At 39.2% G+C, this 134,165-nt stretch overlaps 2 protein-coding genes across 2 annotated transcripts; one reads left to right on the top strand and one right to left on the bottom strand.

Annotated features, from left to right (window-relative positions):
* Window positions 1–32,384: 32,384 nt before the first annotated feature.
* On the bottom strand, window positions 32,385–78,420 carry INTS7 (integrator complex subunit 7). Its single transcript, XM_083348655.1, has 20 exons — window positions 78,139–78,420; window positions 75,020–75,149; window positions 74,450–74,596; window positions 72,549–72,686; window positions 70,904–70,950; window positions 67,171–67,370; window positions 66,455–66,577; window positions 63,863–63,980; window positions 59,787–59,921; window positions 58,431–58,528; window positions 57,183–57,422; window positions 53,362–53,499; window positions 51,245–51,451; window positions 47,621–47,815; window positions 43,682–43,785; window positions 41,646–41,714; window positions 40,001–40,133; window positions 38,751–38,849; window positions 33,325–33,510; window positions 32,385–32,694 (listed from the first exon to the last, which is right to left on the bottom strand). The coding sequence occupies exons 1-20, from the start codon at window positions 78,227–78,229 to the stop codon at window positions 32,392–32,394; spliced, it is 2,901 nt and encodes a 966-aa protein (XP_083204781.1). The 5' UTR covers window positions 78,230–78,420; the 3' UTR covers window positions 32,385–32,391.
* A 332-nt stretch (window positions 78,421–78,752) lies between these two features.
* Window positions 78,753–121,194, top strand: DTL (denticleless E3 ubiquitin protein ligase homolog; the record flags this gene model as incomplete). The annotated part of the gene is made up of 15 exons (XM_083379520.1): window positions 78,753–78,798; window positions 80,724–80,849; window positions 81,877–81,975; window positions 82,194–82,255; window positions 90,147–90,267; window positions 92,117–92,182; window positions 92,460–92,572; window positions 97,969–98,042; window positions 100,347–100,450; window positions 103,017–103,121; window positions 114,060–114,172; window positions 116,362–116,451; window positions 117,098–117,233; window positions 119,027–119,826; window positions 120,886–121,194. 15 exons carry the CDS (start codon window positions 78,753–78,755, stop codon window positions 120,949–120,951), a joined length of 2,121 nt encoding a protein of 706 aa, XP_083235646.1. The 3' UTR covers window positions 120,952–121,194.
* Between the last annotated feature and the right edge of the window lie 12,971 nt (window positions 121,195–134,165).

Genomic DNA, 134,165 nt, shown 5'->3' with positions numbered 1-134,165 from the left:
GGGATTAAGCAGTTTTCTGAGCAATAAACAGTTATTTACAGTCACAGCATCTAAGTATACACAGCATCCCAGCAGCATAAAGCAACCAAATTTTAGTTTATATCTTAGAATTTTATGCAAGTTCAACTGTTTTTATGATTCCTATACTCAGTCATTAACAATCTTTATTCAGCAAATTTAAATACCACAGAACATAATCATTTTAGTAGGCATACATAGGAATGCACTATGACATGAAAACGATTGATTGATTGATTTTATTTGATTTATTATATTTATATGCCACCCTTCTCCCTTAGGACTCAGGGTGGCTCACAACAATAAAAACTGAAAAAGAACATGAAAATACAAAATTTAAAAAAGAATTAAACAGTAGATATGTTCAATACATAGTAATTTATGTGTTTACATAAGCAATGGAATTTTCTACTTCAATCACAAATGACTGTCTTTCCATGCAAAGATCCTTAATTCAGTCTTTGGTGTCTAGAAAGATTTATTTACCCAATTACTCTCATAAATTTTCCCTTTCTGTTGTCTACTTTCCTACTCAAATTCTACATCATTGGCAGTAGGAGGGTTGGTAGAGAAAAAACACCTTGATGTCTTATCAAGTGTTTCATTTCTGCACATTGCACAAGAAAAGAGAGAAGTAAAATACAAAACAGCTGTTTTCAGCAACAGTCCTAAATATTCAGTAAAGTTTAATTCTGAGTTTTCCAATTTCTTAAAATCAGGATGTGCTTAACTTTAATTCCCCAAAATTCCAGCCAGTATAGGTATCATTGGACATTATCTTTCTTAATCTGGAAGGAAACAAGTTATGAAAGGCTGATCTAGCTTAACTCATTTTAAAAAAACTGACATATACATCCGTAAGAAAATACACTTTCTATAATTAGACAATCAGTAATGAAACATCAAATAGGTATTGAAATTTACGGATGATGATAATACAGAAGACTTTACTTGCTATTGGTCAAATTGGCACAAATATATACTAAGACTTAATTCAGGAAGTAATTTTATTCGGTGAGCAAGACATCAGCATGAAACAATTATCAAATTTGTTTACTGCAAGTTAATTATACAGCTGCTGAAGTACAAGTTCCAACTTGTTAATCTTTTTAGAAGAGAGTGTGACAGAGTGCATAATGCAAAAGTACTCAAGTAGTCATTTGTATGTAGATAAAATCTAAATCTCACTCAAACTTTGTGGAAATCCTGTAGTCAGATAGGCTGGGTTATGACTTACTAAGTTTTAGCATTTTTGAATGGCACGGGCCTATTTTAATATGAAAAGAAAGAGTCAGCCCTTAGCACGTGCCTGTTAATTATTCACTATGTATTTTGTGAGTTAATACATATTAAGCAGGGAGACAAATTATTATTTATATAATGCTATTTTCAAAGATTTAATCCTCTTCTTTTGGTATAAGTCAGATGGTTAAGTCAAATGGAATGATAAATGATAACAGTGACACTAAAGACAGTGTCTACTAGTAAAAACAGACAGAAAAATGTGAAGTATTTGAAAGAAATTAACTCCTTCAACAAGAAATGCTTTTTTGGTCTATTTCTACAACAGTCTTCCGCAAACTGGAGCAGGGTGTTTTATGGGAGACGGGTGAAAAAAGACAAGATGGCAGCCATGACTGAGGAATTGAAGTCCCATCCTTATTTGTGTGACTGATTAGAATAGAATAGAGCTGGAAGGGACTATGGAGGTCTTCTAGTCCAGCCCCCTGCTCAAGCAGGAGAACCTATTCCATTTCAGACAAGTGACTGTCTACTAGTCTCTTCTTAAAAATCTCCAGTGATGGAGCGCCCATGATTTCTGGTTAGTTGCTCTCACTGTTAGGAAGTTTCTCCTTAATTCCAGGTTGCTTCTCTCTTTGATCGGTTTCCAACCATTGTTTCTTGTCCTGCCTTCTGGTGCTTTGGAGAATAATTTGACCCACTCTTCTTTGTGGCAGCCCCTCAAATACTGGAATACTGCTATCATGTCACCGCTATTTCTTCTTTTCTTTAGACTAGCCAAACCCAAGTCCTTCAGCCGTTCTTCACATGTTTTAGTCTCCAGACCTTTCATCATCTTAGTTGCTCTTCTCTGAATTTTTTCCAAAGTCTCAACATCTTTTTTGTAGTATGGTGACCAAAATTGGTTGCAGTATTCCAGGTTTGGTCTTACTAGAGGTTTTATAAAGTGGTACTGATACTTCTATGCCTCGGTTTATACAACCCAGGATTGTATTAGCTTTTTGGCTGCTGCTGCACACTGCTGGCTCATATTCAAGTGATCATCCACTAGGACTCCAAGGCCCCTCTCACAGTTACTGTTTTTGAGCCAAGTCTCACCTAATCTTAACATACCTTTGATTTTTCTTGCCTAAATGTAAAACTTTGCTTTTCTCCACATTAAAGTTCATTTTGTTGGATAGGGCCCATTGTTCAAGTTTGTCAAGATCTTTTTGGATCCTGATTGTCTTCTAGGATGTTGGCTATTCCTGCCCGTTTAGTATCATCTGCAAATGTAATGAGTTGCCCTTCTATTCCCTCATCTAAGTCATTTATGAAGATATTGAAGAGAACTGGGCCTAAGACAGTGCCTTGTGGTACCCCACTGCTTACTTCTCTCCATGTGGATGTAGTACCATTGAGGACTATTCTCTGTGTACGGTTTGTCAGCCAGCTACAAATCCATCTGGTGGTGACGTTGTCTATTCCGCCTTTTTCTAGATTACCAAGAAGTAGGTTGTATTCTACTTTGTCAAATGCCTTACTGAAATCTAAGTATACTATGTCAATGGCATTTCACTGGTCTACTAATATAGTCACCTTATCAAAGAATGAAATAAGATTGGTTTGGCATGATCTGTTTTTAAAAACCAGTGCTGGCTACCAGTTATAACTTTGTTTGCTTCTAGTTGTTTGCAGATCTGTTTTTTGATTGTCTTTTCCAAGATCTTCACAGGTATTGATGTTAGACTGATTGGTCTGTAGTTTCCTGGGTCTGGTTTTTTTCCCTTTCTTGAAGATGGGAATCATATCAGCCCTTTTCCAATCCTCAGGTAGTTCCCCAGTGCTCCAGGATTTTTCAAAGATATGGTGCAATGGTTCTGAGATAACATCTGCCAACTCCTTCAGAACTCATATGTTACTTATTCAGGGCTTCTGGTTTGCGATCGCGGTGCTGGCGGACATTGGGGAGATTGCTCTCTCCACCATCTGGTTTTCTCCTGCCGGGGACCCTGAAGTGGGTCAGAAGTCGCCCTGTAGGGGCAGCGAGTGCAAAGAGGACCCCCAAGTGATTGCAGAAGGGTGGCAGCCCTCCTGTTTGATCCAGGGCAGCTCTTCAAACTGACGGGAAAGATCAGCCACTAATATGGCCCATCATCAAGCTGCTGACAGCCAACGCCAAATTTACTAACAAGCACCTTGAAAGCAACGTGGAGGAATTGGATGAGATCTTACCTTCTCTGTACCCCAAGTACTTTTCCTGTTAAAAGCTTCTTGAAAAATTTTCTCTTTGTGAGGAGAGAGGGAAGGGAATTTTTTCTTTCCCACTCTCTAAAATGGCAGTGTCTGATCACCAAGGGGAAACAAAGCATTGAAAAGATCAACTTAATATAATTGGATATTTATTATTTTGGAATTTGGGGACCCAAAAAGTTCCTATTCTTACTGAAACCTGGTATTTTATTTTATTTGCAAAAAAAGAATTTAAATCAGATAAGAACTTAGCCCAGGATCTGAAAAAGACTCCAAATGCTAGCGGGGACATCTTGTGGTGAAGCTTGGTACAACAGTTTATTCCTTCTGACAAAGAGACTTGCTCACAGCCCAGACCTGACCTTGGTATTATCTATGAGAGATTTCACTGTGAAAGAGCAGCTGGGCAGTGAAATTGGTGTCTAGGAACGGTGGAGGTGTACATTTACTGACTTTTGTTTAATGGCCTTCACTAGAAAGACTGTTTATAAATATGTCAGAAATGGAGGAGGATCAGCAAAAAACCTTGGCTATGTTAAAATTTGTACTTGAAAGTATGTTTGCAAACAATGAGAAACTCAAAGCTCTCTTGAAAAACAAAGGTGCCAGCCTAGAGCTACAAAACAAAACCCTGATTGTAGCTAAGGAACTATTAATCCAAAAAACAACAGGAGTGGAAGAAGTGAATACTAAGATAGAGGACTTTACTGATCATCAAATTCAGTTTACTGAAAATCCAGACAATGAAACAATAATGATCTACTTTCAAAGGGTTGACAGTACCAAGAAATAGTGCAAAGGTAGAAAGGTTCCACAAGCTCAAGTAATATTTAATACTATCAAAAAGTCATGGAGTCCTGTCTCTAAAAAAACAATCTAGTAAAAACTAAAGGCATAGAGAACAGTATGGAATATTGTACGGGAAAAAATATAAAACTTGATGTAGGAGGGGAAATTGTTAGAATCCTGGCATCCTGAATAGGGAGCATTTATATTGCAATATTTTATTGTATACCATTCTGGTTATTACTAAATATGCTGTGTGATACTGATTTACTCAGAGCTGTTCCTACCGGCTGCAAAATCAATTGATCTTGACTTCAGTTTCTGTACTCTAGTAGAAGGAGGTCATTGTCCTAAGCTTTTCAGAAAAGTCCAGCATGAACACAACTCTTACAAGGTAGCAATAATATTTTAAGAGTTTTTATTAATGATTTTCTGCAAATCTTGGCTTTTCCCACACTCCTGCTCTGTCATTGTGACATCAATTGACTTTATAAATCTCCCATGTGGAATGTTGGATTAGCACTCTTCCCAGTGGTATTGAGACCTGGCTTGAGTTCAGAAGCTTGAGGGAATGGGATATCAACAATTGCTATTCTTGCTGGCAAAGAACCATTGCCTTGGGTGATTCTTTTTAAGGAATGAAACAGTAATAGCAATACAGTGGCCAGATTTCATTCCAGGTAACATTACAGTGCATTAATACATAATATACACCAAACAAATGAAGAACATCTCAAAAGACACATCATCTCCATGTGGTGACTAGTTTCCTACCTTGCAAATTTAGGAATAAATAATTTGGAATGCCTTAGTCTCCAATATTATTCAATCCCATCCACCATACTTAAAGAGAGGAAATAGTGAAATTGCCTACTTTCAAGTGAAACAGGTTACTCTTGTCTCTCCCTGATCTTTTTTTCCTCCTCTTTCCTTTTCTTGCAGCGGGATGATTCCAAGTCCAGTTTCCTACAGAAAAAAGGGAGGCGGATAGATAGAAGTCACAATGGCTGAATGCCAAACTGGATACGATTTAATAATTAGTTTCTACATACTGTATGTTTAATCTTGGCTTGTTCTTGTAAATAAAAGCCTGGGGGAAGAAGCAAGTGTAAACAATTCTTTATTTCATTAAAAAAGAGAAATTAGATTGCAAAAATCTCAATAGTCATACACTATCTAGTTACACTCCTTATAGTAAAATTAAATTTAAATTAAGTTTAGAGGATTACTTAAATTTCAGTGCAGGAATAATACTAATAAAAACAGGGTATTTCATTAATCCAGTAATCTTTCCCATTAAGTATTTCCAGTAATTTTACTACTGACCAGGAGTTTCTAAACTCTGACCTTAGCTATCCAATTTCATTTTGAGGAACTAAACTCATAGTACTTCAATGATAACAGAAAGTACATGCTACTATAGCCTCTGAATTTTGACCCTGTGATACTCTCATCAGTTGTAAAACTCTTTATCTGCATTCTTTTTCCTGACCCAAGTTTTTTTTTTAAAAAACCACATTTAAACCATTTGTTTCCATTTCAAAGTCCACAACAAACAAGATAACAGGAACTCGATAGCTAGTCTCGATAGCTAGTCTCTCTGCATATATTTCAGATATGCAGAGGTATTTTTTGCTCCACTCAAAGGTAAATCTGTAACACAAATAAAAATATGGAAGGCCACCCTCTATATTGCAACATGCAGAGTGATCCCAACTACCTAAGGCCAATTATGGAAGGCCAGAATGCTACAGCTTTTTTGTTGCAGTCCTAAAAACAGCCAGAAATCTGGACCTACACCAGTATTTCTAAAGTATTAGTAATTTGAAGATGTGTGGACTAAAATTCTCAGAATTCTGACTGGGAAATTCTTCAGATTTTATCCTCTTCTCTTAGTATGAAACAGACTGTTAAGCCAAATGGAATGACAAATAATTGTAATAACACTAAAAACAGCGTCTATCAGTAAAAGAACTTTATAACAAAAACGTGAAGTATTTGAATCAAAAGTCCACATATTTTAAAATTCCCCAGGTTAAAAAACACTAACCTAGATATTTATGTCATGTCTTACTTCTAAACTAATTTTGATCTAAATTCTTGTCTAGGTCAATATATCCGAATATGATTATCCAATTATATATACATACTACTCATTTCTCTAGTACCTTTAATCTTTTTAGTAGTATTTCAAGAAACGTTTCCCCCTTTCCACAGCCATGTTCTGCTTTTAAAAAAAAAAGCCAACCCAGTAAGCACGCATTAAGGCTACATATTCTAAAATATGATTTGGAAGTAATGCTTTTGATCTCACATACGAGCAGCACTTCTATTCTTTTGCTTCTTTTATTCCTTTTATTCATAGTTTGGAAACATAGAAAATAGATTTCTGTAGCACTCAGCCTACAGTCATGGAAACTTCCAGTGAGGACATGGCAAACTAGACATCCCTAGCAGAGACAGAATTATGGCAGAGATTGGCAGCCAGAGGGTAGATCCTGCCTGCTGCTAAAGTTTCTCCAGAAAGTTTGTGAGATTGGCCACATGTTCCTCAGACAGTTGCTCCCCATGGGTAGACTGCAGAAACTAAGGTTTTTGCAGTCAGATGGTGAATTGAACACCTGGAAGTTAACTGATTTTTTAAAAAAATTTTTATTTTTTATTTTAATCTCATTTATATCCCGCCCTTCTCCGAAGACTCAGGGCGGCTTACAATTTAAGCACAAACCAATGTGCTTAGCAATAGCCTTCATTCTATGTATATGCCTGCTTATTAGGGCTTTTGCCCCCCCCCCCAAGCGGCATTATTACAAAGTCAGCTTATTGCCCCCAACAATCTGGGTCCTCATTTTACCTACCTCGGAAGGATGGAAGGCTGAGTCAACCTTGAGCCTGGTGGGATGCGAACCTGCACTAATTGCAGGCAGCTGGTGTTACCTAAGGAGGCATTAGCCCACTGCGCCACCAAGACTCATACCTACGTTGACAGTGATAATGTAGCCTATATGAGCATAAAGTTCAGCCAAGCCTCATTTCTTAATCACTTTTGGAATTAAGTTTTTACTACTTCTCAAACATTAAGAACATTCAGAACAGCAAGTTTTATGGCAATTAAATTCAACTTACAAACACAGATTGGAGCAAAATACTTTAACGTTAGACATATTGAAGGCTATTCGTGAACAATGGACTCAGAATTCAATTTTAAAAACATAGTCTATATGTAAATGATATTTTGGAAGAGGAACAGGTTGTACCAAGCAAGACTAAATTGATTTGAATGTGTAATTAAAAATGACACACTACAAGAATCTAGAAAAAAAATAATATACTAGATATACAAATGAAACCTGATGTCCTAATAATTAAAAGGGACATACAAATAACAAAAGAGAAAAATGACTTGGATAACTTTCCTTTATTGGATTTATAAAACAGATCTGTTTAAGCTTTTAAGGATTTAGTGAAAAGGGAACAAATAAAAAAAGGAAAAGAAATCAAATTGTAGGACATGATCTGAAGAAATTAAAGACCAATATTGTTAAAAGTAGGGGAATGTAAATGTGCTTTATTTGAACAAGATTAAAGCAGATATTATTTCTGGTAACCTTTAATGGACTTTTCCTGATCATATCAGCCCTCCTAGGTAAACCAGACAGGAAACACCACAAGATGAACTAATTCTACTTTATTGTAAGGTGACATTAAGAGTATCTTTCAAGTCTGAAGGCACAAACTTCTCATCTCCACTTTTAACTGCTTGATCCATTTAGGATGAGTACTTCCTAAGCTTCATTCTCTGACCACTAAGTGATTACAGGCTTCTGCCTCTCTTCTCTGAGGCAGCATCTCTTCCCCTTTTTCAAGAAAGATAATTCATCCAGTCCATTATAGATCGGGACTGAATGAGGAGGCTTTAAGAATCTGTTTATAAATAAGAGATGTTTGTTGTATTTTAAGAGAAGGTGATAAGTTGTTAAAATTGTCTATATTTTTTACGACGTATGAGAAAGCTATTTATTTTCTTTTTCTTTGCTAAATTCTATTTTTCTTTTTTTAAAATCTTACCCTTTGTATCCTTTTTTCTGCACTGGCTTTTCTTTTTACCTTTTTTGTAGTTTTTATTAGTTTTTATCTGTACAACTGTAATGCTTAATACAATTATTAAATATTCTTCATTTGTCTGGACTTTAAATCCCAGAATTCTCCACCATGATCATTGCTGACAATCCTAGGATTTCAAGTTACATTTGGTGGATGCTCAGGAAAAAGAAGCCTGCTTAAAACTATATGGAATTGTGTACATATGTGTCTCAACAACCAGCACGAAGAAGGAAGATCTCAAGAAATGGAGAAAAACCTGCAAGTAATTGGAATGCTAAATGGAGTATTTCATTTCCAAACTATAGAGCTGACTTTTCAGAAAGATCAAAGCATATGAGAATTAGGAACTTGAGTTCATATCAGAAAATGTGATAGAAAGAGATGTACAGTAGTAGGTTAAAAATAGCCATAATCCAACAAAATATTAACCTGTTATCTGTCAGATGATGCACCCTCTGAATTTAGTTATTTGTACAAAGATAGCTCTTAGCTGGGAAAGTAGAAAAGTTTTGAGTCCAATAGTGCTTTTCAATCTGGCAGTAGATTTTCAATGCTCTGATTATTTGCAATCATACCATAATACAGTAAAAAGAGGAGATTAGGGGGTTTTTTCCCCTAGCATGGGACTCATAATCAAAAAACTGTCTAATTTCAAGCTCAGTCATGAGAGAGAAATATTATTGGTCACTACCATGCATCATTTGTGGAGTGATCTGAATAGAAGAAATGTGACCATTGTTTTTCTCCTACAGCATTTCCACTTACCAGGAGGTGTGTAAAAAAGCTACTGAGATAACTTCGGAAAAACTAGGCATAGGCAGTGACAGTTACATGAAAAAAATCATATTTTAAGTCTGGGCTTCAACAAAACATAAGGAGTTCTGATTGATTCCTTCCTAATTCCCTATAGTATAAAGAGGGACAGAGGGAGGGAATAATTCAGTTATTCTTTCAAGATTCTGATAGCCAATATCAATAATGTACAGTTCCAGTCAAATTTGTGAAATCTGTTTCTTGAGCTGGCCTACACTGAAGGGCTGACAATGTGGTAGGAGGTAACCCAGCAGCTAATGGTTTCTGTGGGAGTTCCCCTTCTTCACTGTGGCTCATTTTTATGGCCTTGCAGAAGCTAGCAAAAACCTTCCTCTTCTTGAGGGCTGGAGGATTATTTGCAGAACCTTGGGTGCATACATTAAGACTGTCATTATTATAATTAAATATTATTTATTCTTGTTTTGTTGTGCTTTTTATTATCTATAAACCATCTAGAGTCTTCACACTGGTCCAGGGATAAATCACACACAAAAAATCTGGTATTGTTCAGGTGTTTTGGGCCTCCATCACGGGAAGGCTATCAGAGTTTTATGGGAGGTACAGTATAGCTTAACACTTTAAGGAAGCAGTCCTATTCAGATGGCTGATTAAGAAGACGAAAAGATAGAAAGGTCATATTTTGACGATGTATGACTGCTTCAGTACCATCAGCTGCATAGGAACACCTCTGAATGATAGGTGCTGAGCTTATCTTACTTCAGTGGTTGTCACCTTCATAAACATTTGGCTAGCAAGGAATGGGAAGGGAAGGGAAAACTGAGTTAGGTAAGTTTTGTATGATCCATCAAGGCTTTTCTTAAAATAGGTTTTGCATTAATGGACATCATTCTTTATCTTGCTATTATTGATTTTGGTTGCAAAGCCACTTATGTTAATTTTTATTTCATTAGGTACAGTATTGTTGGCTTCAATATCAAAGCCCTTTGGCCATAGCAAAGTTTAAGCACTCTAATGTCAAACAATCTTTCATCACTGTCTTTTTGAAAGCCTCAAACTCTCCCTAGAAGGAAAGAAGAGATCTGCATCAGCTTCCCATGTGAGATGAGTTGATATGGGCCAACTTTGAACTATCTTTCAGCCAGCTCTCACCAGCCTCAAGTCATCCAGATGCGTTGAATTCTCTTAGTTCCCAACCAATACAGTCACAGGTTGTAGAAGCTACAGAACAAATGAAAACAGTATTGTACTGTCAATATGAGATGCAACATTTTTGCCCTTGACTATCTTCCTTCCTTCCTTCCTTCTGGTCAGTGCCAAAGTGTAAACTGCAAGCCCTTTGCACAGCAATTTTTTCCCCATATGCTAAGTTCAGCAAAATGTCATATATTGATGGTAATTAATAAAAAATAACATACCCTTCCCCCAACCATATATCTCACAAATGTACAGTAAATTCTAAACCTGAAAATGATTGAGGACACCATCTACCAGCACCTTCATATAGATCTTAAATACCATGAGGAAAAGTATTAGTCCTTGTGGAATTCTAGACAGGAGTAACCTTGAATAGCTGTTCTTCCATAATTGCAACCTGAAACTGCCCATTCAGGTAAAAAGAGAACCACTACAAAACAGTCCCTTCAACTGGTTACTGTTTTAAAGCCATTTAATACCTCTATGCAAACTGATTAGGGTTTTTTTCCTAATTTATCTTCACTGGCTACTATTACTGATTCCTAAGATAATATATATGCTTAAAAGAGGAAAATGTTCACCTTGCCATTGATAAAATCTGTACGGCAAGTAGTCTTATCTATTCTTTGAATTGACTCCTGTGGAGGTTACAGTAACTATGTTCAAACATTGCAGAAAACTATAATGTAGCTTGGTTTTGGTTTAGTGTAAATATGTGAATTCAACCATTATGGTTTATAGAGTGTATTATATGATCATGTAGGTCATCAGCAAGCAATGATGTAGCTAACCATGCAGGGTATAATGTAAAGCCTCTCCCCAAAGCAGAATGTTTTCAGAAGATGTCACTAAATTGTAATGTTTCATGAGGAAAAAAAGAGAAATTATTAAATACATGGGAAACAACTGTATTAGCTACATTTGAGTAAATCATTTTTTTTATCTTGACCTTAGTTTTTTGGAGTCTAATACTTGGACTGGAAAAAGTTGTCTAACTGAGACTTCAGAGTTTTAGATTATTTCGAGTTCAGCTGCTACCACAGCCACCAAAGGGATTTCCTTGTGCATATTCTTAAAAAAAAAACCCACTTGCAGCAAATAAGAGAATGAGTGTAAACAATCACCAGGGATTTCCATTATCTTCATTTCATGCCACAAAACTGTTTCTACTTCAAAACATATTTTTGCTTGATTTGATAGAGTAGAAATTACTAGCCGCCAAACTTTTTGCTTCCAAAAACAAAGTCACGGATCAGATGTGTGGAAGACCACCACACACCAAAGCAGTCTCTGTTTAGGTTCAGATAGTGCTGCTATTATATGATCCACGTACACAGTTCCTTCTTTGATTTCATACTGCACTGATTGAGTAATTGTAGCATTGTTTGGCATCTCAGGTTTCTGAAAACTATACCAGGCTTGTCACTGATGTCCCTTCAAGGCTTTAATATTGCATAGGGGTACAAATGAGTCATGAGTTGAAGCCCTATTCTGCCTTTTGACCATAAATTATGCATTTGTTTCTTTATATTATGAAATAAAATAAAGGGGACCAGTTTTGGAATCTACTGAATCACTTTTCTGTCATGTTAACACTACAGGAGTTGACCAATTATATACTTTAACATTTCCAAGAGTAGTATATAAATAAAAAAATTTCGTCATGACAATATAAAAAAAATGTTGAGACTCCAGAAAAAGTACAAAGAAGAGGGGAAAAGATGATTAGGGGAATGGAGGCTAAAACATATAAAGAACAGTTGCAGGAACTGGGTACATCTAGTTTAATGAAGAGAAGGATTAGGGGTAGATGATAGCAGTTTTTCCAACATGTAAGGGGCTGCCCTAAAGAAGAAGGGATCAAGCTATTCTCCAAAGCACCTGAAGGCAGAAGGCAGAAGAACCACAGTTCCCATAATCTTGTGGCTATGCTGGGTAGAAATACAATGCCTTATTTTCTCTGCAGTATGCGCCTAGGAAGCAGTAGGTCTGTGGGATTTAGATGTATTTAAGCATTTGTTCTTCTGCCTAATTTATTAAATCAACATCTAATTCGAAATTAAATGTTTCTGAGAAATCCAGGGTGGTTTACAAAAAACCTCTCAAAGACAGCTATTGTAAAGCATCACCAGCACTGCTTGAAACAATATTAAGTGTGTATTTTAAGAAAGAAAAATATTAGTAGTAATTTATTTAGTGCTGTTTGATCACAAAATGTGGTGATGTTCTACATATGCTTGGCTGAACAGTGTTTGGAGTTGCCTCTAAACGGGTGAGGGATGCACTGTCCATGTTTTCCTTGGAAGAAAGTTCTATAATTGGGGTGCTGTCTCTGAGAAGGCTCTGCTCGTGGCCACTGTTCTATAAACCAAACCAGGAGGACCATCTGGTCTAAATGGATGGTAAACATAGATGATTAGAGGGGGCTGGAGGCTAAAACATATGACAAATGTTTGTGAGAATTGGGTGTGTCTAGCTTTGTGAAAAGGACTAGGGGTGGTGACATGATAGCAATGTTCTAATATTTGATCGCTGCCACAGAGAAGAAGGGGTCAACCTATTTTCTAAAGCATTAGAAGGCAATAATAGATGGAAACTAATCAAGAAGAAAACCAGCCTAGAACTAAGGACATGTGAAAACAACTAACCAGCGAAAAAGCTTGCCTTCAGAAGTTGTGGATGCTCCATCACTGGAGGCTTTTAAGTAGAGATTGGATATTCCATTATCTGGAATGGTATACATTCCCTGCTTGAGCAGGGGCTTGGACAAAAGATCTCAAAGGTCTCTTCCAACTCTCTTACTCTTTGAGAGAAGTGCTGCCAACCTCTCCCCCTCCCCTCATCCCTTTCTGGGCACAGAGGGAGGGCGGGAAGGAAGGAAGGAGGGGAGGGAAACAGGAAGAAAGAAAGAGAAGGAAAGGAAAGAGATGGGAATGAAAAGGAGGGAGGGAGGGAAGGAGGGAGGGAGGGAGGGTGGGAAGGAAGGAAGGAAGGAAGGAAGGAGGGAGGGAGGGAGGGAGATTGGAATAAGAGGGAGGGAGGGTCTGAGGGAAGTCCTGCCTTAGCACTTGCCACCAGCAGCCCTCTTGCCCTCTTGCCATCCCCTGGTGGTCTCCCATCCTATTGCTGAGGATGCTTTGGTTACAAAGCCAGGTCTCCTCGCATGGAGAGGGAGTGGGCCTCCCTCTGACCCATGCACTTTGCTGTCTTGCAGCCACCATGAGCAACCTGGCCAAGGAAAGCGAGCATAGAAGCAGTAGCCTTGAGGAGGAGGTAAACACAGCTGGGCACCCCGTCAGGGAAGTGTGGCTAGGGTAGGCAGGGCTGTGGGGTCCTGGTGCTGTGGGAGCTCAAGGGCCAAGTGGACGTTTGACCTCCACTGCCCAGGGCTCCAGGCAGTCCCTGCCACCATCCAGGGCCCCCCTGCATAGCCTGAGGCTCAGTGAGACTCCTCCAGTGAACCATGCCCCGGGGCTTGCCCTGGTCCCACCCCTCTCTGCCAGAGACCCTCAGATCCACCCCAGTCCTGCCCTGGCCTACACAAGTGCCCCTGACATGAGTGACGTTGAGCTGGCCACACCCACTCAGTAGACCACACTTATGCCAGCCATGCCCACCCAGTAGACCACACCCACCCAGTGGCTACACCCAATCATAAATAAGTGAGGTTTGGGTTGCAGTTTGGGCACTTGGTCTCTAAATGTTTCGCCATCGCTGTATTATATGATCATATGTATCAAAGGAACCTCATTTCCAATTTGTTAAAGATACTGTTAACTAATAATTCTACAGCAATCACAAGGTTTATGAAGAGCAAAACTATTAATACTTATGTCAATGCTGCTAACATCGAATGCTATTGCTTGATGAAGAAGTAGCTATTTCATATGTTAAACTTGTGTATTGCTTTAAGACATTTAGTTTAAGGTTGGGAGGGGGGACTAGTAGGATTGCACCTTTCAAGGCCATCTCTAACTAAGAAGATAAGACCTTGGCCCGGTTTTCTAATGGAAGGGAAACTGATTCTTTAAATTAATTGGAGAATATGATTAATGACAAAATTAGAAAGGTGGAGAATTGTATTTTAATATATTGTGCAAGGGGGGGGGAGATTTCAGATTCCAGCTTCCTTTCAGCAAGCATTTGCTGGTGTATTAGGCTAATAAAGGACTTTTAAGGTAAACAATGCCTCACTTGAAAAGCCCATACGTCAGAAACTTGACAACTTATTTCAAATGCTAATAATTCCTATCCATTCTTATATGCTAATAAATATAGTGTTGGATGTGATACAGATTTTCCACTCAGAAAGACATGAATGTTATTTGTTATGCAAGAGAAACATGCCATATGAATTCTTTAAAGAGAAAGTTCTTCAATACTACTTATGACCTTATATAGTTTCTTGCATTCATAAGTAAAAGCATTTTGTCTTCTTGTTTTGAGAATTTCATCCAATGAGAGGCTAGTGTACCTGATTTTATGTTATAAAATATTAGGCATTTCTTGACATATAGGAGATACTATGGACCTCTGGTAGGATATCTGAAAGAGATGCATAAAATTTTAAAGATAATGTAAGGCTTGAATAAGGGACGCGGTGGCTCAGTGGGTTAGGACGCTGAGCTTGTCGATCAGAAGGTCGGCAGTTTGGTGGGTCGAATCCCGAGTGCCGCGTAACAGAGTGAGCGCCTGTTACTCATCCCAGCTTCTGCCAACCTAGCAGTTCGAAAGCACGTAAAAAATGCAAGTAGAAAAATAGGGACCACTACGGTGGGAAGGTAACAGCGTTCCATGAGCCTTTGGTGTCTAGTCATGCCGGCCACATGACCATGGAGACGTCCTCAGACAAGCACTGGCTCTTCAGCTTTGAAATGGAGATGAGCACCGGCCCCTAGAGTCGGAAACGATTAGCACGCATGTGCGTGGGAACCTTTACCTTTACTTTAAGGCTTGAATAGTATTGTACAAAATATTAAATTATCACTGAGGTAATTTTTTTCCACCTCACTTAACTATGAACTGTGAACATCTGCACATCTAGTTTTTCAGCTATTATTCCAAATTAATTAGGCAACAATTATTGTTGTAGCTTTTACTGGTCCTAATGCCACACCTAAATTGTAATGGTCTGTGCTAGAAATGTACAAAACTCAACATCCCAGAATCATAACTTTCTGGAGAACACTGGAATTACTTTTTTATTCCAGAACATATCATTCTGCCCATTCTGGATACAGATCAATTGTTTTTCTGGAAGTAAATCTTTCTGAACAGGAAGTCATTTATAGTGTTTTAGCTATTGCCTTGCCTTGACATAAACACGGTGGCTCGTGTGGTTAGCACAATGGGCTAATGATTGGAAGGCTTGTGTTCAAGACCCGGTTGCTGCCATGAGATGGTGTGAGCTCCTGTCATATGCTCAAGCTCCTGTTGAACCAGCAGTTGGAAAGCAGGCGACCAGGAATAGATAAATGGTAGCACTTCGGAACCCCCAACTGAGTGCCCCAGGCAATGTTGATGTCACTGCTCCATCAAAATATTTCATTAAAAGTTCTTTACTAAAGGTCCAGTAAGGGCAACTATATATACTCATATTCTCTCTCTCTCTCTCTCCCTCCCTCTCTCTCTCCCTCCCACTCCCTCCCTCCCTCTCTCCCTCTCCCTCCCTCTCCCTCTTTCTGCCCAATCATTCATTAATCCATCCTGAGCACCCACATGCGCCCAAAGACACAAGTTTTTCTCTCTTGCTCTTGTGGGGATTGAGAGGAGGAGGAACCAGCCCAAACGGAATGGGACAAATGAACATAGCTGCCTTAAGACACCCACTGCATCTCAGGCACCCCACCACAGCTGACACACCACGGACATTCTTATACGGCTGGGTCTCCACCGGCGCTTGTCTCCTGCCCTTGGTCTGCCAGTCCTCTTCCCCCAGTCAGTGTGTTTGTGTGTGTGTGTGTGTGTGTGTGTGAGTGAGACAGACAGAGAGAGAGAGAGAGAGAGAGGCTTCTCTCTCTCTCTCTCTCTCTCTCTCTCTCTCTCTCTCTCTCTCTCTCTCTCTCTCTCGGAGGGGGGGGCTTTAAGGCTGCGGACCTTCTGGACCTCTGTCTTCTTGCAGGTTCCAACCAACTGCTTTGTATCTCACCGAGGTCCCAGGGCTGTAGCCAAAATAGCTGCGATCGGAATACGCAGATAAAGCAGAGTTATGCTGGCATTGAAGGCAAGCAAAGGCAGCAGCTGGAGCAGGCAGGGCTCACTCCCAATGTCTAGCCTGGGAGCCAGGGCATCTCCTTTGGACTAACAGACTGCCTGCTAGCTAAGCACTTGGAGCACTCTGCCGCTTCCCCTTCCCAGGACGAGGCAGTGGCATCCTGACTGCAGGAGATGGAGGAGCCCTGCTGGGCAGAGGTGCTGCCGAAGAAGCGGGACCCAGGTGAGGGGGACTGAGGGAAAGGCAAGTGAGACAGGGAGAGAGCAGGTGCCATGGGCATCGCACCGTTAGCAGAAGGCAGCTCTTTTGCAAGTGGCAGAGGAGAAATGGGGGTGGCCTTTTGGGCAGCAGCTCGGCCGTGGCGTGCAGTCAGACTTGCTTGCCAGGTTGCCAGCTCCGAGTGCTTAGCTAGCAGGCAGTCTGTTAGTCCAAAGGAGCTGCCCTGGATCCCAGGCTAGAGGCTTTCCTGCCTGAGCAGAGGATTGGACTAGATGACCTCCAAGGTCCCTTCCAACATATTAATATTATTATTATTATTATTATTATTATTATTATTATTATTATTATTATTATTATTATTATTATTATTATCGCACAGTCAGCTAGATGTTCAAACTGGATTTGGCATTTTTGTCTACCTATCGATGCTTTACCAAGGACCTGGGATAGGCAAATGTGGATGTTTGATGGTATTACAGATATTGTTGTAGGATGGAAGCAGTTCCTAGTAAGGCCGCCTTTTGCAATTGACTAATGGTGAATTTGTCAACGGCAATGGTGTCCAAGTGGTGCTCCAGTTGTTTTGGGATTGCACCTAAGGCACCTATTACTATTGGTACTACCCTTGCTTGCCTTTGCCACAGTCTTTCTATTTCTATTTGTAGGTCTTTGTATTTTGTTATCTTCTCCAGTTCTTTCTCATCTATTCTGCTGTCTCCAGGCACTGCCACGTCCACCATCCAATTGTTAAGTCCAGGGTGTTATGTTGCAGGTGCTTGTCTGTTTGAATTCTTAAGTCCCAGAGCAGTTTAACTTTATCATTTTCTATGACTTTCTCTATTTTATGATCCCACCAGTTCTTGCTTACAGGCAAATGATATTTCTTGCAGATCTTCCAATGCACCATTGTTGCTACTTTGTCATGCCGCTGCTTGTAGTCAGTCTGTGCGATCTTCTTGCAGCAGCTTACCAGGTGGTCCACTGTTTCTTCAGCTTCTTTGCATAGGCGGCACTTACTGTCTGTTGCTGTCTTCTCAATTTTGACTTTGTATGCATTTGTCCTTAAGGCTTGGTCTTGTGCAGCCAGAATTAGTCCCTCGGTCTCTTTCTTCAATTTTCCTGCTCTTAGACATTGCCAGGTCTTGTTATTATCTGCTTTCCCAGTTATTTTTTTAATGTACTGGCCATATAGTGCTTTGTCTTCTCATGCCTCTATTCTCTTCTTCATTTGGTCTTTCTTTTAGGCCAGTTTGGTCTCTCCAGTAGTCAGTAAGCCTTCCTGATATACTAATTTCAGTGCATCTTCATCATTGTCCTTCAGATATTCTTCCAAAGCCATTTTTAATTCTTCAACCATCTGATGTACTTGCAGCATTCCACATCCACCTATTTGCCTTGGTAGACAGAGTCTGTCAATGTCACTGCATGGATGAAGGGCATGATTCATTGTCATTATTTTTCTGGTCTTCCTGTCCATTACTTTTAGTTCTGCTTGAGTCCAGTCCACTATTCCAGCTGTGTATCTAATGACTGGAATGCCCCAGGTGTCGATTTCTTCACGGTATTTCCTCCATTGAGTTTGGACTTTAAGATCTTTTTCACTCTCTTGATGTATTCACCTCTAATCTTTTTCTTGACTTCAGTGTGCTTGATGTTGTCAGCTTGAAGGATACCCAAGTTTTTGTAGTAATCTTCCTCATTCAGACTCTTAATGTTATTTTCATGGGGCATCTTGATTCCTTCAGTTTTCACTATTTTTCCTTGTTTGAGAGTAAGTGTGGCACATTTGTCCAAGCCAAACTTCATTACAATATCTTGGCTCTATATACAGACAGAGTTCAGCAGCGATTCTGTTTCAGATGATGTTTTTCCATACAGCTTCAGATCATCCATGTAAAGGAGGTGGGATAGTCTGGCAGATGTTTTTGATGTTTGATATCCATGTCCTGAGTTGTTCAGTATTGTTGACAGAGGAAACAGTGCAATAACAAATAGTAGTGGTGATAATGAATCTCCTTGAAATATTCCTCTTTTGATATTAACCTCTCCCACTCTTTTAACACTGACCTGCAACTGTGTCTTCCATTGTGCCATCGAACTTTACACAAATTTTCTGATGTTTCTACTGACTCCTGTTATTTCTAGGCACTTAATCATCCAGTCATGTAGCAGAGAGTCAAATGCATTTTTGTAGTCAATCCATGCCACATTCAGGTTGGTCTTCCTTTTCTTGCAGTTTGCCAAGATCATTTTGTCTATTAGGAGTTGATCTTTTGTTCTTCTGCTATTGGGGCGGTTTCCTTTCTGCTTGGGTGGAAAGAGATTGTTTTCAACTAGATCAGGTGTAGGCAACCTCGGCTCTTTTATGACTCATGGACTTCAACTCCCAGAATTCCTGAGTCAGCCAAGCTGGCTCAGGAATTCTGGGAGTTGAAGTCCATGAGTCATAAAAGAGCCGAGGTTGCCTACCCCTGAACTAGATGCTGTTGTACCACACCAGTTAGCAATTTGAAAGTTGTTAGTAAGCAGGTAATTGGCCTGTAGTTGCCTGGTGTTGCCCCTTTTGCTGGATTTTTCATTATTAGGTAGGTTTTCCCAGTTGTTAGCCACTTTTCAATTTCTCCTCCTTGTAGTATATTGTTGAACTGCTTGGCAATGAGTGGGTATATAACAGTTAGATGTTTCAACCAAAACCCAACCAAAACTCATCTTCGCCTGGTGCTGAATAATAATGATAATAATAATAATTAATAATAATAATTATTATTATTAATAATAATAATAATAATAATAATAATAATAATAATAATAATAGTTGTTGTTATTATTTGGATCACACAATTTAGTCTGAATCCCAGGTGTGCTGTTTCAGTATGGGCTACAACCTGTATACAACAAGCTACTTATTCTGGAAGATTATTTCCAGAAAATAATGTAACCATGGTTAGAAGGGACAAATAGGAACATTCTGGAAATAAAATGAAGTGTGTTAGTATTCACTGGAATGTTATTCTCCCCAAATGGTGAATTTTGCAGACAACTTGTCTCCACCATCAAGAAGAGGTTCTTATACTAATTTAAAGTATGTACTCATCAGCAATATGTACTTGACCTTGCTGCTTGGCTAAATAAACCAGACAGATTTATTGTCAAGCTCTTGGCAGAATTAAAAGTAATTCTTACAAGCAGGGCTTTTACAGAGCTTTCTTTAACAGGATTTATTGAGAGGAAAGAAATGGGATTACAAAAATTTCATCAACCGAATTACTTCTAATTTAGAAAATAAAATATCCTCAATGCATTAGGGCAAAAACTTTATTAGTTTCTTTCTATAGGAATGGCTTTTGTGAATGAAGGAGGTAGTTCTTTTCACTGATCGCAGAAGAGTTTGCAGGTGGCTGTTCACAAAACTGCCTCTTGAATCTTTATCAGCTTCTAAATTAACCTTTACAGTACATATCCTCTAGTAATCAACTGCAACTGAGATAAAGCTGGATGGTAATCCTCAAAATGATCAGTTTCTACTACATCTAAAAATCCCAATTTAAACTACATTTAGGAATAGCTAGTAATAATGTGATTAAATCTTGGTTTACCACAGCATGCAAAGCCCATCCTTCTTTCCCTGCCATAGTCTAACAAAAATTACTTCTCTGAAGCTCCTGTTTGCATTTCAAAGGTAGCTACCATTGATATTAATGCAAAAGGGCTTAATAAGGATTAGATCAAAAGCAGATAAGAGTGGAAAACAAACTTAATTTTTAAAAATTGGATGGTATTTTAACTATTTTTATATTCATAAGTAGCATTGTTCATAACAGTTTTTTTAAAAAAACTCACAAAGGAAAAACGTGTCCAACATCCAATTTTCACGGAAATCAAATTGAACAAAATATAGTTGCAGAAAAGATACAGGGACAAACTAACTTGTCTAGCACAGGACAATCTAAATCACTAACCATGGGGTTAATGCAGAGGTGCATCTCCACACATTTCATTTGCTTATATTCAGCAGGCAACAGGATATTTTGCTATGTCCAATAAGCAGAGATTTGTCTGAAGAAAATGACTAGTACTACCTGTTCTGAAGGTTGGCTACCAGTTAAATACAAACAAAGCTATCATCGTAGTATTGAGACCATTCTTTCACAAAACAATGTTTTGTAACATGAAAGGGCAGGTTAGAGGCTTTCTGTTGGCAGCGTGGTGGTTGTAAGAGAGGAGGTTAAAGGAAATGAATCAGAAAAATTACTAAAACAAGGAAATATGCCATTCAACACCCATTTCTTTCATTTTATTTTTTATTTTTGTAAGAAAACAAAATGCAAAAATGTTTATCCTGTTCGGCAACTCTTTGCTGAATATGCTTCCAACTTTATTTACTTATTCATTCTGCTTCCATTAGCCTTAGGCAAACTGAAGATTTGATAAATTTGGCTATATGTATGGGCATACACTATTTGAGCCATTATTCTCATCGCTTAACTTTTGAACCTTTCAAAAATATAGTTCAAAACCTCCTTACTGCCTGGGAGGCAGGGAGGGAGGGAGGGAGGGAGGGAGGGAGGGAGGAAGGAAGGAAGGAAGGAAGGAAGGAAGGAAGGAAGGAAGGAAGGAAGATGAAAGTCATGCTGTTGTAGGAAGACAGCACCCTCCTCCATATAAGGAAATAGTTTGGGGGATATTAAAAAAAAGCAGAATATATTTCCTCAAAAAAATAGAAAATCTTAGGCAGAAACCACCATCACCCCAGTCTCTGCCCGAAGCAGAAACCAGCTCTGTAGAAATGCAGATTTGATAATCCTTTCAGAAAGACTGGAGCCAGGAAGCTTGGAGCTGATGGGATTAGAACAGGGCTTCCCAACCAGTGGCGCTTGTACCCCCTGGGGGTGCAAGATGATATTCCAGGGGGTGCGAAAACTTGGGTTTTAAAAATTATAGTGCATATGCATAATTCGTTGTCATTATTTCAAACTTTTGTAAGGAGTGCAAGAATATATCTGAAGTGTTTAGAGGTGCAGGGTATAGAAAAGGTTGGGAGCTGCTGGATTAGAAAGACAAAGATCCCTAGAACCAGCAACCTCTCGCCCAAAAAATCTAACACAGGACATTGCCATTAACCACAGCCACAGGGAAGCAGGACATGACCTTTAGGACATAATAGGATTAACCTACCACCATCAGAATACCAAAAGGACTTGCTCAAAAGCTCAGGTCAAAGTTCATGCCACAGGAACAAGAACAACTTCAAACATAAAAGCCCAAGAAAGTATAAAAACCCATCACTCCCAGCACCATGTGGTCAGCTGCTCCAGAGCCATATTTCTGTCTGGTTCTGCAACTCAATAAACAAGAACCTTCTTTCCTAAAGTAGTATCCATTTTGTTTATTCCTGGCTTGGACTGGACCCTGAAGATTTTTCTTTCAGCACTGTGTTTGGTTTTGGTTTTGTGTACTATGTGAAACTGGTCAGCAGAAATTTGTAATAAACTAGGGTTAAGCAAACTAATGTTTAGGCCAACTTGTGCATATAGTAATAAAGTAATTATCTGCATAAGCAACTACTAAAAAAATCACTACACATTGAGCCAAATGTTCTAATCCTTTCAGGTAGTCTTTGACTTTAACAATTGGGACCAGAAGTTCTGTTGTTGAGTGATGTGGTTGTTAAGTGAGTCATGCCCGATTTTACCTTTTTTACCATGGTTGTTAAGCAAATCACAGCAGTTGTTGACCGTTGCAGCATCCCCATGGTTACATGATCAAAATTCTGATGTTTGGCAGCTGATTCATAATGATGATGGTTGCACTGTCCTGGGGTCATGTGATCCATGTTGTGACCTTCTGACAAGCAAAGTCAGTGGGGAAGCCAGATTCACTTAACAACCGTTAAGTTACTAATTTAACAACTGCAGTGATTCACTTTACAAACGTGGCAAGAAAAGTTGTAAAAGGGTTCAAAACTCAATAAATTTCTCTCTTAGCAACATAAATTCTGGGCTCAGTTGTGGTCGTAAGTTGAGGACTACCTGTATGTACACGCATATAACTTCCAAACAGTCAAAGCAGTTCAACTGCAAGACCAACCATTCGAAGAGACAGGGAGCTTTCCTTCACTGGATGTGTGCAGGCAGAGACCGGATAGTCATCTGATGGGCACGTTTTAATGAACATTTTTCCATTGAGGGGATTTAGGGACTCCGTTGCTCTTTCCAAAATTATTATTCTACTAGTGAATATTTAGAAATAGTTAAGAACATAAAAAGGGTTAACCAAAAGCAGAAAAAAAAACAGTTTTCCAGAGATAAAGCTCTTGAATTAATATCTTGAATGGATGCCAATTTTAGAAAGTGCTCTGTATTGATGGCTGAAGGCCAAAACAACTCCTAAATCATTTGAAATCTACACCATGAAAGAGATAAATGCATAAGTATATGTGTGCTAGCACTGCCTCAGGCTTCATATGACTGTTTTGTGTAGGATCTGCACTCCCCTTGCACATAGAGCTTGAGATTAATTGTGCAGCCGAACAGGCCTCTCTAGGCTGGGTGTCCTGAACTGCTCCTACGAAACAAGTAAATTAATTGCTAAATCAAGAATGAATAAGTTAATCAGAGAGTAATCACATAGCCCAGATCTATATAGTGTTCAAAACTACTATATCTTAATCTTGTAAATGTTAGGTCATATTGGATAGGAATTCTGGGAGTTGCAGTCCTTTCACAGAGAAGCCGCTCTAGGCTAGATTGTTTGCACAGCCCATTCATTCAATGTACTGAGTTCACACTAAAACATAAACAAAACCGAATGAGTTGTCTTTGTACAACATTGCCTTGTGCCAGCAACAAATTGTAGGAAGCCAGAGTTCTTTATGATGATATAAATCTTACCATAGTAAAGGAATGCAAGAGCTCTGGAAAACAACAATCATCCAACTTTCATATTCATAGAGGGCGATAGAAAAAAATAATTATTTATTTATTTATTGATGGGATTTATATCCCGCCCTATCTCCTGAAGGACTCAGGGCGGCTCACAATAAAACATATAATAAGTACATAAATCAAGATAAAATGAAATTGAGAACATCAGTGCAATAAAAAATTAGAGAATTTAAAAATGAATTAAAAATACTAAATATAAATTAATTAAAATGCCTGTCAGTCTAGGTCAGCTTGGTGGAACAGGTGTGTTTTGAGGCCGCGGCGAAAGAATTGGAGGTTTTGGGCTATCCGAAGCTCAGGGGGGAGCTGATTCCATAGGGTTGGTGCTCCCACAGAGAAGGCCCTCCCCCTGGGGGTCGCCAGCCGACATTGCCTAGCTGACGGTACCCTGAGGAGGCCTTCTCTGTGTGAGCGTACTGGACGATGGGAATTTGTTCCCGGCAGCAGATGGTCCTGCAAGTATCCCGGACCTAAGCCATGTAGGGCTTTAAAGGTAAGTACCAGCACCTTAAATCTCACCCGGAGGGCAACTGGTAGCCAATGCAGCTCACGCAGGAGGGGTGTAATATGGGAGTATCGGGAAGCTCCCATCACAACCCGTGCAGCTGCATTCTGCACCAGCTGAAGCCTCCGGGTGGTCTTCAAGGGCAGCCCCATGTAGAGAGCATTACAGTAATCAATACGGGAGGTAACGAGTGCGTGGGTGACTGTACGTAGGGCATCTCGGTCCAAGAAGGGGCGCAATTGGTATATAAGACGAATCTGGGCAAATGCCCCCCTAGCCACGGTTCCAATGTGATCTTCAAAACTGAGTCGTGGATCTAGGAGGACGCCCAGATTGCGTGCTTTATCAATGGGAGGTAACATCTCTCCTCCTATAGTCAGAGATGGAACATCTTGGACTAAATGAGATGACGGTATGTATAGCCACTCAGTCTTGGTCGGGTTGAGTCGAAGCCTGTTTTCTCCCATCCAAATCTGTACCGCTTCCAGACAACGGGACATCACATCAAGGGCATCAATTGCTTGAACAATTCTAATTACATTGGTACATATTGGAGCAATGCCAAATAAACCTATTTTACCTGATGTCCCAAAGGTGCCTTTTCCCCCCAAAGGCAATTGGATTTTCTTGGTTTTTGTCTTTGAAAATGTTTAGCTTCTAATCCAAGAAGCTTCTTCAGTTCAGAAGTGAAGAAGCTTCTTGGATAAGGAGTGAAACATTTTCCAAGGAAAACAAAACGAGAGCATTTGTCTTTTTGGGAAGAAAAAAAAAGCATCTTGGGGATAACCATGACCTGGATGATTGAGAATATCCGTAGATATTTTGATTAATTAATTTGGTATACACAGTACACTACCATGTTTTCTTTTATTTATTTATTAAATTTAAACATGTTTTTTAACCTTTATTTATTTATTAAATTTATACGCTGCCCATCTCACTCTGTAAAGCCACTCTGGGCAATTAAAATAATAAATATTAAGAGCCAGATTTTAATGCCTTTCCAGAAGACCAAAAGGCGGGATAGACCTCATTTTAAGCAGCACGATATTCCAAAAAGCAGGGTCCATGGCAGAAAAGGCTCCCCTAAATCTCAGGAGCTGAAACTCTTGACAGATGGAGACTGCAACATGCCTTCTGCCAGATTAAGTGGGGTAGGCTGATATCATTGAGGCATGGGATTGTAACATTGCTCAGCCACCAAAGGCTTTATCTCTTTTGTATGTAAACATTGCGACATGAGCATGGATATTAAATGGGTTACGTGATTTAAATCTGACTTAAAGAGCATTTCAAACAGTAGAGAATCACCTTGTACTAGGAAAATAGGTAGTTCAGCACAGCGTCCGCTTAAAGAGTACATCTTGCAAATATGCTAGCAATCGCAAATTAAATTTGAATGATAGTTTAGAATCACTATCTCTAATATATCCTCTTTTTTTTCAACAACAGAGATAATAGCACCAGCTTGGTTGAAAAATCTTCATTATATGCAGTGAGAATACATTTTATTTATTTACATACTTTAAATCTTGCTCAATTTATTTACTTGAAAGATTTGTATGGCCACTTATCTTAGCACACAACTAAGATGTGGCTCAAACTACATGAAACTCAAGTCCGAAAATTCTTGACTCTTTTTTTCCAAAGGAAGTAAATTTCTAATCTTAGGTACTCAAGAAAATTGGAAAGACTATGAGCATTTGCACGGTATTACCACAATGGTCTATTGCAGGGCTTTTTTTCTAAAAAAAAAAAAGGTGCCGGAACTCTCATCTTGTTAATCTTTTATTTATATAATTTTATTTATATAATTATTTATATAATTAAACAATTATATATTCAATTCTTAACATACATTTACTTTATTGTATTTAAGGCAAATGTTCATAGAAAATTCCAAACTTTTGTCCAATTCTCATCTGGCAAATCTTCTTGACTCCTTTCCTTGCTCTTAGTATCTATGGCCGAATGTCGTCCTCTGGATAACCACAGATCAACGTACTTTGAAGGATCGAAAAGTCTCAGAGGTGGTCTGACAAGTTTGATGAACAAAAGTGCTGAAATTGTCTTAGTCTTTAACGAAGCTCTTGTTGGGGTGGCAATTAGATTCATCTGTGAAAACCCACGTTCACATTCACTTAAAAAAATAAGAATGGTATTCAGAGTCTGTATCAAATGCAACAGTTTTTCTGGATATGTCTTTTTGAGAATATATTCACGGAATCATTTCTCTTTCATTTAGTTGCAGTCTGATTGATAAGTTTCTAATTTCCACTTCTCCAAATGTCAGTTGAGTATTAACATCTTCAGGCCAATGTTTTTGATCAAGTACGCGAGACTAATACGCAAACTCATCGTCTTTGCTATCAAGTAATCTTTTTTCAATTTACTCTTTCAATTTTGTATAAAATATACTTGGGTCAATGGGAGGATCCTTTTTTGAATCTCTTTTGTGAAATAAAACTCCACGAAAGCAAAGATCACTTATAGCAGCAACAGCACATTTATAATAGGGCCCAAAGTTCTGTCTTCTTTCTTCAAAAACTTGTACCAGTATTTTTATTTTCTTATTTGCCTTATACAAGTCGATGTTGCGGTCCTGTAGATCCAAACTTAAATCTGACAATTCTTGGAGAGCGTCACATATCAATCCTAGGTCCAATAAAAATTCTGTAGATGTTATTTTTCTTTTCAAGCCATCATAAGTGCGTTTATCATTTTTATCTCTTGTAGGATCATGCATTGCTTGTTCAAAATGATACACAAGGGATTCAAAATTATTCCATACAGCCAAAATTGTACGCAAACTAGATGACACCCATCGGGTACTTAAAATTCTTCCAATTTTCAGCAGCTCAGTCCGCAGTAATTCTGCACATGAATGCAACTCTCTGCTATTCTTTGGTGAAGCATGGTATATGACATACAGTTTATCAATAAATGATTGGAATCTATTTATTCCTGAAGTTTCCTTGGCAGCATTACCTACTGATAATTCTAGTCTGTGATTAGCACAATGCCAAACTATAATAGAAGGAAAATGTTCTGACAGCAATTTTTTCACTCCACTTTTACATCCCATCATCACAGCGGCACCATCGTATGCCAGAGAAATTCCTTCTGCTGTTACTTTTTCAAGTTCTACCAAGTCCAAAAAAAAATTTACTGGTGAATTCATTCCCATGCCTTCGATACAGCATCGAACAAATACTATGAGGGTAGTTTTTTTGCTTATTGTGGTTGATTCATCAATTATCAATGAAATTTTATTATTGGATCAAACAAATTCTTTAACCACAATTTACCTCATTTCTTCACTTATATGATTAACGATATATAATCTTAAAGGGCTTGCCATTGTGATAGAAGATTGCTACCACTGCTCCAGGGTTTGGCTAACTTAAATATGCATAGCATAATTAGATTTATTATTGCTGCTAAAGCTATGGATTATGGATTCACATTTCCCATGGATTGTCTTCTGTCCATGGGAGGGAAGCTTGGTAGATTCTAAATTTCATAATTTTAGTTATTCCTTTGTGGCAGGGTGTATATGAGAACAAGCTGCAAAGGTCTTTAAAAATATGTTTTTCACATATTTATATTTTTGAATCATAAATATTAAATCTTTTTTCTTTCCAATGATCCAAACTAATGCTTTAGAAATATAATTTCCAGTTTTAGCTACAGTAAACAAGCAAATTACACTAAAGCTAAATTTAACATTACTTGTAAAAGATATTTACTATATTTCAGAATTAGTATTCTTTCAGTCACAATCTTATTCCTATTCAATTTGGCTGATTTTAAAATGTGATATAAAATCATAAGCACATAAAAAGAAAACAGCAGAAACAGCTGCAAATTAACTCAACAGTTCTATGCTTAGCAACATTTCCATTTAATCAAAGTCCTTGCTCTTTCCAAATCTATTTCAGGGTTTACTTTCTATATACACAAACAATGGGAAATGAGTTTCTGGGCTGGTTCAAATTTTTTACACATTCCAAAAATTTCAGGTAATGTATCTGTTCCATATAAATATAAAAGCATGATAGGCTCTGTATTTGTACAATGGCTGATTATCTCAGTGTGCAGAAACGTGGATAACTACAAACAGAAGTTGCAAGCCCTCTCCTTGACTTCAGTCATCCTGGTGAGATAGTTAGCATATAAATTTAATAAATAACTTTTTTTTTCAAATGCCCCTATCAGGAATTGAATTTGAATGAAGTTTCAGAAAAGCAAATGTTCTGTGCTGGTGGTACTAAGCTCCCAAAGATCTAGCCTGGGATAAATGAATTCTTCCTAATAAAAATAACTTCCTGCCTTTTTCTAATCATCATTTCTTCCCTACAGCAATTTGAAAAGTAAAACAAAGTGAAACAAACCACTACTCCCTCCATGCAGGAAAAATTTCCTTGAGTCATAGTTGGACATCCTATTTGCAAATAACATCTTACTTACCTAGTTGAGATGGTGTAGTTGGGGAGCAGGGAGGACTTGGGGAGCCTTCGCTACAACTTACCTGTGCAACATTTGCCTGCCGGGTCTTTTGGCAAGCTCAGCAGCAATTCTTATTGGCTTCCAAAAGCCAATGGCAAAGCTGACTCAGGAATTCTGGTAGTTGAAGTCCATGAGTCATAAAAGAGCAAAGCCTGAAATAGGCTTAAGCCAATAGCAGCACAGCTTGTGTAAAAGCTTTTTTTTTTTTGCAAAAAAAGGTGCCAGAATGCCGTTCTGAGCATTCTATGAGAAAAAAAGCCCTGGTCTATTCCAAATAAACATGCTCTTTCACTTTTTCAAATAATCTAAGATCATTTTCAGCTGATGATGACAAGGAATGAATTTACAACTTCCCAAAGGGTGATTTTTTAAAAATCATACGGTATAGTCCCAAAATGAAGAAAGGAAGTTTGCAGTAAGCCTTACTCTTTGTTCTGTCCCAGCCTACGTGTGTCCTTGTTATGCTCACAAGGAGAAATCCCTCTTCCAAGAAACAGGCGGGAACCGCAAGAAAAAAACCAACCCCTTTTATTCTCACTTACCTGAGCTAATGTCCAAGGCAAACACAGTCCACAGAAACTCTATCTTCAACACGAATGGTTACCTTCTGCAACCAGCACCTCCTATACCTTCCCTTTTATAATTCAGCCAAGGCGTGGCTTCCTAATGCCTTCTCCTTTGCCTTTGGAGCCTCCCCATTGTATTCCTCTGTCCTACTCTGTCCTTCAGTGAGCTTGTAAAGAAACATTAAATAGGTCTTTTACATCTCCACTAGATTTAAACCCTTCTGTCTATGACTAAGGATTAATAATAGGATTGCCAGGATAAATTTGTCTCAGGAAAGGCCTTCCACATCTAGGTAAGGGTTTTCTTTCTAATGAAGAGGATCTAGAACAATCTGAATCCAGTTCTCTCTAGATGTATTGACTACAATTTCTATAGTATTATGTTCAAAGAAGAGTCACACGGAGAGCAGAGACTTCAGAAAATTTGTCGTTCAAGACATGAGATGAGCACACCTGAACAGGGATGGAGAAGTCTGGATCAGTTTATATCATTGTGAGAATTTTCCAGTGATTTACTTACATCCTGTGTTTCTGTTGAGGCAATTTCTACACTTGGCAGTGAATCATCATGTTGAGAAATTAAGACATCAAAAATAGAGACATATGTATCACAGACAAGATTATTAATGGCTGTAAGCTGGTCAGATGACAACCTGGAATTTATAAGGATCAACACTATAGTAGTAGCTCTGGGTCATCTGAAGGAGAAGTCAAAAAGGTCAGGAAGCCAGGCATGACAGTGCAGCTGAAGCCCCACCTTTGTGTACATGTCTGTGACATCAAATGCATACAGATATGAAGGAAGTTGACAGCTGGGGAAGACCAACATGAAAATAATCACTTTTAAGACACTAAAATAGTGTCTTAAAAGTTTCATGGGACATGGAAGCTTACTGCAGTGGCTTGCCTCTGTGTGATGACACCAATTAACAATCTGCAAGTAATCAGTTCTACTGTCAAACTGCTCTTCCTGTTAGGAAGTTTTTAAATTGACCCATGCCTTCACTTTCAATTTGCTGAAGTTCATCTAGTCCAGCACTGCATTCAAGTAAATATTTAAGCAGATAATAACCCTTTTTGGTGTTTTTTTCCCCTAGTCTCAGGGAAAAACAGAGCTGGTTGTCAACAAACAAGTAATCTAACTCAAATTACCTCACAAACAGTATGTACCATTCTGCTATAAAGCCCAATTTCTAGTCCACCCTCCTCCCCAGAATCTTATTGAGTTTTGGCCAGTCAGTCCCCTTCAGTTCATAGGAGTGTTATTGTGGGAAAAGTAGGAGGGAGCACAATCTATATGCCATGAGCTCCTGAATGAAAGGCAGGATATAAACTAAATAAACAAATACTGGATTTCAAAATAATCATAGTAAAGCAGACTTTTTCTGAAGTTATGAAGATTGGGATTACACTGGCTTTTAGATTTGAGTTCTTAGAGCTGCAATATGCATTGGGATGTGGTATTTACTTCATTATTAAGATGTATGTACAGGTCTGTTGACTGTATAATGGCTACATGTGTGTATAATGCCTTTTTTCTTCACGAGGAATTCCATTTTTAATAACCAAATGAAAATTGAAAACAATTTATTAAACTGGCACGTACATAAAAAAAGACCACACAATAATTTAATTAATAAAAACCTATTTAATTTCCCTACCATCAGTATAAAAACCCCTTGCTAAACAAACCAACTAACACACACACACACACCCTAATTCACTTTAACTGAATAAGACAATGAGGATTTCCACCAACATGCTTGTAACTCTCCACAACAAATAATAACCACCAGTTGAAAAGAGGCTTAGACCCACTGCAAACAGCAATTCCTCTAATGTGCCCATTAGAGTGTTCAGATCCACTGACTTCCTTTTATATCTATCAGCAAGTTTTTATTCATGAAATAGGTAACGCGAGAATCTTCTCAACAGGATACTTATTAAGCCTGTATGAGGAAGGAACTAATAATAGCAGGCAAAGTGCATCCCCTTCAGATTACAGGTTAGCAGTCATGCATTGTCCTTCTATCACTGTTCTACTTTAGAATGTATTCTCTCTTTAAGTAGCAATGCCACCTTCTCAGTGTGGACCTTTGTATCAAAATTCTCCCACTTTTAGATGCATTATGTTATATATTTATTTTAAATCCAGATAGTATTATTTTGAGGGCGTGGGGCAGCACTTCCTCATAGTGTAATAAGCAGAATCATATACAGCAGGAACTGGGAACTAGATGATTCAAAGAGCTATTATGATTGCAATTTAAAAAATCCTTTTAGATCCCCTTGCTCACTCACCAAGAAGGATTTCTCACAGGCAGTGCAGATGAAGATGGATGCTTTGGGATACCAATCAAAACTATTCTTATCTCAGGCTCCATAGCGATCTTCATAAAGAAATAATTCAGATAAAATATTCTTTGAGTAGAATACGGTTTAAGACAGAAGGGGTGAAACTAGACCAGGGGTCGGCAACCTCGGCTCTTTTATGACTCGTGGACTTCAACTCCCAGAATTCCTGAGCCAGCTATGCTGGCTCAGGAATTCTGGGAGTTGAAGTCCACGAGTCATAAAAGAGCCGAGGTTGCCGACCCCTGAACTAGACTAAAGAGATTGGTTGGATTATGTAATGCAACTAGACTCCATCACTTGTACCGAATCTTGGTTAATGAGCTGGTTTAGCAGAAAGCTATTGTAAGCAGCTTTTAGATGACTTTGGTCCATCCCAGTCTTTTAGTGACTGATAACCCTGTGTTTGAAAGACATCAGATGAAATTTGGGATTGTTTTTTAAGTTAAACTAAGACATCACAAGGGCAAAACTGTAATGAAGTGAAATGAAAATGATAACTGGAACTTCAAGCAGAACCACTTTACATAACCAGTTTGCCACAAATTGCCTTAATCTACTGTCATATTAGTGATCCCACAGCATTACAAACATGCAAATTGTGCTTAAGGAAACAAAGAAGAATCAAGACTGCTGTTGTTATAGAGGAAGAAATGTGAGCCCTAGGGAAAGAAAATTTTTCCAAACAATCTGTAATGTCTTTGACATAGGCCCTTGTCTGATATATGAGAGTTAAAAACGGGAGTAAGCTGTCCTTGGCTGTGGTTGCAGCTGCTGTGGTTGTTGAGACAGCTGCTGCCCCTGCTGTTGCTGAAGCCGAATCTGCTGGGAGTATGGATCTTCAAGAGACTTAATCAATAGTGTGGTTTTTGGCCCTGTCTTCCATACAATGCCATTGAGATCTCGAACTGAGGACTCCACTGTGATGCTATGGGTGCCAACAACAATGAAGTTCAAGAGGAATTGTGTGCTGAAGTAATCATTGTGAGGCTCCACCATCTGTTCCATCTCATTAGTTAAGTTGTCAATGGGTATCTGCGGGAGAAAACAAGCACCGGGCAACCAAATGTTTAAAGAAATGTTGAGTGTTACTTATACAGACTAGGTTTTCTGAAGACACTATTAACCAGAAATGAATCAAGTAAGCAACAAATATTCCATATATTCATTTAGCATGTTTAAACAAAATATATGAAGTTATTTGTCTATTTTTTTTCTAAGTTACCGTATTTCAAATTGCTGAGCTACTCCTAGGTCTTCTTGGCCACCCTTGGGGAATAGTCCTCTTTCACTTGACTAGATTTGTTTCTTGTTGTCAAGACAGCTGCACAATTTTTAAGCTTGTTGGAATACTAGCAACTACTATTGATTGGTGTTCCTGTCAATGGAGCAAGTGAAGACAAGGATTGTCTTTCCAGGGATGTTATGCTCATCATGGGGATATGACCCCAGCACCAGGATCAGCGTCTTATTCAAGTGTCTCATTTTCAAAGGAACCAGAATCATCACAGAAGCTTGCACTCATATTAACAGACAAGAACATACTTGAAGTGTAAAAAATTCTTGCTACCTAGTGCAGTGAAATTCTATTCTAATTGTGCATGGGTTTCAGGAAGCAGAAATGTTGACAATTCATGCTGTAATGTTTTGGTTTTTTTTTTTTACCTTGTACTCTTGTCCAGGTTTGCTCTGCAGGGTTGATGACACATTTAGACAGATCGATTCAATCTTTCGAAAAAGGCCTGGTTTAGAGCCATGCTGGACTACTCCCTCTATTTTTAATGCAAGTTGTTGGTTATTTTGAACCACAATGGGCTCAGCAGGGTTACGTGGAGAGGGTGATAGGGCAAGCTGAAATAGATAATATTTATATTTATTAACTGATGTTTTTCAGAAAAAAAGAAAACATGTAATACTACCACAAATTAATTAGAACAAGATGCAAGTAGAAGAGAAAAAAGTAAATGCAGTACTGCAAAATTGTGAGTAATGCCCTATTTGAAAGAAACAGGAGATTCCAGTTTGTCAAATTTCCCAAATTTTCATTAGTGTCAGATCTCCCTTACACTGCTTCAGCCCTGCTTCACTTTGAGGGTAGCCTGCCATAAACTATGAGGGGGGATAGAAAGATAGAGGAAGGGGAGATGACAGGGACCAGAACTGCCAACCAGAGGCAATGGCTAAACGATCCAAGGACACGGGAATGGGAATGGAATGCGAACGCCCATCAAAGAGGCACCAAACTTTAGAACGGTTACCAAAACAACTAATTTGAACCTCATTGGACACCAACAAGATGACCAGGGGGAAAGGCCTGGGAGAAGGGAAAAATACTGGGTTTATGTGGGAATTCTCATATCTGATTTTGCTTGTGCTGTAACCACTTGGCATTAGTAAAAGTATACCTTTCGCTACAAATGGAGTTTAGGGTCTTTCTTTCCTAAATGCCCAAGCTGGGACAGGTCTGACATTTAGCCAGAATTTCAATAATTTTTTCTACTTCACTGAATATTATCTCAGCCCACACAGATATGGGAAATAATGAGATCTGTAATCTAGCATGGCTGAGGAGTGCTGAGTTGGAGAGATCTGCACTATTTCACATTACAGCTTCCAAAATTATATAATCTATTTCATGATTGCTTTGTTGTATGTCCACTAGGAAACTACTGTTTGTACAGAAAACATTTTAATAAGAGAGAAAAGTATCTAGGACATTCAGCTTGGCTGAGATATGGAAGAGTAAGCTGTCCTTGTCCTTTCTATTAAACTTAACATTCCCCCCACCCCAATTTTGCCATTTTAAAAAATATTTTTGTAGAAAGTGAGAATTTTGGGGAAAAATATATAAAACAAATAGATTCAAATTTTTGTTTCCATAAGTAAAGTATATTATTACATCTTCTCTTAATTTTTTTTACAGCTCAAGGCAGCATACATAATGGTCCGGCCTTCTCTTTTGGCCACAAAAACAACCCTGTAAGATGGGTTAGACTGAGACAGAGTGACCAGCCCAAAGTCACTCAGCCATCTTTCATGCCTGAGGAACAGTTAAAACTCATGGCTTCCTAGTCCAGCACCTTCACACTTTTTGGGACAGAGAACATATAATCTTAAGACAGATAAGCAACACAAACGTGTCAAGTAAATCAATTGCCTTTTTCACACCCTTTCAAGAACTTAGCAAAGCTTTATGACATCAACATGGAAATTACGATTCCTTCCACAGTATATTAGTGTTGAATCATTTAAAAGCCCAGCACTACAAGGATGGTCACCCGATCTCCCTCAAATATGTGTGTGAAATCTGACCACTGCATATTTGAAGCTTTAAATATTAAGTGCATTGTCATGGAATAAAGCAGGGAGGCAGCCAGTCTACTGTGCCTGCTCTGTATAAAAAGTAACTCAAGAATCTCAACTGCAAGAAATTCCTATGCTCTTAAACATGACTCTTATAGCATTCTACAAGGTTATAAGTAAGCTTCCTCAGTTGTCAAAAGCCCTTAGGTTTTGATTTTGATAATCTTAAACAAACACACTCCAAGCAAATTTAAACAGACATGAACTCAGCGGTTATTGACATAATCAACTGATTACCTGAAAGAGACCTCAAGATTTCCCTACTTTCTGCAAAGAGTAACTTTTCTGCTTGCCTCTTTGCTTTGGAATTATTTTCTTGAGAGATTTATCAGGTAAACATTTGAGCAAGATGCAGCACGGTGGGAAAAGCTATCCAGTTTAGGGAATCAATTTGATGAAAATTCTGGATTTTTCTCCACACGACTTGATTACTTTGTTTTGCATAATCTTTTCTGCTTATACATTGATTTATTTTAATTTTGGTTCTTTTTGCAGTACTGAAATATTTATGCCTAACTATCAGGGGAAGCAACATAATGCAAGCACATAAAATGAATAGAAAGTAAAAACCAATAAATAAATAAATAAAGGGATAAAGAAAAAGAAAAGGAAACATGATTAAAATTAGAGCACACAAATACTATTCACTGTATCTCTCTATTATTTTCTATTACTGCAAACCCTCATTATTTTTACTGTTTCATAAATCAAATCAATTCTATCCAATTATTTTCAATCCTCCTTTTCCTCTCAAACCATACAATTTTCCTTCATGTATTTCCATCTTGTTCATTCTCTCTACAGCATATAACCATACTAAATCAAAATCTGCTATTTTCAAATTGGTCACTTGCTTTTATATTCCATTTACATTCATTCATCATCCATTCATCCTTGACCTTACATCTATTTTACCACATATATTTCCAAGTAACTCATTCTAGTGTATTCAACTTTTTTTTGTAGCCTTGAAATAAATAGAACATTTTGCCTCCCAAACTAATTATTATTATTATTATTATTATTATTATTATTATTATTATTATTATTATTATTATTATTATTATTTATTATTATTATTATTATTATTATTATTATTATTATTATATTTATATTTTATTAATTTTATTTATATACCGCCCTTCTCCCGAAGGAATTGACCACCCAACCTTATTTTCCACTTTGACTAGCAATGAGGGACATGCAGAAGTTTTGTGCACCATCTGCTACCAGCCAGGAAGTGAGCAGAGAACATTCTACATTTTGCCATTTACTACTGAGTTTATCTACTGCATAAATTAAAGCAGCATGTAAAATGCATTTCAAATGTTCCCAAACAAAACACTACATAGATTGTTTACACATACTTTTGTTGGTATGAAGGATATTTGTTAGATCTGCTCGTAAGCAAACATTTTGAATTCACAGGCAGTTGCTTTTAAGATCATCACTAAAACATTCCTAAAGTCTCATTCTCTATGCACACCAATCCATATGCCAGTGACCTATTTATTGAAAGGGATGTAGCAGAGCACAAAACATGAGCTATTTCTTCGGGAAGGCAAATAGTCTTGCTCCTGTCTGCTGGTTTTCTTTAACCATCCTCAAGAGACCTGTACACTGACACATTTCAATTTCCACCTATGCAAGCATCAGAGCTACCACAACATTTAGAAAGTGCATCGAAGTGTAGCATTTAAACTGGATGTTAACATTTACTTATTTACTAGCAGTCCTTTCATCGAGGAGAAAAACTGCACTACTTCTCAATAGAAATAACATACAAACCTTCAGTCACGCAGAGCAATATTTCATTGTGTAATCTTGATAAAATACAGCATGGAAAGTAAGCAGAGCGTGACTTCAGGAATTCTTTCCAAACCTTTGACACAGTGGCCATATGTTTGTGTTTTATATCTGCACTGGGAGGCAAGGGCTGCATACTGCATACGCTGAGCTCTGGGTCACATGATCGAAACAGAGGAGATGCTGCTTAGAATGTACTGTGGGAATTTTTCAACATTTTTTTCTTCGTAGCTCCTGGTATGATCTGGCCCCATTTTCAATATCAGTCATTCTTCTGCCAGTTTCTCCCCACACCCATTTGGCCCTCTTCAGTTCAGTTTTCAAAGAGGTATTTCATTGACAGTCATAGAGTTCTAATCCCAGGTACTTTCTATGCAATCTCATGTTGGATTGGGAAAAAATAAAAACATAAATACATCTTTTGAATGCCTACGTCAAACATTTTTATGGAGAAAGAGATGCTCTCTCTGTGACAAAATTACAACGTGACTAAGGTCTCTAGTGAACATGGAAAACAAGCATGTATTGACATCAGACAATAATTGGAAAACGTTTTTGGCTATATTGTGTCCAGGGGCTCTCCATCAATGATTGCCTTTAATGTACGATCCATGTATAGAGAATATAAATATATTTGTCTAGTAGCATGATTATTTTATAAGCAGGATATATGGTTAACAGACTAGAGGCATCTGAAGCCATCTTATACCAAACGGATAATCAATAAAGCAACCGTTAATATGAAGCAGGAAAATAAAGCAGGAAAAGAGACCACAACATTTAAAAGATCAACTCAAACTACTGGAATCTGTCAAGCTTCCAAAAGATTGTATAGCAGGCAGAAATCAAAATTCTCTCAGAAATTCTGCCAGAGGGAGGGAGGGAGGGAGGGAGGGAGGGAGGGAGGGAGGGAGGGAGGGAGGGAGGAAGGAAGGAAGGAAGGAAGGAAGGAAGGAAGGAATTCAACATCCAATATTAATTTTGTCATTCTTAATTATTCAGCAGTCATTACTATGTTGCATCATTTTTTCTGCACATCTACTTTCTACCCCATCTCCTTCAATACTATGGCTTTCTTCCCACCATTATTAGCTTGGGATGACAAAAACCCAGACAAGAGACATAGAGGACCAGAAGCAGAAACATAACCTTATTGATGTCTCACTTTCTTTCTGTCCAGCAATGACAAAGACTGATTAGCCTTCTGAAATTATTTTCTCTTACTTATTCTGTGGGATAAATTGTGAATATTATATTTTGCATAGGTCTTTCTTCAGTCTTTCTCGGCTAGTTATTACCAGAGTTAAAACAAAACAAAAACACAAAAGTAGGGCAACCCCTCTACTTAAAAAAGGAGAGGTGGCCTAGATCTGAGATACTCATTCAAGCTAAAGAAACAAAACTGCAAAGTGCTACATTTCTCTATTTATGTAAGATAGTTTTATCTTGTTTTATTTCACCATATGTAGTTGTTCAAATAAAAAATACAATAAAATGCATTAGCAAGCTAACGGAAGCAGCACAGCAAAACAAAAAAACATCCCCAACATCAATACATATAAAAAAGCACTACTTGCTTCAAAAGAGATATCTTTATTTGCTAGAAAATGTCGATGTCCATTAAGTCACAAGGCAACAGTGAATTGTAACTGAGGCTCTTCATAAAGCTGTCTCATAATGCAGAATAGAACTCACCGTGATTTAAAATTATTTTTTAAATCAAAACTTTATTTCAGATACGAATTATAGTTCAAATATTTCATTAAAAGTCTAATCTAACATCATTAGTAAATCAGAGCTTAGGCAGCAACTGGCTGCCCCTACCTCACTCCAGCCACTTCTCCCAGCCTGCTTATCTAGGAGTTATAAATAAAATTTCTTCCCCCAAACTGCAATTATAACTCAATGCAAATATAGCTTACCTTAATGCTAGTTGATTGTAGCTTCTGAAAAAAATACCTTTGAAATGACAAGGGGACTTTCAACAAGGCAATGACTGCACTGCATAAGCAAGCTGTATGCTAGAACAAAAGAATGGCAAGTCTGATCAGAATTATTTGTCTTACAAAAGGAATATAAAACATCATGAACAAACAAACTCTGGGCATTACTACTTCAATTCCTGGTGCTTAGGAAGCCAAGACACAACATACTATTGATCCAAAAAGCTTCAGAGACTGGAAACTGGAAATGGAAGAAATCTGGAAGAATATCTGCAAGTCCTAAGAACAACTGAACTGGGCACACAAAAGACTATCTGATGTCAACGGTCAGTGCTTATCTTGACTTAATTCTAGTAATCCTCCAATTAGCAAAATTATTTCCTTGCTTGGTTGGAAGATTACAGGAACTGAGGTCTGAAGCATTTTGGCAAAAGTTGTGCTACATTCAACAAAAGTGGCCAGCAAGATATGGATATGAATGGAGACTAACCCTGTTGAGTCAGATCAAAGTCTAATCCAGCATCCTGTTTAGTCAATCTAATGTTTTTAGGAAGTATGCAAACAAGTCTTGAGATAATTGTCCTCTTTCCTGCTATTCAGGTGTTATTGTAATTTCAGTTTTTCTTCAGAAGTCTATGGCCTTTTCCATGAACATAAAAATTCAAATCTATCTTCACTACAGGCGAAAAAAATCTCAAAATCTATGCTGCCTTTTCCAAGGGATCAAATAAAAAAAAATGGTTGAAATACATCTAAAATCTTGATTTTATTCCAAATATGGAAAATAGAGTATACTCAATGCAACACTGATTGTTTGCCACTTTGTTTTTGGAGCAAGTATAAATGGCACTAGTATTCAAAGATGATTGAGCCAATAAAAGAAATACTAGACTGGTAAAAAGTCGTGCTGAAACCCAATCAGTATTACCGAATAGGAACAATTACATAAGGTCTCTGGCAAGCTCTACAGATAAACCTTTTATACAATGTCCGTCGCAGCATGAGAGCTTGAAGTATATTTTTAAAAAATTCAAGTTCTGGAAAATGAAATAAAATAAGGCAGAAAAGAGAAGCTGTCTCATTCCTACTTTTCTATTGAAGAATATTTTGATTAAATATATGTAAATACATGTAGAAAACCATATTTAGCTTTTCAATTTGAGGATTCTGTTCTCTTATCTCAGGCCAAACGCTGGAGTGTTTTCTATATAAGAAATGATATTACTCACCATGTAGGATACTGGTGCATATTTTCGGTTCAGCGCCTCCACTTCTTCCAACACATAGCCAAAGACAGACATCATTCTCCTTTCGTATTCACTTGCAGCATGAGCTACTCCCGCAGACCCATATTCCTGAAAGCTGTAAAAAAAAAAAGAGAGAGAGATTCAGTTTGTAGTTATTTTATCTTTGCTGTAGAGCACTTTCTGTACAGGTAGTCTTTGACTTACAACAGTTCATTTAGTGATTGTTCAAAAGTTACAACAGCACTGAAAGAGTGACTTATGACCATTTTTCACACTTATGAACGTTGCAGCCATCCCCAAGGCCACATTATCAAAATTAAGACGCTTGACAACTGGCAGGTATTTATGACGGTTGCAGGGTCCCCGGGTCACACGATCACTTTTTGTGATCTTCTGACAAGCAAAAAGTCAATGGGGAAGCCAGATTCACTTAACAACTGTCTCACTTAGCAACAGAAATTTTGGGTCCAATTGTAGTTGTAAGTCAAGAACTACCTGTATTTACACATATTTGAAGTACCTAGTTGAAAGAGTTAACAGAATAAGGAATGTCAATTGTATTACTTATGCAAAATTAACCATAGAAACACAATATACCAAGAGTAATATTCTTTGATAGCTTCTTATATTCTCTTCAATACTGGAGCCATTACGTTGCTTAAATCTTCATAACAGTGTTCTATTTCACAATTAACACCTCTGTTTTCCTGAACATTTAAGTATCTCCAAACCATCTGGGGTATATCTACAAGTTTAACCTTTTTAATAATTGAATAAGTAGCAACTGTTCTCCAAAAAGACGAAAAAGGCCTAAGGGCTCAAACTCACTGAACTTTTAGGCTGAACACGATTCATATGGATTGGTGATGAAGCCTAACAGGACTAAATCAACGCTGAATGCAAAATGTCAACTGTCCTCCAGAACCTTTTATAATATTGCGCAGGAAATATGCAAATGCTCACTAGCAGAAAATAATGGGAAAAGCACTTTCTGAAGGAGGGCATTAGAGCAGTGTTTCTCAACTTTGACAAATTTAACATACATGGGGTTCAGTTCCCAGAATTCCCCAGCTGCTAAGGTTGAGAAACACTGCACTAGAGATTTGGATTCAAACTGAAAAATTGCTTGTATATATACATATACATATACATATACATATACATACACACACACACACATATCCACTCTAAAGCACCTGTGCAGCTTTAGATTAAAATACAGCACATTCCCAGAAAAAATATTCATGTAAGACAGCTGTTTTCCTTAAGTGCAATACTTGTACTTGAGGTCCAAGATTGGGCAGAGGGGGAGGTTATGCTGATATCTATTAACCATTTCAGAGAGTGCTGTAAAGCACTATGGAGTGGTATACAAAGTTATTGCTATTGCTACATTGCTTTTATAAAGAATTCAGGAAGTAGCTGATTGTGTGTTCTTTTACAGAAATGTTGTATAGCTTTTATTTTATAGCAGAACTGCTCAGCTGAGCCTTCCCCAATCTGCTCTTTCCAAATATGCTGGATTTTAGTTCCCATAATGTCCAGCCAACATATGGAGGGAACATGAATATTAGTGAAAAGGTTAGCAAATAAAAGAAAGACAAAAGGCAATCTGAATTACTTATACCTTGCAGATTCAGGATCTAAAATCAGAACTTCAATTGCATGTGATATTAATAAGCAACTCTGCTGCTGCCTGAAGTAATGTTAAAGAATATTAACAAAGAAGAGTTGCAACATATATTTTATATTATTTTACACATAAAAGGATTTGAATAATGATGGGAAACTGGCATGATATACATACACGATATATCCTATAGCGTTGAAAAGTCAACCTATTTATTTGAAGGAGCCCAAGTATTCTTAACCTGGAGACTTTTTTCTCTTGTAATAGTGCAACAAAACGTCAGAAGTTGGCAGTTGGTGGTACAAGACATAAAAGGCCTGAATGAACACAGGATATGGCTAACAGCCCAGGGCAGACATATGTGCAAGCAAGAGAGATCTATGCACAGTTGGAAGTTCATTTGTAGCAGCAGTTCCTATTGCCAAAAGAATAAATGGAGCAAACAGGAGTCTTAAATAACAGAATGGAAGAAATGGAATGAAAGAGCCCTGCTTTCCCAAAGCAAAATTAAACACGTAATACTGCCTTTTAAAAAAATGTAATTTTCTATTTCGCATTGGGTAAGAGAAAGCACATTTTGCATATAGAGAATTGCCTTCTCAATTATTTGCATACTTAGCCAGAGGAAAAAGAAACAAATCTCAGAACTAGGAAAGAAATATCTGTGGCTTGCAATGTGGGGTAGAGACAAAATGAAAACAAAAAACAAACCACCTTCAGAACAGTTCCACTTCAGACATTACAATGGAAGATTCTGAGTTGTCCATGTTCTGGCTGAATCAAATTCAAAACAATTTTGAGTATTCTTGGATAAGGTATAATGAGGAATTCCCTCCTGCTCTCTTACTTTTTGTCCTGGGACTACAACAGTACTGGTAGCTATGCTATGTTGTCTATCAACTTATATGCAGAAAAACTACCTAGAAGGTGACTTTCTAAAATAACTTCAACATTTAAAAAAAATCCAGCCAACGAATGACAACTTTTTCAGATCCCTATACAACTAAGCCATGAAATGAAGCAAAGCAACAATAATGGATTCATCTTAACACAACTGCAATTTGCCTGTAACCTGCGCTCCACAGCACAACAACAGCAGCTGTGTTAATGGGCAGTCTCAATGCCCAATTTTTCAGCTGGTGAACCGCCAAGATATAAATGAAGAAGCAAGGTGGTTTTTGTATTTGGCAACTGGAAGAAAGCAATATACATTGTTTGATGTACATGTACAAAGTACATTTTTGCATTCAGCAACTTATCTAAAAAAGAAAGCATGATTCACAGAGAAGATATAGCAAAAGCAGCATGGCATTACTCTGCAAACTATTAAATTTCTCACATCGGTAATGGAATTTGTTTCTGAAGCTTTAATGGCTTTTGTACTCTCCAACCTTTGGAGAATTGAGAACAACACTATGGAATGGAAGGTCTTGTTTTGTTCCCAACTCAGAACACAGCTTTGAAGTACAGAGTATCACTAATAGGAAGACAATATGGGATGGACTATATTAAATGGGACAAAGGTTAAATTTTAAATTAAATTAAAAGGCGTACTTTCAGTGATGAATTCTGGCAAGCTAACCATAATTATGCTTTGTTTTTAACTTTAAAAATGAACTTGCATGTTTAAACTGTAAGTATCTAAGAATTGCCTGCACAAATTTAGCTCTACCTAAGCTGCCATAATAGATTCAAAGGAGCCTCTTTGGGGGGAAAACATCCACGCTCTGGTTTTTAAGAAGCAAGGTAATCAAATTCAAACAAGAATGGCTTGCATACATACTATACAATAAAAGGCAAGGCAAATCCAAGCACTTACAGTAGGGTTTTAAGGGGTTAAATGTTCATAAACATTGCAAATTGATGGGGGAGTACAGTGAAGGGGGACGTTAAGACACCAAATACCTATCTACATTTTTCAATCAGTTGTCTTTGTTCTTTTCTTTTAAGCATTCACAAATAACAATACAATAGAGGCTTTAGTATTAAGTTCCAAGATTTAAACTTTTTTCATATTATAAGAAGCAGGATACAATTCCACATTTCTCAGTGTTTCAGAGTCTGCATCAAAAGAAGACTGATAGAGATCGCCATATCTTGCTGCAAGGTTTCTGAATTCTTCCATGGAGAGTTTCATCTGCATAACACAGAGTGGAGGCAAAACAGAAAAAGAGAAACAAAAACAAGACACTGGTCATGACTGAACATTATACATAAAGAATTCAACTAAGAGGTTTATATTATATTGGCCTGTCCTTTTTCCTATGCTTCCCTATAACAGCATCCTACACCAAGTACCGGTACACCTATTCTTAGATCAAAGGGCAGTCTCTGCTGCAGAGACTCCTAAATGCTATCCTAAAACAATTTCTGTACTTGGCTCTAGTGACTCTCTTATAGTTCCCTATAAAATGAAGCAAGATGAGATTATTGGTAGCAGGATCAGACTCAAATCTCAATTCATGCTTCTTCCTGTGGCTGAAAGTGCCTTACTTTGCTGAAAGAAGCATTTGTTTTGTCCCCTTGTTCTGCCGTTAGGTTGCATGTAAGATTTTCTCTTTGCTATAACCCCTCATGTTGCTTTACTATTTCACATGTCTCCTCCCCTCATTCCAGATGAATAAATAGAAGGAACGGGACTTTTCATATTATGGGAGAGTCTGCTCTGGAAGACCTGCTAAGCTACATATACTATGCCCTTTAGAATAAGTTAGATGGCAACCAATGCACTCTACTGATTCCTGGTATCCAAGAAATGATGATTTTTCTGATGATGTGCTTGTTTCAATGTCCTAATGTTTCAGTGATATGTTAATATGTATATGTAAATTATTAGGGATATTGCAAGAATCTAATGTTTGAGTATAAAATAGTTATTGATTTTAAAATATCACTTTTCAGTACATTCCAAAAGAGTTTAAATTTTTTCTTTATATAACACCTACTTCTGATTCCATGCAACTTGAAAAATTAAACAAAAATAGACTGTCAACATTTGAAGCCCAGTCTTGGTGTTGCGACCGACATTGCTTCTCAACTTGCCAACGAGCTCTGGGAAAGGGGAGAGTTTTGGAATGCAGACTTCAAAGATTAAGGAAGCAGACCGTGGGAATCAAGGACAATGGCCAGGTGTCTGGCTAGATCCAGAGATGCTCTCTCATAACAATATTTCCCAACTTGATCGGGCAACATGACCTGACCCAGAGGGAGGAGAAAGAAGATAATGCTTTTATTATAGGGTTTTGGGAAGGGCTGGTTTTACTTTCATATGTGCCGATCTTGTGTACTCAGTAAAGATCTCATTAAGAAATTGAAAAGTCTAGGACGTGTTTGCTTGGCTGGGTTTGTCAGTCAGAACTTTGACATAGATCACACAATTGACAAACAAACTTAGATCACAAAACTACAGTGTTTTGGAGTGTTTTAAGAAATTAACTGCCAAAGGCATCCTGAGATGGTTAGCATTAACTTGCCTCCTACAGAAAAATGCACAAAGGTGGGGGGGATATTTTGTGTGAGTGCTCCAAACATTTGACCAGTACCTGACAAGGTCATGCTTTTTGTGGAGGCCATTCCAATTTCATTTAAGTGGGGATACCCAGCAGGATTTCATTAAGCAGATTAAGTGGTGGTGGAAGTAGACTCTAGTCCGACAAAATAAGGCCTACAGATATGAAGCCCTTTTCGTACACTTCCAAGAAATGTGCCACAGAATACAAGATCAGTTTTCTGCTCTCAAAAGCATTGGATCTAGAATATTGACCATAAGTTACAAGAAGGCATATCTCAGCTGATATTAAGAAAAAACCTACAAACAACAGGAATTTTATTACAGAACTACTGTAACTCTTAGGGGGCCTCTGCCTTAGATTCCCTCCTTTTAGGATTGATTTCTATGACTGAAGAGAAGGTGATAAAGACTCAGACTCAGTGAGTGGTGAAGCAGTTACAGATTTGGAGAATACCACTGTGTGAAAGAACTTTATGGTGCTAGAGATGGATTGGAAAAGTGGTAGGCTTTTATCCTTATTTTTCATTCTGCCTTGGGCAGAATGAGGCAAAGCAGGCCTCACAGAATATCTCGAATCCTCAATGTGTCATTTCCACAGTACCAATAATGACAAGCACAGAGATGTAAACATTCTCTCTGGGCAGTGGAACATTTACTTACTATTAGAGAGAGGCATATATCCATCTTGTAAGTGTAACTCTTGACTGATCTCTTGAAAAGACATGAACGCCACTAAACAATTTCTGGGACATGATAGGAAGCTTAGAGAAAGATAAGGAAGTTACCACAGCTTTGATTCTGCTCTCATTAAGGCTTGGTCCAACCCGGTATGGCTCACAAATTAAGAAGACAATTGTGACAAACCACTTTAGTAAACAAGTAGCAATGCTTAGGTAACTAGTATAGTATTTTCAGCAAGGAAAAACACTATTAGCACACACTAGAGAAAGAAAATTTGTTCCTACAATGCTACCACTTGTGAAATGGGCTTCTTGGAGCCATAAGGCCAAAGATTAGGCAATTGCAGTGGGAACACAAGCTTTCCTTACAGGTTTCTTCAACGAACGTGAAGAAGAATTAAGAAAAATAAAAGGAAAAATAAAATGAAAACAATTTATTTTAATGAACGTGCTAACATTTGTGGTCTAAAACAAAATTAAGGAACTGTGGTTAGTGATGTGATACTTGTGGGGTTGTAGCTCCCATTAAACACAGGTAGTCCTCGTTTAGTAACTACAAATGGGAATGGCAACTCAGTTGTTAAGTGGTTGCTATGTGAAACTGTCTATGCTTACTTGAGCTTTCCTTTGTTCTACATCACGGGTGTCAAACTTGCCACGACATGTGACGTGTCGTGACATATCCTGACTCTTTTTGCATTGCTGGCAATGGGGTGAGCGTGGCTTCAGTATGATGAAACTGGCTTGTGGGCCGGCAGTTTGACACCCCCATTCTACATACTTGTAAAGGTTATAAATGTGAGGATTGATCACAGTTACTTTTTCATCACAGTTATAACTACAAACAGTCACTAAATGAGGACTATCTGCAATTCTCTAGACCTGTGGTGGTGAATCTATGGCACGCGTGCCACAGGTGGCACGCAGAGCCCTCAATGTGGGCATGCACCATCGCCCCAGGCCTAGGCCTTCAGCTGGGTTTTATAAAACCTTTTTACTTTAGGCCGAAACCATGTGGGGGAAAAAAAAGTTCAATCAATTTCAACTTCTCGCGGGGAAAAAAAAAGATTTCACAAAGTTGGAATTGATTGATTGAACTTTTTACTCCCACCCAGACTGTTACCACTGCAGCCATGCCCACCCAGTGGGCCATGCCCACCCAATTGGCCACACCTACCCAATGGGCCACGCCCACCTGGCACCCGAAGATACATAAGTGGGTTTTGGGTTGCAGTTTGGGCACTCCGCCTCTAAAAGGTTCACCATCACTGCTCTAGACTCTAGTCTAGAAGGTTTAAAGGGGGATTTTCATAGATGTATAACTTGTGAGTAATCACAGAGCTCATGATAAAAATATTTTTGTTGTTAGCTGCGAAGTCGTGTCCGACCCATTGCGACCCCACAGACAATGTTCCTCCAGGCCTTCCTGTCCTCTACCATCTTCCAGAGTCCATTTAAGCTTACGCCTACTGCTTCAGTGACTCCATCCAGCCACCTCATTCTCTGTCGACCCCTTCTTCTATTGCCCTCAATCTTTCCCAGCATTAGGCTCTTCTCCAGTGAGTCCTTCCTTCTCATTAGGTGGCTAAAGTATTTGAGTTTCAACTTCAGGATCTGGCCTTCTAAAGAGCAGTCAGGGTTGATCTCCTCTAGGACTGACCGGTTTGATCGCCTTACAGTCCAAGAGACACGCAGGAGTCTTCTCCAGCACCATAGTTCAAAGGCCTCAAATAATAAAGTATATTCACACAATAACAGCACAGGTAGATCAGGTCACTTGCCTGGTTGGAAATACGACCACATCTCTGGAGATCACTGCCTGAAGTCATGGCAATTGTTGTGGCAATAGCAGGTGGGGGACTAGTCTTCAGGCTATTACAGGTGCAAATGAGCTGAGAGAAAGCTTGGAGAAAGTCAATCCGTAGTTTAACAAACCCACACTGAAAACTCAAAGGGTTAAGTGGTGTGCTGGCAGCCTGGGAGGAAAAAAAATAACAATCAGGTAAAAGTATAACTTGGAGACTCATAATCTGAGTCCAAAGTAACAAGTTCATAAATAATAATTTAGTGAATAGTTGGAAATGATTTTCCAAAGGGAAAAGAAGGGCTTGTCTAGATAGTGAGGGATTATTAAAAGCAGCAAACCACTTATACAAATGACTGTGCAGATGGTAGCTTCTGATTATGTTTTGAGATTGTTGCAATTTGCGATGGAGGATGGACTAAGTTTAACATATAGATTACCAAACCAATATCATTTGAAGAATGCTCTCATTATGGTGACCTAGTACAGTATGTGCAAGCATTTTACCTACTTCATTGAGCCAATTAAATCACCTTCAGAAGAGAAGAGGAGTGGGGGGGAACAGTGGACATGTTTTCCAATAAGAAATCAACAATTAGTGACTGTAATATTTCAAAGACAAGATGTATAATGGATTACTGTCCTATTGTTATGAAATATGTTATGATACTATGGTTTTGTAATATTCTTAAACTTCAATTACTTAAACTGATTCTTGAATTATCCTTTGAATTCAAGGTAAAGGAGGCAGGATAAAGGAAAAGAAACACACACACACACACACACAGAGAAAGAGAGAGAGAGATGAACATTTTACCACAACTTTGTTGATGTCAACTACAAGGATTTCTTTATTTGCTCAGTTTTTAAATATTCTCTTAAAGGGCAATGCTAAAGACACTCAAAATAACCAAACAAATGTTTGTCCAATGAGATGAATAAATTATATCAGCAATCCCCAACTTTTCTGGCTCCATGGACCAGTGGGGGTGGCAGGGGGATGGTTTCACACACACAACTTAGATCCCCCACATGCTCAGATGAAGCTTCACTTCCCCACTTGTGCAGCCCAGTTGGGGACCCCTGAATTATATGATCACATTTTTATAGTTTCATCAAATAAAATGCTTTTACAAGGTTAATAAAGGCTCAACCTGACACTTGTAAAAGCCTCAATTTTCATATATTCTATTAAAATTAGTACATTTTCATAGCATTAAGCAATTAAATACATTTTCTGCTCTATTTAAACTGTTTCATTTCTGCTTAGCTGAGTTTGACAAATTGCCTTGTTCTGGAGTCAAAAAGTACAACTGTACAACACAAGAATGAAGGAATTTGGCTAACCATTAAGTACCCTTTACCCATTCTTTTCTTTCTATCACACCAAGTGACTTGCTTTGAAAACATAATTTCTATATCCAGAGAATCTGCAGAATATAGACAACCTATGCATAAAAGAAAATTCTACAAATAGTCCTTTACTTACAAACATTCATTTAATTTTAATCCATTTAATGAAAAAAGTAACTTATGACTCATCCTTTAAGTTTTGACAGTCATACCACCCCTCTGGTCACACAATTGCAATTTGGGTGCTTGGCAACTGGCTTGTATTTATAGATGGCTGCAGTGTCCTGTAGTCACATGATGGCAATATATGACCTTCTCAGCTGGCCTTCAACCAGCAAAGTCAATGAGAAAAACCAGATTCACTTAATGGCCATATGATTTATTTAAATACTACATGACTGACTTAAAGAAAGTGATGATTTGCTTAATTACTGCTATAAAAATGATTATAAAATTGACCCTGGTCATGTGATGACACTTATCAACTATATTGCTAAAACTCTTCTCCCAATTGTGGTTGTAAGTTGAGGACTACCTGTAATGCTTATATCTATAACGTTGATTTGAATGTTTAATCATTGCATCTGTACCTCATTTTTCTTTCAGGAAACTTAGAGCCCAGTAAAATAGGAGTATCAGCATACACCTGGGAAGCAAGTAAATAGGCCCAGCCTCAGAGGTAAGTGAGAATTTGACCAAAGGATTCTCTAATTCAAAATCAATGTTCTAATTTACACCAAATTGACAGATGAGTCACTTTTTGAATGAAGCTTTTAAACCTCAACTTTATTTCTTTTCCTCCTTTCAGCTTTACTAACGCAACTCAAGATTATGTGGAAAATACAGCATTTCTGAAATGAACAGTGGGTTATTCAGTTGCAAATCCTCTGTCTCATTTTAATATATGCAGCAGGCAAGTTAACCTCTCTTTTCAAATGCTTCAGGAACGTGGAACAGGGTTGTACTCTGGCAAAAGCCATATTTTTATTAATTAAAAAAAAGAAGCACACGGGAAGAAGGGTCTCCCTTCGCAGAAAGGAACTTTGGCATTTTGGCTGATTATACCAAGATTCAAAGATTGCTCAAATTGCAGTCAAAAATGTTAAAGTGTTCTGACTCTGCCTCCTCCATATTCACTCTTGGAGAAAAGTTAATGCATGTATCAAAGCAATACATGGTGTGCTCACACCTACACTCTTGCACAGCAGTATTTTGTGGCTGAAATTACTGTGGGAGTAAACTAGCTACACAGCAAATGAAGTCATTGAGAGACCAAACACCCCTCCCTTTCACATTGCCCTCACTGCTAATTCAATGAGGACACGCCCTTGAGTTTGCTTCTACAACAAGAATGAATTTTATTGCTGTAGGTGCAAGGGATTTTTTCCTTGTTCTTTTTTAAACAGTAGATATATCTGGCCTTCAAATAACCCAGGCGTAGATTACAATCTACAAAGAGGCTATCAGACTTCCTAATTTGGCCAGGTTTTGGACTATGGATAAAAAGGAGGACTACAGGAGAAAAGAAAAGGATATATCAGACAAGGTTTTCACATGCACCACTGGAATGCCCCACTAACTATATTTGGTTCTTCTTCAGAAAGAGAAGAAGCTTATGGGAGCACCTATCCAGGTCAGGGCATACCAGAGGTCTAGGAAATGATGGAATCTCCATCTCCTAAATAAGAACACACTGAATCTCTGCTGAAATCTCAGTTCCAGCCAAAGCTTGTTCTGAACCATGAGATATAAACCTTATATTGGTGTTCCAAGGACACAGAAGGCTATAGCTGAAAACAGGAAAAAAAGAAAAGAAAAGATTGTTACAGGCAGTCCTCAATTTACGAACACAATTGAGCCCACACTTGTTCGCTGAGTTTTGCCCCATTTTACAACCTTTCTTGTCTCAGTTGTTTAGCGAATTACTGCAGGTGATAAGTTAGTAACCCGGCTGTTACAGCAAATCTGGCTTCCCCACTGACTTTCCTTGTCAGAAGGTTGCAAAAGCTGATCACACGACCTTGGGACACTGCAACGGTCATAAATATGAACCAGCTGCCAAGCATCTGAATACTTGATCACATGTTCCTGGGGATGCTGCAAAGGTTGTAACTGTGAAAAACGGTCATAAGCCACTTTCTTCAGTGCCATTGTAACTCTGAACAGTCACTAAACAAATTATTGTAAATCAAGGACTATTTGTACTTTGACTAGCAGCTCTGCAAGTGGAGGAAAAAAAAATACTGACCGTTAAAGATGCTATTCCTTTGTGATAAGATTTTAGTGACTCAGCAATGCAAGAAAGGGCAGAGCTGTAATCTTCCTCTTGCAGCCCGGTTAAGCACTGCTCTGCATGGGAGAACTCCTTCAGACTGTTCAGCCAGAAGTAGAAGTGTTCCGAAGCTACCTGAGTCAGCAGGCTTTGATAAAGCTCTTTGGCCATGCCATGATTACCCTACAAAGGGTAAAGGCAAAGAGGAAGACAGCAGAAAATTCTCTATACTTAAACGTAGGAGATAGTAATAAACATGTATCTGAAGCAGCCTTGCAATATATAACTCAAGTATAATCAAACTTGCTGGCAATCTTCCCTTCTGTGCTGTAATAGTGCCTGTGCTCCAGTATATAGACATTCCCATCAAGAGCTGCCCAAATAGCATATACATGATACCACACTGTGCTCTTAGTAACATAAAATCAGTTGCATAAAAATAATTTGATTCGCCAAGAAAATTAATTTTCACCAACTGGCATTGATTACCAGAATTTAGTCTGGCACATTTAAGCCAGGAAGAGGTTCGGGTTGCTTCAAAAGAAAAAGATGAGGCAATACATAATGTTGAAAGAGGCTTACATTCTTCCTTGAAGACTCTCTTCACGTCGGATCTGCTCCTGAACCCAGTACTGAAACTGAATGCTAAGGTTTCAGTAGAGCTCAAGAGGAAATCTCCCTAGGGAAGATTTAGAGCAGGGGTGTCAAACTCAATTTCACTGAGGGCCGCATCAGCATTGCAGTTGCCCTCAAGGGGCCAGGTGGGTATGGCCAGGGTGGGCGTGGCCTACTGGGTGGGCGTGGCTAGAGTACATATGGCCTACTGGGTGGGCATGGCCAGCTCTACATTGTTCACATCAAGGGTGCCTATGGGGGCCTGGGCAGGAGTAGGACAGATCTGAGGGTCTCTGGCAGAAGGAGGGTCTCTAGGCCAGGGCCAAGGCAGTGGGGGCCGTTCCCTCACTGTTTCCAGGGTGGCTTCGTGGGCCACATAAAACCACTTCGCGGGCCGGCTCCGGCTCCCGGGCCTTGTGTTTGACATGTCTGATTTAGAGTGCCAAACGCGTCTTTCCCAGGACACGTCCTATAAATTTATAATGCATATGCAATGCACATACACACATATAAAATTATAAATTTATATCATTTATAAAACTAATAAAGGTGGATAAAAAAATCTAATAATCTGCTCACATCATTGTCTTACATTAATTCCAGGGAGAATATGATTTTCCTGACAAATCAGTTTGTTTCCAGCCATAGTTATGATTTGTAAAAACATTAGAAAAGATGGGATGTGGTTGTCTAAAAAAAAAACCCATTCTCCTACAGAGACTTGCTTTAGGCTTGCCATCATTAGAGGCTGATGGAAATGTGAGATAGAATTGCTCTTCATACTGTAGCTGCTCCCAGGCTCTGAAATTTGCTTCCAAGTCTCTTTCAGACCAGTCCTCCCTTTGCTGCACTTTACCAGCAGACAAATGCAATTTCTATTTAGGTAGGTCTCTTAACACTTAGGTGGGTTTTAACTAATGAAGTTGAAAACATGCACAGAAATATTTGAAAGTTTGTTTATTGTGCTTTTAATTACATTCTTGTATCTATTTGCTAGCCCACTGGGTACCATCTATTGGAGGAAAGGACGATTTACTTTATATAAATTATGTAAACTACATAAATTATTTCACATCTTCAACTCTGTTTTAAATCCTTTTTCAAATAAAGAACATAGAGCCGTGGTGGTGCAGCGGTTAGAATACAGTATTGCAGGCTAATTCTGCTGACTGCCAGCTCAAGGTTGACTCAGCCTTCTATCCTTCCGAGGTGGATAAAATCAGGGTCCAGATTGTTGGAGGCAATATGCTGACTCTGTAAACAGCTTAGAAAGGGCTATAAAGCACTGTGAAACAGTATATAAGTCTACGTGTTACTAAAGTTCATCAAAAATACATCTATTTTACATGAGAAGTGGGACATCTGCCTCTGCTATATGATTACCTCTGAAAGCAAAATTTATATAAAGCATATAAAAGAAAAAACACAAAATGTTTTGTGTATTAAAAAAATCTGATGTGTAACTATGCACCACATACCATTCTTGAAGCTTGCCTGGCTATCCTATAAGCTGTCCATCCATTTGAATCATTTTCAAGCTGTTGTTTGATAACAGCTTTCACTTCAGAAGATAATGTCTTCTGACTGGCAACGAATATCACAGTAGCAAGAGAAACCTAATGAGGAAAAAAAAGCAAAAGCAAAAGGCTGAGTAAAAACTAATTCACACAAAGTCTTTACAGGAGGCTGAATTGGATGAGCATCATCAATTTGACTACAGGTATCCTTGACTTACAACAACTGGAACCGGAACTTCAATTGTTAATTGAAGTAGTGGTTAAGTGAGTTGCACCCAATTTTACCACCTTTTTTTGCTGTGGCTAAGGGAATCACAGTGATCATTAAATGAATCACATGGTTGTTAAGAGAATTTGGCTTTCCCCATTGATTTTGTTTGTTGGAAGCCAGCTGGGAAGATCACAAATGGTGGTCACATGACCCCAGGATGCCAGTCATAAACAGGAGGCACAGACTTCTTTCAGTACTGTCATAATTTTGAATGATCGCTAAACAAATGACTGTAAATCAAAGACTACCTGCATCAAACTCTCCTTCCGTACGGATTAGTACTTCTGTAAAATATGCAAACCACAATTTTGCTAGTGTAAAGGAAAGAGAGCCCAAAGCATTTGTTCACTGCACAAGAGAGGACAAAGCAGAGAAAGGGAAAACAGCTTTAATGATAGGGATATTTACAATATTAACTTGCTGCCCAACATGCTGACAATCAGGCTAAACTATGATGTCTGAATGCACTATGTTGGGCTATTCATAAACTAAGCCAAAATTAATAAACCATGCTACAATAGTGCAATATACGAACAGAATCTTTCTCTATGCATCATTTAAAGAGGGTCACCCTCTTTTTTTTTTTATTCTGAACTATAACCGTTTCTTGTAGAGAAACTGTTTCATGCCCTTGATCATTTGGGTTGTTCTTATCTACACTGATTTTCTAGTCTAATGTATATTTTTTGAAGTACTGGGAATGTCTACTCTAACGAAGTGAAGGACTAAGAATGACATGATGGCGGTCTTCCAATATTTGAAGGACTGTCATGAAGAGGTGGCAGTCAACCTATTCTCCAAAGCACCAGAGGGGCTAATGGATGGAAATAATGGATGGAAACTTAACAAAGAGAGATCCAGTCTCGAATCAAGGAGAGATATCCTGCCAGTAAAAACAATCACCGGAATGGCTTGCCTCCAGAAGTTTGAGGTTTTTCCTTACACTGGAGGATTTTACAAAGAGATTGGAGAGCCATTTGCCTGGAATGGTACAGGGTCTGTCATTCTACATTCTGGAAATACAATGCCCTATATAATTTTCAAAGTGTGGTCAAATCCAAGTCTGAATAAAATTGTCATACTGAGAAACACATTAGCATCTTCCATAATGATTCTAATCATTCCTTATAATGATATAGGACTATTTCCCCATAATGACAGAATAAAACTTCCTTGCTTTGCAGCTGTCAAATATTAGGGCAACTTTTTAACTAAAAAAATCTCTTGTGTTCTCAGGATAGGACTGACTATTCGAAACGGTCACCCCTCTGCTTTGTATATACAGGTAGTCCTTGACGTCCAACCATAGTTGGGACCAGAATTTGTGGTCACCATGATCATATATTGAGTTGGACTCAGTTTTATGAGGAGTTTTATGGTGGTTGTTAGCAACGGCGGTTTGCTTAACAAAATGCTTCCCCAATGGAGGTTTTTTGACGGAAATTCATTAAAAAGTTGCCCATCACAACCACAGGATGCATAGTTGGTTGTAAATGCAAGCCGGCTGCCAAGCACTCAACTTACAATCACGTGACCACAACGGTTGTGTGATGGTCAGAAGTGCAATCACAGATTTTAAGTCACTTTTTCCAAGGCCATTGCAACTTTGAACTACTATTAAACAAATGTTCATAAGCCAAGGGCTACTTGTAATATAACACATTTAGCAGTTGTTATTCATTCATCCAGTAATGCTCTTTGCAACCTATGTTCATTTTCCACACACTGCACATTAAATTTATGATTGTTCATTTATAAGCACTAAGGTAAAAGTTTCCAAAAAATACAGGACTCAAGGAAGAAAATCAGTTATAAAGGAATTTGTTAACAAATATACGTATATTTTTAAGCCAGGTTCCAGAGCATGTTAAGAAGAGATGGAAGAGTCAGCAACAGTGTGAAGTTCTCACATTTTCCACGGCATTTGCTAAGGTCAGCCAGGCCAACCATGTAAAATAAGTGCCATCTACTGGGCAGAACAAGATTTGGGAACAGTCATACTGCGGCTTTTTTTTAAAACAAAAAGTTATATTGAAATGGGCTTTTATATTTCCAATGTTGGCTCAATGAGAAAGTTCACTTAATTCTTATTTTCTACATGGGTACTGCTTTACTACCTTCATTTTAAAATGCATTGCCTATTATTTTATTTTAACCATCTTTCTGATTACACTGTTTCTTTTCTCATTTGCAAATACATCCTCGAGATTATTTTTCTTCTCTTACACTTTCTCAGGCTGATATTTTTTTTACACTGTTTATCTCTCCTTGGGCTTCATTTTGCTCTCTACTGCAGGTACAGGCAATCTTCCAAAGACTGAGGCTACTCGATATCTGGGGAGGATAGAACACTGCAAAATGGATTGGGCTATTTCACATATTCATTTATTCATTTGAATTTATTAGCTGCTCGACTCCAATGGACATATGTTGGCAGGGCTGGGGTGTGTGGACATCTCAGTTGTTTCCCAATGGTGATTTATTTCTAGGGATTGCATTATAGTTTTCAGCTGTTTCCCACCTCTAAAATGAAGGGAAATATGCTTTCAGTTTTCACTAATTACTGTCAAAGGAACCATATCAAAAAAAAGACTCAGGAGCTATAGGCAGCCTTTGCCTGATAATGTTCCTTCTCCCCATTCATTGCTCCTTCCCCCATTATTCTCTTTTTTTTATGCTGTATTTCTTTTTAAATTATGGGTCTCTTCAAGCAGGGCCTTTTGACTTAGATTGATTTGGTTTGCTTTCCTCACAAAATCTCCAGTCTGTAGTCGCTATGCAAATAATATTGTTTTTTAGGCAACTTACTGTATTTACTTTATGGAATTTCAAAACATCCAGTGATATCTTTCATTAAGTACTCTGTAATGTTTTGTTTACTGACCAAGTGGAATAATTTTTGGAAAGTTCAGCACAAAACTAGCTAGCTGGCCAGTGCAATTCTTTGCTGAGTTGGTCCCTCAACTCAGTTGGTAAGGATTGATAACTCTCCAGATAGTCCTGAGGTAAAACTCCTTGTATCCTTCACTTTCCCTGAACAGATCTTCCGGAAGTTGTATTTGAAAAGCACTAGACTCCTCAAGCCTATCAGAGGTTTGGAAATAATTTGTCCTTTTGAAGTAAATGGCTAATCTTAGTGGCATCTCCAGGGGGTTTTATCAACAAACATTTCAATTTTCGCCTGGGAGAGCTGGAGAATTAAAAACAATTTAGTCATAGAAAAGAGGTGGCCAAAGACATCAATTTTATAAAGGTGTCATGCTTTTCACTCTATTTATAAATACAACAATTTAAGTCAGGGATGTCCAATCTTGGCAACTTTTAAGACACGTGGACTTCAACTCTGGCTGGGGAATTCTGGGAGTTGAATTTTCCACCCCTGATTTAAGTGTTGCATACACTGTCAGATAGCAACTAGTTCTGCTGCATGTTCAGTAAATGTTTATTCAGCCTGAATCCAAACAGATTCCTCTGTTACCTAGAAGAAATATTCTGAATCAGAGTATCTTACCAAAAGCTCTTGCTGCTTGTTGGAAGCAGAACATCCGATCACTTTGTAGAGATTCATCAGGTCTCCCAGCATTCCATCTCCTAAGACGGGTAACTGCATCGCAATGGCTGCTAAACAATGGCATATGAGAATTCTAGCAGCCTCCTGAGCGCGAGGCAGCTGTGTCAACAAGGACTCCACGATGGATTGGCTCAGATGGGGGCGACTCTTCGCCAGCTTCACCATACAAGTGAGTATGATCTGCATGGAAACAAAATGGCCCTTTTTCAGCTTTCATGATACCCTAGTGTTTTTTTTCTTACAAGACACCATCTACTGCGAGTATTCCTCAACTTATGACTACAATTGAGCCCCCAGTTTATGCTGCTAAGCGAAACTTTTGTTAAGTGAGTTTTGCCCCATTTTAGTTTTCTTTTCACAGTTGTTAAGTGAATCACTGAAGCTGGCAAGTTGGTAACATAGTTGTTAAGTGAATCTAGCTCCCCTCCCCCCCCGGTTGACTTTGCTTGTCAGAAGTTCGCAAAATGTGATCCTGGGACCCTGGGACCCTGCAACGGTTATAAATATGAATCAGTTGCCAAGCATCCGAATTTTGTTCATGTGACCATGAGGATGCTGCAATGGTCGTTAAGTGTGAAAAATGATCATAAGTCACTTTTTTTCAGTGCCGTTGTAACTTCGAACGGCAATTTCAAAATGACAGATTCTGCAGTTCAATATAAACAGAATCATGATGTCAAACTACATGATTCCAAAATTTGGAAGAAGAGCCAGAACACTTCTTTGGCATCAAAATAAAATCAATATTGGCACCAGCCAGAGCAACATCATTAACAAGGTTCTCTCTTGTGCTCTGCAAAACATGCTATTCCCATTAACAATACCTGAAAAAGAATTTCCTTTAAAGACCCTGATGACGGGTCAGTCTGTATAATAGAAAGAGCACATTCTAATATAAACGGCTCAAAAAGCATTAACTGATTTTTTTTTAATCTGGAAGCATACTGGGAATAAATGCAATGACTAAATTTTGTTCCAAACAATAGTGTCATTCCTTGTCCACCACTTTTGTGTAATCCAGGACAGCCCCAAATACCAACTATTGTAGTAACAAATCACAAAGACATCTAAAAAAAAACAAATAACAATTAAAGTAATAGATGATAATAATAATTAAACAAATATACAGGAAAATCTTTTACATCAATTAGTATGAGAGACAAGATGAAAAAAAACCCTACAATTTACCTTTAAAGTTGCTTCGGGAGATGAAGCTGGCTCTTGGCTACAAAGAACAAGAAGAGATTCAAGGCCAAAGACTGCATCTTGCTCCAATGGCAAAAGTTCTAGGGGAGAGATAAATTATCTTCAATCAATCAGAATAGAGCTGGAAGGAACCTTAGAAGTCTTCTAGTCCAACCCCCTGGTCAAGCAGGAGACCCTATAACACGGGTAGGCAACCTCGGCTCTTTTATGACTCATGGACTTCAACTTCCAGAATTCCTGAGTCAGCTATGCTGAATTCTAGAAGTTGAAGTCCATGAGTCATAAAAGAGCCAAGGTTGCCTACCCTTGCCCTATACCAGGGGTAGGCAACCTCGGCTCTTTTATGACTTGTGGACTTCAACTTCCAGAATTCCTGAGTCAGCTATGCTGAATTCTGGAAGTTGAAGTCCATGAGTCATAAAAGAGCCAAGGTTGCCTACCCTTGCCCTAAACCAGGGGTAGGCAACCTCAGCTCTTTTATGACTTGTGGACTTCAACTTCCAGAATTCCTGAGTCAGCTATGCTGAATTCTGGAAGTTAAAGTCCACGAGTCATAAAAGAGCCGAGGTTGCCTACCCCTGCCCTATACCATTTCAGACAGGTGGCTGTCCAGTTTTTTTCTTAAAAACCTCCAGTGATGAAGCACCTACAACTTCTGGAGGCAAGTTGTTCCACTGGTTAATTGTCCTCACTGTTAGGAAGTTTCTCCTTAATTCTAGGTTGCTTCTTTCCCTGATTCTATCCATTGTTTCTTGTCCTGCCTTCTGGTGCTTTGGAAAATAAGCTGACCCCCTCTTCTTTTGTGGCGGCCCCTCAAATACTGGAATACTGCTATCATGTCACCCTTAATCCTTCTTTTCTCTAGACTAGATTATAATGCTTTACTCTTTAGATACTAATCACTCAAGTCACTATGATACACAGGACTATGGAAAATTACATTTACAATTATTTCTATTAAGGCTTTGCCCTGGAGTATAGACCTCTTATCACAGCAACACGACATAACCAAAATCACTCCAAAAGCAAATATATTCTAATCTTATCAGACTTATTGGCATGTGTTTCTACCAAAACACAAACACTTTAGTCTGTGTTTTATTGCTTGGCATCCAGCCAAAATGGCATTATGAAAAAGGCTATAAGATTTGGTTAGGAACTGGAAAGCTTTTGTTTAGTTCCCCCCCCCCCATCAAATTAGCAAAGAAGCAGCAGCAATAGAAAACAGTGGAACTTAGGAACATTTACACTGCATTCTCAGAGGAGAACATGATATGCTACGCTAACTGTCATAAACTGTTCTGCAAACCCTGCTCCTTCCACAACTTTTGGAATTACCTTTTTCTTGACAAGAAGCAGCTATGTTTGTCAGAACACGTACTCCATGTGCTGCAATATTCTGATTATTATGGTAACAGCTCTCCTGGGCAAGCTTGACCAGATCAGATGACCTTGCTGGAGCAGATTTTGTTCCTAGGTAAGAAAGGGTCATCTTTAAGCAGCATGGTACCATTTATTACACGAAACAAGCTTTTTTCTGCAGTTTTCAAAGGAAAGGGAAAACCAAGATGTTAATTGTGTTAATAGTATTGGCAAATCTCTAAGGATGAGTAGACGAAAACATCCAAACTATAAAAGAGTCTCTTGTCAACAGAGAAGTGAGAGCAGCATGAATCTCAGTTTTGCAGGGGGTGAATGAGAAAAAACAAAAACTGCAAGAGGATTTTCAAAAGGCTGCGGGCAGTTTGTATAGAGGATTTTGAGGGAAGATCCAAAGTGAGTAAACCTTTCCCTTCAAGATAATTTTAATTGACAACAATAATACAGATAATCCCGGAGTTACGAGCATTCACTTAAAGTTTGTTCAACGTTACATAACCAGCACCTCCTAGAGTTTACGAGCATGTATTGCACCATCATGGCAGTCATTCACCCTTACGAGCGACCACAGAGGCTCTGCAACATTCACCCTATTTCCCCCCTCCCCCGCAACTCCTCACAACTGCTTCCCCCTTCCTTCCTGCCGCACTGGACTCACTTACCTTGCAAAATCTGTCTCCTCTCTTGGTGAAAACGGAGCGAGAGTGGGGCGCGCTCGCTCCGGAGGCTTGTTTTCGCCAGGAAAGGGCTTGAGAAAAGGCCTGCCAGTGGGGCGCTTCAGAAATGAAAAGGACTGCCACACAGAGCTTCAAAACGCAGCGAATCCCTGCGTTTTGAATAGCCCCATGGGCACTCAAACACTTTTTGTCCAAACGGAGACCTCAGTCATACAGAGCGTCCCTTTCTGTTTCTGAAGCACCCCACTGGCAGGTACATGGACCTTCCAATCTCTGTCAGGTCTGCGTTTGGATAAAAAAGTGTTTGAGTGGCAGTGGCTTGAGTTTCTCTGCTCTGTCCGAGTGGAAAGAAGTGGAAGCGCAGAGCGGGATTGCTCTCAATAAGACCGGCGCACACAAGCGAGCAGCACACCCATGTTTTCTTGAGACCAATCCTGCTCTGTGCCTCTGCTTTCGTCATTTTGGACGGAGTGGAGAAACTGAAGCTGCCACCACCGCTCGAGTGAGGAGGAACATAAGCAGAAGAACAGCCAAGATGTGTGCCACCGGCCGGTCAGGCAAGGAGTAGATCGGGCAGGGTGGGTGGCTGGCTGGGAAGGGGAGATCGTAGCCACTCAGGTGGTTGTTGCTGCCGCAGCCACAGCCAACAACTTGGACGCAGGTCCAAGGGGATTTGCCCCGCGATGCCTCCTCACTCAGTTGAAGGCTTAGTTCCTGCCCTCAAACCAAAGCTGGAGCACATGAGCGAGCAGCACACCCGGGCCGCAGACAGCATTGGTTCCTGCACCCAGCCGACTCCAATTCCCCGCTTTGCCCCATAGACAGGCAAACGAAGCAAATACTTTTCCCCCCCTTAGAATGGAAGCTTCCGGGGGCCATGATCTCTTTTGCAGAGCACTTTTGTTCGAACCTGCGCAATATTACGGCACCCAGGAGCTTCCACTGTCGGCGCAAAAAGCATTTCCAAGCCGACTCTCCTCTCCCTCAAAGGGAAAGAAACTGTGGCAGAGAGGAGACAGATTTTGCAAGGTGAGTCCGACGCAACAGGAAGGGAGGGGGAAACATGAGATTTCTTAGTGGGTCGGGGAGGCCTTGGGGGCCTGTTCCATCACTAGGCCCCCCATGGCCTTCCCCACCCTGAGATACCTCCCTTAACAAGCCTCATGCATTTTAACGAGCAAGGGAGTGATCTTGTTCGAGGTATGAGATTCACTCTACAAGTTTTTGAGTTACGAGTGGAATGTACAGGTTCCATTACACTTGTAATTCGAGGACTGCCTGTAACTGTATTATTGAAATACAGTTATTTCAATATCTTGGTCATTCATCATCAAGTTTTCTGGACATATCCTATATATCAACTATCTAAGCTTTGAGCTCTGCACACTGATATACTTGAACATTACTGTCATGCAATAGCTGTATATATACTGTTTTATATATGTATATGTAAGAATATACAGATACATGCACATCCTGTGTGTGTCAGTATATTGAATCTAACCTAAGTGGTGGAAGGTAGATAACAATATGGTGACTTGCAAGATAATCTCTAGATCAGGGCTTTTCAACTTTTTCACCCATTGTACCACTTTTAGGATATGGCAACATCCGAGTACCATCAGTCGCCTAGCAAGGTGTCAAAAACTTGATGACCAAAAAAAAAAAAGAAAAGAAAAAAAAGGGTCAAAGTGATGAAGTACAGGTAGTCCTCGATTTACAACAGTTCACTTAGTGACTGTTCAAAGTTACAATGGCACTGAAAAAAATGCCTCCCAAGCCACAGCCGAGCAAGACACCTGCCTGCTCGCCCAGCAGCGCTCTTCCTCCTGTCCGAGGTTTTCATTGTTATGAGCATTTCTGTTGAGGACTGGCAGCGAGGGTGGGGTGGGGGAGGTGTTTGGTTTTTATTTCCCCGATCTGCTGGGTGGTTGCAGCAGGTTTTGGTCATTTCACATGACCCTGGGACACTGTGACTGTCATAAATATGAATCAGTTGCCAAGCATCTGAATGTAAATCACAAGACCCTGGAGATGCTCCAACATTCCAGCTGATTGGCGCTTCTTCTGGGCTCAGCAGAAGTGCCGGGATCAACGCTGAGCTCCAGCTGGAGCCTGGCGCTGATCCTGGCGCTTCCACTGAGCCCTGACAGCCCCGGAGAAGCGCTGATCCTGGCGCTTCCACTGAGCCCTGACAGCCCCGGAGAAGCGCTGATCCTGGCGCTTCCACTGAGCCCTGACAGCCCCGGAGAAGCACTGATCCTGGCGCTTCCACTGAGCCCTGACAGCCCCGGAGAAGCGCTGATCCTGGCATTTCCGCTGAGCCCTGACAGCCCTGCAGCTCCAGCCATCTCTCGCTCAGGCTTGTGCAGTGCTGCCACCAGTTCAGCTCATTCTCCTCCCCCACTACTTTTCTAGAAAGGTTGCGTACCACCTGCTAGGTGCCGATGTACCACAGGTGGTACCCGTACCAATGGTAGAAAAGCCCTGCTCTAGATTAAAAGTTCTAGCTTGGTTGGGACAGCATGAAGTTATTTGGACAAAAAGTGGACATTGCTTGCATTTGAGCATACCACTCAAAAACTGATAAAATTGGCAGGTACACCTCTGAGTATTAGCAGCAAAGGCATGTGAAATGGGTACAACTAACGCTGGTAACCTACTCTAGATTAATGACATGAAACTGAATTGGGGAAATGAAGCTGGAAAAAGTATTTCAAAGATTTGTTTGGGGACCACACTGAACCTTGAAGAATAAAAATAATGCTATAACTATTAATGTTCAAGAAAAAATAAAATAAAAAGAAAATTGTGTTTTGAGAATGTAGGAAAATGCTAACAGAGCAAGTGTGGACAATATAACTGGAGAAATATTAAAATATGGATTTGGCTTACTTATGGATTGGCTGTATAAGTGATGGAAATATGTGGAAGTCTTAATTCTAAGCCTGGCAATGGGGAGGATGTTAATTCTGCTTGTTTGTTTGTTCTCATAAACCACCTACGGGGAACAGCTTGTAAAGAATGTGGGTTTGGTGAAATTCTGTCTGATTAGATACAGGAAATGCAAGGAAATTGATCTATCCAAAGAAGACATTTCAGTACACCCAGACCTTTTTCTAAACTTTGTTGATTGTGGCAATTTCTAATAAGAAACAGTGAACCAGAAACTCAGTTGAAAATTCCAGTCACAATCATGGCTGAAACACTCCGGCATGATTAAAATAAACTGGACAATTTCAAGACTTCTCAAAAAAACGGACTACTCACTAACAGTATTTTTTTATGTTAATGCCATAAATAAACACATAAATAAGAAGCATACCCCAGAATTAGGTTTATGTAATTTATTCATACCTGGAGCAATGCTGAAGTACTGTTTGATGGCTATTGTATCTGACAGGGTAGAAAGCACAGATAGCATGCCTAATTTCAAGCTGTCATAAGGAGTTTGAAGAGCACATTCACATAGGGCCTAAAAGACAGACAAGAGAAAAATGGTTTTAAAGAAAACAAATTTTACATCAAATCCCAGACAATTTGTATACACATATTTACCATCTAACAATTCATAGCTCAGTCAGTGAAGTACCTCTATTGACAAACGTTTTATTGGCCACCTTAAAACAATACTTTGAGGTTATACAACAACTGGGTGATCAAAGCCCTTCCTCCACATTATAATTGGGTTTTATAACAGTTACCCTGGAATGCAAGGCTATATTGTGATGGCAGGTAAAAGTGAACAGAGCAAGACAACATGGGTTTCTCTGTTAGGCATAAAGTGTTCTTCTCCATCCTAATCTCGTCCAGTGGTGTTGGATTACAATTCCTATTCCAAGCTTTATTCTATCACATCTGGAGTTCAAGGAGAAGCAGGTTGAAGAAACAGGCATACAGGGCAGAGTTTTCAGCAAAACCTTCCATTTTCAAATGTGAGCTCTGCAGAGGCACAGAGCTTGTAGATGAAACTGTACCAAGACACATGAAAAACTACATAGGATAAAAACAAGCCACAGAGAGATACCCCATGGTTGTTGCATTTTGGCATATTTTAGGTGAAGATTTGACTTTCTTTAGTGCAAATGTTTGGTTTAGAAACAACATTAAAAAAACTAATTAAGGGGGTTTATACTTTATACATTAAAATATATAATTAGGGGGGTTACTTTATACATTAAAATGTATAAAAACCCCAATTAGAATTTTTTAGGTTTAAAAGCTAAGGTAACCTTTACTGTCATTTTTTACTATGAGCCCACTGGCCCATATTAAAAATGAAGTGACATTTTTCATTTTTGCAGGAGCATTCATGTCTGCAGCCAAAATAAATATCATGGGAAGTTTCAAGGTTTTCACTTATTTTATATCTTCTCTTCCTTTTGCTTTTATATGAGCAAACCACATTACAGATATTTTACTAGAGGGCTATTAAATACTTAATAAATCTTCAATATAGTGACCAAAAGACACAATTACTGAGATATCTGAGTTACTGAAAGGATCAAAATGAAGATGATACCAGATGGATGTGGTTTTTATAAAACTGATTCTGATCTACAGTGATAACGTTATGTTCCTCTTCATTATTTATTGCCACGAGAAATCAGTTGTCAGCTTTGTTCTAGGCAGGCTTGCTTTAAAAACTGTAATCTAATTTGTAATCCTTTCCTGACAAAATTTTCCTACTCAGAAACTTAACACAATGGACTGGCAAAGAGTTCTTTTAAAAACAACCACAACTAAATGATACTGGCTAAGGAACAGATTCCAGAAATAATGAAATCTCCTTGGATCTCCTCTGAATAAATAATGAGAAATACTATTTTAAATAACTGACTTCTAAAGGAGAAAAAAGGAAGGCAGTAATGTATGTTGGGAAATCCTGCACTTTACTTCTAAGATCTGTTGGCTACAGTTGCTTATTTATAGAAGAACAAGATTATGAAACCTAGTTGAAATACAATCTTAGGCAACACTTAAAAAAAAAACCAGGCCATATACAGTATATCTATTTAGTAGACCAATTGTAATATATTTAGTCATCCATAATTTGCAGTACATAAATGTGCTGTATTGAGAAAGTTTGCATTATATATTTTCCTTAGTTTGGAGCAAAATATGAATAAATAAATGAGTTCTATATTTCAATTTCAAACACAGTATTTAAATATACTACAGAAACTGTATTCAGCCTGCACATGAAGTTTAAGTAGAAGTTAGTGGCAAATATATAAAAAACAATCCTTCTCAGAATCCCTAGTCTATTCAGGCATTTGAAATTTTCAAGTGCCACATCAAGAACACAAGGTCACTTGAGAAGTATCTTATAAGGAAGATTAAAAATAAACCATAAAATAATTCGACAACAATAATCGTTGTGGATCAGCATAAATAAAAAAAATTAAACTTTTTTAAGAGAAGACCTACATCAAACATGAGCAAAGAAATAACATATCTATAATATATTTGTATAGCAGGGCAAACCAAAACACTATGTGATGAAAGAACACACAGTTGTTTCAAGATTTATATTGACTTGCTATATTAAACAAGCCTTCATAGACACAATTCTATGCATATTTATTTATATATAAATCAAATCATTTCCTGCCCAATGCAAAGACTTAGGAATGCAGCTTTTAATGGTCAATTCCAAAGCATGTCAGCCTTACTAGATAGACCAAATTAAAAACATAATCAGATGAGCCAATTCTATTTTATTGTAAAACTACATTACAGAAACTTGCAAATCTGCAAGTAATTCTCTCCCCCCTGCCCTCCCCTTTATTGCCACAAAATTAGGGAGGGTCTCTTATTAGCCTCCTGCCCTCCTACATTCTTGAAATAAGCTCAGCTGCCTTTTATCTGACCTTGGCTGCATCTCTTTACTCTGTCTCCCAAGGTCATTCCCACATACTATTACAAAGCATGATGCTGTTTCTATACCTCAATATTCTCGTTGCTCCAAGTATGTGGCGTTTTTTTTGCAAGCAGTTTTAAATCTTGGATAGAAAGCCTCTTTACAGCCTCTCTTGGGTCATTCTTCATGTATTGCAATAAGAGTTCTATCTGTAAAAAAAAAAGACTCTAAAATGAAATTTCATTTCATTGGATTTCTTAATATAATTGCAGGTACAAGCAAGTCTCTCTATCTTGGAACTCTCCCTTATTTGTAACTTAATAATGTTTTTTTACATTTTTTATTTTTAAAAAATCTTAAATTATGGTTTTCAGTGTTTTATTATACAATGGCACCTCAGTAGTCGTTAATTGGTTCCAGGAGGTGGATTGAGTACTAAAAATGATGAGTACCAAACAAACTATGTGACTTAAAACATGTCTCTTTGTTTCAGCTGGAAAGGGTAGTGAGTCACAAGGCAGCCAATACCGAAAAGTTCTAGTTTGCGTATCAAGTACCAAAAGAATGACAAATACCAGAGCAAAATTTTCACATCAAAATGCATTGAGTACAAAATGGGACATGTTTTAAAGCAGTCAAGTACCGATGTACCTCTCTATGCCGCCCATAAAAGTATATGTCAGGAAGGATAGATACAATTTCTTCAACTTACCCAGGATAAACGAATGTCACTTTTTGTGTGCATCTAAACACTATATGCTTTCAAAAGAAAAAGCAAATCAGTAAATAATAATGGGATTACCTGCTTGGGGATATCGACCAGAGAGGAGGCAGCAAGCAAGGTAAATGTATGCAAAGTCACAATGACCATCTTAGTAGATGGATAAGATGTCACCAGTTGTTGAAGCAGCTGACGTGCACTGGAAGCCAGGCTGGCATCATGGTGCATATGCTGCAGAATGGGAATCAGCTTCAGTTTCAAGTCTACCGGAGTGGCTAAACCTGTTTAAAGAAAAGTAGCTTTCTGAATAAATCATAATCAAATTGGGAGATGGTGCCCGTAGAGATGTTATAGAACATGCCAAAAACATTAAAGATATGGGTAGTGCTAATATTACAGGATTGCAGCTACAGGGCAAAGATTATGCAGTTCAATTTTCAACCCACTGCCTCCACTGAAATTAGGACTGTAGGGGTGAAACAATAGGTCTTCAAGGACACGGCCTACACTGCTGCTTGTAATAATGAGTAATATAAACACCTAGTCTAAAATGAGTCGGCAGAGCCAGCCACTCAAAAAGAAATATGTTAAGGTTAAAACAAAATACTCTTATCTTCTATGATCCCAAGAAATTCAAATGAGAAAGCATTCCTCCTTGGATGCCCTCAGGCTGTGTTTGTATTTAGATACAAGCTGAAGTTACCACATTCCCACTGTAAGACTATCCAATAATTATTTTACTGATAAGCAAGTTAAGACACAAGCATTCAACTAAACATACTATCCACATAATTTACTACTCCCTCATGTGGTGGTAGAAACAGATAATTTTATCTGTAATTTATTTTAAGAAGCCATCTTCATAACCCATGCTTTGAAGTTTAAAATGAATTCCTGTTTGCTCAGATGAAGCTTGCTCAATCAAAAACAGACAATTTCTTCCTCATAGGCATACTGGAGGAAAAGTGAGCATGTGGGAGCTAATTTCCATTGTAAATGACTTGTGGCATCTGAATCATACTGGAATTTTCTTTTTTCTCTATGTAATGAAATTAACTTCTGAAGCATTAACAAATATACTTCTAAAAATGATTTCGACTATACTGTATATCCAACTAAGTAATGAGGTTTGTGAGCCCTTCAGAACTATCAGTAAGCAATGACACCATAACCAACAATATCCTTATTGACACAAAATACTCCAAGTTGTTGTGTGGGATTCAGCAACAGGTACAAGAAATATTTTGTTGAGACACTCAGCTTAAAGGAGGTGCCACCAGTTACTAAATATTAAAAAAAATGTTTTCCAATAAACAATAAATGCTAGCTCAGTGACAATAAACACAATGTTAATTAAGATATAATACAGGATACTTTTTCATATGTTGTTTAACTAGAATCTACCAGTTGGCAGGATTTAGGTGAAGCTAGGATCACATGACTAGGCGCCTTTGGCATCTAGTCATGCCGGCCACATGACCACGGAGACGTCCTCAGACAAGCGCTGGCTCTTTGGCTTTGAAACGGAGATGAGCACCGGCCCCTAGAGTCAGAAACGACTAGCACGCATGTGCAGGGGAACCTTTACCTTTAGGACCACATGCAGCACTGCAATTTATATTTATAGTTTAAAGAATTATCAAACTTTTTCCTCACTATTGTCAACTTTGGCTGATTTTAAAAGACTAGCAAAGCTGACCTGTGGGTCACTGAAAAGTTACAAAGACTTTCCAGAAGGCAATGCCAAACTACTATTATGGCCAAGAAAACTAGTGAGGGAAAAATTATCTGATCCCCTGCTGATTTTGTATGTTTGCCCGCTGAGAAAGAAATGATCAGTCTATAATTTTAATTGTAGGTTTATTTTAACAGTGAGAGATAGAATAACAAAAAAATCCAGAAAAAACATATTTCAAAAAAGATATAAATTGATCTGCATTTTAATGAGTGAAATAAGTATTTGGTCCCCTATCAATCAGCAAGATTTCTGGCTCCCAGGTGTCTTTTATATAGGTAAAGAGCTGAGATTAGTAGCACTCTCTTAAAGGGAATGCTCCTAATCTCAACTTGTTACCTGTATAAAAGACACCTGTCCACAGAAGCATCAAGCAATCAGATTCCAAACTCTCCACCATGGCCAAGACCAAAGAGCTATCCAACGATGTCAGGGACAAGATTGTGGGCCTACACAAGGCTGGAACGGGCTACAAGACTATCGCCAAGCAGCTTGGTGCAAAGGTGACAACAGTTGGTGCGATTATTAGCAAATGGAAGAAACACAAACTGTCAATCTCCCTCAGTCTGGGACTCCATGCAAGATCTCACCTCATGGAGTTTCAATGATCATGAGAATGGTGAGGAATCAGCCCAGAACTACACGGGAGGATCTTTTCAATAATTTCAAGGCAGCTGGGACCACAGTCACCAAGAAAACAATTGGTAACACACTATGCCGTGAAGGACCGAAATCCTGCAGCGCCCGCAAGGTCCCCCTGCTCAAGAAAGCACACGTACAGGACAGTCTGAAGTTTGCCAATGAACATCTGAATGATTCAGAGAACTGGGTGAAAATGTTGTGGTCAGATGAGACCAAAATCGAGCTCTTTGGCATCAGCTCAACTCGCTGTATTTGGAGGAGGAATGCTGTCTATGACCCCAAGAACATCATCCCCACCGTCAAACGTGGAGGTAGAAACATTGTTTTGGGGGTGTTTTTCTGCTAAGGGGGATGGACGGGGCCATGTACTGTCAAATCTTGGGTGAGAATCTCTTTCCCTCATCAAGGGCATTGAAAATGGGTCATGGATGGGTATTCCAGCATGGCAATGACCCAAATCACACGGCCAAGGCAACAAAGGAGTGGCTATAGAAGAAGCACATTAAAGTCCTGGACTGGCCTAGCCAATCTCCAGACCTTAATCCCATAGAAAATCTGTGGAGGGAACTGAAGGTTCGAGCTGCCAAACATCAGTCTTGAAATCTTAATGATTTGGAGAGGGTCTGCAAAGAGGAGCGGGACAAAATCCCTCCTGAGATGTGTGCAAACCTGGTAGCCAACTACAAGAAACATCTCACCTCTGTGATTGCCAACAAGGGTTTTGCCATCAGGTACTAAGTCATGTTTTGCAAAGGGGTCAAATACTTATTTCTCTCATTAAAATGCAAATCAATCTATAACGTTTGAAATGCATTTTTCTGGATTTTTTTGTTGTTATTCTGTCTCTCACTGTTAAAATAAACCTACCATTAAAATTATAGACTGATCATCTCTTTGTCAGTGGGCAAACATACAAAATCAGCAGGGGATCAAATATTTTTTTCCTCACTGTACCTGGATGTGTCCATAAAGCCATCAGTATTCAGGTTTTGTCTTTTTATACAGCATTAGCAATAAAACACAGATTCCCTTTAATCATAAGGAATCTTTACAAACTAGTACATTTTATTAACATTTTATTCATTAATAAATAATTTTATTAATTTATTTAATATTTAATATTTTTTAATCTGAAACAGTGCTATCATATTCCTGATTTTGTTACCATAGAGTAGATTAACACAGCTATCCTCACAATATCTACAACGAGATGTTTTCTTGAAATACCAACCCCAGAAATACTTTCTGTTGCATCCAGGCAGATATAAGATTAAAATGGACAAAACGTTTACCCAGCAAATCCTCAACCTTTGATTAAGCTAGCATTTCTAGAATTTTACTTCAAATTTGAAATATTTTAAATAACAGAATTACCACTTCTTAAAAAACTCTGTCAAAGGGACAGATATGCAAGGAGAAAATCCAGAGGACACATACCTTGAATCATTTCACTGATTTTGTTACATATTCCTCCTGCAAAATCTCTGTCAAGAAGGAAAAATATAATGAATCAAAATAAGAATAAACCGGGAAAACTCTGGCAGTGTGATGTTTTCTTTTGAAGCATAATATTAGATCTGATATTATCAGATTAAAGTTGTACGTAAAATAATGAATACATCAAGAACACCGAAGAAAATGGTAAGTCAACCATACCAAATTGTTGCATTAACTAGGATTTGCATGTAGGCTTCCAACATTAAGCCTTAAAAAATAAACTAGTTAATTACTTAATTACATTACTCATTCTATCTCCTTCTCTCCCCTTCTCTGCTTGACCTGAGGTAAAGATAGTCGGAGATTACCAAGCTCCCAAGAATGCTATACTATACTTCAAGATTTGTACTGCTGCCACTACAGCATAGTTAAATGACTGTTGGCATTAGTGGTTTTCAGTGTTCAAAAAACCTACAACTTCATTGTTGTACAGTACAAACTAATATGAACTATAAAGGTAAAGGTTCCCCCGCACATGCATGCTAGTCGTTTCCAACTTTAGGGGCCGGTGCTCATCTCCGTTTCAAAGCCAAAGAGCCAGCGCTTGTCCGAGGACATCTCCATGGTCATGTGGCTGGCATGACTAGACACCAAAGGCGCACGGAACGCTGTTACCTTCCCACCGTAGTGGTCCCTATTTTTCTACTTGCATTTTTTACGTGCTTTTGAACTGCTAGGTTGGCAGAAACTGGGATGAGTAACAGGCGCTCATTCTGTTATGCGGCACTCGGGATTCGACCCGCCAAACTGCCGACCATTTGATCGACAAGCTCAGCGTCCTAACTCACTGAGCCACCGCGTCCCTAATATGAACTATACCCATCTCTAAATGTCAGTAAGAGCTAGTGTCATGCAACAGATAGGAAATTAATAAAATATTTCTGTTCTTGAGGTCAGAAATATATTTCACAAAAATTTGTGGGCTTTAGTTCTAAGTAAGAATACTATTTCAGTCAAAACGATAAAGTTCCTGGTTTATGTTTTGTTCATTTCCTATATATGACTCAATCTTAATTAGCAATTTATTAGTAACTTATAATACAATATTTTTATTACAAAACAATCTATAAAACAAAGCACTGGTGAGGTTCACTCTATTAGTCTCCCCCCCTCCCCCCGACACTCCTCTAAATTATAGGGGAACACAGCAGTGAAAGATCAGTACTTGGCTTCCCCACTGATTTTGCTTGTCAGCAGGTTGTAAAAGGTGATCACATGACCCTGGGACACTGCAACCGTCATAAAAATGAGCCAGTTGCCAAGCATCTGAATTTTGATCATGTGACCATGAAGATGCTGCAATGGTCCTAGGTGTGAAAAACAGTCACTTTTTTCAGTGCAATTATAACTTTGAATGGTCATTAAGCAAACTGTTGTAAGCTGAGAGCTACCTGTACTGACATTTTTGCAAAAATTGCCAAAGTTTATTTTATTGTTTATATTTCATATCTCTAAACCACCCATTTCCCTCAAAGAAAATAATGAAAAGAAATGAATAAGAAAATAATGTAAATAAAAGTCTATTGAAATATCAAGGATTAATTGATTGCTAACTTGGGAACAACATCCTAGCTGTTGTTCTTACTTGGACTGGGCAGAAAAATTGGCTGCAGCAAAAATGGCAGCTTCAACTTCAACGTTGTCATGCGAATCAAGGCTTTGGCGGATACTGTGATGTGCATTCTTCCTCTCAGGGATAATGGAAGCCATACTGCCTAACATCCTGGAGAACAAAACAGAAGAATTCAGTATAAAACCTTCATAATAATAGTGATATTGGGGGAAAGTATTTTTTTAATCCTATCTTAATTTTAATGTTATTTTTTATGTTACTTTACTTATCAATTATATATTACACACTGGCCAGAGCACCTCTTTTTTAGGGGAAGATGAGTGGTTTAGAATAGACAGACAGACAGAAAAATACCGTGTTTCCCTGAAAATATGGGGGGGGGGGGTTTTGCACCAAAAGACACATTAGGGCTTATTTTGGGGGGATGTCTTATTTTTGAGGGAGGAGGTGCCTCACGCACCCTGCAGACCAGGCGGTGCACACCTCCCCTGCCCTGTGCAGCATTGGCGGGTGTCTGGCAGGCAGAGGGAGACGGCCAGCAACATTCGGCAGGCTAGTGCCGCCACAAGGTGAGGTGAGGCAGTTGATGGGGTGTGGAGCTGCCTCACGCACCCTGCACCCATTTACCTCAGGGCCCCCAGTCAGGCCACTCCTAGCTCAGTGACTTCCCCCAGTAAGTTCAGTGACCCTGGTTGCCCATCCACCTCTTTCCTTTCACTCCCCTCCTGAGCCAGTCTGCCATGCTACGGAGGTTGGGCGGTGGAGGCTCGGTCACCTTACCCAGTCCCTCTCCACCATTTGGGAGCCAGGGGGGAGTAATGGTGAAAGACTCCACTGCCACTGCATAACAGCTGGACCTGCTGGGACCAAAGACTGCTGTTGCGCAGCAGTGGCCGAGCCTTTTGCTATCACTCTCCCCTGGCTCCGAAACAGTGGAGGGGGACAAGGTAAGGCGACTAAGCCTCTCCCGCCCATGTAGCATAGCAGTCTGGCTTGGGAGGGGAGTGAAAGGGAAGAGGCAGGCGGGGAGCCAGGTTGTTCTGTACCAGCCTACTACCGGCCCTGCAGAAAAGGCAGGGACAACCCCTTTACAAAATGGCAAGAGGCTGGAACTAAGCCTGCCAAATTTATTAACATAAAACAGAGCAAACAGAGCAAAACGAAACACGAACCATGAAACAGGAGCTATTCAAACGGTTGCCTTCAGCAAACCAGCCCTCCCACACATTCCCCTTTTAAACAGTTCAAGGCGTGGCTTCTCTCTGCCTCCTTCCAAGGTGCCCCATTGCCTTCCTCTGTTTACTCCTGATTGACTGCCTCCTGAGTCGGGCGTCCTTGAACAGGGCCAGCTGTGGGTCATCTTCATCCATGCTGTCAGGCTCACACAGCTGGGTCTGCGTCGTAACCAGATGGGAGGGGCCTGGCTGAGGGCTCTGCGGAGCCTCAGGGCTATCCTCTGGAGGCTCTCCAACACCCCCCCTCCTCCTCTGAATTGTCCGACCCAACTGCCGAACCCACAAGCTGACCCTGAATCACAACACCAGGTCATTGAACGGGCGGGGGGAGGTTGCTGAGCAGGGAATGGCCTGACTGCGGGGGCCCTGAGGTAAGCATGTGCGGAGTCTGTAGGGCAGCTCCACCCTACCTACCTCGCCTCAAGTCGTGGTGGCGCCACTGGTGTGACGCGCGCTCTCTTGCCCTGTTGCAGCAGCTAGCAACCAGAAGGTGGGGCAGAGTAGGCGGGCTCTTAACTAGCACTTACTTTGGGGACAGGCTTATATTAAGTGCATGCATAAAAATCAGGTTAGATCTTATTTTCGGGATAGGTCTTATTTTCGGGAAAACACAGTAGATAGGACACCGACAGACAGATAGGCAGCATCTGGACAGCCTTCCTTGATAGACAGGCATACCTTAGTGTGATTGCTCGAGCAACTGGATCATTGCTATGAATAACTGAAAAAATTCTTTTTACAAATTCATCCACATTCAGGATCTTTTCCAAGTGCTTCTCACTTTGCTGGGTCACTTTCAGAACACACAGCCTCAGGAAGTTGTTACTGTTTTTAAAAATATAATGTGTTTAATTGATGATAATTGTACTGTTTCTTTCCTGATCAATTCCAAAGCAGTTAGCTAACATAATGAAAGAGTGTGCATCAAATAAAGTTTCAGAATTAAATACCATATTTAAAAATAGTCAAAATTGCAAATCTCCCAAAAGAAAAAAAATCAGCATAATAAAGAAGAGCTTTCTTCAGTTGCAAGCAGCTTCTTGCTAGTCCTATTCAAAAAAATAACACAGAAACATAGAACAGGACCTCCATTGATTATTTTACAAAGAATACAAGACTTAAAATGAAGAAGCTAATCTTCCAGCAATCCTGATTCTAAACTGTCTGAGAAAAAATCACCAGGGATCAAATAGAAAACAATGCAGGTACTAGGGTACTAAAATTAAGAAATAAAAAATATTCACTCACCCAACTCTGAAAACATCAGCTAGCTTTAAAAATGCTGAATTAATTAAAATTGGGAATGGATATTTCTGAAAGAGTCTTGGAAAACGGACAACAGCCTCACATTGTTCTCCCAACTTGCCAGATCGAAGACCTGTGACAAATAATAACACAGCACAATGCTACAGTCTATAGAAACAACAACAAAGAATCATACAATGATTACAGAGCGTTCAAAATCATTTGTCTAAGGGACAACACATATGACCTGAGCATGAAATAAATTCATAAAACATATATTAAATTCATTTACTTTAAAAATTCCACACAATGCAGTTCATTCATTGAAGAAGCCTGCATAGGACACAATTTTCAATCCCATCTCCACGGGAGAAGCCCTATGGGAAAAAGTGATATATCACAAAGACCTTTCCACTGCTCCTATAGAGGACTAGAAATAGAAATCCAGTGTTTCTTCAATTGCACCCAACCGGATTACTGCCATGATGCAAAAAGAATTCAGGCAACAAAGTTATAAATAATAATAATAAACCTTTATTGTCAAAGTACAAGATGTGTACATTGAGATTAGCTGAGCCTCCCCCCCCCCCGTGTTCTCTCCCCCCAACACACAGTGACAACAAACCCTCCATCCTACCACACCATGTGAACCAACTACACCACACACCGGCCTCCCAAGTCAATTCTGCATAAGTTCACAGAGATTATGTCCCATTTAAAAGCCTAACAGCCCACGGATAAAAGCTATTTTTCAGCCTGTTGGCACGGCTGGCTATATTCCTATATCTCCTACCGGATGGTAGGAGAGTAAAGAGATACCTTCCAGGGTGTGAGTCATCCCTGAGAATCTTCCTCACTCTTCCAAGGCAGCAAGCCCTGGCAATGTCATCCAATGGTGTCAGGGAACGGCCCACAATGTCTTGTGCTGTGCTCACTACCCTCTGTAATACTTTCCTGTCCGCGGCTGTCAGACCAGCATACCAAACCACAATACCATACGAGAGGACGCTCTCTATGGTAGACCGGTAAAAGAGGGTCATTAGCCGTTGTTCTACCCTGTTCTTCCGCAAGACCCTAAGAAAGTGAAGCCTCTGTTGAGCCTTTCTAGCCACCTGGGTTGTGTTAACTTTCCAGGTCAGATCTTCAGAGGTAGACTCCCAGAAATTTAAAGAAGGAAACTCTCTCTACACAGTCCTCCCCGATGTAAAGTGGGGCAGGTTCCTCCTTTTTTCTCCGGAAGTCTAACACCATCTCTTTCGTCTTGCCAATGTTTAGGTGCAAGTTGTTGTTACAAGTTGCCTCTTAATTGTGTAGCTATACCATTGTGATCGCTTTGTTCTAGTCAGTGTGTATATTGTTATTTGTTTTACTCTTTATCCTGCTAGTATATTATTATTTACATGGCTCTGGATTTTAGTCTAGCACAGGGGCATCTACGGGAAAAGTGAAAACCCCAGGGTCAAAATCTACATGTATATGATATCACTGCATATCAAAAGGGATGGAGCAATCACAATGCCATGCCTGGCACCTTGCAGGTTTTATTCCCATCCCTTTCCCTAAGCTTATGTTGTTGTTCCAGTGCATCCTGGGAATAAGAATGAAAAGGAGATATAAAGAAAGATGGAGAGAGAGAGAGACTTAGAATTAAATGCTCCTAATGAAATGATTTCGGATAGTAGTACAACAATGGATAAGCACTGATCACATATGGAAAACTTGGGCTAGATGTTTGAAAACTGTCCTTTTTATTGTTTATACTTGTGATGAAGGCAGAAATCATTTCCTTATACATTTTCTTTTCTTTATCATATTCTTAGTTTTTTCTTTTTTTTCTGTACTTTTCTTTTTCCTAGTTTGTATTAGTTTTTTAATGTAATGTTTAATAAAATTATTTTAAATAGCAAACTATCCTGTTTATGTTTTTCATTTTAAAGTTTGGGGTTTAAGATTTTTAAGAGTGAGGTCGTACCTTTAAAGAAGCGGGTCATAAACAGAAAAATATGAATCCATAATTCAGTTATATAAATTTGGAGTGATTCAAATCACTCCCAACACTGAGCAGTGATCTTTGGGACAAGACAGTACTTGCTTAATTTTATCCAAGGCATTTCAATGAAAGTATTCAAACAAAAGCCCAATGCACAACTGTCTGGGATGTTTAATCTAAATTTCTTCAGTGCACAAGGGGGATGACTTGACCTAAATAAGCTCATGCTACTCTATAGTAAAACAGATCTGACTTAATGTCACTTGCACCACACAGGATAATTGTTGGCTGAGATAATTAAACGACTCAGGACAATCAACCACTTTGGAAAAGTTGAGTACAGGTAGTCCTCGACTTACGACCACAATTGAGCCCAAAAATCTATGTTGCTAAATGAGACATTTGTTGAGTTTTGCCCCATTTTAGGACTTTTCTTGCCACAGTTGTGAATCATGGCAGTTGTTAAGTTAATTGCATGTTTGTTAAGTGAATCTGGTTTACCCATTGACTTTGCTTGTCAGGTCACAAAAGGTGATCACATGATCCTGCAACCTTCATATTAGTCAGTTGCCAACTGCCTAAATTTGATCACGCAACTGTGGGGGATGCTGCAAGGACAGTAAGTGTAAAAAAATGTTCATAAGTCACTTTTTCCAGTGATGTTGTAATTTTGAACGGTGACTAGATGAATTGTTGTAAATCGAGGACTACCTGTTTTGCCTTGGAATGAGAGCGTGTGTTGTAACGAGAAGCTTGTGGCATCTTAAAATACACAATAATAAAACTGGCAATCTTAAGAAGTCACGAGCCTTCCGCTCCAACCTAAAGCAACTTCATCCTTCTGCTAAGACCCCACAACACGACGACCACGCTCAAACCAAAACGAGAAGGCGGGACTTCCTTTAAAGCAGGGGTCTTCAAACTTGGTCCTTTTATGACTTGAGGACTTCAACTCCCAGAATTCCTAAGCTAGGCATGCTGGCTGTAGAATTCTGGGAGTTGAAGTCCACAAGTCATAAAAGGGCCAAGTTTGAAGACCCCTGCTTTAAAGCACTGGTTAGGTACATTTTCCGCGCATGCGCACATAGTGCCACAGGTTCCCCCCCCCCCGCCGCCGCCCCATTTAACTTACCTTTATCCAATTCCATGAGTGCGGAATTGGCATCCAATTCCTGCTCCCCGTAGCCGGCATCGGCAAGGAAGGATTTGGAAACGGAAGCCATTCCTTGTTATACAAGAAGGATTTTAAAAGGAATTGTAGAATAACGCTTTATTACTTTTGTTTTACATAGACACGAAATCGCCTTATCCCGTCTCTTTTTCCTTTCGAACAGTAACTTTCTGCGCTTGTGCTGACCCCAGGTTTAGGCACCTGCGCAGTCGCGTTCCCGCCGCCAATCCTTGCTACGGTAGCAAGCGGATTACCCTTTCCGGAAGATCGGCTATCGAACGAGTAGGTAGGAGGTGGGGAAAGTTGTTACGCATGCGCAATTCAAAAAAAAAAGAGGGGGGGTTGATTTATAAAACGAACGTCTCGGGTATAAGGGCGTGGCATCCGCTTGCGGTACGCAGGGGTAGCCAATAGAAAAGAGGGGGCGCGGCTTCTTGCCGCCAGGGTAGCCAATAGCTGTAGAAAAGTGACTTTGGCGCGGACTTCGGGTTGGCGGGAGATCTTGTGGAGAAGCTGTTCTTTTTCCCCGCGGACTCAGCGCGAGGGGACAATAGAGCTTTCAGCGGCCGGTAGGGATGCTGTGTCGTTCATTAGTCCGTCGCTGTCAGGCCGGACCGCAGGGTAAGTGTCGGGAAGCCCCTCGTTCCTGAAAAGAGCCGGTTTGGTGGAAGCAGTTTAGACCAGGGGTAGGCAACCTTGGCTCTTTTATGACTCGTGGACCTCAACTCCCAGAATGCCTGAGCCAGCAAAGCTGGCTCAGGCATTCTGGGAGTTGAAGTCCACGAGTCATAAAAGAGCCAAGGTTGCCTACCCCTGGTTTAGACCAGGGGTCTTCAAACTTGGCCCTTTTATGACTTGTGGACTTCAACTCCCAGAATTCCCCAGCCAGGCACGCCTGCTGGGGAATTCTGGGAGTTGAAGTCCACAAGTCATAAAAGGGCCAAGTTTGAAGACACTTGGTTCAGACGGTAACCAAGAAGCCAGGGGACTCTGAATTCCAGCCCTCCCTTAGGCTGGAAACCAGCTGGATGAATTCGGGCCAGTGGCTCTCGGAGCTCAACCCGCCTCATAGAATTAATTGTTGTGGGGGAAACAAGGAAGGAATGCTAGGTGTGCGCTCTGCCTTGAGTTATAAGAAGAATGGGATCAAAACATAACAACCCTCGCTACTTCCTCCACTGGTCTTTAAGACGAGCTTTCTTTTAACTTACAACTCCTCGAGGGAGTGAGGAAAGCATGCCTGCCTCTTCTTCCCTGTTCTCTTTTCCCCTTGTCGTTCCGACATAAACCGATAATCCTCTATTCATGAATCGTTCATTTGCCAATTAGATTTGTATTATTAAGAGTCACCCAAAGTGACTCTGGGCAGCCAGGACCACGCAGCTAAATGGCTCAGCTCACATGCCCCCCAACCTGCCCTAATAAAATGAAGGTTAATAGTAGGCAGAATTATGTTGATTTCTGAATCCAAATACTGTATATTGTAGACCTTGTAAAGCACTTAAAAATACAATATGTAGAGGTGGGGGAGGTGGATCAAAGAAACATGCTGTACCTCAAACCCATATTTGACTGAATAATAGGTGAGATAATTTGGCCTACTGGTGCTACATATACTAATTAGCAGTGCTTTTTTTGTAAAAGAAAAAGGTGCTGGAACTCACACATGTCATACAACCCGCCTTGCCTACCCTACAAGGTAGGGTAGAGAAAAAGGTGCTGGAACTCCGTTCTGAGCCTTCTATGACAAAAAAAGCCCTGCTAATTAGCATTTCCATATGACAAGATCAGTGGAGACTGATGATGAGAGAACTACTTAGCCAATATACTTTGAAGGCACCAGGTGATTTAGGACACATATTGAGGAAGAATATAATGTCAAGCAGTGTTTAATGATGATACATGAAGAAATCTTATAAACCTGCTTGCATGCAAAATTCTCAGCTTTTCAAATATACCTTTAAAAAATTGCCCTTTGGAATACCCTTCAATGCAACCTAACTAAAAAATGTAAATATCTGGCTATTCCTGCAAGTCTTGGGGTGATGTGAAGTTGACATCCAGGGAAGCTCTACAGTTATTTCTAGATGTGAGTATTTGGTGTTTGGGGAAGTTTTTTGTTGATTTTTATGCTTATTACCGTTGGGTTAGGACGCTGAGCCTGTTGATCAGAAGGTCGGCAGTTTGGCGGGTCAAATCCCAAGTGCCATGTAATAGAGTGAGCGCCTGGTACTCGTCCCAGCTTCTGCCAACCTAGCAGTTCGAAAGCACATAAAAATGCAAGTAGAAAAATAGGGACCACTACAGTGGGAAGGTAACAGCGTTCCGTGCGCCTTTGGTGTCCAGTCATGCCGGCCACATGACCACGGAGACGTCCTCGGACAAGCGCTGGCTCTTTGGCTTTGAAACGGAGATGAGCACCGGCCCTTAGAGTCGGAAACGACTAGCACGCATGTGCGGGGGAACCTTTACCTTTATTGTTTTATTACTGTCATTAAAAATTTTTTTAAATAAAATTATCTGTCTTATAAATTTCTTTTTTCTAGGTTTGGCACCAAGATTTTCCTTACACCATCTATTAGGGCAGTATCAGTGTATTAAGGAAGATGACCATCATTCCTATGGAGAAATGGGAATTCCAGTTCCTCCTTTTGGCTGTAGCTTTTCAACAGGTAAAATGGTTTGTCATGTTGGTTTAAAGGTAGACTTTTCTGATGTGATTTCTAATTTTATTTTTCTTTTGTACTATAATACAAAGCCATTATGGTCAATGGAAAAGTACAAATTATCTGATTTGTAGTCCAAACAAACTGGCGCATACTAGACTAAAAAATTTCCTAGTCATAAGGATGAAATAACATGCTGGACAACGTTTGGCAACATTCAAATCATTTGGGCTTAATTAAGTTGAAGACTAGTCACTTTGATGCATTAGGGCAGGGGTGTCAAAGTCGCAACGTTACGTAATGTGTTGCAACGTATCGTGACTTTTTTGCCATTGCCAGCAATGGGGTGGGTGCGGTTTCGCTATGATGCATCAGCTCACAGGCTGGCAGTTTGACACCCCTGCATTAGCAAGTTTATGATGAGTAGTAAATTATATAGAGTCAATTACTTTTGTAGTTGAAAACATCCTACGATTTTCTTTGCAGTATGGAAATGGTTTGCCATTACATTTTTCTGGGATGCTTTTTGAATTTTCAGCTAGGCTACACCCATCCGTATATAAGTATTTCCTTGGCAAAATAAAGAAAATATACACCATCTACCCATAAAATTTGCAAATTTTTACAAATTCAGCAAAGGTAGGAAAGTAAGTAATCTTGGAAAAGTAAAGCAATTAATGCATAAAGAAACTGACCATGCGTTCCTCTTTTGAAAGCAGCTATCAGAAGGATATAGAAAAGGAGAATTTGTTTATGTTCATTAGGTGAATTCCCCTTGCTTAATTACAGTATCTGCCAGTCTTTTAAAGTAGCTTGTTAGTTATTAAGTTAATCTTTCAAAGTAGGCGATGTTTGTCTATTCTTACAATAATAAGAATAAGGAAAAAATGAATAAAGAATGCCTTTGTATTTTGTGTTTGTATGATTAACACTTAGAATATATGATAGTAATTTTCTGATACAGACAAATTGTGTATTATTAAAAAGCGTACAAAAGGTTTTAAAATACAAATGTTGCTACATTATTTTTCAGCTCCAGATGTGCAACATGTACTTGGTGTTGCCAATGAAGAGGGATTTGTTAGGCTGTATGATACCCACACACAACTGAGCAACAAGAAAATTGTTAAAGGTAAAAAAAAAAGTCTTGTATTTGGACCATATAAATTAGATTATTTGATAAAAGGAGTAGCTTGTAGAGGTTTCCCCCCCCCCCGAATACTGTATTTATATTGTGATACTGTTCTTTCTAAATTTGATGAAGGTAATAGTCTTCATTTTTCATATGTGGACTTTTTATTACAAAGAATGTGGTTTATTTAGATCTAATATATTTCACTTTCACTTCAGAATGGCAAGCTCATTTAAATGCTGTGTTTGATCTTGCATGGATGCCCTATGACCACAAAATTGTGAGTATTGTAAATCATTATTTGTTTCATTAAATATTTATTTATTTATTTATTTAGATTTATATACCGCCCTTTCCCGAAGGACTCAGGGCGGTTTACAGGGTATTTAAAAGAAAATCCATACAAAAGTTAAAACAATTAAAAAAGATTAAATGAAACCCTGAGAGAAAATAAAAAACCCCGGTTAAAATTAAAAATTCTCAGCCTGGGCCAGAGAGCTCGAAGAGCCAGGTCTTCAGGTCCCGGCGGAATGAACGGAGGTCAGGGGCAGTCCTCAGCTCCACGGGCAGCTGGTTCCAAAGGGCAGGCGCGCCCACTGAGAAGGCCCTACCCCTGGGTGTTACCCGCCTGCAATCTTTAACCGGCAGCACCCTGAGAAGTCCCTCCCTGTAGGAGCGCACTGGACGAAGGGAGCTTGATGCTGGCAGCAGGTGTTCCCTCAGATATCCCGGACCCTCGCCATTTAGGGCTTTATAGGTCATCACCAGCACTATATGGATGCCACTCAATCCTGGGTAATGCTATTTCCTTTAATTTTTGTTACTTGTAATATATTGTTATGCTTTGTCTGTCTCTTAATACTCTAGCAAGATCATTAGTGGGCTTAGTAATATAACACAGCTTAGAAGATAAATGATATGACCAGAATCTAGGCCATGCATGAAATACAGAAAGGTTTGGTTCTAATTCAGGACAAACTTTCTATAGTAATATCTATGTTCTCTGGGCTCCAGTGGAAGAAAACACGAAATGCCTTGTGTTTTTCTTCATTCAACACAGCAAAACATGATAGGAAACCACCGGGAACTTGAAACTAGCTGCTGGTTTGCTTACTTTTTATGGAGGTTCACAAAAACAGATAAATGGATGTTACATGCTGAAAAAAAATTAAAATAATTTTTTAAAAACTTTGAAATTTGGAATTGCACCAAGCTGTCCATTCACCACTGCCTGTCTAGCTTGGTTTAATATACAGTATAGGTCGGCAGTTTGGCAGGTCGAATCCCGAGTGCCGCGTAGCAGAGTGAGTGCCTGTTACTCGTCCGAGCTTCTGCCAACCTAGCAGTTCGAAAGCACGTAAAAATGCAACTAGAAAAATAGGGACCACTACGGTGGGAAGGTAACAGCGTTCCGTGTGCCTTTGGCGTCTAGTCATGCCAGCCACATGACCACGGAGACATCCTTGGACAAGCGCTGGCTCTTCGGCTTTGAAATGGAGATGAGCACCGGCCCCTAGAGTCGGAAATGACTAGCATGCATGTGCGGGGGAACCTTTACCTTTACCTTTATATAAATTTAAACTAGATATTTATTATTTTTGATGTGAAAGGCGGAACTAAAACTACCAGTTCATTCAGTATAGCAGTGAATTAGACTTAATTGAGAGTTTATCAGTTTTCTTTCACTTTAACAAGAGAAGCAGTGGCTATAAACTGTAACCGTGGCTATAATTGGCAATGTTGCAATTGGACCTTGCATTCTAGACTGGTTTAAAAATGGGATTCAACAATATAATCCTCTTCCGGTGGCTCCGCGGCGATGGAGACAGCCTTCCCGGGCTGCCCGCGGCTCAGCTGTTGTTTTTTCGCCCGAAACAGCGCCGATCAGCTGTTTGGGCGAATTTGAAGCCCCCTCCTCGGGAGAAGAGGAGGGGGTGAGGCCCCAGGTAGGGGTAGAGTTCTCCGGGGCCGCCTGAGCTTGGAGCTTGGGCGGCTAAAGGATTGAACTCCCCCGAAGCCTGGGTTGCTCCCAGCTGGCTGGCGTCTCTGCTCCGGACTTCTTGGAGCAGAGCCAGGCGTCTGCGACCACCCCTGCCTGAAGAAAGGACTATGGATTAAAGGAGCAGGCAGAGCGGTACAAGAGGAAAAGGTGAAGAGGATTATTTTATTATACTCTCGAGCTTGATGGACTTTTTAAACTTTAAGTGAAAGTGCGTCACAATTGAAAAGTAAAAGATGGCGGCTAAACCTCCCCCTAAAACTCTTCGGAGTGGTGGATCTTCTCCGGTGCAACAATCATCATTACAGGCGTTGCACCCTCCTGATGTACTGACACCGAAGGACTTACGAGATGCTTTGGATAAACATGCCCAGGTACTTTTGGAGTCAATTAATCAATCAATGGCTGATAAATTTGCACAGATGGAGGAGAAATTGGAGAAACTGGAGGAGAGAATGGAAGAGAGGATGGAACAGAAGCTCAGTGTGATGAAGGTAGACATTTTGTCTTCAGTGCATAAAGTGGCGGAATGTGTGGAAGATTTAGATGAAAAACTGGATGATTTGACTCAAAAGAATGAAATATTAGAAGTTAAAGTACGGGAGAATGAAAATTTAAGAGACAAAATGGAAAGGGAGTTAAGCCTTGCCCAATATTATCAGATGCAGTTTGCTGTTAGAATTAGAGGTTTAAAAGAGAACATTAAGGAAGATTTAAAGCAGCTGGTTTCTGAGGCTTTTGAAGTGGTATTGAATCAGCCAGCATCTGAAATAAGAGCAGCTATGGATAAAGTGTTCCGTGTAAACTCATGGATTGCCAGACAGAGAAAGTTGCCTAGAGATGTGGTGGTTTACTTCACAAAAAGAGAAATCAGAGATGAAGTTATACAAGCTGCCTACGATGCTAAAGTTGTGATTGCTGATCAAGAAGGCTTGGTTTTAAAAGAGATCCCTCCAAAGATTTTGAGGAGAAGGAAGGACTTTACATTTCTTGTGCAAGAGCTCAAGCAACGAGACGTAAGGTTCAGATGGGAGATTCCAGACGGGCTGATGGTGATGTATGAAGGCAAAAGGTACCGGTTGATTACTGTGAAGCAAGCGCGTGATTTCTACAATACTGTTTTAAAAGCAACCCCATTAACACTTCTGGAAGCTGCAAAGGGATCTGGAGAAGGAGAAGAAGAACATCAAGAGGATGAAACAGAGGAAAATGGTGCTGGAGGAGATCAAGCTATAACCTCTTTGGATGATCCTAGAGAGCAAAGGGTAACGCGTGCTGCTTTAAAAAGAGCAAAGAAAATAAAAGAACAAGACCAGCAAAAGTCTTCAGAATCTTCACAACGTACTCATAGTCAAGCAGTGGGAGGAGCACGGCCTAAAGAAGATAGTCCTATCAAAGCAGTGCTTCAAGAGCTTTGGGAGGATATGCATGGCAACTAAATTTTTGACTTGGAACGTTAATGGACTAAATTCACCACAGAAGAGAAAGAAGGTTTTTCAATATTTAAAACAATTTAAGATAGATGTTATATGTTTGCAAGAAACGCATATTAGGGCTATGGACCAAAAGTTTTTATTGAACTCAAGACTGGGTACGCACTTTGTTGCCTCTGCAATGAATAAGAAAAATGGAGTGGTTGTTTATATTAAAAGTGCCATAACAGCGGATTTAATTGAAGCAGATAAGCATGGAAGATACGTACTGATAGACTTGTTGATAGAAGGCAAAAAGACGCTTCTAGTTGGACTGTATGCCCCTAATCAACAACAACAACAGGCTGACTTTTTTAGTTTACTTCATACAAAGCTTACCCAGTTGGATTATAAATCTTTTATTTTTATGGGGGACTGGAATGGTGTTATGGATGTACAGATGGATAAGGCTGGAGCTTTTAAGCGCATTCCAAGTCATGCTAGACTGCCAAAATCTTTTTTTGAAATGAAGGATGACTTGGAACTGCGAGATATCTGGCGCGAGAGACACTTGCAGGAAAAGGATTATACTTTTTATTCTGATAGACATCAATCTTTTTCGAGGATTGATTTTATTTTGGTGACTAATGATTTTTTTTTGAGGACTAAAAAGGTGAAGATTTGTGCAAGAACTATCTCTGATCACAGTCCAGTGTGGTTAGAGATTGATAAGGAGAAAAGAGACAGGCGCTCGTGGCGCGTAAATGAGAATTTGTTTAGAAATCAGAGAAATGTGGAAGAATGTAAACAGCGGATGAAGGATTTTTTTGAAACTAATATGAACAAAGGTACTTCTATGGATATGGTGTGGGATGCTAGCAAGGCATACATGAGAGGGGTGTTGATATATATGAACAACAAACATAGACGTGCTGTGGAAGCTAGGAGGAAAGAACTGGAGAATGAAATAAAGGAAAAAGAAAAGGCTTTGATTTTGAACTCAGAGGATGTGAAGACTAAGGAGGCTATTAAGTTGTTAAGAGGACAATTTGATAAATTAATGGCTGACCAAGTGGCAACCAATATGCGGTTTGCCAGGCATAATACTTTTTGTAACGCTAACAAACCAGGTAGATGGTTAGCCTATAGATTGAGGAAAAAACAAAGGGCTTCTAATATAGACAAGATTGAGCATAAAGGAAGGGTTGTGTTTCAACAGGACCTTATCAAGGACGCTTTTGTGGATTTTTATTCTAAATTATACGCTAAAGAGAAAATTAATGAAAAAGATATTGATATATATTTGGAAAATGCTAGCATCCCGGTTCTTACGCAAGTACAAAAAGAAGGGATTAATCAATTGATCACAGAAGAAGAAATTTTTACAGCAATTAAGGAATTGAAGGTGGATAAAGCACCAGGTACGGATGGCTTGACTGCGGCCTATTATAAAAATTTACAATTAGAAATCATAAAACCGTTAAAGGAACTGTTCCAGACAATCCAGAGGGGGGGAAAAGGTGCCACCGTCTTGGAGAACAGCTTTTATCTCTTTGATTCCGAAGGAAGACCAAGATGCTACTCAAGTTAAAAATTATAGACCGATATCGCTTTTAAACACAGATTACAAGATATTTGCTAAGGTTTTGGCTAATAGATTGATGAGGGTTCTGCAACAGGTGATTCATGGGGATCAAACAGGGTTTATTAGTGGTAGGCAAATGAAAAATAATGTGAGGCATATAGTTGATGTGTTAGAGTTTTTGGAAAGGAACAACCAGATTGCTGCGGTGCTGATTTTTTTAGATGCTGAAAAAGCTTTTGATCAATTGAACTAGAAATTTTTGTTGAAAGTTTTAGATAAAATGGATTTTGGGGAAATTTTTTTGCAACCGATTAGGGCATTATATCAAAAACAAACTGCCCGAATTATAGTTAATAATAGCTTGACAGAAGCATGTAATATTGAGAAGGGCACAAGGCAAGGGTGTCCGTTATCGCCCTTGTTATTTGTGTTAACATTAGAGATACTATTGGTTAAAATTCGGAATTCGGAAAAAATTAAGGGGATTCAAATTGGAGATCAGGACTACAGATTGAGAGCATTCGCAGACGATCTGGTTGTTACAGTGACCCAGCCAGAGAACTCTGTTGTGGACCTGATGGAGATAATAACACAATATGGGAAGGTTTCTGGATTTAAGGTTAATGTACAAAAAACAAAAATTTTGGCCAAAAATATGACAACACCGCAAAAGGCCCTTTTAGAAGGATTAACTGGATTTGAGATTGTTAAAAGGGTTAAATATTTGGGGGTGATTTTGTCGCCCTCTAATACAAAGCTATATAAAAACAATTATGAAAAATTATGGGGGAAAATTCAAAAAGAATTGGAGAGTTGGAAAAAATTGCAATTGTCTTTGTTGGGACGGATTGCAGCAGTAAAAATGAATGTCCTGCCTAAATTTTTATTTTTATTTCAAATGATACCGATTCTTAAGAAAGATTCTAATCTGGAGGAATGGCAGCGAGGTATCAATAAATTTGTGTGGGCAGGGAAAAAACCACGAGTTAAACTTAAGATTATGCAGGATACTCGTGAGAGAGGTGGCCTTAAATTGCCTAATTTTAAATTATATTATGAAGCTGCTGCATTAGTAGGAATAAGTGACTGGATTAATTTGACGCAAGGGAGGTTATTAAATCTTGAGGGCCACGATTTGTTGTTTGGCTGGCATGCATATTTGTTGTATGATAAGAAAGTAGACAACGTGTTTAGGGTGCATATTTTAAGACAGGCATTGCTGAGAGTTTGGAAGAAGTACAGACATAAGTTAAGTTGCAAGATACCATTGTGGGCAATTCCAAAACACGCAATAGAAAATATACATGCTGGCTTCAAACATGATCGGACTACGTATAAGGAGATTCTCAGTTTGGAAAGAAACGTTTGGTGTTTGAAATCATATAGCCTCTTGCGAGAAGAGAAGGTTGTTCAAAATTGGTTTCAATATATTCAGTTACGGGCCAGGTGGAAAGAAGACCAGAAAAATGGACTTACAATGACTGATGAAAATTTGATAAAGCAAATTAGGAATCAGGGACCAGCACATATCAAACGGATATATCTTGCATTGATAGAGATTGATTCAGAAACAGAGCTTGTTAAGGATTGTATGATAAAATGGGCCCAAAATATCCAGGAAGTCATCACAATGGACACGTGGGAAAAGATTTGGGTGAGGAACGTAAAATTTACACAAGCTCAAAATTTAAGAGAGAATTTCTACAAAATGTTTTATAGATGGCATTTAGATCCTAAAAAGCTTGCAAGTATGTGTCCGAATTATCAGCCTAAATGTTGGAGGTGCGGTGATGAAGACGCAACATATTTTCACATATGGTGGACTTGTAAAAAGGTTAAGGCTTTTTGGATAAAAGTCTGGTGGAACATGCAGAAGATTTTTAAACAGAGGTTAAAGTTTTGTCCGCAATTTTTTTTGTTGGGAATAATTACAGATGCCACAGTTGTGGACATCAAGTTGATGTTGAATTTAATTACGGCGGCAAGACTTTTGATAGGCCAATACTGGAAGAAAGAGGAACTGCCGACCATAGAGGAGTGGACTTTAAAGGTTTCCGACCTGGCAGAGATGGCGAAGATTTCGGCCTATTTGAAAGATCATTCGCAAGAACGCTATATTATGGAATGGAGAAAATGGATTGATTTTATCCAGAACAAGTATAGGGTTAAGAAGTTCTATGTAGCATTTGAATAAGTCTTCTTTCGTTTTTTTTTTCTTTTCTTATCTTAGTTTCTTTTTATATATATTCAATATTATTATTATTTGTTTTATCCTATATAAGCTAGAGAGTGATGGATTTTAGAGTTTATAATTGTTAGTATATGATTGCTTATGATTGCATTTTATATATATACCTTGTATTTAGCTCTGGGAAGTCGGGGGGGGGGAGGTAGGGAGGGGGGAGGAGGGAGGGGGAGGGGGGATTCTTAAAGGAAAACTGTATTTTAAAACTTTTCAATAAAAAACAAAAAACAATATAATCCTCTTTCTGAATTTGATTCTTTAATATGTTTGTGTCTGGCACATCTCTTGTTGGGAAGTTTTATATTTTCATCTAAAAGTAGTCCTCGATTTAACGGTTCATTTAGTGACCGTTTAAACTTACACAGCACTGAAAAAAGTGACTTAAGACTTTTTCACACTTACGACTGTTGCAGCATCCCCCTGGTCACATGATCAAAATTCAGATGCTTGGCAAGTGACTCACATTTATGACGGTTGCTGTGTCCCAGAGTCAGGTGATCACCTTTTGCAAACTTCTGGCAAAGTCTGGGGAAGCCACATTCACTTAACAATCATGATATTAACTTAAGAACTGCAGTGATTCACTTAACACCTGCGACAAGAAAGGTCATAAAATGGGGCAAAACCTACTTAACATCTGTCTCATTTAGTAATAGAAATTGTGGTCATAAATTGAGGACCAGCAGTACATCCAGTCTTATACTTACATGTCTTTAACCATACCTTCCAAAACAAGGAATCCTATGCACTTTATGTAGGGACTAAGTTCTCCTGAACTTGCTGGAGTTTATTTTTGAGTAAATATACATAATATTGAATTAACGCTTCATATATCTATTGAAAAATGGTTCTGTTTCATAAGCTTATGTTAAAGGTGTCATAATTTTTTTTTCCTTCCAGTGGTAAACTATTGCATTTATTTCCTCTAAGGTTACTGCTTCAGGGGATCAAACTGCAAAAGTGTGGGATATAAAGACTGGTGAACTTTTGGGAGTGTGCAAAGGACATCAGTGCAGTCTCAAATCAGTTGCTTTTTCTAAATTTGAAAAAGGTAAACTTTAATATTCTGTTTGTTAATGAATTTTTTTGGGGATATCACTGTAGAAAATACGGAGCATAGGAATTTGGGACTAATGATATGCAGTATAATAACATTATGGTGCCATAGTTACGCCAATGTTCATAGATCATAAATTGTGAAAAAGCTATGCTATTATTGAGGACCTTTTAATGTTCTTAGATGAACTAGCAAGGATAATTCAGCTAGAAATCCCAGTCTAATACTCCATCCTTACATTTACAAAAACAATCATTTCTCAAGGTAAATTTTTTGAAAAGCTCAAGGTAGAATTGAAAACCCCCTCAAAAACAGCAAAGGTATGTGTTTACTTTGAAGTATATGATAGTACATCTGCATTTATAAATGTAAAATATGTTTAGTGCTTGAAATAATGAGTATTACAAAAAAGAGACAAAAAGTTAGAACATGGTTTCTCTATTTTTTTCAACTGTGGCCAACAAAGAAATATTAAGAAAATGAAGCAACCACCTAAACAAATAACCCCCCCAGTTATTCTTGTTTTAATTTATTTAAGAGTCATGGTGGTGCAGTGGTTAGAATGCAGTATTTCAGACTGACCCTGCTCACTGCCAGAGGCTCAATCCTCACAGGCTGAAGGTTGATTCAGCCTTCCATCCATCTGAGGTCAGTAAAATGAGGACCGATACTGTTGGGGGTAATATGCTGAACTCTAAACTGCTTAGAGAGGGCTGTAAAGCATTCTGAAGTGGTATATAAGTTTAATTGCTAATTGCTACTGAAATTAAGAAGTCAGATAATGCCTTCCCATTCCTTCTATTTTTAAAGGGTTTTTTAAAATTAAAATTTGCATCAAAATGTTGATTCAATAATAGATATTAACATTAAATCATTTTATGTATCCCAGGCCTTAATAACATTCACTTTTAGTACAAACCTGTCAGTCAAGAACGTTCTTCTGGAGAAATCTGTGGATCTCCAGCCTAATAAAATCCTATTTTTAAATACTAATTGTTTTTCTTATACTTTTCTTTTGGTGTCCTTCATGTGAGATTACTGTTGTTTTTATTAATAACTGTATTTAAGATCTGTTACTGTAATACGTTTGCTGAATTTTATTACTGTAGTCACATTGCTGGTTCTATTTATACCAAGGATGTGCAAAACATTCTATGCATGGAACAGCTGAATGTTCCAACTGAAAGATACATGTCTCAGAAATTGTGGTCTGTACATGGAATAAACCACTGTTGCTCTTCTGTAAATGAACAAATGTAATTATTTTGCTTGGAAGATTAGTGGCAGGCATGAATGGGAAAAATGCTAAGGGGGGATTCTTCCTTGGCAAAGGGGTGTGCAAACATTAATGCACTAATGGTGAAAGAAGGGAAAAGGTTCTGAGATCAGGAGCAGGTTGGCCAACACACAAGTTGTGCAGTGAAAGAAATGGCCAATCCAAGGCAGCACGGCAGCACTTCTGGAATGCAATGGTGGGTTTATGACCCTTAACTCCTTTGCTTCAAGGAACTACTGCATACCCTTTGCAAAACCAAATGCATGTCTTAACTTTGTTGCTTCAGTGAGCCAATTTTCAGCCATTAGTCCATTCTTGCAAACCAGCTGATTGTCAGGGGATGCAAGAAGGCAAGAGTTGAATAGGTAGACTATGAGTGGAGTGTGAGCGCCTTCCAGGAAGTAAGACTAAGTTGGCAAATGGGCTCTGGCCTGTGAGTGTGCAAAGGCTGAAGTAAATTTCTGCGGACTACTATTAATTCAAGGAATGCATTTGAGGAATTACTGGATTAGGGTCTAATCAACATGACCTGTTTTTTTAGTGAAACACTAATTTTGTATTTTATAGCTGTGTTCTGTACTGGAGGAAGGGATGGGAATATCATGATCTGGGACACTCGATGCTGTAAGAAAGGTATGTGATGTGTCTATTTATTCTCTTGAATCATTGCAATGGTATTATGAGGTGGCAGTGATCACTAGATTATCCCCTGAGTTTTGTGGATATGAACTTGGATCTCCTTGTCTTAATTCCAGTGCTTTCCATTAAATAATATGTACTAATACGAGGAAAGATATTCAGTTTTCAAAAAGTTGGATGAATTTACAGTATGATCGTGGGTCATTTACCATATATGAAAAAGCCAGAAGGGAAGGCCTTTTTAATAATGTTTCCTGAACCTGTTTTACAGATGGATTTTACAGACAAGTTAAACAAATAAGCGGTGCCCACAACATCATAGATAAAACACCATCCAAACTGAAGAAGAAAAAACAGAATGTGAAAGGACTTGCACCCTCAGTGGTAAGAATTTGGAATTTTAAGACCACGTTTTGTCATTTTCTGTCTTGGCAGCTGCACTAGCTTGAAATTATTAGGGAGATGGTAGAAATTAAGGAAAACAACTGAATTAATTACATTGATTTATGTGAACCTCTACTAATATCTAGGGATTTACTAATTAGCATATAAAGAGAATCTGGCCTATTTTTTTAAACAAATATAAAATTTCCTATGCATTCTTCTGGAAAAAATATTCCTACATTGGGAAGTTTGTTCATCTTTGTTTATTTTGCTTTGCCTATTCTGGATTCTTAAGCAAAGGTATTTTAACTCTTAAGGTTTGAAGCAGGTCTCTGCTGCAGATGATACAAATAGGAAAGTAATAAGCTGCTTTAAACTTGAGTTAGAGCTTTGGTTAATTCTACCATATTTAGGCTACAAAAATCTAGATATCAGAAAGCATCTGTCATTTTTTTTATATCTTGGATTCAGTAGACCTAGAGGCATGCCCAAAGAGAAAATGTGTGCATGGAGGAAACATCAGGGCTTGAGTTTGGCTTGTTCCTGGCAGGTTGCAGTCTAATCAAATTGAAACACAGTACTTTGTGATTGATCAGATTTCAGCCAGGGCAGAGAGTGAGCTGAATGAATTTGGTGCGCTTATCTTTCTCTGTGAGCCCACTCAACCACCAATGCTCTTTTTTTTCTCCCTTTTTTCTCCCTTTGCTGCTACCATACTTAAATGGAAGCACAACTTGATCCAACTGACCCATAGTGCTTAGACCTTTTGCAGATCATTCCAGCATCTTTCCTCATATTTTCCTTTTTCCTGCTATAGCAGACAAATGCGTGTGTCTTTTACTGTTATGTCCTGCCTCAGAACACACATATTCTGGGTCAGTACCTAGAGCAAATATACTTACTCTGGGTCTCAGTCATCGAGGTCATAGTTGTCCCAAAAGTGCTTTCAAACAGTTTTTTGAGTACTTCACACACTAATTTAATATGCTTTGCCATATAAATCTGTATAAATCATCTGTACTGCATAAATGAGGATGTCATCAAGATAGACTAAGACCCCTTTGTACAGGTGATCATGCAGCACTTGATTAATCAATTGCATGAACCCACCAGGGGCTTCCTGCAGTCCAAACGGCATAAAATTGAACTGAAAACTTCCCAGTAGGCTGTTAAAAGCTGTTTTCCACTTGTCTCCTTTTTTTACTCTCACTCAATAGTATGCTTCTCTTAGGTCTAGCTTGGTAAAAACTTTCCTTTCGCCAAATGGGCTAACATGTCTTTCATGAAGGAGAGGGGGTACGTATTCTCCATGCTGACTGTGTTTAACACTTTAAAATCCATGCACAGCCTCAGCAACCCATCTTTCCTTTCTTTAAAAAACACAGCGGCAGCTACTCGGGATTTTGCTGGCTGGATGAACCCTCTAGCCAAGTTCTTGCCAATGTACTCCCTCAGCTCTCTCAATTCGTGGGGGTCATTGAGTACATCTTCAGCCAAGTTGGTTTTCAGCGTTGACACTTGTATATTTTCTTTTTTTTTTATTGAAAAGTTTTAAAATACAATTTTCCTTTAAAAAACCCCCCTTCCCCCTCCCTCCTCCCCCCTACCTCCCCTCCTCCCCCCTCCCTCCTCCCCCCCTACCTCCCCCCCTCCCCCCCTACTTCCCAGAGCTAAATACAAGGTATATATATATATATAAAAAAAGGCAAACCTAAGCAACCATATACTAACAACTATAAATTCTAAAATCCATCACTCTCTAGCTCAGGGGTGTCAAACTCAATTTCATTGACGGCCGCATCAGCATTGCGGTTACCCTCAAGGGGCCAGGTGGGTATGGCCAGGGTGGGCATGGCCTACTGGGTGGGCGTGGCTAGAGTGCGTATGGCCTACTGGGTGGGCGTAGCCAGCTCTACATAGTTTTTATCAAGGGTGCCTATGGTTGGCCTGGGCAGGAGTGGGACAGATCTGAGGGTCTCTGGCAGAAGGAGGGTCTCTGGGTCAGGGCCAAGGCAGTGTGGGCCGTTCCCTCCTTGTTTCCAGGATGGCTTCGCGGGCCGCATGAAACCACTTCACGGGCCGAATCCGGCCCCCGGGCCTTGTGTTTGACACGTCTGCTCTAGCTTATATAGGATAAAACAAACCTTAGCAATATTAAATATATATAAAAAACTAAAATAAAAAAGAAACACTCTCTAGCTGATATAGGATGGAACAAACCTTAATAGTATTAAATATATATTAAAGACAAAAAAAGGAAAAAGAAAAAAAAAACCCCTTCTCAACCCTATACTTATCCTAAATAAACTCCATCCATTTTATCTATTCCATGATATAACGTTCTTACAAATAATCTTTCAAGTTAACCAAAATCTTCACCACCTCAACCAAATCAGAAAACTTTAAAGTCAACTCTTCTGTAATCGGCCGTTCCTCTTCCAGTACCACATCTATAATTATTCCAAACAAAAAAAAGGAAAAAAGATTGCGAACAAAACTTTAACCTCCATTTGAGAATCTTCTGTATATTCCACCAAACTTTAATCCAGAAAAGCTCACCCTTTCCACAAAACCACCAAATATAAAAATATATTGCGTCTACACCCAAACCTTTTCCCACCTCCCCTACTTGACTACTTGACTATATCGTAGAAGTTCCATAGACTTCTGCAAATCCTGCTATTTTCTCTTCTTAGATCGTTTTGCAGCAGCACGTGTCACCCTCTGTTTTATAGACTCATCCGACGAGGTTGTATCTTGGTCTCCTCCAACACCGTTGTCTTCTATCTGACCATCTTCGGCCTCTTGATGCACTCCTTCTCCAGATCCCTTTTCAGCTTCCAAAAGTGTTAATGGCGTTGCATTTAAAACATTATTGTAGAAATCACGCGCTTGCATCACAGTAACCAAACGGTACCGTTTACCTTCGTGCGTCACCATCAACCCCACTGGGATCTCCCATCTGAACCTTATATCTCGTTGCTTGAGCTCTTGCACAAGAAATGTAAAATCCTTCCTTCTCCTTAGAATCTTTGGAGGAATTTCTTTTAAAACCAAAACTTCTTGATTAGCAATCACAACTTTAGTATCATAAGCAGCTTGTATAACTTCATCTCTAGTTTCCCTTTTTGCAAAATATACCACCACATCTCTAGGCAACTTTCTCTGTCTAGCAATCCATGAATTCACACGAAACACTTTATCCATGCCTCCTTTTATTTCAGATGCTGGCTGTTTCAACACTACTTCGAAAGCCTCAGAAACCAGCTGCTTTAGATCTTCCTTAGTATTCTCCTTTAAGCCTCTAATTCTAATAGCAAACTGCAGCTGGAAATATTGAGCAAGACTCAGTTCCTTTTCCATTTTATCTTCATTCTCCAATACTTTTGCTTCTAGTATAGCATTCTTTTGAGTCAAGTCTTCTAACTTTTCCTCCAATTCTTCCACACAACGAGCCACTTTACACACTGAAGACAAGATGTCTACCTTCATCGCTCTGAGCTTCTGTTCCATCCTCTCCTCCATTCTCTTCTCCAATTTCTCCAATTTCTCCTCCATCTGTGCAAATCTATCATTAATTGATTCCAAAATTACCTGGGTGTGTTTTTCAAGAGCATCTTGTAAGTCCTTTGATGTCAATACATCAGGAGGATGCAGCGCCTGCAATAATGATTGTTGCACCGGAGAAGTTCCAGCACTCCGAAGAGTTTTAGGGGGTGGTTTAGCCGCCATCTTTTACCAAATGTGACGCACTTTCACTTCAGATTTATAATCCAAAAAAGTCCATCAAGCTGGAGAGTAAAGCATAATAGTCCTCTTTACCTTTTCCTCTTGTATCGCTCTGCCTGCTCCTTTAATCCATAGTCATTCCTTCAGGCAGGGGTGGTCGCAGACGGCTGGCTCTGCTCCAAGAAGTCAGGAGCAGAGGCGACGGCCAGCTGGGAGCAGCCCAGGCTACGGGGGAGTTCAATCCTTCAGCCGCCCAAGCCATAAGCTCAGGCGGCCCTGGAGAACTCTACCCCTACCTGGGAGCTCGCCCCCTCCTCTTCTCCCGAGGAGGGGGCTTCGGATTCGCCCGAACAGCTGATCGGCGCTGTTTCGGGCGAAAAAAACAACAGCTGAGCCGCGGGCAGCCCGGGAAGGCTGTCTCCGTCGCCGCGGAGCCACCGGAAGTCCACTTGTATATTTTCTTATATATTATCACATACTTGTTCTAACTGATGTCAGATGTGTGTTATATCCATTGTATACTCATTTCAAATTGTGGATTCTGAGCACCCAATTTTGAATGCATGCTGCATCTGAAAGCTACCACTGGTTGAGAATGCAGTGGCATGATAGCCCCATGTTACTACTTTGTGAGTCATACTGTCTACTAGTCAGCTTCCAGGTGCAATTCAAGGTGTTGATTACCACCTATAAAGCCATTCATGACACAGGGCAAGTCATTCATGGAACTGTAATTGAACAATTCCAGATGGCATCTAATGCTTCCACGTTTAATTTGTCCCATAATAGCAATCTTGAGAGGTTGATTGGGTGGAGAAATATGTACAATATCTAACATGCTTTGGGTTTCCTGCATGAAATAGTGCCATTTATGGGGACCCAGCTCTTCTGTTGACTAGCATATCCCCTGAAATTCAGATGGTCACAACCTTATTGGCCTTCCTTAAGATGTTGAAAATCTGGCTTTCTCTCCAGAGCCCTGAATCAGGGTGTAGAATGAGCCTGTTTGCAATGGGAATATGATTGTGTTAGCCTTGTATGCTGTATGCTCTTTGTTTCTATTTGTTTGTTGGGTTTCTCTCTCTCTTTCTCTCTCTCTCAATCATAGCCCAGAATCCCAGTGTGCAGTGGGTACATAAATTGATTAAATACATTTTTCTTCACTTTCCATAACTGTTAGGCAGTTGTTTCTTAGTTACGTTATGACTTACCTTTGGAAGGTAGGCTTAAAAATAAATGCAGTAGCTACATCATACTTTACAACCTACTGTATTTCACAAGGAATGACTTAGGCAGGGAACTTCAGATGCATTCTGCATCCAGAAAGATATGGATGCCATCTTGAGAAGCTAGTTTTAATCATTTGTAAGGCATACAATGTAATCTCAATTATGATGACTTAAAAATCAATATATCTATTCAGTGGGACTCAACAATAGATAAATGCAAATACAGTGGTAATTAGGTTTCCCTTTGTGTGCTTTTCTTTATACACAGTTGTTGAACTCTTCAACTATTGAGATAGAGCCACAGTTTTTGAAACGTCAATAAATAATTACTAACTGGGTCAAATGGGAAGCTATTTATAGGAAATGTTCAATACTGAAATTAACTTTGTTATAGTATTAGCCTGTTGAGAAATGACTTTTTTCTCATTCTCTTCTAAGGATTTCCAGCAGAGTGTGACAGTGGTACTACTTCAAGATGAACATACCTTAATCTCAGCAGGGGCAGTTGATGGGTAATAGTCAATACTTCTGTTTCCAGCATTTTTTTTTATTCTCCTTTTGAGAAGCACTATGGATTTCTAATTTTGGATTGTTTGCTCATGTGAACATTCCTGTAATGAAACTTAATTGAAATTTCATAGAATGCCTCTTACCTGGGGAACAAGGACTTTCTTGGGGGGGGGGGTTTAAAAACAGCAGATTTCTTATTTAGTTGTGTCATTATAACTAAGCCATTTGTCAAACAAGGATCCATCCTATAGCTGAAAGGTAGCAGAAGATGGTGAAACACACTCTCCCACATTGTAGGTTTTAAAAGCATATGATGTACTGCTGTCTCTCTTCATTCGTTCATTCATTGGCATCCTTCAATCTTGACAGACTATGGCAGACATGTCAAACACAAGGCCCGGGGGCCAGATTCGGCCCGCAAAGTGGTTTCATGTGGCCCACGAAGCCATCCTGGAAACAGTGAGGGAACGGCCCCCACTGCCTTGGCCCTGGCCCAGAGACCCTCCTCCTGCCAGAGACCGTCAGATCTGTCCCACTCCTGCCCAGGCCCCCATGGGCACCCTTGATGTGAACGTTGTAGAGCTGGCCACGCCCACCCTGGCCATACCCACCCGGCCCCTTGAGGGCAGCCGCAATGCTGATGCGGCCCTCAATGAAATTGAGTTTGACACCCCTGGACTATGGTATCATGCTCTGGAAAGAGGTCCTAAAGCTGCATCTGGTGTGGCTAAAAAGGCCAATTCCAGAGTGGCAGTCCCTTCCACACTGAGGGCAGGTACAATCTGTCCCCTATCCAGCCTCCAGATTTCGCTGGTTCCGGGACTGTCTCTTTGCCTCAGCTTGCCACACAAGTGTCTCTTCGAATTGGAAAAGGCCATGCTGCATCTTTAGGCTCCAAGCTGAGTGATCAGAGGTCAAGGTTTCCCAGCTTAGAGGGATCTAAAGGCCTTGGGAATGGACATTAACAGCTGGGAAACCTTGGCCTCTGATCGCTGTGTCTCTTAGCAATTAAATAAATTGAGAAGATAATTTCTCAGTCTTTTAAGTCCTGTCAAATTCTTCTAGTTGGAAGGTGATATCCTGATAGTAATAACTAATATTTAATATATTGTATTACATTTATAATTGATTAAATCCCTCCAAGGCTGAGTTGCTGTATATCAGTACATGTCATTGTATTAACATAGGCCATTAGACAGGGTCACATTGCCCCATGAAATGTGCTATGTGCCTTGGGGATGTTCTTCCTCGATTGAGAGTGCTGCTTAAATAGCCAGTGGAGGCCATTATTGTGGCCCCTTTGCCCAGCTTTAGCTGATGCACGAGTTGTAGCCTTCCCTAGACCAGGATACACTGGCCTTGATAATCCACACCTTGATGATCACCTGCCAGGAGTACTGTAATGCACTCAGTGGGGAGGGGGAGAGCATTGTAAATGATCTGGAAGCTACAATTTGTCTAGAATGTTAAAGCATTTTTTATACACAATTGTTATGTCAGCTGTTGAGATAGAGCCAAACCTATTGATAGATCAGTTGCTTGCAAGGTAACACCTCTCCTGTTGCTGCACTGACTATCACTAGACTTCTGGGCTCAGTGCAAAGTGCTGGTAATCGCTGATAAAAGCCACATGTGATATGGCACTGGGCTGCATCAGACACTGTCTAATCAGAATTAAATCTGTCCATTTGGGAAAAACATTTTGGGAAGTACAGGTAAGAATTCCACTTTTCTTGAAGTTAGGGGGTCATGAAAAAGTCAGCAGGCCTCTGGGCAGCTCCCATACTTGACCTGTGGGCAGCTCCCCTACTTGACAGCTCCCCTGTGCTTCATATAGTCCTCCCCGTCATGTCATTTAGAAAATTAAGGAAAATAGTTTTATGTTTTTATTGACAATTGTTTAATTTCACTGAGTTGTTGAATCTGGCAAAGTGTTAGTGGTGTTTGTCTTGGGTTTTATTTTTTAAATATCTTGCAACCCACCCATAATATTTTGATTTGGGAGAACTATAACTGTTAAATAAACTAGGTAAGTAGACAGACAGACATACTATGCTTCCTATTTCTCAATTTATATTGCTTCCCAGCCAGTTGAACAAATATCTTGAATGAAGGAATATTCTGTCCATCAATTAATCATATGTAATCTGAATATTACATATGAGACTGGATTACGGCTAGTTTCCTTCACATGTTTTGGGATTATGGTTTACTGAATTCACGTCAGATATATTTGGAGAACATCAAAGTGAGGAAGACTTGATCATTGTATGGAATTCTGAAGAATTCTGTTTTCTTCATTTTAGTGTGATCAAAATATGGGATCTGCGCAAGAACTACACTGCATACCGGCAGGAACCAGTGCCATCCAGAGTTTTCAGCTACCCAGGGAACAGCATCCGTAAACTTGGTATGGCATAACTGAATATTCAAGAAGGAAGACAATTAGGGTCATTTGTATTCATACATTAGAATTATTATTTTTTATTTTAATTCCATTTATATCCCGCCCTTCTCCGAAGACTCAGGGCGGCTTACAAGCTTAGCAGCCTTCATTCTATGTATATGCCTGCTTATTAGGGTTTTCACACACACCCCAAGCGGCATTATTACAAAGTCAGCTTAATTGTCCCCAACAACCTGGGTCCTCATTTTACCTACCTCGGAAGGATGGAAGGCTGAGTCAACCTTGAGCCTGGTGGGATGCGAACCTGCACTAATTGCAGGCAGCTGGTGTTACTTAAGGAGGCATTAGCTCCACCAAGGCTCTTATAAATTACACTTTGAGCTGAGGTCATTTATCAAAATCTGTCTTAGCCTGATTTCAGAACTAGCGTTAGCAAAACAATGGCATTCGTGACCCTGTTTGGTCACTTGTTTTGAGAGAATGGGCAGGATGAATTAATTCTCTAGGTGTCAATAGTCTTCAGTGCTGCCACATTGCCTTTTGGGATGGTCTGTGTAAACAAGCTTAAAGACACAGTGTTTCCATGATCCTGGAAGATGATTTTTTTAAAAGGTTGTGTTTTTGTTTTTGGACAGGATACTATGATGGTCACTTATGCCATAAGGGGCTATAAAATTTATTTTCTGGTCCTTGTGAGTTTGAGTGTTCCATGAAGTGTCAGGCAGGTCATTAGGAGTTAATTAACACACTGATAGTATCCAGCTCTTTTACATCTAGCAGTTGCCCTGTTAGATTAATGTCAGCATTACCAAGGAACTAGATGAAAGCCAGTGGACTGAAGCTTAATCCAAATAAAGCAGAAATTCTGTTGGTGAGTGACCTGATGTTGTCATAGTCAAAACCATTCTGTAAAGTATTGTAAATATGACTCATTATGACATTAATCACGACTGAATAATAAGAGCCTGCCTATACTGTATGCTTAGGTCTTCTCAGAGCTCTGCTCCTTCCTCTGAGGTGATGTAGGCAGAACTGAGGAAAGGGTTTTGTTAGATGCAATTTTCTTTTGGGGAATGCTTTTCAGACAATTTTTTTTCCTCCTGATGCCAAGCAAAGTTTTCCATTTCCCTGTGCTTTTAATTTTTAAGCAGTGATTTGGAACACTTTTTAGATACTTCTGATTTCTACCTTTTTTATATTTTCTATCTGATTTACATGGAGCCAGTTTGGTGGTGTGCAGGGGTCAGCAACCTGAAAAAGAAAAAGAGCCACTGGGAACCGGTTCCATCACACATTAAAAAAAGTGGGAGCCGTGTGCGTGTGTCCATGCACGCGCATGCGCAAAACGGGTTTTCCTTGCGCATGCGCGGACGCGCGCGGTTGCCATTTTTTTATGTGTGATGGAACCGGTTCCCGGTTGCGCGACGGCGACGGCCCGTTTGCAGAGCTACCGCCTTCGGCAGCCTGCAAACGTGCCGCAACAGCTTTCTCAAAGAGTGGCGCCGCTGCCCGTTTGCGCGGAGGTGCGTGCGCACCTCTCCAAAGGTTTGGGGAGGTGCGCATTTGGAGAGGTGCGCGCGCACCTCTTGGAATGGGCAGCGGCGCCGCTTGTTGGGAAAGCTGCCGTGGCCCGTTTGCAGAGCTGCCGCTTTCGGCAGCCTGCAAACATGCTGCGGCAGCTTTCCCAAAGAGCGGCACCGCTGCCCGTTCGCGCGGAGGTGCGTGCGCACCTCTCCAAAGGTTTGGGGAGGTGCACGCGCACCTCTCCAAACGGGTGGTGCCACTCTCCATTTGGAGAGGTGCACGCGCACCACTGCCCGTTTGAAGAGGTGCACGTGCACCGGGCGGCTGGGAGCCACAGGAGACGGCTCAAAGAGCTGCATGCGGTTCCGGAGCCGCGGGTTACCGACCCATGGTGTAGTGGTTTAAGGTGGCAGAATAGAAATTGAGAGACTGAGATTTCTAATCCACCTTAGACGCAAAGCCAGCTGGATGACCTTAAGCTAGTCACTCTCAGCCCTAGGAAAGAGGCAATGGCAAACTACTCCTGAAAAACTTTGCCAAGAAAATTGCAGGGATTTGCTCAGGCGGTCTCTGAGAAACAGTCTCGGCTGAATGGAAGAAAAATAAAATCTGATTTCCACAAGCTATTATAGAAATGTTTTTACACTGCAATATGGGATGTGCTAAAGTATTTTTTTAAAAATCTTTTTTCCTTTTATCACAGACTGACTAAATAAGCATAAGAGGTCAGTTTCCCTAGTTATAAAAAGACCAGCATTTACCAAAATAATGAAAACATCCAGTCTATTCCCCTTCACACAAAAAAAGGCAAGCCGCCTCTTTGTTTTGAAAGAACATAAAACATAGATGAGTTTCACCACTGTAGACTGCTTATACCTTAGTATCTTATTTGAAAGCACTTGCTGGAATTTTTGTCTTTAATCTTCCTTTAACCTTCTAATAAATACTAATAATCAGAGGTCTTAGATTCCTGCTCCTGGGATTAGCTGTTTCTTATCCAGCCTTTAAGGAGGGAAGTCTGACAACAGAATCTTCTGTATTCTAGGATATTCCAGTCTTATTTTGGATTCCACTGGTACCAACCTATTTGCTAATTGCACTGATGATAATATATACATGTTCTGTATGCCGGGTCTGAAGAATGCTCCAGGTAAGTACTAATATTTTGGGATACAGATTATCTGTACGTCTTGCTACTTAACAAGTTTAAAAAGCTATGGCTGATGCACTTACTGTATCTCTGGGAGTACGGGAGTACCATATGCATTTCCAGGAAAGGTAGTCCAATATATTTGATAAGGCTTTTGCCAAGCTGAGTGTCCATAGAATTGCAGTATGTAGTAGATCATACTTTACAATCAAATCTATCAGGACAGCTTCTATGAATCGCAGTACGAAAGTTTATAACCCTACAGATGTCTCCGTACTCTCTTTTCCTTTAGACAAACAAGCTTAGTAGTCTGAGGACTACCTGTATATCTTTTCACTGTATACTTATAGTCATTAGCGGCCTTCTTTACATTAATCCAGAGTGGAACCATTATATCTTATGAATAGTGAATTCATTTGTTAATTGTGCTTATCTCAAGCAAGGCTTGTTTATTTGTCACCTCATTTTCAGAGTCTACAAAATTACCTCTCAGACCACAAGAGAACAGCAAATACTGAAAGGCTAACTTAAATGTGTTTGAAATAGTGGATTTTATTAAGTGTTCCTTGTGTTCTTCTGATTCCTTTTTTCTGAATCATTGCTCTTTCCCTCCCCCCTCCCCTTTTTTTTGAACGAAATGGAAATAAAATTAATGGAAATTGGTTTACATTCCAACCATCTACCTTTACGCTATATTCTGTAATTCTGCAAGAGTCAGAAGGTTCAGTATATTGATTTTTCTGAAGGATAGATCAATAAAATCTACAAAACTTTAATTGCTGCCTTTTTCCAGGTGGCAATGCCACACTCCACTCCAGAATATTTTGAAAATGTAGGAAATTGTATCACTGGTAAGGACTTGGATTTTGAGAAAATGGGAAAGTCAGAAAAGAAAAATACTTACATTCATTTTTATTTGAGTGTTCCTAGTGGAAGGTTAGCAAGCAGAAAGAAAAAATCCATGCAGAATTGGAAAACTTTGGTTCAATTTTTGCTATCTATAAAGATTTCTAATGCTTGGATTGTAATCTAGCCTAGGTTGGTTGATTTGGCATAAATTGGTTGATCTAAGTTTTTCTATCTTCTTGTACCTATTTCTATTTTTGTTCAAACAATATTCTAAAATACTCTATGCCTCTTGGAAATTGTAATAGCATCTTGTTTTATAATAACCTTGTATATACATTGCTTACTCATAACTCCAAAAATATGCAGTTTTATATAGCTGTCTTCATGGCTGCATGGAGATCATTCTGAGTTACTGTAGGTAAATTGATATATTTGTAATTGTAATCATCTTTCCTCAGCCTGATACTTTCACATATATTGCAAATGCAGTCCCCAGAACTTTCAGCCTTGGTACATCTAACAGATACCAGAATGAAGAAAGCTGCTCTAAATGGTCAAGATCATTTCTTGGTTCTGTCACTCTAATCCTACTAGAAGAAGATTATTTTGGATTTCAAGGCCCAGATAGAAGAGAGAGAAAAATTAACTTAGATCTGCCTATGCTGACTGTCATGGTCTCTTTCAAGTCAGAGGACTCAAACTCAGAAGAGCCTGCACTGGACAAATGTCAGCCTGAGGAATTGGAGAGCAATTAATTACCTAGGATCAACCTTGCCAATAATCATTTGGGAGAATCAGTATGAATCAAATGACAGAGGTGCCAATTCCAAGCAGTGCTATCCCTGAGAACATGTTGCAAACTCCAGAGAACCAAGAATGGCATGTTCTCGGAGGAATTCTGTTCAACTCATTGAGAAACAAGCTAGCAATAACTTTAACTGAACCTATACTACTGTAACTGACAGCAATTGCTTTTTTCCATTGGGAGCAACTGCTTAAATTTTAGTTCTATATTTTCACGACTTTGAATCCCCTGTGCCACCCGAATCTCGGTTTTTCTATTTCAGAATTGGCTGACTAGCCTTTAAACAGCTTTTGGACTTATGATTTACCCATGCTCTGATTTGACTTTGGACTCTTACGGGCAAGGCTTTTGATTTCCTGTGTAGCACTGCTAGGGTGTGTGAGCAATTGTACATGCCAACACTCTGCCAACTAAAGCGTGAAAATGTTTGCATACTTGAAAATGCTTGCTTACCCTGCTCCGTGTGTGTTCAACCTAAAACAGAACAAAGCAACATGCTAATTTCTCTGACAAAGGACAACATGGAAAAATGGGAAAAATAGAAGGAATAGAACTGGGAAACGGAAGTATTATGAAAGCACTAGCAAAGGATGACGGTTACAAATACCTAGGCATATCGGAAGCAGATAACATCTTGAATGGAAAAGTCAAAGAGTCAACACAAAAGGAATACATCAGAAGCTGAATGCTGGAAATATAATTAAAGCCATTAATACATGGGCGAAGTCCCAGTGATACGCTACCCAGCTGGAATTATCAACTGGACATTGGCCAAATTGGAACACCTAGACCGGAAAACGCATAAACTTTTGAACATGCACCATGCTCTACATCCACGAAGTGACATCGACAGACTATATCTGCCGAGAAGAATAGGGGGCAGAGGGCTACTGCAAATCCACCAAACTGTAGAAGAAGAAAAGCGAAGTTTGAATGACTATGTGAATCAAAGTACAGAAAAATTGCTGCAGGCTGTGAAAACAGAGAGCATCATCAAAATAACAGAAACAAAGGCAGAATATAAGGAGAAATGGCTGGATGATAGATTAAATAGATGGAAAACCAAAGCTTTGCGTGGACAACATTTGAAAAACATTGAAGGAAAATGTGATAACAACTTGACATGGGCATCTATAGACCATAGTTTTCTTTTCAATACTGATCGGAGGGTCTCTAGTTTTCTGTGCTGAGTCTAGGAATCTGACATCCCATTTGTCCCTGCAGAATGTCCATTGAATCTAACTCTCTGCTACTGACAACTCAGAATTCTTTGGGTCATTAGTTTTAAAGGTGTTTAAAAATAGCCAAGTAAACCATATCTCTGTGTCACTGCACATCCTTCTTAAGAAATAAGATACCAGTTTCAGGAAATGAGAAAAGCAGCAATTTCCCTACTGGATACTGAAACTTCAGTGTCTACCTCACAAGTGCCAAATGTGAAAAGTTGTAAACAATCCGCCATTATCATTAACCTCCGAGATAAACAGTTCAAAACTTACATTCCCTGAAGAAAGAAATAAGTGAACATAATTTTTTTCCCCAAAAAATCTACTCTGAATATCTTTAATACATATTTATTTATATTTTTGCAACATTTTAGAAGTTCTGTGTTAACACAGGAGTCCACTACGTAATTCAGGAACTCATTGAGTATTTGCTATATTCAGGAATAAGAGGATCTGATACTGTTTACAGACGTGTTCTAACATGAAAGTGTGGTCATTTCAAGACTGAACACTAATTTCGAACTTAAAATAGTTTTATACAATTGAAACTTGAAACATTTTACAAACCTCTAGTGGCAAGTTTTATTCTGCTGCACTGAATAAACTTTGTGTCTTCTCTGCTCCTTTTTCTTTGATTGTGAGTATTCAATGTTCTTCCAAATATCTTAGCTGCTGGTCCTAGCTCTTTAAGAAAATTGCCTGAACTGAAAAATGTCTCTTAATTATTTCTCATATTACTTAATTGTGGTTATATTTTTAGCTTGTTATCTTATTGTTCCTCTTTTACTCCAAAGGAATGTTTGTCCATTGTTAAGATATTATAGACAACCATAGAAATTGAAGCCACTTAGCCACTATTAAATCTAACCCTCCATAATGTAAGAATCCAAATAACAGCTTTCAGGTAGCTCTCTGGCTTCAGTAAATTAAATCCGATAAAGAGGAGCTATCAGCTCTCTGGGTAATTTGTTTCACTTACAAATTGTTCTTACTATTGAAAGTTTTTCCTAACAATTTAGTTGGAAATTGTCTTGTAGCTTAAGTCCAGCATTCTGTGCCCTGTAGTCTGATATAAAATAGATCTTGGTCCTCTTCTGTATTTGCACATATTGGTGATATGTAAACATTTCAGTTCCTTCAAACTCCTCTCATAGGGTTTAGTTTTCTAGTCCTTTGAGCTTATCATTAGTCCTGAACGTTTTCTAGTTTTTCTCAATTCTTAAATATAGTTCCCAGGACTAGACAAAGTTATTCAAATGGAATCTGATTAACACAGAATAAAACAGAAGAATTACACTGGGATATAAAAGGTATACAGGTAGTCCTCTATTTACAAAGTTCACTTAGTGAATGTTGCAACAGCACTGAAAAAACTGACGCCCGTTTTTCACACATACAACTATTGCAGCATCCCAGTCACATGATCACGATTTGTATGCTTGGCAATTGACTCGTACTTATGATAGTTGCAGTATCCCAGAGTCATCTAATCACCTTTTGCCACTTTCTGACAAGCAAGGTCTATGGGGAAGCCAGGGGAAAGCCAGATTCACTACACAACTGTGTTACTAACTTAATGATAATTCATGATTCACTTAACAACTGCGGCAAGAAAGGTCATAAAATGGGGCAAAACTCACTTAACAATTGTCTCGCTTAGCAACATAATTTTTGGCTTCAATTGTGGTTGTAAATTGAGGATTACCTGTACTTCCACTGATGCAATCTAAATAAAATATGCATTTTTGTGACCACACCACAGTGCTGTCCCATATTCAAATTTGCAGTTAGCTACTTTTCAATTTTTTCCCTTAAGTGCTATTTACACATCAGATGTCCTTCAAATTGTCTTTCCTTATTTTATTTGTTTCCTAAGTGAAGAAAATTTTAATTTTTCTCTGTAATTTAGTTTTGAAATTTATTCCTATTTTATGATAAGTTATTCCATGTGATTTTGTCTCATTCGCACATTGAAAATTGTTCTCTATTCCTCTTCATCCAAAACACAAATAGAAATATCGAAGAGCACGGAACCCAGGTCCGAATCTTCTGGCACCACATTCAATACTTCTATTTCAATGTGCATGAAAGTAAAAATTTTGAGCTAATTGTGTATCCACCTAACTGTCATTCCATTCAGCCCATATTTAAACAGCTTGATAATCAGAATGCCATGAGGTATTTCGTCGAATTCTTTGCCGATAGGAAGCTTCATCCTGTCTGTGAGCATTTCTGCAATCTGATCAAAATACGATTAGTCTGGCAAAACTGGTTTTCAAAAACCGCGTTCTCATTTCTGGTGCTTATTATATTACTTTCAAGTTGTTTACAGATAAGTCTCTTATCTGCCTCAGAACCTTCCCACCTATCATTGTTATCCTAACTGGTCAATACTTTCCAGCCTCTTCTTTTCCCTTGTTCTGAGCACATTTGCTCTCTTCTCTTCTACTCTGGCCCTTCACCCATTCTCCAGGATATCTAAAATATAATACATGAGGGTTCAGTCAGACAATCAACTACTTCCTTCACTACTCTGGAGATTAGTATTTATTCTAAATTAAGAAATTAATTCAAGATTTTCTCACAGTGTTTCTGTCAAGCTCAAAATTCAGTCTTGCCCTTTTCTTTACCTCCTTGCAACTTCCTAGTAGAACGTATAATTGTTGGAGAAAACTGAATCAAAATAGCTGAGTTTCTGTGTTTTTTCTTTATTGTTATGCTTATTGTCTTCTTCACTTAATAGCAAGTATATCTAGTGCTTTTTTTGTAAAAGAAAAAGGTGCCAGAACTCTCACATTTCATACAACCCGCCCTGCCTACCCTACAAGGTTCCATCCAAAAAAGGTGCCAGAACTCCGTTCTGAGCGTTCTATGAGAAAAAAAGCCCTGAGTATATCAATTCTTTCCCTTTACTTTGAATATATTTAATATTAATTGTTAATTCTTGTTAATTGTAATATTCTTTGTTAAGCTTTTTTTGCTTTTCCTTTCCATTTCAGGGCTATTGTCTATATACTTTTCTTTTATGATCTGCCTTTCCATCATCTACATATGTCCTATTTTTAAATCTTCACTCTTCAAGGGGAGGAGTAATTTGTCTTTGAATATCCTAAAATCTCAATTTATATCATTTTGATAATTATGTAATGTATACAAATAGGGTCATTGGCAATAAAATGTTGATTACCGTATATACTTGAGTATAAGCCGAATTTTTCAGCCCACTTTTTGGGCTGAAAAACTCCACTTCGGCTTATACTCCAGTCAACAAAAAATTTTTACCGAGGACTTGCGCGCGGCCGAGGCTTCGGTGCTTCCCTCCAGAGGAAGAAGGCACTGGATGCGGCCGGCTCTGCGGGGAAGGGGGAGCGGCGGCGGGGGCGACGGAAAAGCCGCAAAAACGGTAGGAGAGATGCTGACTGGCGGCGGCCTCGGAGGAGGCGGAGGGGGAGGAGGGAGGGAAGGGTGACCGGGCGGGGGAGGGGGGAGTGAGCCAGAAGGAAAAGGGAAAGTCATCCCGCAGAGCGGTTGCGAAAAGAGGGAGGAGATAAGCCAGCCCGGTACCTGGATCCGCTTCCTGTGTCTCCTCTGCTCTGCCATGATGTCCCCGTTTTGGTCTCCTGGTGACGTGGGGCTGAGCCGGAAAAGGGGGAGGGGGAGACCGAGGGAGGGAGGAAAGAAGAGAGAGAGAGAGACGAGCTAGCGTCAGCCAGCGGTGTCACGCGGGGCAGCAAGCCATTAGGAGCCCTTGGGGAGGCAGCGCAGTCTGGCCGCTGGGCTTGTGTGTGTGTGTGTGTCCCATCTGCAAAGCTTCCGAGGAAGGAGAAGCGGGATACTGGTTGGGGGGGGAGCGGCAAAAGCGGGGGGGGGAGAGAGAGAAACGGCTCCGCCTTTGGTTCCCCCTCCTAAAGCACAGGGGCGCTAGAGAAAGTTTGGAGTTGGGTAAGGAAGCGCAAAATTCAGGAAGAAAAGCGGGGCGGCAGGCAAACGGGAGACCTGTACAAGGGGGAAGGGGAACTCTCTGCTTTGTGTGTGTGTGTGTGTGTGTGTGTAGCCCATCTGCAAAGCTGCCGAGGAAGGAGAAGCAGGATACTGGTTGGGGGGGGAGCGGCAAAAGCGGGGGGGGAGAGAGAAACGGCTCCGCCTTTGGTTCCCCCTCCTAAAGCACAGGGGCGCTAGAGAAAGTTTGGAGTTGGGTAAGGAAGCGCAAAATTCAGGAAGAAAAGCGGGGCGGCAGGCAAACGGGAGACCTGTACAAGGGGGAAGGGGAACTCTCTGCTTTGTGTGTGTGTGTGTGTGTGTGGCCCATCTGCAAAGCTGCCGAGGAAGGAGAAGTGGAGGAGGCAGTGGCGGCGGAGGCGGCCGCAGCACCGGCAGCCTTCCGCTTTTGCCGCTTTTGTGTGTGCGTGTGTGTGTGTGGCCCATCTGCAAAGCTGCCGAGGAAGGAGAAGTGGAGGAGGCAGTGGCGGCGGAGGCGGCCGCAGCACCGGCAGCCTTCCGCTTTTGCCGCTTTTGTGTGTGCGTGTGTGTGTGTCCCATCTGCAAAGCTGCCGAGGAAGGAGACACACAAAGACACACAAAAGCGGCAAAAGCGGAAGGCTGCCGGTGCTGCGGCCGCCTCCGCCGCCGCCACTGCCTCCTCCACTTCTCCTTCCTCGGCAGCTTTGCAGATGGGCCACACACACACACGCACACACAAAAGCGGCAAAAGCGGAAGACTGCCGGTGCTGCGGCCGCCGCCACTGCCTCCTCCACTTCTCCTTCCTCGGCAGCTTTGCAGATGGGCCACACACACACACACACACACACACACACACACACAAAGCAGAGAGTTCCCCTTCCCCCTTGTACAGGTCTCCCGTTCGCCCGCCGCCCCGCTTTTCTTCCTGAATTTTGCCCTTCCTTACCCAACTCCAAACTTTCTCTAGCGCCCCTGTGCTTTAGGAGGGGGAACCAAAGGCGGAGCCATTTCTCTCTCCCCCCCCCGCTTTTGCCGTTCCCCCCCCCAACCAGTATCCTGCTTCTCCTTCCTCGGAAGCTTTGCAGATGGGACACACACACACACACACACACGCACACACAAAAGCGGCAAAAGCGGGGGGGGGAGAAAGAAACACCTTGTTCTCTCGTCTCAGCGGAGACTTGTTTCGGGGGATCCAACCTCTGTCACCCCCTTCTCTCAGCTGGGCAGCTGACAGAAAGGGGCGGCAGAAGCTGCATCCCCCGAAAGAAGTCTTCGCCGAGAAAATGGGCGCTGAGATTTTCTCGGCGAAGACTCACCTTCTCCCGTTCATCACATTCTTCGGTAAAGAGATTCACTCGATCCATGGTTTCAAGTTTGGGGTAGAGAAATCCCGGTTTGTTTCAAGAAACCGGGGTGGTTTATGAGCCTATAGATTTTAGACTTTGCATCTTGTTTTGCTTCCTCGGTTCCCACGAAGCCCGAAATTCTTTTTTCCCCCCTCTGGTTTCTGCCCAACTGTCAACTCGTGGTAAAACAAACAAACAGAAAGCCCCCCCCCTCTCTCTCTCTCTCTAACAAATTGAACAGGCACCCAAGCTATCAGGTGATGGCGTTCACGCTTGGGTGTTTGCGCGGATCAGAAACGGAAGGAGAAATTCATTTCTGCTTGCAATTCACTATCTCGGGCATCCCTGAGAGAAGAGAGCTTTTAAAGAAGCAGCTGCAAAATTCGTTCATCCTCATCCTCTTCCTCATCCTCATCCTCATCCCCTCTCTCTCTCTCTCTCTCTCTCTCTCTCTCTCTCTCTCTCTCTCTCTCTCTCTCTCTGTGTGTGTGTGTGTGTGTGTGTGGTGTGTTATCTCGAACCAGATGGGATGGCAAAGTCAAATGCAAATGGGGATCTTGCAGATCTTGCCCTGCCTTTCACCCCACGGTTACCTTCTGTTCTTGATGAGCTCACGAGTGCTCAAGGACAAAATAGGGCAGGGCAGAGCCGGCAGTTAAAAATAGGATGCAGATAAAAGGAAAGGTAAGGAGGGGTTCAGGTTGAGAGGAGAGGCTGCATAGCCTTAGTGTAACTCCTGTTTGGGCTGACTGGGTTGCCTCCGATGGGCTCTGACAGTGGAACAGAATGGAATAGAAAATATGGAATGGAATGGAACAGAACGTAGAACAGAACAGAACAGAATAGAATAGAATAGAATAGAATAGAATAGAATAGAATAGAATAGAATAGAAATATAGAAAGTGAATGGAATAGAATAGAATAGAATAGAATAGAAATATAGAAAGTGAATAGAATAGAATAGAATAGAATAGAAATATAGAAAGTGAATGGAATAGAATAGAATAGAGTAGAATAGAATAGAATAGAATAGAATAGAAATATAGAAAGTGAATGGAATAGAATAGAATAGAATAGAATAGAATAGAATAGAATAGAATTATAGAAAGTGAATGGAATAGAATAGAATAGAATAGAATAGAATAGAATAGAATAGAAATATAGAAAGTGAATGGAATAGAATAGAATAGAATGGAAATATAGAAAGTGAATAGAATAGAATAGAATAGAATAGAATAGAATAGAATAGAATAGAAATATAGAAAGTGAATAGAATAGAATAGAATAGAATAGAAATATAGAAAGTGAATGGAATAGAATAGAATAGAATAGAAATATAGAAAGTGAATAGAATAGAATAGAATAGAATAGAATAGAAATATAGAAAGTGAATGGAATAGAATAGAATAGAATAGAAATATAGAAAGTGAATAGAATAGAATAGAATAGAATAGAATAGAATAGAAATATAGAAAGTGAATAGAATAGAATAGAATAGAATAGAATAGAATAGAATTATAGAAAGTGAATGGAATAGAATAGAATAGAATAGAAATATAGAAAGTGAATAGAATAGAATAGAATAGAATAGAATAGAATAGAATAGAATAGAGCTGGAAGGGACCTTGGAGGTCTTCTAGTCTAGCCCCTTGCTCAAGCAGGAGGACCTATACCAGTGGTGGTGAACCTATGGCACGCCTGCCAGAGGTGGCACTCAGAGCCCTCTCTGTTGGCACGTGCGCCACCACCGCTGCCAGCAGCAGGTCCTTGTCGGTTGGTGGACTGGAAGAAAAGGGAGGGGGAAGCATTTTACATGCGTGCATGCGCGCATGGGGCCACGAGCAGGCACATGCTGCAAAGGGGGCGGGGCTAGTGCCTGCGTGATACTCACTAGCCCAGCCCCGTTCTCACGTGGTGCGGTGCCTTGTATCTGCACCCTGCGGTGCGGCGGTTGGCATTTTTGTGCCTTGCGGTACGGTGGCCCATTTTTTGCTCCCCCTTTTTTTTCGTGCCAGAGGCGGCACTCAGAGGCGCCTCCCTGTCCCCTCCCCCGAGGGCACCAGAATGCCGATGCTGCCTTGGCACTTTGTGATAAACAAGTGGGTTTTGGCTTGCGGTTTGGGCACTCGGTCTCTAAAAGTTTCGCCACCACTGACCGATACCATCTCAGACAGGTGAATGTCCAGTCTCTTCTTAAAAACCTCCAGTGATGGAGCACTCTTGATTTCTGGTGGCAAGCTGTTCCACTGGGCAGCTGAGAGAAAGGGGCGGCAGAAGCTGCATCCCCCGAAAGAAGTCTTCGCCGAGAAAATGGGCGCTGAGACGACTCATTCTCTCGCTCAGCGGAGACTTCTTTCGCGAGATCCAGCCTCTGCCGTGCTGCACCGAGAGAACAGCAAGCCGCCCCATTCTCTCGGCAGAGCACTCCACCGCCCCATTCTCTCGGCGGCTTGCCACCCCGTTCTCTCATCTCAGCAGAGACATCTTTCGGGGGATCCAGCCTCCAGCTGCTGCATTTCCCAGCCTCGGCTTATACTCGAGTCAATAACTTTTACCAGTTTTTTGGGGTAAAATTGGGGGTCTCGGCTTATACTCGAGTCGGCTTATACTCAAGTATATACGGTACTCTGCTTGTGAGAGAAATGGTACTAAATGGTTTAGAGCCTTCTCTATGTAAAATATGTAAAGGATTTATCCTCAAATTCAGCTCTCAGTTATATATGGCTTTTTTTTGTTGTTGAATTGCAGTGTCAGTTTTCACTGGACATCAAAATTCCAGTTTCTATGTCAAATCCAGCATTAGCCCAGATAACCAGTTCTTGATCAGTGGTTCAAGTGACCAATGTGCCTATATCTGGAAGGTAAGCAGTATTGGCTCTGACTACAACATTGCTTTGTTATTTCTGTGTTCAGTTTGTGCAGGACAGATGGATATATAGGCGCAGAGGGAAGATAATAAGATTCATTGAACCATGTTTCCAGCATACTGTGCCTAAAGTACACAGCTGTCAAACCTGAATACAAGTCCAGATATAAAACAGAGCTAGCTTCCCTCCTCTACCTTCTCTGTATTTGTAGTTACTGATCTTAAACTGGTTTTAATAGGTCTTTAAAAATCTCTTTTCAGTTCTGTTTTTCAGCAATTAAAACAAGCTGAAAGTTCTTGCTGTATATTTAACAAAAATCTACATTAACCAAAGTTAAATGGTCATAACTGTTTTAAATTTTTTAACCTAATCATTTCCCAAGGTTTATAAACTGAATCCCAATTAGGTTTCTTTCTCTTCCCCTATCTCCGTGATCCTCAGTTTCCAGGAGTTAAGATTTTATTATGATAGTTCAGTCAGAATTTTTAGTAACATTTGCCAGTATCGGCTGGCAGCTTAGAAACTTAGCTTACATGCCAAGCTTTCTTTGGAGAAATGCATATGTTTCAGTGTAATTTTCTCATCCAGTGACATACATTAGGGCATTTCAGATTAACCCATCTAGTAAAAAATAAGGAAAATTAAGTGCTTTCTATTAAATTATATTTCTAAAATAATCCCATATGATAAAAACTCATTTAAACAAGGAGTTGGTATGTTCTTTAGAGCAATCTCCTTTTGTTGTTATACTTGATTCTGTTGACTTAGTATTCAGGAAGCCAAAATGTGCTCCCTAAACATTTTGTAAGAACCCTGAGAAATTGCTGTCTCAAAGTTTGTGATCCCTAGGCTACTTGAATACTAAGATTAATAACATCAAATATCAAAATCTAAATGGCTCTAGGAATGTTTCATCACCACCTAGTTACCAATGTTTGCATATTCCTTCTTATCACAATGTTGCCTCTTCAAAACATTTTCCTGAAAAGGATGGAATTTTCAAAAGCATAAACATTCAGGACAAAATATGAAGCATGAACTGTTTCATGCTAACATCTACATAATTTTTGAGTCATGCAACTTGTTTACTTAAAACATTTACATAGCTGCCTAGCTTAAAAACAACTCTGGGCAGCTTATAACCTATATATATTGGCTCTTCGGCTTTGAAACGGAGATGAGCACCGGCCCCTAGAGTTGGAAACAACTAGCACGCATGTGCGGGGGAACCTTTACCTTTGTTGACGCAGCCTAGGACTCCGTTGACCTTTCAGCAGCTGCAGCACACTGCTGACCCATATACTTAAGCAGTGGTCCAGTATGACACCTAGATCCCTCTCATAAGCACTACTGTTGAGCCAGGTATAGAACTCATTTGAGCTACCATGGTTTTATGCTGAGAATCTGAAAAAAGATAATCACACATATATGTTGATCAATGGACATCACAAGAGATCTGTGTATGTATTTTAAAGATTTTTAATTGATTGAAATTAGAGGTTCAGTGTTCTGCATAATTCATCAACTTACCTTACAATGAAGAATAGGAAAAACTATTTACACTGGGTAAAAAAATGTTCAAAATTTGGCCTGTACAGCATTGGTCTTCTTAGTTTTACCCATAATCTGGCTTTAGCTTTCGCACATTTTGAATATAGAATTTAGCTTACAGATTTACCTACAATGTTCATGCATTTTTTCAGAATGTGTTTGGTTTCTCTACTTCCTTTTATCCTTTAACTAACAATACATGATAGAAGCCGTTCTTTGATAACATGCATCATCTTTCTCTAACCTGAATTCTCTATATTGCACAATTTACAGCTAAGAATGATTGGAGTGGTCCAGCTAATTTGGATGTTAGCTAGGGATGTCTAGATGTCTAGAACGGGGGTCCCCAGCCCCCGGTCCGTGGGCCAGTACTGGGCCACGGCATGCCAGCAACCAGTTTGCACAAATAAGCAAAGCCCCATCTGAGAGATGCAGGCAGCACACAAAACCACACACCCTCCGCTCCGTGGAAATACCTCTCTCCACAGAACTGGTCCTGGTGCCCAAAAGATTGGGGACCTCTGGTCTAGAAGCTCAAGTGTCTTACCTTTGAATTGTGTCCCTTGTGCTAGTCATAAATAAGCAATAATCTTTCCTAATAACTTTTTTTTATTCTTGTTTATTCTATACAGGTATCTGAACCACAACTTCCTCCGATGGTATTTCATGGCCACCTGCAAGAGGTCACTTCTGTTGCCTGGTGTCCATCTGATTTCACTAAGGTTTCTTTCTGGTGTTTTGTCATTTTTAAAGTTCTCTTCCATTTTGCAAAAGTAAAAATGTAACTATTTTCTTTTGCTAATAAGACATGGATGGCTATTTTTAAAGGTTCTTTATCCCAAACATTTGGAATAAATTTCTTATTTCCTTATATATCTCTTCATAATTTTCCTAGAAATCTTTGGCCCTCAAATGGCTTCTCTTACTCCTTTTTACCATGCAGATTAAACGTGTAGATAGAAATCAGTTCTTGTTATATTGTAAAGTATAATGTAATGAAATGGTTGTCTGATCAGAAGTAAGAAGACTTGAGTTTGATAGGACTTCCTAGTGAATGCAGTATGGCTGATTACTTTTTTCTAGGCTGAGGCCTGCATTCCCTCTATATATATCATACATGGGGCATACTGTAAATATCGGCAAGCCTAAGGAAAAAAAATTATGTAGAAATACTGATCCATGAGTTCCATTAATGGGTGATGCTGATGATTTTTAGGGGGTGCTCCTTAAAAAGAAATATCAGTTTCATCCAGTGTAGGTACTGTAAATTGGATAGTAAGGGCCATATGCAACCAGTAATTTGCCCACTCTTACCTTTTGCATTCCATATTTCAAACACTGAAATATTTGTCATGCTGTTTTTTTCAGATTTCCACTTGTTCAGATGACAACACGATCAAGATTTGGCGCTTGAGGCAAAACGCTGAAGAAAAGACCTGGACACACAAAACCAGCTTGGTTGGTTGGACTGATCAAAAGAAAGTAGTGGAACAAAACAAAATAGGTAAGGCCTTGTGAATTAATGATAGCTTTTCTCTCATGTTGATTTAGATCTTAGAAAACTGTTATTTACAAAATAAATGACAAAAGATAATTTATTCCAAATTTTCTCTAAATTCAGCCTGTATGAATTATACAATAATCTGTATGAATTATAAAGAGCATCACTTATGTTGCCATGTGTATATTAATAATGGGAAGAGCTTAAAAGCTGCAATAGGCCCTATTGCAATTCTCATTTGCAACGAATTTGTTGCATGCATTTGCCAAAGTAAAAATTAAAAATATACACAGTCAAAAAGGCAGTAGAAATCAAAGGAATGTGCAGAATTGGGTTTTATAATAAAATATTCCAGGAAATAAAACCTATGTTTCAATTAGTATAAAGATTTCTGAGGTAATTTTGTTAGAAATAGGTTAGTTTAATAATTAATGCAATATTTCAAATTCTAAATCTGATGCTGAACATGTTATAGGACAGGTTGTTTTCAGTATCCTAAATATGAAAGGTTTTACCAATAGTTAACAATTAGTTCTGTCTAAACAAATTCATTGGTGGATGAATAGAATAACAGTTGTAGCAAGGCGTATTTCTTTTGGCCTCATGTGCTTTGCATAAGGAGAATGTCATTCTTAACTCTAGCTTGCAAAGAGGGGTAAACTTACACGGTAAAGAATGTATTGTTAGACATTAGTCTTTAAACTTAGTGTTACAAGAGTGTCTTCTATCTATTGACTGCAACTCACAGCACAATCATATGTGATAGATTTCTTTTATCTCTCATTTTCAATGAAGTTCCCCCAAAATGAATTACGTTGGTATCTCTGAGTGAGCTTTGCAAATGACATATTTCTAGCTGTAGGAATGGCAGTAAATTGTTCTGTAAACATAAAATTCCTATGCAGGAAACCTGCAGAACAATAGGAGGGTATGTGCCAGTTCTCTTTCATGCTGCGAGTATCTCACGTGCACATATACATCATTGTTCTCCTAGGAAACTTTAACGGAATCACTTCCTATTCCCATAGATAAAGAAGGATATTTAATCCTTTGGTCTGCAAACCGCAAGTGATGTGCATGCTGCATCTTTATAAAGTTGGCAGTAGTATTATATAAAATGTCTTATCATCTTATCCTCCTTCATTTTCTCCTGAAACAGCTTAGAAATGGGAAAGGACGTCCGTGAACTTAGCAAACATAAGCAGGCTTCCTTTTGAGACTTTGGTTCTTGAATACAAAGCATATGCTAAATGCATAAAATAGTTATTTGCCCTGATTCATACTGTCTTAACCCCAGTTCTATTTCAGGGTTGCCTAGATAAAAGCATGCAAGCTGTTGGTACTACCTCCCCCCTCCCATTCCCTGGCACAGACAGTGGTACTGTGGCTGCTCAGGAATTACACATGCACAAACTTTGCTAACAGGCTTTCTGAGATCTTAATATTTGGGAAAGGCAAATTCTGCAAGCAAAAGGAATTCCTTGAGCAGGGCCTTTGTTCTTTGTGCAACTGCCTGATCTTTTCAGACTTTATCATTTTGTATCTTGTCTTTTACCACAAAAACCCTTGCCAAGATGCACTGAATTTTCCTAGAAGTAAAGTATTTCCAAATAACTTTATATACATTTTCCTAAGTAGCAATTCTCAAGTTGCCTACTACGAAAACACAGAAAAAAACCCCTTCAAATCTGAGTCATTCAGATTCTAAATATTTAAATATGTCTAGTGTGCAACCTTGCTGTATTTTTTCCTCATGTTACTTTATCTTCACTAAAGCTGCTTTGTTTTCCTTTCAGAAGTTCTTGGCAGCAGGCATGGGACTCCACCTAAAGTTCTTCCAATAGGCAGCCCTCTTATTTCTTCACCACAGCCAGCTGCTTGTGCTCCAACTTATACAGGAGACCTTCCACTTCCTACCAGCACACCATCATCATCATCATCTGCTAGAACACCAATTTACACCTTTACTCCTGCAAAACGGAAAGTTACTTCAAGCACTCCTTCAACTACGTCAATTCAGCAGTGGGTTACAAAGACTCCAAATTCATCTCCACCTATAAAGGAAACAAAGGTAGTTTCTTCACAGATAGCTGCAGCAGATATTCCTGACACTCCCTTTGCTTCCAGGTCACCACACTTGAGGTCAGAAACACGTGCCAAGAGAAGGTTAGAATCCAGTAGGGAAGAAAACACGATGTGTCTCAAAAGCTGCAACTGTATGACTGAACTTCACCCAAAGTCTAAGAAATCCAGACTGGAATGGTTCACTTTGGCAGCAGGTTCAAAGTCTTGTAGTAGAGACTCCCCTACTCTTAATGAAGAAGTGCAGAATAGGCAAAGCTTGAAAGAGCCCTTTTCCCCTAGCAATCCTTGTTCTTCTGCCACCTGTCTAAATTTTCCACATCTTACCAAGACAACTTGTGAGAAGATGGTTGACAAGGAGAATGGTTCACCGGACAGAAGAACCTGGCTGTCTGACTTGGGAAATAAATTACGAACTAACAAGATGAATAACTCAAGTGGGTCGTCCTCATCATTACGGAACTCAAGCACAAAACGAATGGAAGCTAGGACAGGAGCTACATCACCAGGGCCCGTAAGTAAATTACACAGGATTGCTAAAACACCTTTGTCATTTTGGTCAAAATTCTTCTTACAAGCATTACATATTATAGTAAAAGCTATAACAAGTAGCAAAAGAGTTTCTTTGTTATAAAAAGTAGGAAGAGAGGACTAAAACAATGTCAAACTAAGTCAGTATTGTGTAGCCAAAGAGCATCACTCTGGTACATAACAGGCAAAGATGGGGAAGTGGCCCGTGCTTGGGAGATAGTTTGAAGAATCTCTAATACTGATTTATGAAGTAGGGATACTCAATTGTCAGAAATTGAGTTTCTCAGTTTCCAAAACTGAGAACTAAAGTATGACCAGAACTTCTGCCTCCTACGTAGCCCAACTTGCACTGCAGGCCAGTTTTTCTAAGCAACACATGTTTGTACATGTAGAAATACGGAATTTCTACTCTTTTATGTACAGAGTCTGGATAAATTTTATACTTGCTGTCTTTTGTTCTACTTTCTGAAACTAATGGTCAAGCTGTATAGCATAAATCTATAATGGTATAGAGATGATGTTTTTCTTTATTAAGATGTAAGGCTAGTAAAGATTTAATAAATGTACTATTGTTGTTTTTTAATCCTGCCCCACATTCCAAGCAGAAAAATACGGTAGTGTGATTTGATGTTTTGCTAGAATGCTCCTTTGGGAAAGGAGGATTTGGTTTCTGTCCATCTCTTTTTGATAATGGATAGATCTGATACTGTTTATCACTTTCACATCGTGTTACTAGATGTGTACAAACAAACAGCCATCAGTGTGTTGCTTTAATTCCTGCACTAAGTAGGAAGTTGACTTCAATAGTGAAGTCTATTGTATAAGTCTATTGTATAAGTCTTAGGCTGATTTAGACTACCCTGCTATTATGACTGCTTATTAACCTTCTGGCTACATAAGAATTCATGTATGTTAATTAGCTAGCTGCTAATATAGAGAAATTGATTAGAATGACTATGGAAAGGACGAAACTGTAAAGATGAGACCTTTTATGCTGATAATTATATTTGACTAGATATTTCTTTTGTTTTTAATCTTACAGATTATAACTACAATAACAATGAGGAAGATTTGTACATACTTCGAGAGAAAGTCACAAAAAAGCTAAAGAACTTTGTTTTAAGTGTACCTTAGTGCTGAAACACGCTTTTTATTAATCCAGCTGGATTTAGTTTTATCCACAAAAAAGATACCCATGCATCTTAATTAAAACTAATACTTCCTTTTTTTATTTTTTTCTATTTACCATCTTGCATTTAATTATTTAGTACACTAATTAAATGGAGAAATAGGCTCAATGGATGAAACAGCCAATCCCTTTGATTGTAAGATTTAAGTTTATTTTTTCTATGGTAAATTGTAGAAAATATTTTTTCAACCCTTTTTTGAATATACTTGTATCTATTTGAATGTACTTTTAATTGCTAAATTAGCACATAATGCTAAAGAAAAACGGAACCATCCATTCAAGAATGCTTTACTTGATCTGCCTTACACTAAAGGAAATGCCTTTATTTTGTGCTTCACAGTGTCCCATTGTTGTACTGGTGTAAAAATATTTTCTGATAAAGTACATTTTTCTTAACATTGTAACTCTTTTTCTTCTTTTGCAATGAAGCAGATAATAAACAGGAGAGACAAAAATGTACTGTACGCTCCTGAACAAAATCTGACACTTGAATTCTGAGGCAAAGTGGTGAAAGCTAAACTTTTGGCTAGATGATTGTTTTGTATTGAGTGTTTACCTTTTCATAGTACAGTCAAATTCCTAAAATTGATATATGTTGCATCACATTAGGAATATATAGGTCTTTAACTGCAAGAAAAAATAGCGTAATTTCATATCAAGTGATAATGTAGGCCACGGGTGTCAAACTCAATTTCATTGAGGGCTGCATCAGCATTGCGGTTGCCCTCAGGGGGCTGGGTGGGTATGGCCAGGGTGGGTGTGGCCTACTGGGTGGGTGTAGCTAGAGCGTATGGCCTACTGGGTGGGCATGGCCAGCTCTACATCGTTTGCATCAAGGCTGCCTATGGGGGCCTGGGCAGGAGTGGGACAGATCTGAGAGTCTCTGGCAGAAGGAGAGTCTCTGGGCAAGTGCCAAGGCAGTGGGGGTCCGTTCCCTCACTGTTTCCAGGATGGCTTCGCGGGCCACATGAAACCACTTCGCGGGCCGGATCTGGCCCCCGGGCCTTGTGTTTGACATGTCTGATGTAGGCAAACAAGTCAATAAATGAACAATTCCCAAGGTCATTTAGTCATTGGCTCACTACAGAAAGTAATTTTATCTTCTTTTAATAGATTTGTTTTAAATATCTCCCTATATGTACTGACTAGTGACTGCTAATTCAGATCATATCCATATTAATCGTGTGCATGGATGTGCTGAGAGTCTGTATTCACTTGTGCTCTGCTCTCACACAATTGGTATATATACAAGATATACACACACACACACACACACACCTACTTAAGCTAATGTATGTACTACATGTGCTTTGTTTAAATTCACTTGGGCTGCAGTTTATTAGATTACAGATTTGAGAGGACCCTTGTATTTGTTACAAGTGGTTTTACACCTGTCATCCCTCTAAAATTTATTTCTGTATTGGTGCAAGATGCATTTTGTAATTTACAGCTCTGCAGGCTGTTCCCATTCATTTGATTTAGAAGTAAATCATCTACTATGTCGATGATGCAGTGTAACCTCATCTTTTTCCTCTTTTCTAAGAAAATGTGTTCCAAGATGATTAAATTGATTACAAGAAATTTGACACGGTTGTATTATTGTTTTACATTTGCAAACTGGAAGAACTAAAATATTTTTAAAAGGAGATTCTGTGTGTAAAAGATTAGGTTGGCATCTACCTACATAGAAAGAAGATACAATCTGCCCCCAAATGCCCATATTTCTTTTGCATGTGAAACTTTTTCAGACTCCTTATTAAAAAAAACATTAGGAAAATAAGACAGAAGTTTGTCTACATTTGTTGAATGTTTGGCTTGATAGGAGCGTACTAGGCTATACAATCCCTGTTTCAACTGCATGTCTGCACAGGTTTTGTTATATTTGTTTTCCATTTCTCCTCTAGTATTACTCCAGTAGCATTATTCAATTAAATTGCTTATGTACTTTAGATTAAACACTGATTGACATTGGTACTGAACTAAACTGTATGTATAAGGTAATCAGGTAAAAACTCAACTGAGTTTTTTTCTCACATTTTCTGTGTGACATTATTTCTGGCAATTTTTAAGGGCCCTGCTATAAGGCCCATGTCATCAAGTTTAAGAAAAAAGTGGGATATATTTCTACTGTCATTTATAAACCTCATCTGTAAGCATTGATTCGACCTTATATTTGCCTGACCTCCTAGGCATATTCATTTGTCTACCTATAGGAAGCGGCTGTGTGTGACATTTGCAGGTGTGCTATTGGAAGAATACCATTACTGGTTTTTTTTTACTACATACATATATAAAGGGAAAAATAACACAAATGATATAAGTACGGGGGAATTAGTTTGCTAAATGTCTGGAAAGTTGTTTCTGAGAATTCTGATTGGAAGAGTATGAGAGGTAAGCAAAAGGAGGGAAGTGAAGTGTTACTGTATGTCAGATAAGGGATATGCAGGCCATATTTTTGGTGTTTAGATGGTCATTGAAAAAAGTATATAAATATTGTATGCCTGTTGAGTCAGAGAAAATGCACTAAAACTTTAATGGAATTTAATTGTGGAAAGTTTTGCATGAACGTGGAGTTGCTGAATACAAAAATAAAGGACCATGATACAAGTACAGATAAGCCCCAAGTTATGAGCTGGTTCAAAGTTATGCAACAAGCGCTCCCTATATCATAGCCTGAGTGAGGGGTTGTTAGTTCTAGGGATCTTTGTCTTATCTAATCTAATCCCATCAGCTCTAAACTTCCTGGTGCCAGTATTTCTGAAAGGATTATCATATCTGCATTTCTACAGAGCTGGTTTCTGCTTGTCGGGGGTGGGGTGGGGGGTGGGGGCTGATTTCCCACACATTTATATGTGTGTGTTATGTATGTGTACACTTTTGAGAGCAGGCGACAGAATTTCATTTTTTATGTGTGCCCACAGTAAAAAAAATAACCTAATAAAGGTTATCTTATCTTACATGTATAAGACACTAGACTGGGGAAAGCTGGCCTATTTCAACTATCAGAAACTCCTCAAAGTCTCACTAGAGCTCTTCCCATTACCTGCTGCTTGATTTGTTCCATGTGAGGTGATAGAGATAGAACAATGTTCCTTGACACATATCTTCACTGCGACTACTGTCTCTCCCCAGTCAATTTAACTGCTAGGGTTGTCTAAAGACTGATATCTATGAACTGATCTTAAGCTTACTCGAGTCTCAACAAAGCTTATAGATATAATGAAGTGTCCTTGCATATTATAGCATTAGGGGTTTTTTTAGCAGTCAGTATTCTACTTTTTCTACCACTGATTTCAGTGGAAGTATAACTAACTCTTCTGGCTAGTCGAAACTTGGGCAGTGTTTCCAGAAGAGGAAATTTCCAAGAGAGTCTTCAAAAAAGTTTCCAAGAATGAATAATGGATTTTTCTGCAATTGGAGAATAGAATAGAAGAAAGAGATAAGCTGTTGAATCTCTTTTGACTGTATTTTTTGGGGTGGGTGGGAGGAAGGTACAATTTGTAGAGGACAATATTATAACATAAAACAGTAGAAAATAGTTGTTTATTATTGATTAATCTCCTAGAATTTACAATCCTATGAGATTAAAAACATTTCATAATAAATACCTCTGAGCACGTGCAAAATAGTTGGTATGTTTCCCATGAGCTACGGAAATTTGGATTCTAATATATCTTTCCTTATCAATCTGATGTAAAATATATGTTGGAATCAGGATTAGGATTGTAGCTTCCTTTTCATCCCAAAACAGGACAGTATTATGAATAGAAGTTTGTACTTACATCAAGACAAATATTGCATGTGATAAATGCGAAAAGAAACTAATCCTGACGCTAAGTCTCCATGGACATAACATTGTGTGCATGTACAGGAATGTTGTCTCACCAGCCAGGCGAAACCTTACAAGCAAACTATGCAAGTCTGAGTGTTATTTACAGGCTGTATTTCAGATCCTTGAAGAAAGGATCTGAGCTGTCATTGTGGTCTATTGCATCTTATTCTTTTTAATACTGATTAATTTGAAATAACAGCTTCACAGTGTTTCTGCTCAGCCACACTTACATGTTCTCTTTGATCCATCAATTGCCTAATATGAAGATGGCCATTTTGTTTATTGTTCAATTCAAAGCTAAGTCAGTAGATTGTCCTTTCTTCAAGGTATCCCTTATTTCAAGGGTATATAGAATAATGTTAAGAAGCACAGGAAGGGTCAGCAACAGCTTCAGTATCACCCATCATCTGGTCTACAGTCTAAAGAGGCCTATTAGTTTCTTACCACAATCTTACCCACTTATAAAATGCATGAAATTTCCATTTAAATAATTTCTAGCATGCTTCACTTAAAATTAACATTGGGTGAGTATGAAGGAGAAATAAATGAACTTTTTTATGTTATGTATTTCCAATTTTTTATCAATGTAGAAATAACTACAAGTGACACCAACTCAGGGATCCTTGTTGTTCATCCACAAATAAAGCATTGTTTTCTTATCTATGCCAAGGTCATGTCTCTTGTTTTTTTTTAAAAAAGAGTGCTTTGTAGTGCATGAGGGCATGTACATATCTGCCATTCATGCAGCTAATTCTTTTACCAGGATCACATGGCTGTTACATGTCCAACCCTGGGAAAAGACAAGCTGCTTTAAAGAGTTGTTAACTGCTTCTAGGTTAATATTCCTTCATGTTCCAAAGTACTTTTCCATATTATTTCTAAAGCAGTAATTTATTTATTTTTTTGCTTTGGAAACAAACATTTCTTTTTCTATAAAGCACAGTTTGGTGTAGTATTTAAGGTGCTGGCTTAGAAACCAGAAGACTGAGTTCTAATCTCTCCTTAGGCATGAAAGCCCAGTTGAGGTGCCTTTGGGTTTCCCCACAACAAGGTTGTTGTGGGGAAAATAGGAGAAAGGAATATGCTCGTTGACCACCTTGAGTTATTAATAAAATAATGAATGCAGGATATAAATACATGATCTAAAATTTAAGGTTTAAGTTGCATTTAAAACACTGACCAAACCGTCTTAAATTTATAATTGCTATTCAGAAGAGCTTCAGGAGAGCAATACTGGGTGAAACTGATAACTTTATCATTAGTTAGCAAGTTTTAAATTATATGTTGATGGCTGCTGTTCACCCTGATCTTTCAAATAAAGTACAATTACACTCTTCAGCTCCCTATACTATATCTATTTATCAATTAAATTGCTACCCATCTCATGGCTCAGGCAATTTTAACAGTTTACATTTAAGCAAATGTAGAACAGCCTTTTCTAAAGCTAGATTAAATCTATTGCTGTCGAGTAAGTTGTACAATAGATTTCAAAGTATTACCATCTCTCAAAAATGTCTGTGTAGTGGTATTGATCTTGAAACTGATCATATTTATTGTATTATGAATTTTTGTAGGATAATATCTGGCCTATTTTAAAATCAAGACCAGGAAGATATATTTTCAAATATATTAACATTTTACACTCAGATAAAAATGCTCAAATTATAGTACTCACGGTCACATTTTTAACTATTAATAAAGGCTTTTGTATACAATGCAGTAGTTGCAAAAAGTTCATGACAATAAACACTGCTTTCATTTTTATTACATCAATAAATATTCAATATATTGTCATGCAAATACAGCAGATTCTTGCTTCATTGCCATAGTTGCCTTATGGACCCAACCTACAAGCATGGGAAAATATCCCCAAAAGATCCTGGTGACAGTATTAGAAATAATCTGTTAGGCTATTAAGAGCAGCCCATAAATACCTACTAGGTCCTAGTACTATAAAGTTAGCATGTTATGATCAATAGCCTTTGCAAGATCAACAAAACCCTATCTCGCTGGCAATAAATTGCATTTATGGTTGTGAAATATGATTTGGTAGATGAGTAGTCTGGGCTTTGCAGCTACAGATAGCAAGGACTTGGCTTTCCTGGAAAAGGCTCAGCACATTGGCAGAATTGGCTTTCTTCTAAATCCTGTTAATGGTTTTTGTCCTTGGTCACAAACCTTTCTACATGAGGTGAGTCTGAATGAGTCACCATTTTTCACTCTAGTCAGGCTTCTCAGAATTAGAATAAAATGAAGGCTGAGGGAGCCTTGCATGACATTCTGATGATGTTGGAAGGAAATTTGTTTGTTATATATATATATATATATATATATATATATATATATATATATATATATATATATATATATATATATATATATTTGTCTTATATATTGTTTGCCCATATATTTGTCTCGTCTAAATGAAGTCTTCATGAAGTGCTGTAAGGAGCCCAAGGGTCATGGCAGGCAAGCTGTAAAGCATTTCATCTGCAATTGCAGGAAATATACATATTTTAGTCAAGGAAAACTCGACTCTCCCCACATAAAGAGGCTTTCCTTTATCTAAGGCCTGTCTTGCTTTCCAATACATTTCCTTTTTGTTGCCAGGCAACACATTCTATGTGGTGAGTGAATGTTGTGTAACCTCTCCAGTTCTGCTTTTATTAGAAGAATATGCACCTTGGCCAAAAATGGATTTTTCCACTTTTTGTAGGCAAATGTACTGGAAGAAAACAAACCCAGAAACTCTTTTTTAAAATAGATCCTAAACATTTTAAACAACTACTCAACAGAAATTGGCGACTGCCAGTGGCCTGTGTTTTATACCCTTTCTGCCTTTGAATTTCTGTCAGTCCAAAAGGACATTTGTTTTTCCTGGAATTTGTGCAATCTGTTAAAGTAGAATAAATATGTTTAAACGTTATATTTGTGTGCTTGGGCTCTACTAATGTAGTGCTTGTAGAGGATATCTTCCCATTCAGTATTACGTGACTGGCATTGTAGGAAGTCATCACCCCTTCTAGAGAAGAAAATACTTTGGGGAATATTAAAAAGGCAGAATATTATATTTCCTCAAAGGAATATTGGAGAAAAAAATCTTAAGAGCAGCCCCTGCCCCCAGCAAAAACTCATGAGGCCAGCCCTTTAGAAATGCAGGAAATCCATGCAGGAAGACTGGGGCCAGGAAGCTTGGAGCTGATGGGATTAGAAAGACAAAGATCCCTAAAATCTACATCCCCCACCCAAAATCTAATGACATGACCTTTAGGACGTAATAGGATTAGCCTACCACCATTAGAATACTAAAAGGGCACACTGAACCACAGGTCAAAGTTCATTACACAGGAACAGGAACAACCTCAAACAGGAACAACTCTAAACACAAAAGCCCAAGAAGGTATAAAAAGCCACCACTCCCAACTCCATTTTGTCAGTTGCCCCAGAACTGCATGCTGTTGCTATTCTGCTCTTCAATAAAGTTCAAACAGCCTCCATTTTATTTATTCCTGACTTGGACTGGACCTGAAGATTTTTCTTTCAACAGCATGAAGGAGCAAGTGATTTTTTTAAGAATATGTGGAAGTTCTGGAACAGAAGGAGAGCAAATTATTTCATATTAAAGTTATGTTTGTAGAACATGCTTGACTAAGCTCAGTTAACAAGTACCCATTCCATCTTTGTAGTTCCCATTGTACATAGATTTTTAACCAATGTTTTGATTTACCATGTCATCTGAATTTAATTAAAAATGGTTATCATTTGGATGGCATGCAACATAATATAAATATGGAGTACAAGTCTCAATTTCCAGGAACCCAAGATGGTAGTCATTTGGCTTAGACAACAAGATAGCTACAATCACATTCGTTAGGCAAAAGGTGCTGAAGCATTTTAAAGCCCAAGAGTCAAATAATGTAATATGCAAAAAAAGTTATCTCCCCAAAGGTATAAGAGAAGGAAGTATACCACAATCCAAGATTCCAACATTGTGCTATTATAGCCAATCTCAATGTAAAAGTAATTGTAATATTTAGTGTTTGTTTCTTGCTGTATTCTATCTAATGGGACTGATACAAATCTACGTAGTACATCTGTAGTGGATTCACAGTGAGGCCTATAAGGTACAAAAGTTGCAGATAGTGTGTGGTATCAACTAATTAGGATTATACAGTGGTTGTGTGCTGCATATTGACACAACAGTAGGAAATATACCCATTGTGTCTGATGGTAATTAACTATGATGCTGAAATACAGTGCGCCATTGCCAAGCTAGCAGTTCTTTTTTCCATAGAGATCTTAAGTGAAATGACAAGATGCTAGGCATGCAACTATTTATTATTGTGCTTATATTGTGCTCACTCAAAATTTACAAAGCTCTGAAAAAGGAACTATGATGAAAGGCTATTTTGTACAAAAGGATATTACAGTGATGTTGCTTATTGTATGTGCTGAGGAGAGGGACATGATAACCACATGTCCAGTTCAGCTATTGTGGTTGACTTCCTCTGGATGATGTGGAGACATCTTCAACATAACCTCTTTTGATAAACAGGTTGTAGCAAGAGACAACAGAAACATAGCTGGCTTTTTTGCAGTTTTTAAAATAATTCTCTCCATTTGCCTTCTCCTTCCTGGAACAATGACCATACAATACACAATATGAGTTTATTCCAAGCCCAGTAGATTTTATAAAAATTCTTCAACAGCACATTTCCTATAATAATTCTCAGTTTCAGATGAGTTGCACCCCTTTGGAATAAAATAGTTATTCAAAGTGTGGGATTTTTTCCCCAAAACACATTGGGCTTAGAATAAAACTCTTTTTCAGCATCTAGATCAGGGGTCCCCAACCCTCGGTCCGTGGACCAGTACCGGGCCACGGCATGCCAGCAACCGGTCCACACAAACAAGCAAATCCCCATCCGTGAGATGCAGGCAGCACACAAAACCACGCACCCTCCAGTCTGCAGAAAAACCTCTCTCCACTGGAACCGGTCCCTGATGCCCAAAAGGTTGGGGACCTCTGATCTAGATTATCTTATTTTCCGTATGAAACTGGTGGTATCTCATTTTCAAGGTTGTCTCTTTAATCAATTTAGAGCAAATTAAAATTTTGAATAGATGCCAGTTACCAATGGAAAGTATTACTATCCTTAATGGTTAGTAATCAATAATGAAAATAATAACTACAAACAATGGACTGTGGTATGTGGTATACAATAAATAAGTCTACATCATCCATCCAGTTCAGTATATTTTAAAAGCTCTTGTGGGCAATAATGGATTATTTTTGTCTCTAGTTTTTTTTTAATCCCATTTATATCCCGCCCTTCTCCGAAGACTCAGGGCGGCTTACAATCTAAGAAGCACAAATCAATGTGCTTAGCAATAGTTTAAATTACATTTCTTTATATGTGATAAAACTAGTCCATTAGGTGACTGATAAATACCGTAACTGATTCGATCCCACATAGTTCCAGGCTACTAAATTACAAGTGAGAGGAGGCAGCAACTCAAATCATTTGTTTTGTGCTGATTGAGTGGGCAGCTTTGTATTTTGGTCATTTTGGGATGGGATTTTCCTTCTTTGAATCTCCCTGCACTCTCTTTCTCCTCTGAATGCTTCATTAACTAGCTTTATTTTAACATTTTATTTTGTGCTGCATAAATCACAAACATATACACAAAAATGCCTAGGTTTAGACATTTATTTTAAGCCAATTGATTTCTAATGTTTGCCATTTCACTGTGCTTGTTGGATGCCAACCCTGGTTATCAGGGTAACTTACTGAAGAATTACGGTAGATAACTTTAGATATAAAAGCTCTGTCTCAAAAACTAGAACTTCTCTCAGGAACTTCTTAAAAATATTTTGCACTGGTGAATGCTCCCTGGAGTTTGTAAAGATTTCTTGAAACAGTGTTCCTTAGATCGGGTTCCCTATGTTATGAAATAGCACTGGATTTCCTGAAGCTGGATGTCATCAATGAAATAACAGACCTGATCTATAGATAGGAATTCTGAACTCTACCTATCAGCCAACTTAAATCCATTTATCTGCCCTTCAGTCTAATTGCAAATTGTTTCTAACTATAAACTATGGCTGGGTTCATATATTGTTATAATTAAGCTTTTTCTAACCTGGGTGCCCTTCAGATGTGTTGGGACCTGGGTTCTATAAATCCCAGTCATTCTTCCACAATAGATGAATATGTGATATAGTTCAATGTTTATAGCTGGGTGCAGTCATAAATACCACCCAGATAAATCTATTTTATTTCTCCCAGAGCTGCTTGAAAGTTCAGATGTCATAATTTAATGACATGATTCTCTGTAGGAAATACATACACAGAAAAAGAATGAAATCCTTAAATGGACTTGATATCTTTTTTTTCTTTAAAAAAACATAATGTAAGCTCCCTGCAAAAAATACTCAGAAGGAAAAAAAATGCTGGCCTTAACCACTGTAGGATGTTGCAGTCCTATAGAATATTGTGTAAACTTGGTCTATTGTGGTTTTGATCACTCATCTCAAATATCATAACCAACTCTAGATGTAGAAGGAACTAGGGCAGTAAAAGAAAAAGGACAGAATACTTGAACCTTCTGCATCATCCCAAGGGCCAAACTGAGGTTTGATCAGGTTATCTGAGCAGTAATGCCTTGTGGAATGTTATGATATCCATGGCATGTCATAGCAAAGAATTTAGCCTTTCCTTGTTTATCACTTTTACAGTAACTGCAGCCTAGCAGTTTAAGAAGGAATTGGTCATCAAATACTTTATATCACAGCTCTCCGACTGGATAAGAAAACATCCAGGGCTTCAGTTAACCTCCAAGCTCCCTTATTCCAGCCTGGAACTATCTTGGATCAGAGTTATTAAAAATAATTGGCATGGATCCCTGCCATTTTGAAGTGAGAAATATTCACAAATGGTAGCTTAAATCCTAAAATATGCACAACAAAATATGCCGTACAAAAAACAAGATATCCCCATTTTTTCCTCCAAATTATGAAAAACCTCTAAAAGATCTTGGTCCCATAATTTTGCATTGGAAGTCCTAATCCTAAACATTTAGTTGTTTGCCTGTCAGAGATGTTTGCAGGATATGGTCAAAAATATAAAGATGGTGGCCAAGATAGTGCAATTGAAATTTTATTGATTTTATGTGTGTCATGATTTCACTGTTGTGCCTGTCATCTTTATTTTTTGACCATCCCCTGAAGACACAATTGCTGGTCATCATAATATTGCTTACTCCTAGTCTGCACCCTCATGCTTTCTAACAAATGCTATATCATTGCAAACAGCCTAATGATATAGAGTTAGAAACATATTTATTCTTCTGTGATTGGTCTTTTCTGAACAGTAACAACTACAAAATAGCACAGGAGGGGGTCAATTAAAGTTCCATATCTTTTCTATAAGCACATATGAAATGTGCAGAAAGGCTTTTGTTCATGTAGTTTGCTGATGCCATTTTGAGGTGGGGTTTTTTGACTACCCCAATCAAAACACCAGAGATTTGCACCATCTGTGTAATAAAATATTTATAAAAATGCAGGCTGAGGAACATTGGTCAAAGTTCAGAAGGCAGCAGTGCTAGCCCCAGAGCAATTTCTATCTTGTTCCTCCAAACACACATAAAAACCCTCTTTAATAGGTCAGCCTACCAAATAAATGCATCTTTTCAACACTCCTTACCCCTATTCCTTGGTTCCAGACTAGTCAGTCCTGTTTTAGTTGCACCATTCCCTAAAGTAAGGTATGATTTAAATTGCCTATGGCTATCTCTCACTTTACTTGACCTTTTTACCTTTTACTTTGTGACGGAAAAATATTGTTCTTTTCTCTACTAAATAGGATAAATAGCTACACAAAAAGAGTAAATGCATACGTTTTCTCTACTTCACACAACTTATCATTTCTTAAAGGGTATCGGGATATTTAATATTCCCTACCTACAGCATTTATAAGCACAGAGACAACATACAATAATGCATATCAGTATGGAATATAAAAAGCCAAATCAAACAAGACCACAAAAATATGTGTAGATTTTTGAGTTCTCCAGAATTCTTCCCCAGGTGTCAAGACGAGAAATATTGTTTCTAGAGCTGTTTCCTCACAATGGCTACATTCATAAATCTTACTAAAAAAGCAACCATACTATGTTTCAGCATGAGGTATGGTTGTAATCTCATTTCTTCACTTATATAATACCCATTGGATTCATACATCATGTTTAGCCATAATTTGATTTGTTTCCCATTGGCTTACCATATTGTGTCACCTAGCCACTTTCATTTGTAAATCTTATGTTATATCTTATTGTATTATGCTAACCAATTGAGTTTAGTTTATTTAGTTTATTCAGTATACCATAATTAAATAATAGATATCCTCAGGTTTATAAAGCAATGCCAGGTGTGTTTTGTTTGGCTAACTTAGAATATGGTACTATATAAATGCAGCCCTTGTGATAAATAAACCATTATTTATTTTTTTGCATATTGGCAAAGAGACAATTGCAATTTATTCCACAAAGTAAAGTTAAGCAGACCATAGCTTTCTGTAATGTATGGGTCCAGTTATTGAAGCCTTGCCCAAATGGGAAAGGTAAGGGTGAAGAAAAGTGCTGAGTTAAGATGTTTAGAAAAGAGAAGGCAAGGTAAGTCTTTCCAGTATCTCTAGCTGGTGACCTCCAGTGAGCAAATTCAGGGAAGAGCTTCCACAAACTCCTTTATGGCTGAAGACCTAATAAAAGCGCAAGGACCGAAAGTCTCCCGAGTCTGCTTAAGTTTATAAGCTACAAGTAATTAAGGCAACAGTTCCCCAAACTCTTCAGCTCATTAACCCCTTCATAAAGTTTCAGATTGTTCATCAACCCCCAAGCATTTATTACCGGTATATGAAAATAATGTAAATAAAAACTACCTTAATAGTACTACCAATAATAACGACACCAATTCCTTAGATAGTCCCATCAATTCTTGGAAGTCAATAGTACATTGGAGAACTCTGAATTAAAGGAGGCGAAACAATATTATTTGTTAAAGAGATTGCAACACTGAAAACAACAAAAAAATCCTGTGAAAAAATAAATGTTCATATTTTCAATGGAAAAGAGCCCAGTATGCATAAATATAGGGACGCAGTGGCTCAGTGGGTCAGGACGCTGAGCTTGTCCATCAGATGGTTGGCAGTTTGGCAGGTAGAATCCCGAGTGCCGCGTAACAGAGTGAGCGCCTGTTACTCTTCCCAGTTTCTGCCAACCTAGCAGTTTGAAAGCATGT

Source organism: Vipera ursinii (genome assembly GCF_947247035.1).
Source record: "Vipera ursinii genome assembly, chromosome: 1".
NCBI lineage: Eukaryota > Metazoa > Chordata > Lepidosauria > Squamata > Viperidae > Vipera > Vipera ursinii.
The sequence above is the reverse complement of the archived record's forward strand: the minus strand, read 5'-3'. Positions and strand labels throughout refer to the sequence as shown.

Bases quoted from the DNA above. Each gene is read 5' to 3' on its own strand.
- INTS7 (XM_083348655.1), bottom strand. From the start codon at position 78,229: ATGGCTTCCGTTTCCAAATCCTTCCTTGCCGATGCCGGCTACGGGGAG. The intron at 75,150-78,138 runs GTAAGTTAAATG...TATTTGTCACAG, and splicing joins ACTCATGGAATTGGATAAAG to GTCTTCGATCTGGCAAGTTG. The intron at 40,134-41,645 runs GTATAAGTAATT...TTTTTTTTACAG, and splicing joins TTAGATCCTGAATCTGCAAG to CTTTCAGGAATATGGGTCTG.